Source organism: Podarcis raffonei, chromosome 6, assembly GCF_027172205.1.
Source record: "Podarcis raffonei isolate rPodRaf1 chromosome 6, rPodRaf1.pri, whole genome shotgun sequence".
In the NCBI taxonomy this organism is placed as follows: Eukaryota; Metazoa; Chordata; class Lepidosauria; order Squamata; family Lacertidae; genus Podarcis; species Podarcis raffonei.
In genome coordinates this window covers 27639355-27782296 of record NC_070607.1, presented here as the reverse complement: position 1 = coordinate 27782296, position 142942 = coordinate 27639355, and the positions used below count along the sequence as shown (strand labels likewise).

At 41.8% G+C, this 142942-nt stretch overlaps 3 protein-coding genes across 8 annotated transcripts; 1 reads left to right on the top strand and 2 right to left on the bottom strand.

Annotated features, from left to right (window-relative positions):
- Window positions 1-22790: 22790 nt before the first annotated feature.
- On the bottom strand, window positions 22791-29081 carry LOC128415111 (probable ATP-dependent DNA helicase HFM1). The gene is made up of 7 exons (XM_053390976.1): window positions 29005-29081; window positions 28784-28869; window positions 27919-28164; window positions 26974-27064; window positions 25059-25170; window positions 24490-24629; window positions 22791-23385 (listed from the first exon to the last, which is right to left on the bottom strand). Exons 1-7 carry the CDS (start codon window positions 29079-29081, stop codon window positions 23322-23324), a joined length of 816 nt encoding a protein of 271 aa, XP_053246951.1. The 3' UTR covers window positions 22791-23321.
- A 592-nt stretch (window positions 29082-29673) lies between these two features.
- Window positions 29674-81876, bottom strand: HFM1 (helicase for meiosis 1). The gene is made up of 32 exons (XM_053391801.1): window positions 81752-81876; window positions 81033-81127; window positions 79512-79624; window positions 77852-77894; window positions 75034-75293; window positions 73364-73408; window positions 72669-72739; window positions 69917-70049; window positions 67225-67376; window positions 66527-66604; window positions 66280-66441; window positions 65374-65574; window positions 65187-65275; window positions 63362-63405; window positions 63173-63274; window positions 62139-62284; window positions 60210-60304; window positions 52429-52562; window positions 49014-49061; window positions 47784-47864; window positions 46914-47005; window positions 44350-44456; window positions 43367-43414; window positions 42684-42781; window positions 42459-42590; window positions 41181-41266; window positions 39566-39649; window positions 38180-38337; window positions 37995-38098; window positions 36651-36801; window positions 34171-34268; window positions 29674-30189 (listed from the first exon to the last, which is right to left on the bottom strand). Exons 2-32 carry the CDS (start codon window positions 81092-81094, stop codon window positions 30005-30007), a joined length of 3402 nt encoding a protein of 1133 aa, XP_053247776.1. The 5' UTR covers window positions 81095-81127; window positions 81752-81876; the 3' UTR covers window positions 29674-30004.
- An 18309-nt stretch (window positions 81877-100185) lies between these two features.
- Window positions 100186-128739, top strand: CDC7 (cell division cycle 7). Of its 6 annotated transcripts, XM_053391797.1 has the most exons (14): window positions 100186-100334; window positions 101080-101171; window positions 107916-107975; window positions 108795-108881; window positions 113059-113142; window positions 114783-114918; window positions 115674-115767; window positions 115854-115996; window positions 116692-116941; window positions 118640-118735; window positions 120339-120511; window positions 121564-121646; window positions 124315-124464; window positions 126969-128739. In XM_053391797.1, the coding sequence occupies exons 4-14, from the start codon at window positions 108806-108808 to the stop codon at window positions 127358-127360; spliced, it is 1677 nt and encodes a 558-aa protein (XP_053247772.1). In that variant the 5' UTR covers window positions 100186-100334; window positions 101080-101171; window positions 107916-107975; window positions 108795-108805; the 3' UTR covers window positions 127361-128739. The 6 variants fall into 6 exon arrangements, with proteins under 6 accessions (XP_053247772.1, XP_053247769.1, XP_053247771.1 ...); XM_053391794.1 differs by lacking the exon at window positions 101080-101171; XM_053391796.1 differs by lacking the exon at window positions 101080-101171 and having other exon boundaries at window positions 100186-100400.
- Window positions 128740-142942: the final 14203 nt, after the last annotated feature.

Here is a 142942-nt window from a genome sequence, read left to right as displayed (position 1 = left end):
TCCAGCATTCAAAGGCATCCTCAGCCAAATAATTTCAGGACGACTCTGCCCTGCCTGGACAAGGAGAAAGTCCCTAGGAGAAGATGAGCACAAGAACATTGGACAGCAGAGAGAGGAAAGGGGTGGAATCTTGCTTAGAGAGGCAGAGTAACCCGCAGGCAGGGGGAGAATATCTGCTGACAGTTGACAGTTGGAGAGATGGGAAAAGAGGCAAGAGAGAAAGAGAGGTGTAGTGGTTAGAGTACTGAACTCGAGGGAGCTGGGAGATCAGGGTTCAAAACCCCACTGAGCCATGAAGATCACTGGGTGACCTTGGGTCGGCCTCTCTCTCAGCCTAGCCTACCTCGCAGGGCGTTTGTGAGTTTAAATTAGGGTGGAGGAGAATCGTTTGTGCCACCTTCAGCTCCTATGAATGTAATAATAAATATACATAATAAAATGAGAGGGAGAACAGTAAGGCTGGCAGGGAAAGAGTGTGGAGTAGTGAGGGGGGCCTTGATAATAATTTTTATTAGTTTTGAATTACAACCCAATAATAGCCTCATTATAACAATACCAATTTATAATACAATTATTAATACCAATAGTTCAAATACCGAATTATATAATTTAGATAAGGTAGGGCCCCCCACATGCTAGAATAGGTGGCTGGATTATTTGCTTTATTTCTGCGTTCGAAAACCTTATTAATTTTCATTACATATTCCCTTATACAACAACTGCAATATTAATAATTCGTGTTGACACGTTAAATGATTTATAAAACTACAAGTGAGGAACTCAAACTATGTCCTTGTTCTTCCTGTGTGTGGCAATTATTCTGTCCGTGGTGTTTCTTCCTGTCTTTCTAAGATGTTATGTCTTTCTTTCCCCCAGTTGTTGCTGTTCTCCATCAAGAACAGCATATCCCATTGTTGCTTCAGAAATTTCTCTATTGCTCCATCCCATGCTTTGTTGTTTTGCAACGTTAACAGCAACTGCAAAAATCACTCTGTCCCAATAAATAACCTGTTTTCACAATTTTCCCTCTCAGCCTGGGAAGAAAAGTAGTCTGCCGAACTGCAGATGACTCAATAATGAACCTTATCAGTTCCTTGGCAACTTCACAGACTCCTTTCAACCTTCCATCCAACTGAAGAAAAATTAGCAATTATACTTCCAATTAAATTAAATTCCAAGCCTCTTAGCATTATTCAGTTCACAACTGTAAATAATAAAGTATTGGGAAGAGTTAGCTCTAAGTTTCCATCATAAACCTTTTGCAAAATAGAACTTCTCTCCCTTTTTTCCTTTTTTTTTACACACACAGTTCCGTCTAATGTTATATTCCATATCTATAATCCAATTTCTTCCATCCTCGCTTGTACAAATATAATTTGAACTAAACATTCAGAGGGTTGCCAAATCATAAATGTGGAGAAGAAAACTTTAAATAAAAAGCCATAGGCTCTCTTCCCCCCCACACCATCTTTTGCACCGAATGAAGTTTTATCTCAAATTCAAACCTTAAAATCCTTGTGGTTGTTTATGTTCCGCAGTTTGTGATCTCATCTTTTCTAGAACGTGCCTGTACTTTAGTCCAATTTAACTCTAATTATCAGGAGAGCCTCTGCTTCTAATTGGCGGCGTTGGAGGGTGTGACAAAATGTTGGTTTTGCTGGACAGGTTGGATCAACAAGTGTTTCTCTTTTCTTTCTTTACCTGTCAGCAAATGGTTAATGAATGGCAGCCTCTGATTGGCCATGGTTCCAGGAGGGTTATTGGAGAGTGAGAGTTGGTTAAGGTGGGTTGGAATTGAGGTTGGGGAGGTTGGGAGACAGGTTAGAAGACAGGTTGAGGTATTAAGAGTGAATGGGAGAAAGAGTTGGTTTTGGAAAAATAATTCCCACTCTGAGCGTACACTGTATTGTGAAGGACAGTGTGTGGTGTCCTGTAGGAGGAATTGACCGGAAGTTTACTAGAAGGCAGATGTTGAGCCAGGAGAAGTAGAAGCTGGAAGGGACAGCCTACTTGGGACTCAAATCTAGTCTGGAGAGGAGAGATTCTTCTAAGGAAAAGAAGATACTCCCAAACCCAGTAAAGGGAGGGGTGTGGAGAGCCCTTTGGTCTATTACCTCAGGAGCAGGATTGTTAAAGAGGTGGATAACTGAAAAAAAGTATCACCATATAAAGGAACCAAACCTATAAAGCAAAAACAAATGAGGACAAATTAAAGTGAAATTGCACTGTATTCCTGAAGTAACCTAAGTTTAATCCATTTGTGTGATATACTATCTTGCCTTGAATAAATCTTTATTGTTTATTTAAAGAAAACGTATCTGGGACTCCAACTTACTAAATATCCCCTCACAAAGGTCCCCCGCAGGATCATCTGGGTTAGAATTTTAAAGAGGAAAGGAAAAGAAACACTCGGGTACAGGGTTGTACAGTGAGGTAGGGGCAAGTTATCTAAGTGAGAGCGGATCCAACAGCGTGAGAGGGAAAAGTGCCATTGCACCCGTTGAAGAGCGTTTTCGGCAGGTGAAGTGCTTTTGCATTCAGCATCTCCCTGCCTCTCGCAATCCATGCCAGAGCGAGAGCCAGGTACCAAGACGAATTGTGAGTGAAGCCCATTCCCCCTGTCCCTGGGGAAAATTTGCATGGATAATTCCCCTCAATCATCCTTGTTTTTCCTTCGCCAACGGTCTCCCGCTGTCGTGGGAGCTGCTTCCATTAAGACAGGAAGAACCGGAAGCCAAGGGGTGCCAAGGCTTTGACCACGCAGGGGACCCCAGACCCTCACCCCAGGAAATAAAGAGAAGCAGAAAAACCTACTTACAGTTTACACATGCTGGACAATTCTTTCATGAAGATCCCCACCTAAACTATCCACCTAAAATGCCCACCGAACCTTGTGCATAACCCTGGTTGTTTCTCTATATACAAAATATGCAGAAAGACACTAAAACAATTAAGAATACTAAAATAAAAATCAAGATATTAAAATAACCAATTCAAAATAAGAAAACACAAAGTCAGAAAACAAAAACAAACCAAAACAGAGCCTGCTTCTCTCACGACTAATACTCCACACTTCCCTGTCTCCTGCTTCCTAACCCACAATGGACACCTGTGGTGGTTGTTTTATAGGCCATCAACAAGAGATGTCATAAAGGAGGGTGGGTCATGGTTTCCTTGGCAACCCACCCACCTTGACCCTGGGCCTATTGTGCCCCTCCTGAACCAGGATGTTTGTCCAGAACTTTGAGGCACCTGCTGTCTGGTCTGTAGCTTTGCCGAACCATCTCTCTTCGTGGTCACCTCTTCTGTCCTCTCACAGATCAGATTATTCCTTAATCAGCAACATTTCTAAAGGGAGACCATCCCAATGTAGAAAGTGCATAGCTCCCAAGCTTAGGGATGTCCACAGCACAAAGTGATCGGCTGGGAATGCCCCCGTGTGAAAAACCCTGGAGAGCCACTGCTTGCCAGTGTAGAGACCTGGGTTCAAAACCTCACTCAGCTGTGAAGCCTACAAGAGCCGGAAGAACCTTTATTTCCATCAGCCATGAGCCAAAGCACTAAAATAAAATAAAAAATGTATTGAAGCTAGAGGTAAAAACTTAACTAGACAAAATACATTCTGGAGCATTACATCAGTAATCAAATACAGTGGTACCTCGGGTTACATATGCTTCAGGTTACAGACTCCGCTAACCCAGAAATAGTACCTCAGCTTAAGAACTTTGCTTCAGGACGAGAACAGAAATTGTGCTCTGGTGGCGCAGCGGCAGCGGGAGGCCCCATTAGCTAAAGTGGTGCTTCAGGTTAAGAACAGTTTCAGGTTAAGAACGGACCTCCGGAACAAATTAAGTACTTAACCTGAGGTACCACTGTATTAGATATTCTAATTGCCCCTGCTAATTTTTTTTGCAGTTTTTGCTGTCACCTGGTTATCTTGCTAAAAGAAAGGATACAGTAGCAATGGTTGACTGGAAATGGATAAAATAAAGGTCTGGGAAATTCCAGACGTACGGAAGCCCATGTCGACAGTGCCGTTTTCCATTAAAAGCAGCTCCTTAACAGCTTTGTGGGCAAAACTAAAAAAAGCTTAACAACTTTTCTGTTCGGAAACCAGTTGTTTTTAAGTTTTTTCTTAAGGAAACCCCAAAAATTGATTAGCTTTTTATATATATACACAAAAACGCCAGGACAAAAGTGCCACCTTTCAGAAATATTCCCTCCAGGTGTCAATTCTCCCTTTCAAATCCCAGTAATGTCCGGGGGAATCCAGACGTATGGCAGCCCTAATGTAGGGTGAAAATGAGATGATAGCATAATGTTAGAAGAGATATGGGCCAGATTCCCCTTCAGTTCTTTCCCTTTGCATCATCTGAGCCCCAGGATACAGCTGGTGAAAATGATTTTGTTCTTCTTAGAAGAACGTGCTTATTAAAACAAAAGAATAATAATAATTGTGGTGTAATCCTAACAGCCTGTGTGGGAACAAATGGAAAATGAAAATATTTATGAATCACGTAATGACTTTAGAGTCTTTGATACTTTCAGGAAGAATCACACCGGCACAAAAACACATTTGAATAAACCTTTCTTGTTAATATGTGCAACTGCTTAAACAAAGCAGCAGCCCAGCAGATGCTGACATGGCCCTGTCAATTTTTGTTTTCATCCAGGAAGTATTTTAAATAATATTCAAAGTAGGCTTAACATCTGTGATTACTTGGTTTGATTACTGCATTCCTAAGATAATGGTTTTCAAAATTGCATTTTCCAGCTGAAGATTAAAGAGTTACTCCTGAGTTACTTTCTCCATTCTTTAATAAAATGCGACTCAATCTATCCTCAAAAGGAGAGCATTAATATAGGAAAGGCTTACTGGCATTTGATTAAGTGTTATTAGTAATCATTTAGTATTCTCGTTGCTTTCCCAAGCTAACCACCTCTGTGTATACTGGGATGCAAACTTGGCTCGCAATACAGCTGTACTAGAGGAGGGTGGAAAGCAATGTTTTACTTGGGAAAAGAAAGAGAAAGATATGAAAACATCCCTGTGGAAACTTTTATTGTTTAACTTTATCTCTGTTCACTTAACACAGCCTGTACTTGAATTTTGGGGACGGAAATACATAATTCATATGCACAGTGCTTTTTTTTCCTGGGGGGACGCATACACCTAAACATTTTGTGAATCTAACGGGAGAAGAAACTAAAAAATTTTTAAAATTAGTTTCTTCTCTAGCACAGTGAATCATCAGTTCCATTGCTACCCCCAATGGCAGCCTCATTTCCTGTCATGGTGTTTCCTGAGTCTCAGATGGAAGTGAGCATTTAATGAGAGTACCCCTGAACATTTTTAAAGAAAAAAAGTACTGAAGAAGAAGAAGAAGAAGAAGAAGAAGAAGAATGATTTGATATCCCGCCTTTCACTCCCTTTAAGGAGTCTCAAAGCGGCTAACATTCTCCTTTCCCTTCCTCCTCCACAACAAACACTCTGTCAGGTGAGTGGGGCTGAGAGACTTCAGAGAAGTGTGACTGGCCCAAGGTCACCCAGCAGCTGCATGTGGAGGAGCGGGGAAGCAAACCCAGTTCCCCAGATTATGAGACTACCACTCTTAACCACTACACCACACTGGCTCCCTGCATATGCATGTCTGTATATATCGCACTCATGGGTATCCATTGGGGTGGGGGTGGGGGGACACAGTCCCCTACCCACCCTACTCCAATGAACCATAATACCCAAATTCCCAGCTTTCATTTTAAAAAGAGAGTAAGTATTCAGAACCTATAGGAACTTTGCCTCGCAGTGATGACTTTTCTCACGATGTATTGCGTAGGAGAAAGCGATGAGAAACAAGTCTCGTTAAAGTCGTTAACAAAAGAATCCAGAGAAATCCTGCATTTTATTTCCCTTGATAAAGGCAATTGCCTGAAGAGCCAAACCCTTAAGATTTATCAGCAAACACCTAATTGCTGAAAAATGTGTAGAATCAACAAAATACCATTTAATTTAATTTGGGAACGTGGGCGACCGATTCACAAGTTGTTTAGTATTTGAGGCGGATGGAGGGGGGTGTCTTTCTACTTTAATCCCAATGGTTTTAAATATTTCTATGGCTGTTAAAGACCCAAGTGGATAATCTACTACTAATAAGGACAATTGCTTAGATTTATCACCCCTTTGAGATCTTGTTAAGGAGCTTTTAAAAATTCCTATTGAGATGAAAACAACAATAGGAGCCTTAAAAGTCAATGGGGGATTTAATTAAAAAAAAGTAGAGAGAGAAGAGAATCTGCATTCTTATAAATTTTGAATTTAAACATGGCTTTCGACGATGGTTTAGTATAAAATTAAACACTGGAATATTTGAGGAAATAAGAGCTGATTAAGAAATAGAAGGTAATGCTTTTATTTACGGCCATTGCTTGCAAGAGTCCAAAAATTATGTCCGTAGGCTCCATAGATATTTGTGAGGATTCATTTTGGGCCATTTGGAACATTATTTCAGACATGTAGGCCTAGCTCAGATATTGAGACACACAATTAAAGTAGACAAATCCATCCTAGATTGGGCAGGAACCAAAAGAGAAGGACCAGTTTCTCACAGGTGCCAGTTTCAGCTCCAAACCCAAGACCAGACTGAGAGGCAGGTTACCCAGTGCCTGCTTATGGTACCAGACCTGGGAGGCACCAGGATCAGAGGGTACCTGTCAGAGGCATTCTAAACTATCCACCCCACAGCCAAAACCAAAAACAGTACAAATTGTTGATCTGAGCCTGACAACACTAGCCTATGTGTGACCACTGTTTGCTTTTATTCGCAGGAAAATGTACAAGTCAGTGCTCATTCAACAAACGGTGTGACTTGTTGCAATCTACGACTGCAAATCTATCTTCTTGCAGGACAGGAGTAAATCATGCACCTCAAGACATGGAATGTGCAGCTAATACAACTAAAAAACCCTAAGATATTCAAAAGTTGAATAAAGCGGGAAGGAGGGCCCTTCATGTGGGATAGCTTCTCTCATATAACCAACATAAAGGTAAAGGCACCCCTGCCCTTACGGGCCAGTCATGTCCAACTCTAGGGTTGCGTGCTCATCTCGCTCAAGAGGCCGGGAGCCGGCGCCGTCCGAAGACACTTCCGGGTCACGTGGCCAGCGTGACGAAGCTGCAGCTGGCAAGCCAGCACTAGTGCCACACACGGAAACACTGTTTACCTTCCCGCTATAAAGCGGTACCTATTTATCTACTTGCACTTAGGGGTGCTTTCGAACTGCTAGGTGGGCAGGAGCTGGGACCGAACGACAGGAGCTCACCCCGCCGTGGGGATTCGAACCGCCAACCTTACGATCAGCAAGTCCTAGGCACTGAGGTTTTACCCACAGCGCCACCCGCGTCCCATATAACCAACATAAAAGGTAAAGGTACCCCTGCCCGTACGGGCCAGTCTTGCCAGACTCTAGGGTTGTGCGCTCATCTCACTCTATAGGCCGGGAGCCAGCGCTGTCTGTAGACACTTCCGGGTCACGTGGCCAGCGTGACAAGCTGCATCTGGCGAGCCAGCGCAGAACACGGAACGCCGTTTACCTTCCCACTGGTAAGCGGTCCCTATTTATCTACTTGCACCCGGGGGTGCTTTCGAACTGCTAGGTTGGCAGGCGCTGGGACCGAACGACAGGAGCGCACCCCGCCGCGGGGATTCAAACCGCCGACCATGCGATCGGCAAGTCCTAGGCGCTGAGGTTTTACCCACAGTGCCACCCGTGTCCCTTATAACCAACATACTTAAGTCTAATTAATACATGAAGGGGTTAATACCATAGAGTTAAGCTGTCCTGCCAGGATTAGCTATGTCGACTTTCCTTACCTTGGGAGGAAATGGGTAATCAAGCCTATTTTTCTCCTCCCAGTCTACCTGAGAAGCTCATCAGGTGAAGAGGCTGAGCTTGTCCGGCTCAACCGCATAGCTCTCACAAGGCACTCTTGAGTTCCTACAGCAATAATTTGAGAACTTTCACCACTTTGCAAGTAAGCCAAGTTTTACTGCCTGTGCAACTTTCTGAACATGAACCTGACGTTTGAAGAGTTTGTACGTAAACCATTTTAAACTTACCAAATGTGTGGTCTTTTTCTATGCTAGGGTAAGAGGGAAACTTCAGAAGGAACTTGGAAGACCATATTTTAAAGGCCTAACAGCCAGTATTATTTTCATGCTTTACTTTGCTGCATGTTTTGTGGTTTTAAATCTGTGCTGGGGTCTTCTTACCAAGGAGTACCCACCCCAAACCTGGATCCAGGCATCCAGGAATTCTCCTTTTCATATACCTTAGGTTAAGAACTTAATTCGTTCCAGAGGTCCATACTTAACCTGAAACTGTTCTTAACCTGAAGCACCACTTTAGCTAATGGGGCCTCCTACTGCCAGCGCGCCGGCAGAGCACAATTTCTGTTCTCATCCTGAAGCAAAATTCTTAACCCAAGGTACTATTTCTGGGTTAGCGGAGTCTATAACCTGAAGCGTCTGTAACCCGAGGTACCACTGTACCTACTGTATTTTTTTTCACTGAACCAATATTTCAGATGTGTTTCACCTGGAACATAATTCTGGCTATGTCCTGCTATGGTTTCTGTTCCTAATGCCAGAGAGATCTGCTCCTTGGCTCTCCTACATAATAGCATTTTAATTGTTTGTTTGTTGAAAGAGTTGGCTAACCTTCCTGGCACGAGTGCAGAGATAATAAACTTTGACCTGGCTCTCATGCTTTAAGACACAGGGACTCGAGCGTTTTCAAAAGGAATGTGAGAATTGAGGCTTCGGAGCCAGCATTCCAAAGTTTTCAAAACACAGGAGCAAGCAACCTAAGGAGAGGCAAGGAGCCAAGTGGTATACAGTTCGGAAAAATCATCAAATTGCGTCCACAACTCCTACAGAGATGGGGAAGCTGCAGTGATGATGGCCGGGTGGTGGTTGTTATGTACTGAAGTTCTCACCCTGGGCCAGCAGGGGGATACTGTAGATAGTTCAGGTCCACATATGCAAATAAGGGATCGAAAGTGACGTTCAGTGATTGGATAGTTACAGAAAGTTGTTACAATTACGTTGTTCTGGAGCTCTGTATAAGCAGGCTGGCTGAACCCTTCAGTTCAGTTCTGTTCTGGCCTGTGAATAAACAACAGCTGTTTGAAGAATCGCTGTGTCGTCTGATATGTTCACCAACAACTTAACAGTGATGATAGTGAAGGATCATCTCCTTGCCTCTCCATGGCTGCCTCAGACAGTCTCCCTCTTTGGGCAGTTTGTAGAGGCTGCTGGAGAACGGGCAAGGAGGAGAAGAGGCTGCCATTGCTGAGTCCCAGCCCCTCATGATGTGCTGGCTCTGACGGGCAGGCAGAGGAAAGGGTGGGAAGAAAGGGGGAGCGAAGCGGAAGGAGTCTTGCCATATGTCTGGACTTTCCTGGTGGAATCCTTAAAAACGCCTTTTGGGGAGTCCTGGTGTTTACTTTTTGAAACACAGTGGTACCTTGGTTCTCGAACTTAATCCATTCCGGGAGTCCGTTTGACTCCGAAACCTTTCAAGAACCAAGGCGCGGCTTCTGATTGGCTGCAGGAGCTTCCTGCACTCAATCGGAAGCCCCGGAAGCTGTGTTGGACGTTCATCTTCCAAAAAACGTTCACAAACTGGAACACTCAATTCCAGGTTTGCAGCATTTGGGAGTCGATTTGTTCAACGACTAAGAAGTTTGGGAACCAAGGTACCACTGTATGGCAACCCAGTGCTTTGTGCATCCGCATCTAACCTTGCCCCTTTTCCAAAATGTATTTATTGGTGTGTGTGTCTGTGTTTGTAAATCTACCAAAGAATTAAATAAAATCGGGATTAAGGGTTTTTCTCAGGACAACGGAGGGTGTGTATGCCATGCCCTGTCAGTGTAGTGATGCTGACATTTGCCCTTCTTCTGATAGGAAATACTCTGCGAGAGCAGAGGACAAAAATGGGTGTGTGTGTGCCAGATGGGCCAGTTGAGGGGGGAGTGAGAAATGTCCCTATTTTCATCTGAGGAATGTTGGAGTGTATGGGTTAAGTCCCTCAGGGTTCAAAGTTATTTACCCGCCCACAAGCATGGTTAGGATTGCAGCCATCTGGACCACACAGCTATAAATTCACATAGAGTGTTCTGGGGGACAGGCCACAGCTGAGAGGTAGAGTATCTGATCTGCTTTGCAAGGAAAATATCTCCTCCAGAGTTGCTGCCAGCCAGTGTGAAAAATACTAAACTAGATGGGCCAGTCTCATGTTCCAGAAGGAAGCTTCCTATGTTCTGCTTTCGAAAGAGCTTGAGGACTGCTGAACACAACCCATTTTTTAAAAACAGGCTGTGCCTCTTTAAGTGCTCGTATTAGGAATAGAAACAAGGAATTATCTCTTTAAAAGGGGGGAGGGCTTTTCTGTGTGTGTGTTTTTCCTAAAGCAGATGGAGGATTTTTCAGCGTGCCTCAGGCTGGAGGTTGTTAGCATAATTAGAAGGGGAAAATGTCCAATATGAGACCTGTATGAAAGCCATATTAAAGCACTTAGTGTGCAGTGCATCATGGGGTTTGTATTCCTCCTTGACCTTTTAAATAAATATGTTCTGAAATCTCCTGCTGAAATCTGTATGCAAGCACAGATGTTTACAGATGTTAGCCAGGACATGAAACAATATTACCAATGCCGTTTCCTGGCAAAGATTCATCTCTCATTCCACTTGTGTCGCAACTGGGAATATGAATGCAGCGATGATCTGTTTTCAAAACCTTTCGGCGGAGGAGGGAAAAATAAAGATGCTGCTAGGAAAAAAAGGAGGGAAGGGGCAGGGAAGAGGAGAGGAGGCCTAAGAAGACTGCCCCCCCCTTTGCTGCATTTGCCTAATAAACGTTCTGAATGCGCTAGCAACACAGCACCTTGCAGGATAACTAGACCCAAATGTGCATTTGTTTGTGTTTGCAGAATGCTGATCAAAAGGTTTACAAAGCGTGCGATTTTTCATAAGTGAGAAATAATGCCAGATGTAAGAAGAAATTTATGGTTTTACTCTCCCTGCCTCTCCCAGACATGGGAAGTGTCAGGCCAGCTTTCCAGAGTTACTTTTCTTTGGAAGAGAGCAAATGTTGGGGTTTGTGGAGCTTTCACGATATCGGTTTATTTACCAGGCTGAGCAGACCGTTTGCAGGTAGGCATACAGGCACGCAAGGCAAGTTTCAGACAGGAACAACTGCCCCGCTTGGCTGCAGTGGGGGGGGGGGAGAGTGCACTTGTGCACGCCTGCCCCAGGCACCAGCAAACCACGCTATGCTGCTGTGTTGAACTAGTTTTGACTCTGCATGTTAAGAAAAGAGCATGAAGGGTGTGGCTTTGTCTATTGGAGGTCTCCCTCCCTCGCATAATAGGCGAACAATTCTCTTCTTATCCCCCCTACATGCCTCTCCAAAATAGCAGCTGAAGCACCCCAGGAACCCACCCTCTAAAAGAATACAAGAATTTGTCTGGCTTAATCCACTCTGAAAGTTGAAGGCCTGCTAATGTCACCCACATCTGTGAAACAGGAAGGCTATAACCATGTGTATATTGTTAACAGGGTAAAATAGATTCATTTTTAACAGATCCAGTTCAGAAAAACAAGACGCTTCGGAAGAGCGGCTCTGAAACAGATCAGGTTGCTCCCCCAAAGCCACAGATACAAAGCGTGGCGTTTGGCCGGTGGACACCCAACTGCATAGTCCGAGAGGTTGGTGCAATGAAATTCAACACAGGAAGGAGATGGGTTTCCATCACACCTTTGGGGCTACCCAGCTTCTAACCCCTGAAAGTTATAGCAGAGTTTGTTCTTCCTTACATTTAGTAGCAAGCGGGGTGAGAGTTCAACAGGGTGATTTGCCTGGCAAATCATTCAGATCATTCCCAGCCTTACAAAGCTACACAGGGCTGGCAGGGTGGCGGGAAAAGGACACAAAAGCCATGCGCCCTTCCATCTTAGCCTCAGTCTCACTTTGCATGGCTGTTGCGTCCTGCACAATGGGCAGTTTGCAGGTAGGCATACAGGCTGGCAAGGTTTCTCCCAAGAGCCGTGTTGGCCAGCCAGCTCCCCCTGTTATGAGTGAGCAAGCAGCGCAACATAGCCCCATTTGGCTGCAGTGGGGGAGGCACGCACTTGTGGCAAGTGCATTCGTGCATGCCTGCCCCAGGCACCAGCAAACCGCGCTACGCCACTGTGTTGAACTAGTTTTGACTCTGCATGTTAAGAAAAGAGCACGGAGGGTGTGACGCTGCCTATTAGAGGCCTCCCTCCCTCGCCCCTTCCAAGCATAATAGGCAAACAATCCTCTTCTTATAAAATCCATATGCTACATGCTATAGATCAAATCTAATCATTAACATTGTGATGGTTTGGAATTCGGCAACGGGTCAAGATACAGCGAGCGACCGTGCTTTAAAAAGCTGCTCGGGCAAGCTGTACAAGGCAGAAATATTACAAGCGCCAGAAGCCTAGTACTTTTCTGAACCAGGTTAGACAAATGCACTTTGACTCACTCTGAGCTGCAGCATCCCAAAATGTACATCAGTGGAGTATTTGCAGCCGAATCCAGAAGGAACGAGTGGCTCTAACATCACTCCCATTAATGAGAAAAATGTCAGCCTCCAAGTGCTACATTTTTTTTTTGCTCCTGCTTATCAGATCCTTCAAAAAGCTGATAACTAGTCTTTATAGATTGTGAGAGTCAGATATAACTCTGAATCTATTATTTTACAGGAACCCTCGGGGTAAACTTATCACCTGGAAAGCATTTTACATGGACAATTTGACTTTCATGCGGAGTGTCATAATGTACCCAAGATGGAAATCTAAAATAAATTATATGGCATGCAGCCTTCCTGGTGCAGGAATTTATTGTTCCCCCACTACAATAATTTTGAAAACTGTATCCCTTAAGCTACAAAGATGTGAGATATTATTAACTGCCTGAACTTTAAGAACACTCTGATTGGCTGATATAAAATATAGGGGCTGGGATTAATTTCTATGGAACCACAAGCTTATCGCAAACTGTTTCTCAACCATCTAAACTGCCAACTTTATCTTCTTGCAGGACACAATGTCCATTTTATTACCATCCTCCCCGATGTATGCTGGCATTTCGGGAAAGCTGTTCCAGGAAGTGAGAATGTGTCCAAGCCTCTCTTGACAGGGTTGTCGGAGACAATTGTGCCCCAGAGAGAGCAGGCAGCAGTCGCACGCCGGTGCCTTGTCTTTCTTTTATATGGCTTCAGCCTCTCGGCAACTCTCCTGACTCAAGAATGCATCATTTCGGGCTGGCAAAGTTTGAAGGATGTCACTCTTTCCCATCACGTGTGCTTCTGTTGCCACCTAGTCTTCCTACAGCCCTGTTGTTTGCAAAAGGAACAGAGATGCTGCTGCAGAGGGAACATAGGAATCTGCCTTAGATCACCTCCGGTTATTTGTCCAGCCAGCCAGGTATTGTGGTTGCCCAGAATCTCAAGCAGAAATCTGCACCACCCCCTGATCCTTCTCACTGCAGATGCCAGGCATTGAACATGGGAGATATATAATATGTTTGTTTAGTTTTCAAAAGTTTGCATTCTTTACCCTCAACAACACGTTTAATTTATCCATTGACTTCCCCATCCCCCCTCCATGATGTTCTATGTTTATTCTTTAATGGTGCGTACTTTACCTTTTAACACTCAATAAGGTAAAGGTAAAGCGACCCCTGACCATCAGGTCCAGTCATGGCCGACTCTGGGGTTGCAGCGCTCATCTCGCTTTATTGGCCGAGGGAGCCGGCGTACAGCTTCCGGGTCATGTGGCCAGCATGACTAAGCCGCTTCTGGCGAACCAGAGCAGCGCATGGAAACAACGTTTACCTTCCCGCCGGAGTGGTACCTATTTATCTCCTTTCACTTTGACGTGCTTTCGAACTGCTAGGTTGGCAGGAGCAGGGACCGAGCAGTGGAAGCTCACCCCATCGTGGGGATTCGAACCGCTGACCTTCTGATCGGCAAGTCCTAGGCTCTGTGGTTTAACCCACAGCGCCACCCACGTCCCTTAATACTCAATATATGCATCCTAAATTATTAGCCTCAATGTCTTTCCACGGTTGCTTGTATTTCAAATCCTGCTCGTGTTTTCTTGCAGTTATAATAGTTCTTTAGATATTCTGCAAAAGCTTTCCAGTCCTCAAAGAATGTTTCGCAGTTTTGATCGCTAATCTTTGCTGTTAGCATGCGCCATCATTTTAATAAGCCCTTCTTCCTTCGCTGGAACCTCATCTTGTTTCCATTTTTGAGCATATAAGATCCGGAACATGGGATCTTGTCTCCGTCACTGAGCTCCCAAAGGGTGAGAGAAGCGCAGAAGGAAACAGATGTTCTGATGTCTCAGCGGAGAGGTGGCAGTTCCATGCGAAGCTGAAGACTGCATGAGAGCAATGCTTAGATGTTGCTTCAGCAACTCTTGCCAAAAGAGGGGCTCTGTGGCTCGCTCTGCCTTTCCTGGGGGCCCCAGCGTTCTCCAGTCTACTCCAACAGAACAGGGGAGACACCTCACAGAGTCCTCTGAATCTAAGGAAGTCACCAAGACACCTCCAAGCATGGTCTCCACCAGCTCTTCTTGCAGAAGTGCTTTCAGTACGTGAAGGGCCTTCTGGGGTCAGCCCTGAAGGCAATTCTCTCTCCGGTTCTGAACCCCCAGCCCCATCTTCAGAAGGAGAGTCAGAGACTGGGGTCATCATGACACCGGGCTTTCTTCCTTCTACCTGCACCTTTCCCAGACAAAATCATCTTGCCAATAAAGGTCCGTATAGTTAAAGCTATGGTTTTCCCAGTAGTGATGTATGGAAGTGAGAGCTGGACCATAAAGAAGGCTGATCACAGAAGAACTGATGCTTTTGAATTATGGTGCTGGAGGAGACTCTTGAGAGTCCCATGGACTGCAAGAAGATCAAACTGGTCCATTCTGAAGGAAATCAGCCCTGAGTGCTCACTGGAAGGACAGATCATGAAGCTGAGGCTCCAATACTTCAGCCACCTCATGAGAAGAGAAGACTCCCTGGAAAAGACCCTGATGTTGGGAAAGATGGAGGGCACAAGGAGAAGGGGACGACAGAGGATGAGATGGTTGGACAGTGTTCTCGAAGCTACGAATATGAGTTTGACCAAACTGCGGGAGGCAGTGGAAGACAGGAGTGCCTGGTGTGCTCTGGTCCATGGGGTCACAAAGAATCAGACACGACTAAACAACAACACATTAAATATTTCTTATTGTCACAATAATTCCTTTTGGTACAGTTGCTTTTTTATGGATCTTCTCAGTAGGTACCTGCATAAATATAGGTAATATTATTATTTTTTATTTTGTGCCCCCGGTGTGTGTGTGTGGGGGACCACCTTTACCATCCTAAATCCAGTTCTGTGCAGATACATAATGACCGCCTTTCTTGAGCTGTTAAAATAAATATCCCTTTGTGTTTTACATATTAGTGTTGAGAGGTATATTCCGGAGATTGAAGAGGCTAGTTAATTTCTTTCTCTTTCTTTCTTTTTGCCTCATCTAAATCACAATGTTTCTCTCACATCACAGCCTCTCAGAACAAGAGATAAGGAATATTCACAGTCAGGCACACCCCTCATGCCTGTTCCTAACATTTTTTATTTTTTTTAAAAAGGCTTAGATAGTTGACCTAATTTATTTTTGGGGTGGGGGATGTGTGTGCACGCACACTTAAAAGTGGTAGTTTAATTAATGCACATTTAAAAATACATATTATTTGAGAGGGTAAAATTGACACTGCCTACACATATTTGGAAGTGTGATCATTCGCTACCACTGACATGCAGGAGTTGGGTGGGGGAGAGACAGAAATCACACAATCTGACCTTAATATGTTTGACTCTCCAGGCTTTCACTGTAGAAATGTATATTTTTCAATATTCCTCTCTGAGCTGAAATCATGTCATTTATATGCAAATGAGTCCACATTCTGCAGCTGTTTCTTCTCTGCTGAAGCTCTGGGAATTATTTGCACTTAATAAAGCCTCATAAATAGGTTTTGCCTTTAAACAGGTGGGGGAGTAGCAAATCTATCATATCTATTTGCCATTCCAAGCTTCTTTCGTATTTTGAAACTTATATGCATCTTTTAATAGAAAGTTTCACAGTTACAAGAGAAACACAATTTCATTTATCCAAACAAAAGCGTACTTCCGTCCGTTCCTTTTGCCATCGTCTGTGGCGAGACTTCTTCTAAAAACACAAGAATAAATGTTGTAATGTTTTGCACATTTTACAAAGAAGAACCGGCCTGTTGTGGGTCACAAAAAGGATTTCTCCTAATCCATCTAGATGGTAACCTTCAGGGCTTTTTAACTTCTTTTTGTAGGGCAAGACATGAGCCACCTGAGTGGATTTTTCCTGTACTTACTGCTTGTTGCAGAGCTTCAGAATGGGAGTTTTCTTGCAGATGTTCCTCACTCCATAATAGCGCGTTAGTGGTGGATTTGTTCTGCTTTCTTAGTTGTTCCCCGATTCAACCACATAATAGCTTTCCAATAGGGACAGATGGGGCTCAACAACCTGGGAAGGTAGCCCATCTGGGAGAAGGAAAACTCAGAACCTAAACTTCCACTGGCTTGTGGGATATCTTTGGGTGTAGAATAGGCTAAGGAGTAAATCCTACACAAATCCAGAGTGGAGTCCCTAAGATGGTTGGATGACGCGTTGGATGCCTCCTTCCGGCTACTCTTGCAGCCAAGCTGCTTTCCTTTGGAACACATCTGCAAGGCCGAGAGGCGGGTCTTGTTGTCTGGGCAACCCAGGACCTCCAATCACACTGCCCAGGCTTGTGCCCCAGGGAGGTCGCTTTGGTGCTGCTAACACAGCAGTTTGACTTGACCCTTAAGTGGGAAGGGGACAGAGCCGTGTCATGTGGCCTGCCCTATTTTCCAGGGACAGATTTTCCAGGATTTGCAGAAGCTGTCCTGGTTTCTGATTTGACCCCAGAATGTCCCTATTTTCCTTAGGACATCCCTATTTTTATTGGAGAAATGTTGGAGGATATGGCGTTATGCGACCGCCTAGCCAAGGAGATAAGTAACGATACAACCTTTAGAAGACATCTGAAGGCAGCCCAATAGAGGGAATTTTTAAAAATGTTTAATGTTTTTATATGTGTTGGAAGCCGCCCAGAGTGGCTGGGGCAACCTAGCGAGACGCTCAGGGTATAAATAATAACACCACCATCATCATTATGGAATAGGACGTCCCTATTTTCATCAGAGAAATGTTGAAGGGTATGCATTTGCCCCCCGGGCCTGAGGTTCGCCAGCCCTGATGGAAGAAATCACAAATCAAGGGGGGGGGAATAAACAGTAAGATAAAAAAATCACTTCTGAGCACATGGTACAATATAATCTACATTCAAAGGCAGAAGAAAACAGCACTCACATAAGCTGCAGGTTCTTAAGTTACATTCTCTTTGCCTCTTTATATACATTGCATACAACTATTGCAATCAGAAACAGTTTTGCCTCCATTGTTTTAGTTTTGGTTTGTGTTTTACACACAGAGTAAAATCCTCTTTTGTAAGATTCTGGCCATTGTCTACCTTATACCTACAGCACCACTTCCAGGTACTTCACTTTGCAGGAACACTAGCAAGCCTGGAGCAGCCAAATTAGAATTGGAGGAATCCCAGTTTGTGGCTCTTTACTTCCGTTTTCAAAAACAAGGCAACATTTCCCCGTATCAGCTTCTTTCTTCACTTTCTCGTCTCTCTCTGGCTTCCTGTTTCTTTCTGTCTGCCTCACCATTACCCCTCAAACACTCTCAGATGCATCAAATGTGAATATGTTGAACAAAATTACCATTATCTCTCCACTGGCAATTTCCTGTTCTTCTGGTCCTCACTGCCACTGTGCTCTTTTCCTTCTCTTATAGCCTAGAGCTGCCATTTGTCTGGATTTCCCCAGACATTACTGGGATTTCAAAGGCGGAATTGACGTCCGGGGGAGAATTTCTGAAAGGCGGCGCTTTGTCCTGGATCTTGGGCAAGTTGATCAAAAACATACAGTTTTGGGGAGTTTTGTTTTTTAATAGGCGCACCTTCTAAAGCGTTTCTCTTTGAAGGATGCTCTACTAGCAAAGTTGAAAGTGGCATCTGCAGGGTCAGAGACAACCCTGAAGCAGCAGGCAAGTGGCTCTGATACCATGCAGAGTCCATGTGCTGAACCACAGTAAAGAATGGAAAGGTCCATTGTGCTATGACTTGGAGGTAGGTACATGTGGGGTGGCTGAGGCCAGACTGAGCTTGGTGGGGCAGTGCCCCACTTGCCCTAATGAACTGCCACTGTCTGTAGGTATGCTAGGATAACATATTGCCACACTGAGGGCCAGGATGTTTTTATTGAGACAAAAGCCTGTAGCACCAGATTCAGTTTGGGACAGGCCCACCCTAAGACCGTATTTGACTAGTACAGATCAACCCAAGGCAGAGAGCAGCCTCCATTGGTTTGAGGGTGACCGAGTAACTTGGTCCGCGTTTCCCAGCTTTTCATTCTAAGAAATTCTGTGTAGACATCCACAGGGTGGAACTGAAAAAGTGCAAAGGAATATCCTGCAGTAAATATAGTTACCTTTGCTTTTTTTAAAAATTACTTTAGAATAATACATGCCTGTAACTGGAAATACTAAGTTAGCTCCTTAATTTCCTTTGATCACCACTTTGAACTTCATACTGTAAGCTTTTGAAATACCATTACAGAAGATAATAATAAAATAAAATTGTGTCGTGTGGTTAAAATTGTGTGTTCTACTGCATTCATGAGCTTATCCAATGTGTGATATTGTATGCTTCAGTGTGTTACTGGAAGCATGTCTAAGCACCGAAAGCAAACATATTTTTTTTACGGCAGGCCTTTTCGGATCTTGATTTTCAAGAGCAGAATAAATATTCCCCCCTCCCGGTCTCCGCAATTCCATGTTCAGGTGCAGATCTCATCAACCTCACTTTCTTGTTTGAAATCAATATGTCTGATAGGACAAAGAAACATGTAAGGCAGCTGAAATAAAATTAAAAGCAGGTATCAGCATGCAGTTTATTACAAAGACTCAGACCAGTAAGATGGTAAATATGACTCCTGCTATATTGAATTTTGCTTTCTCTACTCCATTATGAGAGAAAGCACAGATATAATGCAAATTATATAGAATCTTCTGCTGAATAATGACTGTAGCATTCTACTATATCACCTGAGAATTGGTTGCCCTATTCCCTTTCTTTCTAAACAAAACACTCCCATAGTGTTACATTTCAATTCAAGAAGTAAATGATATCAATGATTTAAGCACCTTCACTTGTAGTAATTTCCATTGGAGCCAGATCCTTGTCTTTTGTGTGTGCGTCATTGAATTAGAGTAAAACTGTTTGCTGAATATAATTAGGGTGCAATCTACACACATATAACAACACTGTGAAAATGCTTTTTAAGAAGAGTTTTGAAAAATACACTGAATTTGGCATAGCTCACTTTCGCCATCTAGTGTCAGATTTGTATATTGCACTTTACAACAAATAAAACAAAATGTTTTATTTGCAGTCGTATAGCTGAGTCCTAGGTCTTTTTAAGACCCAGTGAGGGCCTGATTTCATACTTACAAGCCATAATTTATGCCTTTATCATCTCAAGGGTTGACTGCCACAATGTGCTCTACGTAGGACTGGAGAGAGCAAAAAGGGAGAGAGCAAGGAAGGGGAAAGGCCACCAGCAATGCAGTGCACCTCCCCCCCCCCTTCTGCAGCCAGGAGCAGTGAGGAAGGGAGCAGCTTATATTCAGGTATTTTTTCTTCCCCCTCCCCTTCAATTTTAAAGGTGCGGCTTATATTTGGGTGTGGCTTATATTCGGGCCAATACGGTATAAGGCAATTTGGAATATTACTTTCAGTAATAGAAGCATATTTTTATGCCCACTTTACCCTAATATACTAGGCTGGAGAATAACAGAACAGACCACTGGAACAGAAAAAGATGCACTCCTTGTGCCAGTACAACAGAAGATTGTCTGCCCACATCAGCTCCCCACATGGTCACAATGAGAGAGCAAGTATTGGCAGCCATGACATGCATTACAGTGTGAACCAATCTATGTACTCTGCATGCACACACAAACCAACCAACAGCAGTCTCAGTGTCAGCCTGGTCCCAGGAGGTGGTCTACCTGGGCCACATGGCTTTATTGAAAAATAACATCTCTTCCGCAGTGTTGTCTTCGGTGCCAGACTTGTGGAAACTGAGTGTGCAGAAATGGCCTTATGAATTTCAAAGGGTATTTTATGGGAGCAGTTTCTGTGGAATGCACTGCATGTCAGTATAAACTAAATACTTTGAGGGAGCCATGCTAATGGGGTATTTTATCACCTTTGATCTTGATCAGGTATCACAATTACTTCAAAACCAGAAAGGCAAGCAATTGGGGGAAAAACAGTGGATGTAAATATAAAAACTTCCTTTGAAAAAAGACTTCAGAATATTTTTGCTTCTATTAAAATTTTCAAACCAATTTTATGAAAGGGAAATTAGACTTTAAAAGAAACATAAAACTGCCATGAATAAATTATGCAAAACAAAAATGACAAATCAGGTAAGCTAATGGAGGGAAAACCCATCTTTTTACTGTGGGGGGGGGGTGTGCCTTAGAGATTCTGTGCTACTAAAAGAACTTCTGCCTGATGAAACTCTTCTTCTGAAAGTGTGAAAATATCAACAATAAATAAGTACGGTATATGATGCTGATTTACTGTGAGCAACTTATGAGCAAGGCAAAAATAATTCAAAATGATTCTTTGAAGTGTTGGGCATCTTTGGACACAATTCACCAGAAATTTTTCTATTCAGACCCCAGCTGGGAGAATAAACTTCCTGGTGGATTGTGCCCTTAGTCTGTGGCTAAAAATGGAAATTAAAGTCTCTTAAAATCAAAAGAACAGTGGAAATATATTGTAAAAAGAACTGAAGCTATTCCCCAAAGTATGCAGGACAGATTATTGATGAGCGGCATATGAAAAATGAAGGGAATATTAGACAAGGAGACAATGTTATAAGAAGAAACTTTGAATTTATCTTTTGAAAATTAATCACTTTTAAGAGTGAAATAAAAACATTAATAACTACTAATCCTCTCCTTGGGCAAGATTTAATTTAAGAGGAAAGAGAAAGTAACTCGGATAATAACTTTTCCCCCTCCAAGATGTTATCAGAAATAATAATAAAAAGAAACTAATTCAAACTCTTGTAGAATATGGAGATTGTAGTCCTTTCATTTTATCTTGGGCCCAGACAGTCACTGATGGTTGTTACAAAATTCGGAGTATACAAATAATCAGAACAGTGGGTCACTAGGCTGCTCAAATGTATTTTGAATTGGTCAATAGTTTCCGCAATGGTGGGACAAAACCTGATATGTTGCAAGCGATTTTATAAGCCACTCCTGGGACCAGGGCCAATGGTTTCCACAAAAGAAGGAAAGGAAAACAATCCACATGCTACAATTCCTACCTAGGACAATTGGGGAGAAAAAACATGCATTTAAGTCTAACTTGCAATTTAAGGTAAATTTATATATATTGACAGACCCAAGGGAAAATGTCTATCTTGTTTCCTTGGCTATATCATTTGCCTTGGCAAAAAAAAGTGGACTTTTTGCGACCTTGAAAATTCTGGTGTTTTTTTCCAAAAGGGTTGTTTATAGACCTTATGGCCATATAAACATGTCTGAACATGTAACAGCAATACATTTGTAAGTGTCAGGGAATGGCCATCACATATTTATTAACACACTCTTAGCAGTGACATAATGTAAGACTTCAGCCACTTTTCTTTGGTCCACTTATAAAACTACCACAGAATAATTTCTGTAGTTTCCTGTAATGCTGCATTGTACCAATTTTATAAATAAACAATGGTGACATAAGGAGATGTTTCTATCTAATGGCTGGGGTCTAGAGAGCCTCATATGTGCACCCAAAAGTGTTATGTTTATAGCAGATTCGCCCCTCAATACCAACTTTTTGCTGTCACAGAATGCTGCTCAAGGCAGCCCTCAAACTTGGGAATGCATGGAAATGCTACCAGAAGGAGGAGCGGAAAAAGCCTCCAGGTGCACCCATAAGATCTGTCTACATCTAAGTTTGTTTTCTCCTGATCCAAAGGGTAGGACCCAAACCAATGGGCTGAAGTTACAAGAAAGGGGATTTCAACTCAACATCAGGATGAACTTTTTGATGGTAAGAGCTGTTTGATAGTGGAATGGACTCCCTTGAAAGGTGGTGGGGTCTCATTCATTGGAGGTTTTAAAGCAAATGTTGGATGGCTATCTGCCATGGATACTTGAGTTGATATTCCTGCATTGCATGGGGTTGTACTAGATAGATGAGCATCAGGAACTCTTCCAACTCAACAATCCTGTGATTCTATATTTAGCCTTGTCAGTTTACTGAACCCAGTTCTACGTGGTGAAATTTCTTTTGGAAACCTGGACCCAATTTCTGCAGAGCTCTCGGAAGGCAAAAACATTTGGTTGAATCCAAAGGCTCTGTTCTACACGCAGAAGGAGAGCTTTGCTCACTGAAAGATCCCTTTTGCTCTTAGAAGACTTTTTCTGTGAACTGAAATGCCTTCTATCCACTGAACGGACAGATTCTGATTATAGTACTTAAAAGAAAACAGAGGTTGCAAACTAACTTTATTCCATTTTATTTTAAAAACGCATTGTTTCACATAATGTATAGTCATTATAAAATCAGTTTAATGCGAATAACTGCCCAATAAAAAAAATCCTACCAAGAAGATATTTTTTCCAGAGATAACACAGGCATTGTTCACAAATGTATTTACCTAGGAAATGCATATTATACGGATAATCATATTTCCAAGAATAAGACTGGGTATAATTTGAAACAAAACAAATAGCTTGGCTCAAAAACAATCCCCTTTAATAAAAGTCTTGCAAAGGGCTTTATCTTCTACAATATTATGAACAGAAACCTCATGTAAACAAAGTTATTTAAATAACTATTAAAGATGCATTGTACATTAAATACTGCAAGCAAACCGTATAGTATTCTGGTCATTACTGTATGTAGCAAAACTGACTATTAATGAACTGCTATACATCAAAAGTAGAAAATCCAGACTGGGTATTTGAAGATCTCATCCTCAAAATGAGTGCTTATGCTTCATCACCAGCAATGTACTTTTGTTTACTGGTGTTAGAAAATGCCATCAAATATTCCAAGGTAAAGCTTAATTTCGTCATCATCAGAAAGCTGTTGCCTAGTAAAAAGAAAGCACCCAAGAAACATTTCGGTTTACTATACCAAACCTTGTAAGATCAGATTATTTTATCTGCAGCACAATATATAGTGCTATTAAACCAAACTGTTGTGTTAGAATGACCGCTCCCCGCTTAAAAACGGGGGGCGCCCTTTGCGTGGACGCGTGCAGCCCCTGGATCTCGAGCGGCTCCAATAGCTTAGGCTTGGCCTTGCCTTCCCTCAGGTGGGGTACCTGGAGGTCTCCGCCTACCTCAGTCATTTGCCCAATCCCACCTGGGGGAAGCGTTGCCAAGGAGACCAGTCCAGGTAGGGGAGGGATTACCTGCCCACACAATAGAGGGAGGATCTTACCTGGGAATCCTCACTTGGCTCCAGAGCTTCTCCCACCCTACCCACCCTCAGTTAATGCCTTATTTTGCAGGTTAACTTTTCTTCACAGGTTTCGCAGGTTAACTTTTCTTCACAGGTATGCGGGCGCTGCTACGTAAGGTCGCTGTTAAAGGGCCGGAAAGGAATTTCCCTGCATTGGCAGGTTTCGCCTTTCCCGTAGCAAAACGTCACAACTTTGGCAGTATCAGGCCTTGGGCGGAATCCTTTAGTCCATCTTCCTCTTTGCGGCGGCGATACCAGGGTTCCCCGTTAAAGGGGTTTCTGAAGGGAGGCTTTGGCCGTGCGCCGAAAGGTTGTCATTGCTCTCCCCTGCGGCGGCGGCGTAACGGGGGCGGCTGTCTCTGCTTGAACATATGTTCTCCAGAGCCGGCCCATCCCCCACACACACACTGAAAAACCCTGATGCTCCCTAGATCCCCGGCTGGGGACTGGGGAGGGAGAACGCCCAATGCCTGAGCCAAGGTCTACCCACATTTGAAATTCAATAAAGTTGTGGCCAATTTAATCCCATAGCACGTTGTCTCGAGTCGTTATTCCGCATGACGGGGGGACCGCGGGGGATCTGGGGACTCCGCCTGTCCACGCAATACAATTATTTGCATAGAAAGCTCAAGAAAGTTACTTGCAATCTTATGACCTTTCTGAAATATCTATCTAGATACAATTATGCAGACCGAGCTCAGACAGTACCTTCACAAATAATTTTCATTACCTGCGGTCAGCCTCTTCTGTCATTTTCTTCTTACTGATAAGAAAGTCCTCCTTTCCAGTAACTTGGCAAGAACCTGAGGTTGTAATCAACCGTACAGGTTTCGGTTTTTGTGGGAGATTATATTCTTCTCGAAAGCCAAACTGTAATGCAAAAATCACAAGAAGAAATGTGGATTTCAAAGCGAGTGGCCCTATCATTCCAAAAGTGTAATTTACACAAGGAATATCACCTACATTTTATTGTCCTATTGTGGGTATTATTCAGAATGCCAGGTTAAAGAATTTACAAGCACAGTTTTTAAGACTATATAAGATTAGGTTTAAGTCACAATGTGTTTGTGCTAGCAAATAAGTGATTCCAAGCAACAATCATTAGTCTGTTGGAAGCATGATAAACTGATCTGGAATATTGCTCTGTACAAATGTGGGTCAAAGCCAGGGTGGTCTGAGATGTTTTGCTACTCTAGGAAAAACATTTTGAGCACACACACACAAAAATATGCATGTCAACATACATACAATGAGCAGATAATTTGAAAGCAAGATGATCAGATATCTACTTTCACTTACAATATTTTTATTGCCATATTCAGCAAGTGGTTTCACACTTGATGGTGGAGTTAATGACGGAGAGGTGGATTTTGGCAGGCAGATATCAGGTTTCTCTTTAAATATGGAAAAACTAAAAAAGAAAAAGAACCCAAAGCAAAATTAAATGTTTGGAAATGAAACCAGAAAACGAGAGTTTATATAGTTTAAAAGTGTGGCAAGACACTGGTAAAATCAGTCATGCCATCCTTTTAAGGCACTTTTATTTTTAGCATAGAAAATATTCATATTTTGGGCAGATGTAGAAAACATAGACATTCTTTTTATATTTACCCATATTTAGCTTATTTATAAGAGCCCCAGATCACTGAGAAGATACAGCTTTCATGGACTACAACAGCATGTGCTGGTCCTCAGCTCAGCCGAAATAGATAAATGTAAGACCACTGTTGACCGGGCAACCTACATAGTAGGTTCCATGTGTTGCCCTGTAAAAGTACCTCTCATGTCTCTCTGGACACTTGCATGCCGAATCTTTCTCTAAAGAACAGAACTAGCTGTACAGAAATGTTCCACACCCACACACCCTTTTCCATAGCAATTATCCTCTACAACAGGGGTGGCTAACCTGTGGCCAACCCTTCAGGTGTTGCTAGGCCCAGCCACCATGGCCATTGGTCAGGGATGGTGGGAGCTGTAGCCCAGCAATATCTGGAAGGTCACAGGTTAGCCACCCCTGATATAGAATGGTGTCCGTGCTCTAGGAATGTTTGGTTCTGAAAGGCATTTTCCTCACATATTCACATATTCTGGGCTTAGGTAACAAATCTCAATGACCAGCAGTCCCCTTAAGTGACTGTGGGAACTGGCACTCACTGGGCCTACTTGAGGTGTTTTGAATACTCTCACCCATATGCCAGGCTGCTGGCGAAGGGCTTAAACAGAAAGCCCTCCCAGATGGGAGCAATCCTGAGCCAGGCCTTGTAAGATCAGTCCAGAACATCTGGTGGAGTTGGCAAAAGATTGGCCTGAGGAGTATCTTTGGTTAGACAGCTGTACAGAAGGGCGCAAATAGAGACAGAAGCAGAGCATCCAAAACCAGTACCAGTCCTACCCAGCACATCATTGCTCCACTAAGGGCAAGCCTCACACTGTTAAGTGCCCTCCAGTAGAGTCCATTTCAAATGAAGGCATGCAGGCAAATGAGAAGCCTTGAGCAGCTGGCACACCAATGCAGAACAGGATTCAGATTCCTCTCTGAATCGCTGATTTTAATTGCAGTCTAAGGATCAAGAGCCCAGAAACATGTCTTTGTCCTCAGGGAGGTCAGCAAATTGTTCCCCTTTGGGCTGTGTTTGGAGTGAAGACTGCTGGTGTTCTCTTCATTGAAGACACAGGTTTAACAGCATAATATACTGCTATTTAAAAGCATTCCCATCATTGAACTCCGCACATTGCAGAGTCCATTTCCATCTCTCCAGAATCAGGTAGATTTAAACAAGGCATACCCACTTGTTAGGATCTGGGCTTTCCCAAATCTTAAAAGGCTTTACCCTGTTAGGACTTTTTACTAGGAGCAAGAAGGAGTAAAAAAATGTATAGAGCAGTCCTATGTATTTGAGAAAACAGAAGAAACATACTATACAGACACAGCTAGATTACGTAAGAAACTATTGCACAGCATCACTTTGCAAAGTTTTCCGAATCAATAAAAATGTGTTTCCTCATTATTCAGGTCAGGGTTTTCCATTTTAGTGCCCTCAATCTAAAATTCTTCTAACAGTTTGCAGGCAATGATAAATATATTACGATTGGCTCCGCCACTGCACCTGGATGGCGCCAACCTGCCTCTCTTAGCCAGGTAAGCAATGCCACTTTGCCCTGCCAGCTGCTACTGGATTGTATGTATGCACTATTGGCACCGGCTTACACGTACCTTTTTAAAAGTGCACCAGGAGATTTGCTTTGTGCAGTTTGGTTCCGGGTGTTCTGGAAGCATGTATTTATAGATCCCAGATGAGAAGATTCTAAAACATAAAAACAACCCAAAACAACTTTCAAGTGGAAAGCAAACGTAACTGAAGCACTATCTTAAGGTTTTACTACTCCAAACAAAAGCAAATTAATCATATATACAAAGCTGCTTCTCCAGTTATATTTTGCAAACAAAATGGGGCCAATTTCCCATGGATCTTTATCTAAAAATTCAAGAGATGAAAAGAGGAAGCATTACTAGCAACTGGCAAAGCAACCCCAAACCCCATATACTGGAGTCCGACTGCCACTCCACTGAAATAACACTCGTGGATATCTCAACGAGCGATCAACCACTGATGCTTCTTGCAGAGGCCAGCATCAAGTCCTGATATGGACCTAATTCAAGAGGGGAGCTTGGATCCACTGGGTTCAGAGAAACCCTTGAGCCAGCCCTCCCCTTGCCATCAATCTGGAACTAGCAAAACTAAATTTCCTTCCTATTGGAATGAATAGATGAGTGTCAAAAACTGTGCAGGGAAGAAAAGTAAGTCTGCTCCCCATCATCTCCTACCCTGGCTGGCATAAGCCAACAGAGCTTTGGAATTGGCATCAATTTACCTCTCCCCCATGCATTTATTATAGTGTCATACAGACTACAGCTGAACTTCTGATATTCATCTTGAATATCACGAGCAAATTATGGTACCTTTCAAAAGCTACGTTCTGCACTTTTCTTTCTCTCCCCCCCCCAACAAAAGCCAGTTGGCACCCCTTTGTATCTTTTGTATAGCATGGGTGGGCTTGGATACTTCCCCCCCCCCCAGATGCCAATGATATGAATTCTACGCATGTAGTGATAACAGTTATTTTATACATAACTGTATGTTACATGCAGCTGCTTTACCTGAAGTCTTAGTTTTCTCCATATCAGTACAAAATGTGCTGGCGTCCACAAGGCTATTGTCATCGTAATCGCCCCAAATCTCATCTAACTCAAAGTTTACATTGAAAGGTTCTGAAAACAAAGAGCTGCTTTTATCTGCATCAGTCAAGTTATTATTTATTGAAGATTCTTTGAAATTTTCACGTGAAGGCATTGTCCAACAGCTCTTTTCATTCCAACTTGCCGGTTGCTTGCTTACAACGAAACCTATAATTGAGCATTATAAAAATACAGGTGAAAGAGTAAAATGATTTCTCACAAAGGGATAAAAAAAGCTAGAGAATTTGTTAAATTTATACAAGAAGGCATGTGTCAACACTATTTTAGGGAATAGGTACACAGCAATAGGAATGTTTTTTAGGTCTGAGCTGCTTAATCCCATACTCATTATAAAATATATTCTAACTGCATTTGGATTACACAGGCTGCAAAAATTATTGCCAACTACTGATCCTAAAAATTCAAAACTTCAAAAATAAAGATGATCAAGAGACTGACTTTGAAATCAAGAGAGTTCTACCATAATCAAATATATCATTTAGTCTCAGAAATCTACAAAAGCAAGAATGAGCTAGGAGCCAATTGACAACCAGGACAAATATATCCCAATATGACCTGAATGTCACCCATAGAAAAGAAAAAGCTACAAGGAAATCTCAAGTTGTCAGAAAATGAAAAGCAAAACAAAACAGAGACGTTTCAGCCAAAGGTAAGACATTTAAGTCACATTGATTGCAACTGAAATAATTTCTCCATTTGAAACCTCTGGTATTTTAAAACGCTTAACTTTCATTGGATTGAATCCTAGAATCCATTTGCAACTTACCAGCCTCTTTGGAACCATTGGCACTTTCCTGGAGAGCAGGATCATTCCTTTCTTCTAGCAACGGGGACCCTGAAGGTTGTACATACCTTTATAAAAGCAGGCAAAATCACAAGAAAGGTGTAAATTAAATCTTATTTATATAGTAAATATACATTGTGTTTGTTGATATTAAAATGAACAAGTAAACTGGGTGACAGACTATTTTTATGGCAGTACAGTACCTTGGCAATCTTGGAAGCAAAGATTTAGGAGTATAAGCAAATTGTTTAAGATCCACATTTTGAGATTTATTTGGCATCTGCATCTAAAATACAGGGAGAGATCATTACAATGGACATATATGATAGCATGGGTTTGGTTTATGTATGTACAAATAAACCTAGAAAATGAATACTTCTGACACCTTGTCAGGAATAGGAAAGTCATATATGAACAACATTATTTTTCCCCACTTTATGAGAGGTGTTTTTTATATGGTTGAGAAGGTGTATAATTTTTTTAGGGGAGAAAACGAATTAAATGAACAAATTTAGTCAGCAGAAGCTTGGAACTATGCAAGCATGTCAACAAGCCCGGGCTGGCTGTAATCTATAGTTTGTTAACCATATTTCATTCCCTGTTATCAATTGTCCAAGTCATTCTCCTGCAAGGAAGGGAAGAGCAATTCCTCATTCCTATGTGTAACTCTGCAAAGGAGGATGAATGAATGGCAGTCCTACAGTGGTAGAACTATTCAGCTTTGAAACCTGAAGAAAGGTGGTGGGAATCATCCTGAAGTTGCTAACATATGGTCGAAAAGTCTTCACTCTGTCCAAGTTTTAATTCTACCGAGTTCCAATAAAAGTATGTTAACACAGATATATTGTGTACCGTCTTTATTTGCAAATCAGGCAGCCAAACAATGTGTGACACTTGCATTCCAATCTTTAAGCTGTTCCATGATGAATAATTATTCCAGTTTTACAGCCTGATCCTAAATCAATTTTGCATGGAAATATATCCCAATGATTACAAATTATCTGAGAAAACTTACTAGAAAATAGGTCTTACTGCTATTTACAATAAAAGTTACTTTCAAAGATGTTTGCTGGGATAATTCCCATTATCAAAGTTGTCTTTCATCTTTTCTGGGCACCTTCTTAATCAATGCATATAGCTTTTCCTCTCTGCCAATTTCATAGCAAATGTTTGACAGCAGTAACCATATTACTAATAAAAATGTTAACTGGAAATAGACAGACATTCTGTTAACAAAGTGAAAGCAAAAGTATTTCCGCATCTGTGCACCTTTAATCGTTTGGCTGGGGGAATGGCAGATTCTGTGTTTCTGTTCCTCAAATCAGCAAGATATGAAGAAAACTTTGAATCTTTCCTCATCTCATATTTCTGTGAAACTCCAATTTTACCTTGAAAAAAGATAAGTCTACATGTTTTGTGTCTACTTTCTATTTGCATTCAATTAAAATATTTATGCCATACAATGTTAGGAACACAACATGGTAAGTTACAAAAATATTCTTTGGTAATTCTGCATCTGAACAACCAAGACTGAACCTTTCTCTCTTTCTAAAGAGCAAAGTTGCATTTGTTTCATCTCAGGCACTTCAGAGGTAGTAGCTTAGACCACAAAGGCTTGTCCTAAAAATACAGACATGTTCTGCTGCATTTTCTGTATCAGGAAGCCATTCGTAAATCATGTTGTGCCCTTGTGTAATTTCACAGCCAAGTTTCCTGTAAATGTACATCCCATATTTTTTATTTGGCTAATAGTCTTTGAATACCAAAATCTATGTTACCTGTAGAGATGGAAACACTGAATGGCGGTGAGGTCAGGGCTGCACAGGTGGACTAAGGAGGCACTGATAGGAGTACCATATTGGTTTCACTAGGGTCTTCAGAGCCCCCCCCCCCATAGCATCCTGGTGTGCAGCAGTGCTCCACCTGCTACTGTGTAATGCTAAGCCAGGGATCTTTGTTTCTTTCTCCCATGTGTAAGTGGGAAGCCGGGTGCAAAACAACCCAACTCAGCATGGCTACAGTAAACCATTAATTACGGAAATGTGCCACTTGGACCTATACATTTGTCAAGAAACCTATTTCTTTCCGGTTAAGTAAACCTGCATTATCCAATCTAAGGAATTATCACCATTCTGCAATGGTCGCACATTAATGTCTTTATTCTGTAGTCCAAAACATCTACAGAGGGCTAGTTTGGGGACAGGATGTATAGACAGTCTTGTGGCTAAATGTTGATTGCGGGTGGGCCTCGCTGCTGGGATCCTGCTCTCCTCTATATATGGTGCCAACATAGAAGTCACAGCAAATTACAGAAGCCATGGGAAAGGAATGTGTCCCGAAGTGCTTCTTGAAGATACAAAGGAGCCCTCCTGCTCTTTATCCCAGTAGGCAGTTGACAGCTCTTGATTTTGTGACTGCTCTGCGGTGAATTTAATCCCAGCAGCGAAGGTGAAGTAATTCACCAAGTGATCTTTTGAGTGCTAGGCAGTAGCGGCTGGCTGCATTTCAGACCTGCCTTCTCAATGCCATGCATTGCGGCAGTTTACCAAGAGGGGGAAGGTAAGGCAGTGGAAGCTCAGCACAGTGTTGCCTCAGTGGCGGGTTGCAGCAGTGGGAGCATCAGATTGGCTCTGCCGCTGCACCTGCACCACGCCAGGTTCCCAGTCTTGTCCTTCCCACTCTTGATAAATCGCAGTGATGCGCGGCATTGGGGGTCAGCAACACAGCCTCACCCCCACCACAGAATATCTCATGCTGGGATAAGAAGAAGAGAAACGACTCTCCAGAAGTCCCTATAAATATCACTCTATTTTTTTTAAATGATATTTATTAAAGTTTCAGAAAAAATTACAAAAATAAGGGAAAAAAGAAAAAAGCAACAAAAAATACATAATACAGAAAAATAAAAACAATTAAAAACAAATCCATCTTTCCATATCTTATCTTTCATTTACTTGTTTCCCTGACCTCCTCACACCTCCCTTTTTTATATTCCAGTTCAATTAGTTAATTCAGCAAATCTTTGTTTTTATCTTAATCCTTTATCTTGATATATTATAACTTTACATTCTTACCTGTTAACAATCCATTTTTGCATACTCCTTTGTAGCATTACTGCTAAAACCAGTTAATTTCATTCCAACATCATTCTAACATTCAATGATTTATACATCCTATCCATCTTTCACCATATTCTGTTATTCAATTTGGCTTGCTTTATCTAACCTTATCTTATCCTAAAATACCTTAAAACTTAAGAACTTAAAAACTTAATGCTTATTTATACATAACTCCTTATATCATTTCTACTAAAGCTAGCCAATTTCGTTCCAACATTCTCCCTAATATTAATTAATTTTACACTGATTCCCAAAATAAGAATTTTTCTTTATAGACTCTTCCAATTTTCATCCAACGTCCCTTCTTCCTGGTCTCGGGTTATGTCAGTCCTTACTATCCATTCCATCTAGTCCATCAACCTGGTAGTCCGAGGCCCTTAAATCTCTTCCATGCCCCTTCTGCAGATCTTCTTCTTCCTGTTTATATTTGCACTTTTCCTTGTCTTTTGTTGGTCTCTTTCTTAGTTTCTTTCCTTTCTCATTGAGGAGTAGGTCTCCTGGGGATTTCCGCCCATACTTATCTCCATCTCCCCTCATCAGACCCACCCATTCCCCACTGTCCCACTCCCCACAACCATCAATATAATCCAGAAGATCTTTAACAGCATATTTCAAAATCTCTCCAAAGTTAAGAGCCTCCTCAGCTCCAGACTCCCTCTGGCCCATTCCAAGATCATTCTTCCAAAACAGCGGCTTATACTCCTGCAGGGCCTCGGGTCTCTCCATTTGTATTGCTTGAGGTACCACCGTAACTTCCTCCATTATTATCTGCCCTTGCATTTGCCCAGTCGAACCAGTTTCCTGAATTGGTCCCTTTATAATTTCTATGTCAGTATTCCCTATTTGTCCACATTCACTGATTACAACAGTCATCAAATCCAACTTCTCATTCATCAAATCCACCTTCTCATGCAGCTGCTCCAACAAAGCACTTGTCTTGCAAAAAGCAAGCACCAGGACTTCTTCCAAACACATTTTTATTCAAGGTCACAGTCTGGTCCCACGATGTTAATCTCACAACTGTGAAGTCCCCAAGTAAACTGCAGCAACAATTTGACAAGCTCCCTCTAGAGGATACCATTTCTATTTGTGTCCATCTTTTTAAAGCATGTCCAACAAAAGAAAGTTACTTTCAATTTTCAAATATTTTGTTTCTTTAAAATGCAAAAGGCAACATTGAAATCAATTTGTTTCTCCTTCCCCCCCTTTTTTTGCTATCTGTCAAAATGTTCCATTCACAGTCAATGGACGTCTCCGATAATTTCTGCCTCTGACACCCCGTTCCCAGGGTTGAGACGGTGGAAACTTATTTTCCTTTACTCCCTCTCCTGCAGGCTTGAACAGTTAAATTCCCCCCCCCTTTTCTCCTGCTTCCAAGGGGGTTTTAGTAGTTATAAATGAAGGAAATTTCGACCTTTGTAAAGCAGCTTTCCAGGCTATTAGCCTACAAGGTTTTTGCTTCAGTCTATTTACAAAAAGCGGGAGGGGGACTTCCTGTTTTGAACCTTCCCGCTTCGGTGCCAAATTAGGATATTTCTTGATCCAATTTTCCGTTTCTACTCACGGGTACTTATTTAGAGTCCAATTGTCGACAGGAAAAAGTCAGCGCTCTCCGACAATGGCAATGCGGCTTCCCTCCGTGAAAATAGCAGTCCGTTCGCAGCACCGCGCCGCTCACCCTACTTCGTTCCGGAGCCCCAAAATGGGGTTCACCGTGAGTAGGGGAGGCGCTTCTGGTGCTCTGCCGAACCCCACGTTCCCAGGCTTCTTCCACCTGGGATTTCTAGCGGGTCCCCACCTTCGCCGCGGCGGGTAGACCCAGTTTCCACGGAGCCAGTTCCTCCGGTCGGAGGAACTCCGCCATTCGCTTATGGCGCTAACCCGGAATTCCTCTATAAATATCACTCTAATATATATTTATGTTTTTAAAAAACCAAAGGCATATATTTTGTAAAAAAAATGTTATTCATTTTATAAAAGCAGTATAAATTGCATATGATGTCATATCCATTGTACCCTCATCCCTTGTTTTGCAGTGACGTTTGTTCTAGAAGAACTTGTGAGACAATCTCCACATTCTTTCCTGTGTGTGCAGCCCCACATGTGATATTATCTCCAGCAAACCCACGTTCTAGGCTCATAAAAGTGTTCAGATGTGTGCAGAGCAGTGCACATTTCAATGCTCACATCAAAGGCTGGATCCTCCTCCCTTTCGCAGGTAAAGGTCGCCAAAAAATGGATGAAACTTACAGCAGTCATGTCCACATATTTCCTTATTTTTGCAGTGATGGTTGCATTTCCTATTCCCATCCTTCATGCTGAGGTTCCCTTGGCTACGAGGGCCTCCTAAAGTAATAAATACCTATTTTAAAATATTGATTATGTTGTTCATTAGGTGACATATGGCAGTGGGGTGGAACTTGGTTGATTTTGAGAGCATACATTATCCAAGTGATATTAGACATAATTTGAAAACGTGAACATGTAGAACAGTTGTTATGTACTTATCATGGACAATTGTCGGTTGTCCTGTCAGTCAATTGCCTAAGAGGGTAGGCAATTCCAGAGGTAGTTAACCTATATTGCATGTTTGCTATCACTTAAAGTGAATTGTGAGTCTACCCTTAATATTTGCTCCTATACTATTTTAAAGTTTAATGTCATTGAAGAAAAGCTATAAAAGCCATAGAGCATGAATATTCTATTTATCGCAACGCAGTGGCAATAAATGTCCCACTGCAGTGATTGAGCCTTTCACTGGAAAAGCTGTTCCTAATCCCAACTGCCTGTAAATAAATGCCATTTAAAATTAACAGGCTGTACTTTCAAACAAGTACATTCAGAAATGGGGTGCCATTAAGTATGTTACTTTAAGTCTATTTCATTTATTTATCAATTTAACCCCACCTCTTAAAACAAAGATGGGGCTCGGCTTATAATAATTAAAAGCAAAAGATTGTAAAATACCACTTAAAACGTTTAAGGAGCGACAAACAGAACAACAAAAATCCAGCGATTAAAGGCAATTATACACAAAAAGAAACCTTCCCCAGATATACCCCCCAATGCCTGCTTAAAGTGTGGTCTTCACATTTCTTTTTTGATGCTTTTCTTCTTGTCAACTCATCCCAGAGCCTCTGAGCAGCAATCAAAAAGGCACTGCGCCCCCCCAAATTGTTTCTAGTTTCCTGCAAACTTGGAGCAAGGCATCAGTCCCTGCAGATAAGGGCTTTGCCCCAACATCCCTGAAGAAGACTTGGGAGTTGGTGGAGTGGTTATATTTATTGAAATATAACCTAAGATCTTCAAATCAACAGCCAACTAAACAGTGAAAGCAGGTGAGTTTATTCATTGTATAAAAGGGGAAGCACCCTCTTGCAAACCCAGGGTATGTCAACTGCTACACACAGTGGCTTCCTGTGTACCCCCCACCTCCATTTGCTAGGGCTGGCTCAAGACATTTTGGCACCCGAGGCAAACCACAAAATGGCACCCACCTCCACACCAGGGAAGAAGGAGTAAGTAAAGACCCGTGTCAGAAACAAGGGGGATGGGGATAAAGATCTACATCAGGATCTGTTGTCCCTGTGGATCCTGCCTCCTGAGGTGGTTGCTTCACCTTGCCTCATGGGTGGGCTGGTCCTGGGTCAGAGCAGGCTTAAATTGCCAAGGTACAATTGCCAAGATAAGTGATTGGTCACTTATCCTTGGTGATCTCCTTGCCCACCCCCCTTAGGGAATCTAGTGGAGTCTGCTTCAGGTAAGGGATGGGGTGTGTGGGACGAATTTGTTCCTGTGGCAGGAGCGCCATTGTACAAGAAAAGGCATGCTGCACTTTCATTTGTTTGTAATCAACATTTTAAAGCCAATTCACACATTATGCAAGATTACACTGGGATTTCCAAGGAAGACAAAGGAACTTGTGGTGGACTTCAGGAGACAGAAGAGCAATGTCCAGCCACTTTTGATTGACGGGGTCTGTGTGGAGAGGGTAACAACGTTCAGATTTTTGGGCATTGAATTACAAGAGGATCTGTCCTGGAGTGTCAACAAAAGAGGGCTTGTGAAGAAGGCGCAGCAGAGACTGTACTTTTTGAGAATTCTAAGGAAAAACCATCTTCCGCAGAAACTGCTGCTTGCCTTCTATCACTGTGCCATTGAGAGCGTGCTCACTTATGGCTTATGTGTGTGGTACGGAAGCTGTACTACCCAGGACAGGATGGGGTTGTGCAGAGTTGTTAAGGCAGCAGAGAGCATTGTTGGCTGCCCACTCTCCACCTTAGAGCAGATTAATGCCAGAAGGTGCCATAGGAAGGCACTGGACATAGTAAAAGAACCATCGCATCCTGGTCCCTGTCTCTTCAAGCTCCTGCCGTCGGGACGGAGATACAGGACGATGAAGACAAGAACGAGCCGTCTTAAGAACAGCTTCTTCTCCAGAGCGATCTCAGCCCTGAATGGGAAGCCTGGACTTTGAAAGTCATCTAATCTTCCTTGCTGTACTATACTGTATTGTTTTAATTAGTGTTTTTATGGAGCAGTCAAGTAATTCCGTTGTCCCCGAGAGGGGGCAATGACAATAAAGATATTATTATTATTATTATTATTATTATTATTATTATTATTATTATTATTATTATTATTATTATTATTTGCTAGCAAGTATCTATGCAACTGTATCCAACCCTGCCTCTCAGATCTGTTATTTAGTACGGAACTATCACTTATCTTTACTGATTTCTGCTGTTGCTGATCCTTCTGAGGAAGTCTGATTGGATGAACATTCACTTTTTAATGTTCCATGTACGCTCATCATTTCATTTCCAAACCTCTTTGGTCCAAGATAAAATGCCTTAAATTTTTTCTGGATATCTAGTCCAACTGTTGCAGAAAATATACATGTATGTATGTATGATTTATTGAGTTTTCAAATATGTCTGTATTGATATAATTCTGCTCCCTTAATAAATTTAAAGATTAAAATACCAAAATAATGCTATGACCCAAGTGCAAAGGAGACCGATGTCAGACCAACAGTTACTCTCCAGAGTCTTTCCTTCACCAGCTTATTTTTTATCTAAATATAATGGCCACTTACCTCCTTCCCGTGTGAGCGGCGGTCATGGCCAGACACGGTGCCTCCCTCAACTCACTCCGTGGCTCCGTGCCATTTTTGGCGGTTTAGGCCTTGGGCGGAATCCTATAGTCTTTCATCCAATTACGGTAGGGAGGGAAGTGGTGATTCATCCCACCCCATATCCTGAGGCGGCGATTACAGGGTACCCCATTAGAGGGGTCTGGAGGGAAGTCTCTGTCCAAAGAGCCAGTTGCGTAGGGCTAGCAGGCCATAGGGCTTCCCTTAGCATTTAGGGGGCCAGCTGCGTAAACCTGTGTTTTGCGAGGGATCCACCTTCCCAAATACACCATGTCATGCCTCAGACCCCCAGCAGGGGACTGAGAGGGATGCATGCCCAATGCCTATGCCAAAGCTCCCTACATCTGAAATCAATAAAGTTGTGGCCATTTCAGTTGTCATGTCCATTTTCACTTTTTAAAATATGGCATGTTAGATGCTAAAATTGCAACAATTCTGATTTATGGTGTGAGCTGAACAGTCTTTTTCAAGCAGAAAATGCTGCAGACATCACTGAAACAGCTTGCACAAAGCGGTATTTAAGGCGGTGGAAACAAACTGAATCCAGTATTCTCATGACAGCTTTGGAGTTTTATCATATAGAGGTTTAAATCAGCACAACATTGGATCAGAAGCTGATTTTGAATATGCAAACATGACGTTTGCAATTTACCTTCCCACACCTTTATGTGTTTTACCACTGAGCCATGGTTCCACCCCCTGAATGGAGCTACAGGTCAAATGAATGTGGTCTGCTTCCTACTGGTTACATCAGTCAGTGGGGCAGCAGATAGAAAAGGAGAGCATAGCTATGCAATTTTAAGTCAAGGGAGCTAAGTCTGGATCCAATCCATTAAGTTTGCAATATATTATAGAAATAGAATGCAGTTTTACTTGAACAGAATTGGTTTTAAGACTTACATCACATAAATTAACTTACCATATTCAGAACTGATTAGATTTATGCTAAGCTCTTCAGACTTAACAGCTCTTCTCACTTCAACCTTTTTAGTCCAATTTCCAATTTTCAGCAACGCGGAATCCCTGCAAAGTATCAATATACTATATTAAATATGCACAAATGGGCAATTTTTTAAAGTTTTAAAATGATTTGAGTATACTCACGTAATCTTTTGCTTAAAAACCACCTGATTATCATTATCTCCTATTATTAAGGTCACATAGTGAAAATCTGGGGCAGTCCTCTTTGTCTGTAGCTGTTCAAAGTTCTTTAATATGACCGTCACTAGAATTTCAGCTACGGCTTCACTGTATTTTGTTAGCTTGAAAAAGATACATATTTTAAAAATAATACTACTTTTTCACCTATTTCAAAATGTAGAAATACAGTTTTACTTTGTATATATTGGCTGGGTTCAAACATACTGCTAAAGTATGATTTAATGTTGTAAACGCCGGCGTTTGGCTCTGACACACCCCATTCGCCTCTCCTCCAGGTTGGCCACAAGGAGATGCAAAACGTTTACTGTACTTCTGCTTTCAGATAACCAATATTTGTTTTGTGAAGTGCAAATCCAGTATTGTGTTTAGTCTTAATTAGGGTTAAGGAAACAAGTCAACTGCAAAAGGTTGTTTCTGATCCAGAGTTTCTTCCCTAAACCATAGTTCAGACTACACCAAACCATGGTTAGTTCAAAACAGTGCCTTTTACACACAGAGCATGAAGGTTTGAGAAGGGCTTCTCTCTATATATGTGACAATGTGCTTAGAAGTCTCTACTTGGTCAGGAATCCTGATAAGACAAGGTCCCCAGTTGCTTCTACATGCATTCTGTTGAACCCAGAAGTGGCCCCCTTCAGACCTTCACAATTAGCATGAAAAGTTCAGAGAGGAGCCTTGGCATGAGGATATTGGGTCCTGGGCTTCTTTCTGCATCCCTGCCCCTACACATAACCCTCACATGTTCAGCCAAATCCTGCAAGAGGGCATTATTTGACAGTTTATAGGCTGTGGGAGAAACTGAGAGTCCTACCCAGAAACTTATCTACCCTAAGCTGCCATTGTATTGAGCTAGGTATTGTGCCTAATCCAATATTGATCTACCACCTAATTTTTTGCTTCTTAATTCTCCCTGTAGTTTCCTTTCTATGTGTATACTGCAAATATGAGGAAATCTGCACAAGCAGAAAATGGAACAAATGAGAGATTACAAGAAACAGGGACCACGGTGCAGACAAAATCTTACAGAAAAATCAACATGTCTTAGGTTTACTTTTCCAATTTATAATTATAAGATCTTCTCTATAGGCTCCTTATTCCTCCTCCTCTCCAAGTTAGCACATTTCATTCCTACAAAATCACTGTAAACCTAGGAATTCTTAGCTTGAGGACCTTCTTTGTAATTATTGAGGGCACTACACATGTCATGAGAGTTAAATAACCGAACCGATCTTTGTGAAATTTAGGAACAGAGTTTTATTTAACCTTCTCTATACAACTGTTTTGGAGGTGAAGGGCAGAACAAAAATGCAATTAGGCCATTCTATTTACCTGCTCTACAGTAAGTTCATATTTTGGAAGGTGTGCTACCAATTCTTTAATTTGATTTCCAAAAGGAGGGTGCCTATTCAAAATCTGGAAATTTAATTTCAGAAAGAGTTCGTATTAATTCAGTATGCATTGATTTTGAAACATCCTAATACAAAATAGCATCGATTTGAGAAAGTTTGTCCCCCTGATATTATCATCGCTAACCATTTCCCCATAATGCATCAAAATAGTAAAAACATTATTTTGGGATATTTTAATTAAACTGTTCGCTGACAAATGTTAGATTATTGATTGATTGATTGATTGATTGTCTGCCTTTCTCCCAAGTTGGGATAGAAGGCAGCTTACATATACTAAATAACACTATATATAGTATATTTTATAGTATCAAACACTATAAAAAGTAATACAAACAAACCAGGGAAAAGTAGTTAAAATGCAATAAAACATATTTATAACAGCCATTAAAATACTGATAGCTCAGACAGCAGCCTAGTAATAATATCTGCTGCACATAATTTTCAATGGCCTGTTTAAATAGGAAGATCTTAGCATGCCGGGGGACCGATAACAAAGAGAGAGCTATCTAACTTCTCTAGAGAGGGAATTCCACAACAAGACAGTAGCCACAGAAAAGGCTGTTTGTTGTGTAACCACTAATTGTGCCTCTGAAGTTGATGGGACCAAGAGAAGGTGCTCACCTGAAGAGCTTAGCACCTGGGCTGGTTTGTAAAGAAAAATATGAACTTTCAGTTAAGCTGGGCCCAAGTTATCTGGGGCTTTTATAGGTCATGAATTGTGCCTGGAAAGGGACCAGGAGCCAGTGAAGTTGTTCTAACAAAAGAGCGACATGCTCTCCGTTCGCAGCCGTAGTCAACAGTCTGGCTGCAGCCGTCCAGACCAGCTGAAACTTTCAAACATTTTTCAAATGCAGCCCAATGTACAGTACATTACAGTAGTCCAATCAGGATGCAACCCGGGATCAGTCATCATGGCTAGGAATTAATGCAGCTGACACATGAGCTATAATTGTGCAAACATATACTTGGACACCATTGAAACCTGGGCAAAATCCAGGAGTATACTTAAACTACGAGTCTCCAAGAGAAGTGTAACCCCACCCAACACAGGTTGAATCGTTATTTCTTTATCTGCCTTCTGACTGATCAAGAGTGCCTCTGTCGTGTCTGATTAAGTCTCAGATTGTTCACCTTCATTCAGTCTGTTATTGACATCAGGCGCTGATTTAGAAGAGGCAGGTTCCTTGGATTTTGATGGAAAAGATAGAAGGATAAAATACCCTAACAGCCTGCTTTTTCACTAGCCTCCAGTAACTGCAATCTACAGGGCCCTTATACGTGCTTACAAAAATAATAATAATAATCAGCCAGTCTTTTATTCAAGTGATTGTATTTGGTACCACAAACAATGACAGTACAGTGGAAGCAAGAAAATATATGACAATGACTTGTCTTGCTCATTCTGCTCCAAGCTCATTTTCCAACCTACATCCAAGCAATCACTGACCGTCTGCAGTGTCATTATTGCTTTCCCCTTCTGCCAATTAAACATACTTAAACAAAATTGTAAAATAGGCAGATGATAAAATAAATACCAGTTCAAGTTCCCTTGCATTTATATCTTCTATTTTTTCAAAGGATACCAGACCAGCGCTCATCATTGCACTTGACAGTGTCATACCTGTTGAAAATCGCAGTCTTAATTGGTTTTTGTTTTGTTTTTTGTTTTACTAATAGCATTTTCTTACAAATACTGTAGTAAATAATAAATTATCATTATCTTCACCAAAGGCAAGCAAATATAAAATGGCATTTAAAATACATTTGAAGAGGGTTACACCAAATAGATCTCAAAACACTGGCACAATTCTCTTTCAAGTTTCATTTTCTGAACAGACTTATGCAAGAAGTAAAAATTAAAGACAAAAACCTTATAGCAATGGCCATCAATTATAGGTGGATTATGAGAAACAGAGATGGATTGCTGAATTTCTGTCACAATTTGCCATGTTGCTGGCATGCACCTGTCATAGTTCAAAGTTCTGGCTATAGGAGGTAAAGATCAAACTTCTGCCTATTTAGAACAAGGGCTGACTTGACTGACTTACACTGAAATCCTGTGCATATTTACCAAAAGTCCAACTGGGCTCAATGGAGCATACACCCAAGGATTGGATGCCTAATCTACTACATGTGCCTTTTCCACTTTCTGCGTGTGTTAATTCTTGCCAGTATCAAATTGCGCTCAAGCCAAAAGCAAAGGCTGGGATCCAAAGAGATGCTGTGAGCACGCTCAAGTGCATATGTTCATACATTGAAGCATCTCTGGTTTTCTTTTCCAATTGCTGCTTTTTGTGTACAAATAGAGACTGCTGCAGCATCTCCCCATGTCTGGGAGTCAGCTGTTTTAAAAAGAGGTCTCATTTCTTAGGTGTGTCAGAAGCCTCAGTAAGGCACCATCATTTAAAGCAGTATCACTTTAAACAGTTATGGCTTCTCCCAGCTATGGAATTCTGGGAACTGTCATTTGTTAAGGGTTCTAAGAAGTTGTTAGCAGACTTCTATTCCCTTCACAGAGCTCCAGTTCTTAGAGTGGTTTAACAGTGAATCTCTCTTCCCATGGACCTCAGGCTACTGTAGATGACCCTCAGGGTCCCTTCCAACTCTATACAATTCCATTATTCTTTTGAGGAATCCATGGCTGTTTAAAGTGATAATGATACTGCTTTAGTTATACAGTGTGGTTGGGACCTAAGATGCAGAAATTCCCCATATGACCCTTTGAACTCAGCAGCAAATATTGGGCGTGGGGTGTTATATATCGTAACTGAGTTCACTATACATTGTACTTTCTTGTTGACTGTAGTACCTACCAATTTTTTCAAGTTGTTTAGATACATACAGTGAGTTTTCCCAAAGTCTACACCTGAAGCACTTGGCTAAAATCAGAGAGCTTAATAATGCAATAAAGTTGTTTTGACGGGAGGCCAGAAATTCAGACAACCCTGCACAAGACAACAAACATACAGGTGAGGGGAGGGGAATCTTGCAAGACAGTTTTTAAATAATCCAAAAGTAAAAATGATCTCTTATCATACATTTTGTAAGCCTTATGCCATTTCTGAAAATCTTCCCTATATCTTGTGTCAATGTGAAATCTTGTATGGGAATGCATCCTAGCTGCGCCTGAATAAGACTGCAAAAGAAATAGTGAATCATTCAAATTATCAAAACAGATTTTAAACATTTCAGTCATGTCAGCTACTGAAGGGGGGGGGAATCAAGGTCAGGATAAAATCTAGAGTATATAGAAAGCTAAGAAGTGATTTTACAGGATATGCACAACTTGAAGATTTAACATACAGAATAAGAGTGCAAGAAGAACATACGCTTAAATAAAACTGGAAAACATTTATTGAGTATATGAAAAATAACTGTATACAGCTGAAAATGCTGGCAGCATTAAGGTAAATTCAAAGAAGTAAATAATTTTTGATGGATGTAAAAGGGGAAAACTGATTGAAATGGTTATAGTAAAATATGCAGGTATGTACAATATGTAAAATGAACCATGGATAGCGAAAAGGGGAAGCGATTAGATATTTTAAAGTTTGCAAAATGTTTATTTTAAATTGTAAAATTGAAAATTTAATGAAAATTATTATATATAAAAAAGAAGTGATTCTTCAGGAATAATTGACCTAGAATTTTATCATTGTCTTAAGTAGCAGCGAGTGGCTGCTCTATTTCTCTTTTAAAATAGGAGAGCCTAAATGCTTACCAATTCACTTTCATTTCTCTCGTTTTTATCTTTCCTTCCATTGGATATCTGTATATGAAACACAACATATCACTTTTCATTCCATAAGACTGGGACCTTACTCCCATCTTAATGGTCCAATGACAAACAATGGCTTCAAATGTGACACACTTTCTAGCCAGTAGGAACTATCAGCAATGTACATCTAGAATGATCACATGCAATGATATATACATGTTTGTTTTAGTTAGTGACCTACACAAGGCCTGAAGAATTAAGAGATCCACAAAGCCAAATGCAGCCCACCAGCCATAAATGGTTCTATAATGCTCCTGGTATTGCTGCTTGCCTGGAGCAAACAATGGGATGATCAAGCACCTGACAGGCCACTTTGCCGAGACTGCATTTCACTTATTGTGTCACTAATTATAGAAGCCAGTTTTAAGTACACGTAAACGAAGTTCTGCTGAAATCAGAATAACTTAAGAAACAGTTCATACACTAGACCTAAGAAGAACCTACACATGGGCAGAAAAGTTGATTAGATGTAGCAACTGTCGGTTTGGACAAGTGCTAACTAAAAGCACTCACACAGCCTGAGTCCAGTTCTTTCAGTGTGTCTCCCCCCCCCCTACACACACACACACCAGTTGACGCTCCAGCATGCACTAAGGTTCTTCTTGCACCATGAGGGGGAAACAAAGAATTGCGAAATTTCAGTAATTTCCTTGTTTTGTCATTTCTTTGAAGAATGAGTGAGGGGTAGCAGCAAAGGAAGGGTGTTGGCATGGTGCTCTCAAGCGGATTGTAATACCTGTCAGAACAAGTAGTTGCTACACCCAGCCAAATGTTGACCACATGTAGTTTCTTCTTACATCTCCTGTGGCAACTAGAATTAGTAGTATTTGAAATTGTGATTTTAAACCTATGTAACCGTGTGCAGGACAGCAACAGTGGTCTATAATCAAAATTAAACTTTATTTTTTGAACATATCACCTTGTACCTTATGCTTATCCTGTTCTTGTCTTTATTCAAAGTATTCAGTATTTTTTTCTCATTTGTTCTTAACTTGATGTCTGAAAATTCATTGCAGCTGGAGATCAATGTGACCTGCAATAGTTTCTTTCATTTATTCAAAATTTTCCCATCTTGGCCTTTTCTAAATATTTAAATTATATTTTAAGCACAGCAGTATTACTTTTGATACCTCATAAGGCCTTTCAGGACTGCTAGCACAATCAAACCAGAAAAGTATGATTGGGGTTGCCCTGAAAACTAGGATTGCAAACCAGGATTAAATTATTGTGTTCAATGTTCAATTGCACAGCTAAATGCAAACCACAGTGTGTAAACCGTATATTGTTCATGTGTATGAAACCTGGGATGGATCTACACACGGGAAAAAACCACTATAAATAAGTCAGAAATTAAATCGTTATAGCAAAGGGAAAAAAACCTTATGGAAAATCACATACAATAATTTCCTGCTCTCTTGCACCAGCTGGTGTTGCATGTTTATAACGCATTCAAATCGCTGTTTCTTTGCTAATGTAGCTGAGTCGCTGGTTAGGAAATCAGCCCTTTACAATATATTTCTTGCATATACAGTACAGACTACAAGGAGTGATCAGTGGCTAGGCCAGAACCACATCAGTGTAAACAAGCAAAGAAAAATATATTACCATATTTTTCGCTCTATAACACGCACCCGACCATAACACGCACGTAGTTTTTAGAGGAGGAAAACAAGAAAAAAAATATTCTAAACGAAACAGTGGATGTATTATTTTTGTGGTTCATGCTGTGGCCACAGACATGTGATCTGACAGTGAGTTTGGAGTAGCCCAATGCAAAAATCCTGAGGATCCATGTGGATCCGTGCTTTGTAACCACGTTTTAAGTGGGGAGGGAAGGAAAAGCACTCAAGGGACAAGGAGCACGCGTGGGGTGGGTGGAGAAGGATGCTGCTAATAATGAAGAAGAGGGGTATAAGGGGAGAGGGCTCCTCTCCTGTCCCACTTTGCTCCTTTAAAGCAAGCAGGCTCTGCTTTTCTTCCTCCTCCCCACTCATCCCCGGCTTAGCGAGCTGAAAAACTTTGCTGCTATGTAGCGAGCTGAGTGGGGAGGAGAGAGGGACAGAGAGCCTATTTGCTTTAAAGGAACCAACCGGACAGGAGCCGCTTACACTCGTGTAAGCGGCTCCTCTCCTCTCCTGCTTTGCTCCTTTAAAGAAGCAGGCTCTCTGTCCCTCTCTCCTCCCCACTCAGCGGCTCTTCTCCCGCTTTGCTGTTTCAAAGCGAGCCACGGAGGAGGGAAGGAAGGGGAACCATGGATCCTCTGCTCACGACTGCAACAGATTCCCCCCCTCACCCGTAGGCATTCCCTCCATAACACGCACAGACATTTCCCCTTACTTTCTAGGAGGAAAAAAGTGAGTGTTATGGTGCAAAAAATACGGTAAGTCAGAATGAGATAGATGGGGGGGGGATTGTACCCACTCCAAAACTAATGTAAAATGATTATTTTAAGAAGTTTAATTGGGAAGTGTTGCAATATCTGATTTACGAAGTTTGGCAAATGGCGGGAGGGAGTTTTATAAAATATACTGTGGTAATATTAATGGACTAATTAATTAATTAATTAATTAATTAGTAAGATTTCTTAACCACCTTTCACCACATTTCACCATAAGGTCCCAGGCTGGGTTATAGCTATTTAATCTACCATTACAAAAACAGATAAAAGAAATTCTAAAACAGGTACAGTGGTATACCTCAGGTTACAGATGCTTCAGGTTATGGACGCTTAGGGTTACAGACGCTGCTAACCCAGAAATAGTACCTTGGGTTAAGAACTTTGCTTCAGGATGAGAACTGAAATTGCGCAGCGGCGGCAGTGGGAGGCCCCATTAGCTAAAGTGGTACCTCAGGTTAAGAACAGTTTCAGGTTAAGAACGGACCTCCGGAACAAATTAAGTTCTTAACCCAAGGTACCACTGTAACGCTATTCCTAATGGAACACAACAGGGTTGGATTCAGGCTTAGTCATGGGATTTAAGTCTTCATGACTATGTAAAGTATAAATTTAAAATGGGATTATATGGAACAGCTGGGATCCAAAAGTGCCCTTCTGCTAGTAGAAAGTCTCGCCTGATTTCAGAACGGTCACTTAGCGTACCTCCTCGGTGAGCGGTGGTTGCGGCCCGATGCAGCACTTCCCTTGCTGCTTGGATGCAATGTGCTACTTTGAGCGCAGTACATCCCCCTCAGCCACCGTGGAGGCTCACGGGTTCCCGCCAAATCCACTGATTCAAAAGAGCCAATCCGTGGCAGCCTTAGGGGGGCATGGCTCAACAAACGGACCTGTGGGAGTCAGGCTTCACTCAGGTCCGCTCAGCAACTATAAGTCCCACCCATCCCTGCCCTCCTCATCTAGTATGCCTGGTACAATGTGATGCTACGCTACAAGATGCCTTCCACCAGCTTGCGCAAGAGCTAACGAAACAGCAACAAACCCTTTCCTCCTTCTGCTCACGATATTCATATTTCATTTGTGTAACAAAATTACCAGTTCTTGTAAAGTCTCGTTTCCATGAATCGTAAAACACTTTTTCATGGTGTCAAATGCAATATAATACCAAGCCATTAGTCGTCCAGTTTCTGTAGGAAAAGAAATATAAAGCACTTAGCACTCTGGTGAGTCAGGTGTAGTGTTCCATCCATTTTTCTCCCTGCATATCATAACCCAGAGCACACATACCAATTTTTAATTACTCACCTTTAGAGAGCGGAGACAACACATCATTAAGCAGATTTAACAACAGTGCTGTGGCTTGCTCCGATAACAGAATTTCAAGTATTAATATTAAAGGGAAAAATTGTTCCCATTTACAACTATGAAATCATTAAACTGACATAAGAGCTTTCCATGCTCTCAAATTAGCATAAAGTGGCAGAGGGACACTTCTCCCAACAATGTACTTCAGCAGTATCAACAGTTCTGTCTGGTCTGGCCTAATGACCATGTCTATCTTGGGAACCAATATGGGCATTATTGCAGCTTTCACATTCTTTGCTGCCTAATGACTAATTCTGTGGCTGAACTCCACAATCCTCAGAAGAACTTTGAGCACTAGTGGGACAATTTAATCCTGAATGTGTTTTAAACCACAGCCTTTGGGCATGTATTTACTGGCACCAGTTCTTAACCTCTTAATGCACCTGATTTGAAGCCATTTTCTATTTTCTCTAGTACACGCTTGCAACATAGATGTGTCAGCAAGAGGCTGCTCTTATCATGGAAATCGTAAGGAATGACAGGAAAGGAACCCCTAAAATATCTAGGGCCCTGGCCATAACAGAGGCAGTGCCCTATCCAGAAAACATTCTAAACACTAAAAAAAATAAGCTTCTTACTTTTGTAAGTTTTAAGTATTACCTGTTGGCTTGAAATAGAGTTTATCATCCATCTTGATCAAATCAAATGCAGATAAATCATTCAAGTTCTTCAAACATAATTCTGTTCAAGTAGGAGAAATAATTGTTAGTACATGTAGGGAAAAAAGTTTGGTACGTACCTAAGGCCACGTTCCAGCTAAAATTAAGCACTTTTGGGTCTCATGGAATTTGATATGAAATTTAAACAAGCTTAAGTCTTCTATTGATATCAATACAAGTTTAAAATTGGCAAGTAGTAGTTGCTGGACTGTGCTCTCAATAACTAACATATTTTAATCAAACCCTTGGTGAGTTAGGGACTTCCCCTGCATGTGGAGACAGGCTCCTGCAGATTGAGCAGGCAAGAATAATACTGGGTCCAATAGTCAAGAAGGCCATTACCGCACATGTTGCAGAAAGAAGTGAGGGGCAGATGGGGCTCGTCAACCTGAGAAGGTAGCCCATCTAGGAGAAGGAAAACTCTGGTCCTAAACCTCCGCTGCCTTGAGGCATATCTTTGGGAGAAGAAAGGGCTAAGGAGTAAACTCTACATAAATCCAGAGTAGACTCCCTAAGATGATTGGATGGCATCTTGTATGCCTTCTTCTGCCATCTCCTGTAGACAGGCTGGTGCCAGATGTATTCCTTTGGAACACATCAGTGAGGCCAAGATGTGGGTCTTGTCTTCTGGGCAGCCCAGGACCTCCATACACACTGCCCAGGGTTGAATCCCAGAGAGGTCACTTTGGTGCTGCAGCACACAAAAGAAGTGGGAGGCAGCAATTACAAGTTACTGGTTTCTGCAGCCACAGCAGGTACTGTGATTCTCCAGTGGTTTAACTTCACCTTCAGATGTGCATTCCATTGTTTCTCAAGACAGATGGATGCCAACAATAACAAATCAAACAAGGCCCAGCTTAAACTTTTTTAAAAATGGTAAAGACCTTGCATGGTAACCTGCTGCCTATCTCAGCCATTTTTAAAATGGCTGTACTTTCATTTTACATCTTACTTTGTTGTGAGGAAAGCCGTAGATCTGAAATGGAATCTAGATGGATATGTCAGTCAGGTGAAAAGATTATTTAACAACTTACGCGAGTATTACCTGAACTTTGAACAAAGCTGCTACTGATAAATGGTATAAAGAAGAAAGGGTGTACAGGCTTAATAGATCACATAGGAACTTATGTAAAATGCATGGTCTTTTCAAGCATGGTGGAAAGTGTCTAACCTTGCAGTTTTGCTTCAATTCCACTTCTGTCCAATCCAGTTGGAAAACCTTCATCAATGGAAACATTTGCATTTGATTATGGCTTTAATTTGTAAGAACTTTCAGCTGTTATATGCACTAGAAATCTAAAAACAATATATTTATATAATGAACATATATGGGGACCTACCAGCCATGAGAAATAAAGGGGGTTTTGAGATTTAAGATGCATCCAAGGCCATAGCCTGGCTGACTGCTCTTCAATTCTAACGGGGTGTCTGGTGGGCCCTGATGTGCCTAGTGGGTTATTCATGTTTCTAAGGTGCAGAACTATTGTGCTGTTTGTTGTATAAGTTCTTCTGTCTTCTTCTGTCTCCTTTAGTAGTAGGCTGATTCTTGCTTGACCAAAAGTGGGGTGCTACTCAACCAGGACTTCTATAAGCTCCATTCAAAGGTATTGGTGCTTATACAGATTCAGTATTTAGTGAATTATATATTCAATCCCCAAATCTGGTTTAATGCTTTCTTAAATTTGTTGCTGTTATTGTTTATTTCATTTATGAATCACTTCCTATGAGGCATCTCTAAGTGATTTACAATGCAAAAAACACATATATAAAAGAATCACATATATAAAAGAGCTAGAACAAACTGTATACATAAACCCAATTTTTTTTGGCATAAAATATTACACAGATATATAATCAATCTCAAATCTAACATACATACTAATTGGGATAACAATATTCAATTAGCACCCAGAATTGGAGTTAAGTGGGCTGAATGGGGTTGTATATTCATTGTATTGTACATTTAAAACACATCCCTCTCCCCCACAAAAGAATTCTGTAGTTTGTAAGGGTGCTGGGAATAGTATCTCTGGGAGGGGTAAACTACAATTCCCAGAATTCTTTGGGGGTGTTGTTCTCCTGTCACAGCTCTGAAACGGTCCTTTTTGTGTTGATGAATTATACCATACACTGATTATTTATGAGCACACAGCATAAGAAGCTGGAATAAGAATGAAAGCAAAGGCTTAGAAAAACCTTTATTTTTTGTTTTCCTAGCTTAAAATATCTGCCAATGCAGAATGTATTATTGCCTCCCAATGATATTTCTTCAGTGTCTTACTACATAAATAAATCAGAAGAAAACAATTGGATAAATCTTCATCCTGCAATTCTGTTGGCTATAACAAATACTGTATGCACCTTTGTTTTAAGGAGTAGCTTATTATTGTGATTATTTTCCCATTTACTAATAAAATGGCTTCACCTGTATCTTGAAAGAATCAAAGTCAGTGTGAAAACAGATGTAGAGAAAGGTGCTAAATGTCCTAACTGCTATCATTTAAGGGCATTTCAACAAAGCAACTATTCCGTTTACCACTTCTTTCCTTTCTTTCACAGCTCTGAAAAGCAGATGTTCCATGTACAGAGAGATCCTACTGTGCTGAACACCCTAGAATGCCTTATGCTGTGGTGTTGACAGCAAGTAGGATCAGTGCAGAAGCAGAAACTCTGCCTTCAGGGGGGAAATAGATCTCTTTTCACTTGATAGGAAATGTTTTTCTGAATTTTAATGTTCTTTTTTAATCCTCTATAAAAACAAGTCTATTTAACAGAAAACTAGAAATGCCACACACTACTTCACAAAAGTGATTTGTCACACAGTGGTTAATAAATGTGAATTGTATTTCTTTTAAAAGCAGACTTGCGACTTCATACTGACAAGTGGAGGTGAAATGCCAGCACCACCTTTTTGTGTGCTCATTATGTTTCTATCAGCTACTGGGCCGTGTTCAAAGTCTTTTTACAAAGCCCTGAACAACTTGAGACTAGGTTGCCTGAGACCAGTTGCCCCTGTATTGATTATAAGATCACTTTGATCATTTGGGGAAATTTTACTCATGGAACCGCAGCCTACAGAATATTGCAAGGCATTTTCCACCATTGACTCTACTCTGTGGAATGTCTTTCCCTTTGCTACACTGAAACGTTATCCATCCATTGCTTCAGAAATATTGTAAATACATATTTTTGCTCAGGATTTCCCTGACGTCTAATACTGCACCCAGTTATTAGTGAATTTGTTTTTATTTGTTTTTAATGTTGTATATGTTGTTTTTCGGTAAAAAGGAAAAGAATAAAATATATGGTATAATAAAAGGAGAATTCACTGAATGCCTAGATCAAGGCTCGGGACAAGTACTCTTTGGTGAGAGAGCACCAGCAGAAATTTGAAATCACAAAACATGAAGCAAAGTAAAGCATGGAAATATAGGCTGTTAGAATTCCCTTCTAAGTTGTTTTCAAAGTTCCCCACTTCCCCTAGCATAGAAAGAGACCACGTTTTTAGGATGTCAAAAATGATTTACTTACAAACTCTTCAAAGGTCAGATTCATGTGCTATTCCATACAGCAGCAAAAAAAAGACAGGTAGTATAACTTATGTTCCAAAATGGTAAATGTTTCTAAATCATTTGTACTGAAACACAAATATGGCTTGCTTAAGTCACACAACATCCAGCTTAGACCTCCTCACTGGTAGGGTTCACATGGCAGAATGGAGAACAAAGAGTTTAGTAACCCTTTCTCCCAAGGTGAGGGGGAGTGATGTAGCTAAGCCTGGCAGAACAGCTTACTTTATGGTCTTAATGCCTTCATGCATTAATTAGAGTTAAGCATGTTGGTTGTATGAAGCTGATTTATCCCACAAGATCTCTATGCTCTACTCCACTACTTCAGCCTTGTTGCTAGATCTCCCTGGTGTTCATCCACTATGCCTGTATCTGTCCTTTTTGGCTTTCTCAGAAAGATTCTGATCTACTGGCTTCTGCAGTTTCTTTCAAACAGAAGCCAATACTGTACTCATGGATGTGGCATCCAGTAGCTACAGATTATGTAGATGACCTCTTGCAGCTAACCATTTTGCTTCCATGGCACAGTAGCCTACCAGGAGAGTCTCTCTTTTCTAGGGAAGGGAAGGGAAGGGAAGGGATAAAGTAAAAAATAAAATAAAGCTAGCTGAAGAGACAAATATTAACACAGAAAATTTAAAGTCTTGGCATCCATCAGAAAGCACTAAGAGAATTTCAGGCTCTGTTATTATAAGATATGCACAGAACTTGAAAAGGGGGCATATTAGGAAGAGAAATGCAATGATGCTGGTATATGTGATTATGACAAAATGAGGTAGCAAGGATTTGAGCACAACTCATGAAAAGGCTTCAAAAGTTTTCATTGCCAAAATCTCTACTGAAAATGAGAACTCATATAAGACAAAAGAAGATGCCACTAATCTTTCCTGTAATTTCTCAATATACCTAATTTATTTCCCAAGATGTGACTATTTTATTGAAACAGACCTTATTATGCCAAATCGTAGCATATTTTAATTGAACACTGAAGTCCAGAAAATGTTAAGAGTAACCAACCATAGTGAGCTGGATTCTTCAAAGCTCTGATGTAAAGGAAAGTTGATCGTATCCATTCCAAAGCTATGTTCACATCCGTGATGGTGTGGAGCACAATTTCAGCATTTAAGTGTTCGATGAGCTGTGTGTGCAGACTAAGAAAACCAGAAAGCAAATGCATACAAATGAAACATACCAAAAGTCTTCCAGTGGCAAGCAGTACATTGCATTCTTAAAATAGATTAGGCAACTAGAGGTTTGGGGGCAAAATCCATCACCTCCATCTTCCAATCTGGCTACTAGAATAGCCCTAAATTCCAAGAATCACCACACTCCTCTATTATGATGAGGCTCTATAAATTCCTTTACCATTATGCACCTCTGCATCTCACTTCCATGAGAGTATGGGAGAAGGCAGCTGAAGATGTATAAGCGAAGAAGTCCACAAAACACACACACACTGCTTTACATGCTGGGTAAAAGCAATTAAAGAAGGTATCTGCTTGAGCCTTATTTAACATGGGAGCAAGTCAGTGGGCACAGCAAATGTTGCTGGCCCATCAGCTCCCGCTCAGTACAAATTATAATCCTTATTAAGAATTAGTTGCTAACCAGCCCAATAGATCTTTTATTGCTTCTAAGGTAGAGCTTTCCAAACTTTTCAGCTTGGTGACACACTTTTTAGACAGGCATCATTTCGCAATACAGTAATTCAGTTTTACTAGAAAAACCAGAGGTTAAACTTAACTCCTTTCCAGCCCCTGGAGGAGTGTGGGGAGCGTTCGCCCAACGCATCTACACACTGCAGCCAACACATGAATGTGTCGCGGCATACAGTTTCGAAAGCTCTTTTCTAAGAGGTTGCGTCCAATTGGTGCCTCTTCACTGATGGAAGGTTCTTCATAGGCATCTAGTTGGCCACTCTGAGAACAGGATGCTGGACTAAATGATTAGATGCAGGATCAGGCCAGTGTTCTTTCATTTTAGCGGAGTCCACCAGCTCCAGAACAGAGAACCAAGGAAACCTTCAGCGATTCCCCACTCATCCTCTACAGTCCACCACTTCATCTTGCATGTTGTTTTGAAGGTTTCCCAACCTTCCACAGCAGATTTAGGGTAGGGGTGTGTGAATCACCAACGATCATTAATTCAACAACGCAAGTTTCCACATCAATGAGCCATCCATTAGCTGAGGGGCACCAATCAGATAGCACTCATTTCACTGAAAATTAATCCTAGGAACTCTCAATAGTGAAACAATACAATAAGAAAGTTTTAAGAAAGCCTCAATTAAATGTATTTTCGTTCTCTTATTAGGTTAAATGTTCATTGCTGTTTACAAGAATATCAACACACATGCACCCTTAAGGGATGGTGTGATCCCCTGTCTGTAAGAGCTGTTCGACAGTAAGAGCTGTTCGACAGTGGAATTTGCTGCCAAGGAGTGTGGTGGAGTCTCCTTCTTTGGAGGTCTTTAAGCAGAGGCTTGACAACCATATGTCAGGAGTGCTCTGATGGTGTTTCCTGCTTGGCAGGGGGTTGGACTTGATGGCCCTTGTGGTCTCTTCCAACTCTATGATTCTATGATTCTATGATACTATATGTGCCTCCAACAGCTGGGATTTCCCATCTGTGATGGGATGGTGAGCTGCTTGTGCGTAAAATCCTAGTCCCTCAGAGTTTGGCTAAGTCCACAAACCTCTGTCTCTGACGGAGCTCCTTAAGCATGGCTCCATCAGTCGCTCGTTGAATCGGACAGTGGGCGTTTACGGAACTTCTTCCAGCATAAAAGCTCCTTAACGGAAACGCGTCTTCTGGACTCTCGGCGTGACAGTTTCCGGCGAGGAGTGGGTGTCCCTACAGGAGGTCCTGAAACCTCCCCACTATTTTCGCTCGAAGTGTCTCTGAGCCCTCCCTCCGACTCACTTTCCCTTGGAACTCCACTTCTCCCCCTGCTGGTCCCCTCCTCAGCTGAATGGTCTCTCTCACCCTCCGTGAGCCCTTTCACCTCCTGCGTCTCAGATGGCAGTTCCCTGACATCCACCTCCCCTCCAGGGCCCCCTTCACCCCCTTCCCTCCCCTCCTCTGCGGGAGGCGAGGGAGCAAAACCCCTGAAGGAACCTCCCTCATCTTCCGAAGTTTCGAACACTTCCCTCCACCTCTTGCTGTTTCCGGTTTCCAAGTACTCCTCCTCATCGGAGTCTGTTCCTCCTTCCAACTCCGATTCCCTGAATCCTTCCAGTTCCTCCTCATCGTCGGTGGTGCCAAAGTACTCCCTCCGGAACCTCGCTACTGGCTGAGGTTTCCTGGGGAACCTTTGGTGGAACGTTTCGATCAAGATCTCGTCACGGACCTCCTCTGCCGTCACCCAGGTGTTTTCCGACTCCGGTTCCCCTTCCCACCTGGAGTCGACGATTTCCGCCACATGGTTGCTGCTTTCCCTTTCTTCTATGGCTGGCCCCCTTGTGGATACCCCTTCACCTTCCCCCCTATATGGTGACAGTAATGACCTGTGGAATACTGGGTGCAGTTTCATGTGGTTCGGTAACCGGAGTCTGAAAGCCACTGGGTTGACCTGTTGGATGACCTCAAATGGTCCCAATCTTTTGGGTCTCAATTTCTTGCAACCCCCCTTGAACGGCAACCCTTGGGTTGATAGCCAGACCTGACTCCCCACCCTAATGGTTTCACCTTCCCTTCTGCTCTTGTCTGCCTGCCTCTTATATTCTTCTTTGGCCCTTTCTAAGTTGAGTTGGAGTTGACGATGGATCGCTTCCATTTCTTCTACAAAATGTTCAGCGGCCGGGACACTCCATCTCTCCCCTCCTCCCCCTGGAAACGCCCTGGGGTGGCACCCATAATTAGCCAAAAAGGGGCTCATCCCGGTGGACACATTCTCTGCATTATTGTAAGCAAATTCCGCTAGCGCCAACTTTTCGACCCAATCGTTCTCTCTGTCATTGACATAACACCTCAGGTATTGTTGGAGGATACCGTTTGCCCTCTCCGCCCGCCCATTGGTCTCAGGGTGCCTGGCAGTCGAAAAGTTGACCTCTACGTGCAACAAGCTCATAAGTTTCCTCCAGAATCTGGACGTGAACTGTTTCCCTCTGTCGGAGACCACCCTCAAGGGGGCGCCATGCAGCCTAAAAATATGTTCTACAAACAATTTCGCTGTCTCTTCCGCCGTGACTGCATGTGAGCAAGCTACAAAGTGACCCATCTTAGTTAACAGGTCTACTACGACTAGTATGGCGGTTTTCCCCTGGGATTTAGGCAGATCAGTCATAAAATCTATCGATACCGCCTCCCACGGTCGTTCTGGTGTGGGTAACGGTTCTAATAACCCCGCTGGTGCCCGCCTTTCTCCTTTGGCTCTCTGGCATTGGTCACACCTTCTCACATACTCCCGTACATCCTCCCTCACCTTGGGCCACCAAAACTCCCTGGTCACCAACCACATGGTCTTGTGTTGCCCAAAATGCCCCGCTGTGGGATTGTCGTGCAGCTGTTTGAGTACTCTCCCCCTCAATTCCCCTTCGGGTATATATAGTGCCCCTTTGTAATACAATGCCCCGTTTCTTTCTTCAAAACCTCCGGGGTCTTCTCCCTCTCTCCTTAAACCTCTGAGCTTATCCTGGGCGTATTCATCATTTACCGTTCCCTCTACCAGTTCTCTTTGCCCCACCCAGGCCGCCCCACACACCCAGTGGTCCTCTGGGATAATATGTCTCTCTTCAGGCGCTCCGTCCCCCTCCAAATATTCAGGTTTGCGAGAGAGAGCGTCCGCTCTGATGTTTTCTGGACCTGGCACATAGCAGATTTCAAAATGGAATTTGGAGAACTCCTGGGCCCATCTCACTTGCCGTTGGTTGAGCACTCGTGCCGTTCTCCAATACTCCAAATTCTTGTGGTCCGTACACACTTGCACCTTATGCTGTGCGCCAATTAGTAAGTGTCTCCATCTCCGGAACGCTTCGTGAATGGCGAGTAGTTCTCGGTCATATACGGTGTAGTTCCTCTCGGATTTGTTCAGCTTACGCGAAAAGAAGGCACACGGTCTCCATTCCGATTTATTGCTCCCTGGCTGAAGCAGCACCGCCCCCACCGCCCGGTCTGAGGCATCAGTTTCCACTCTCATGGGTTTTTGTAAATCCACATGCAGGAGCTGTTCTTCCGAAGCAAATGCCCTTTTCAATTCCTCAAATGCTTGCTCCGCCTCCGCCGTCCAAACGAATTTCTTCTTGCTGCTTAGACAGTCCGTGATGGGAGCCGTTAAGTGGGCAAAGTTCTTGATGAATTTACGGTAAAAGTTCCCAAACCCTAAGAACCTTTGCACATCCTTTTTCGTTTTCGGTGTCTTCCATTCCAGCACCGCCTGGACCTTGCCTGGATCCATGGCTAATCCCTTGTCTGATAAGCGGTACCCCAGGAATTCCACCTCCTTGGTGTGAAACTGACACTTCTCCAATTTCACCCACAGCTGGTTTGCTTGCAGCTGGCTCAGCACTTCCCTGACATCCTTTACATGCTGCTCCTCATTCTCTGAATATATCAGCACGTCATCGAGGAAGGCCACGCAATTCTTGTAGAGCAAAGGTCCCAGGACATGGTTCATGAGCGATTGAAAACAGGCGGAGCCTGATTGCAATCCGAATGGCATAACGAGATATTCAAAAGCCCCCAAAGGGGTGAACATGGTGGTTTTCCATTCATCCCCTTTCTTTATTCGTATCAGGTTGTATGCCCCTCTCAGGTCCAGTTTCGTGAATATCTTTCCCTTCCTCACCCTGGTCAAAATGTCATCAATCCTGGGCATGGGGAAAGTCACTGGTTCTGACACGGCATTTAGCCGCCGGTAGTCCACTACAAGCCGGGGTTTATCCGTGTTTTTTTTGTCCACAAAAAACACTGGGCTCCCCCCCACCGCTCTGGACTCTCTGATGAAGCCCCTCTTCAGGTTTTTATCAATAAACTCCCTTAACTCCTGCATTTCCCTGTCTGACATGGCGTACAGCTTGCCCACGGGGAGCTGGGCCCCAGGGACCAGGTTAATTTGGCAGTCAAAGTCTCTATGCGGTGGTAGTTTATCTGCTTCCCTTTCGCTGAATACCTTGCTCAGATCAGCGTATTGTTTGGGCACCTTCCCTTTGTCTGCCACTTCCGTCCCTGCTAGAAAGGCTTTTGCCCCTTCTGGCACCTTTCCCTCTCTGCAGTGTTCCAGGCAATGTGCTGACCCAAAGGAGACCACTCTCTGATGCCAGCCCACTAGCGGGTCATGCAACGCTAGCCAGCTCATTCCCAAAATGACGGGAGCCCCTCCCAGGGTGGCCACATTGAACGCTATCCTTTCGGTGTGCCTGGCCACCCTCATAACCATTGGGACGGTCTGTAGGCTAACTTCTCCTCCCAACAGCTCCCTCCCATCGATCGTGGTCACCTGCAGGGGGTTGCTTAAGGGGAGTGTCTGTATCTGGTGTTCAGCTGCAAACTCCTTACTCATAAAATTACAGGAGCTGCCTGAGTCCAACAGCGCCTTTGTCTTTAGTGGGTATCCGTTTGCCAGCTCTAGCAACACCTCTATTACTAGGGCTGGTCTTGGAGGTTCCGGAGTGGGCACTTTTACTGCTCCTTGGCCTGGCTGCAGTGCCCCGACGGTGGCAGCCAGGCGTTGGCTTTTACTGGCTCCTGGACTCCCTCCTCCTTCCCCCCAACAGCTCCCGCCATCCCTTGCCATTCCTTTCTTTGCGGGCAGACTCTGGCAAAGTGACCTGGCTGCTGGCAGAGATAACATTTCTTGGCGCTCTTTCCCTCCTTCTTCCTCCCTTCACTGGGATTTGAAACTGCGCGCGCGCGCGCTGTTCCAACTTCCATCGGCTCTCCTGGCGGGAAACTTGGCTCTGGAATCTCTGGAATGCGGAAATCCCTCCAACGCTCTCCTTTCCCCTCCCGCTTCTCCAAGGCTCTTGCCTCCTGGCGCGCTCCAATGGTCAGCGCTGATTTGGTCAGCTGGTCCATAGACTCCGCCCTGGGCGCCCGGGAAAGTTCGTCTTTCACCGCCGAAGAAAGCCCTTCTTCAAAGAGCATTTGAATGGGTTCCGCCGATAGGTCCCATCCCAATTTATGTATCAACATTGTAAACTCAGTCCAGTACTCACGAACCGATCGGCTCCCCTGTTTGCAAGCCATCAATTGTCTGCGCACCAGTCCCTGTTCAATCTCGCTGGAAAACATCAAATCCATGGCGCGAAAAAACTTCCTCGTGTCCTTCAGCATTTCACTATTCCCTGCCATCAGGGGTCTAACCCAGTCTCTCGCCCCCCCTTCGAGATGGCCAATCACAAACGCCACTCGCGATGCCTCGTCCGGAAAGTCGTTAAACTGCAGCTCGAGAGCATACTGCATCTCTGTCCTAAAGGCTTGATAGTTCCTGGGGTCCCCCCCAAACTTCTGCACCAATCCTGGCATCTTTCTTGCTAGTGGGGCGCCTTTTGTCTTATCTGCATCCTGCGCCCTCCTTTCCTCTAGCCTCGCCGTTTGCAGCGCTAGCTGGAGCTCCAACACCCTGTACCTTTCTTCCAGGCTTGGACCCTCTCCAGCTCCTCCTGCTCCCCCGGCTCCGGCTGGGTTGCTCATGATGCCTCTCTGCACAAGCTGCTTTCAGGGACTGTCCGATTGCTGTGATGGGATGGTGAGCTGCTTGTGCGTAAAATCCTAGTCCCTCAGAGTTTGGCTAAGTCCACAAACCTCTGTCTCTGACGGAGCTCCTTAAGCATGGCTCCATCAGTCGCTCGTTGAATCGGACAGTGGGCGTTTACGGAACTTCTTCCAGCATAAAAGCTCCTTAACGGAAACGCGTCTTCTGGACTCTCGGCGTGACAGTTTCCGGCGAGGAGTGGGTGTCCCTACAGGAGGTCCTGAAACCTCCCCACTATTTTCGCTCGAAGTGTCTCTGAGCCCTCCCTCCGACTCACTTTCCCTTGGAACTCCACTTCTCCCCCTGCTGGTCCCCTCCTCAGCTGAATGGTCTCTCTCACCCTCCGTGAGCCCTTTCACCTCCTGCGTCTCAGATGGCAGTTCCCTGACACCATCCAAATGGACTTGCAAAGTACAGCTCCAGCAAAGAGCTCTGTGTGTGGAAACCTGTTTCCACACACATATTGCCTATGTCGAGTCAAAGTGAATAATACAATGTCATTTTTACTGTGAATTCTAATTTGGGAAGCTTCTGATTTGCCAAAATTTAAGTGCAACAGAAATTACACAAAAAAACCTGAAATTATTATAGGAGTACAAACCTAAGCAAATTACACATGCTGTTCAGCTTTTCTCCCAGTATTTTAATTTTTAATTAAAAGCAGGCACAAGGGGCTCAGAATCTAGACTCTTTCTCCAAATCTGTATCTCCCTATCCTATCATCTCTAAAGCTGCTCTTTGCCCTTCTAGAGAGAAAAGGGTGCTTGTGTTTATTTTCTTCTTCTAGTTCGCTAATTTCAAATTAAACACTGCAGTACTGCACACAATTATATAAATGGGACCTAGAAGCATATAACCATATGAAGGATTGCAACACAAAATTGCTTCCATTCTACGCAGATTATTATAGAAGAATCAAGGAAAACGCTGGTGTGTATTTTTGTTTGTCTTGTTGATTACTATTTCCCCACATGCTGGGAATATAAAGATTTTCTAGCTTCCCCATAGGCCTATCCTCATGATCCATCAGATAAATTTCTTCAAGATAAACAAATGTGTTTTAGACTGTAATTCCAACAACATACAGAAAAATGGCTCAAGTTACCTGCTTTCTATTGTATCTGCACCATTTAACATCTGAACATACTTGTCTCTCGTACTTATCCTTGTCATGATAACTGCTGTGGCTGTTGTATCAAACTGGGAAGGAAATATATATATAGAAGAATGCTTTAAACCGAGTAGGCAGTAATGAAACATTTTTATGGCAGTGAAAAATATAGGACTATCAACTAACGTGAAGTTCAATCACTGAAATATTTAGACAGATCAAAATTCTGAGCAGGAGGGTATCCCTATCTGCCTGGTTCTTTTGTACAGTGGGACCACCACTTATGCGTAATTTACTTATGCAATCATAACCTTAGGTGTATGGCCGATAGATAGATAGATAGATACATACCTTGGTTCTCAAACGAAATCCGTTCCAGAAGTCAGTTCGACTTCTGAAAACGTTCGTAATAATAATAATAATAATAATAATAATAATGTATTATTTATACCCTGCCCATCTGGCTGGGTTTCCCCAGCCACTCTGGGAGGCTTCCAACAAAATATTAAAATACAGTGGTCTGTTAAACATTAAAAGCTTCCCTAAACAGGGCTGCCTTCAGGTGTCGTCTAAAAGTCTGGTATTTGTTTTTCTCTTTGACATCTGGTGGGAGGGTGTTCCACAGGGCGGGTGCTACTACCGAGAAGGCCCTCTGCCTGGTTCCCTGTAACTTGGCTTCTCGCAGTGAGGGAACCACCAGAAGGCCCTCGGCACTGAACCTCCTCAGACATTCACAAACCAAGGTACGACTGTAGATGATAGATAGATAGATAGATGATAGATGATAGATAGATAGATAGATGATAGATATAGATAGATAGATAGATAGATAGATAGATGATAGATAGATAGATAGATAGATAGATAGATAGATAGATGATAGATAGATAGATGATAGATAGATAGACAGATAGATGAGGAAATCCATTGCAGAAATAGATTTCAAAGCCCCCCACCTTGCTTACTAGCCTCTGGGAAGTAAGCACAAGGCCCTGTCGCAGGGCTCTCGCACGACCTTCCCAGAGCCCAGTATGCAAGGCAGAGGGCAAGTCCTACTCCAGACAGGTAGGGGTGGTCAACAAATTATCAACAAAAGCCTTGAAAATTAAAGAGATTCTGGCCTCTTTCCAACTAATTTTGTCTGTCTTGCTCATTGCATTTCAAGTTTTTGGGAGGGTGGGAACAGGACTGCAGAACCCTGTTTACGCAGAGGACTACCTAGGGTCCCTTGCACAAGGAACTGTATTGGTGCCCCCCCCCCACAAGAAATCACTTTACCACACACGCCTTTGAGCTGCAGTGCAAGGAGGACAGGAAGCTTCTCCCACGTCTGATCTCGCCACGAAAGCATCTGTGCAGCACCACACAAATATATGTCGTATACTCCATAGTCTAATAGGTGATTTTTGTGCTAGCCTGTGCCACTAGTGGGGACTGGTTTCACCAACTCCTAGGTATGCCTCTGTATTTATTAAATTTGTTTCCCATAGATGTGGATCCAGTATATCAAAAGATAGCAAGAACGGTTCATAAAACTTATACCGTGTATAGATGTTTTCAAATGTGGAATATCCTGTGAATTGTTGGTTTTTGTAGGAGAGTGTTTAGGTTTGATTTTGTTTGTAGAGTTGGGATGGTTTTTTTTTTAAAAAAAAAGATATTTGGTCGATATTTCTTAAATAAATAACTTGGAAGCTAATTCAGCTTGGAAACTGAAGCCAGTAGCGTCAACTTTACATTTCCTAGTAAACAAGGCTATATTAATTATTCAGCAATAAACCCTACTGTGCAAACAAAAATTTCACAAGCAACTATAACTACAAAACTTTCACTTAACATTTTTGTAACATTGCCTCTGTAAGTGCATGGCTACTTTTGCTACGATTATAATAAAAATGGCTTTAAATAACAGATTCAACTTACTTGAGGTCTTCCTGCTCGCCCAATCATTTGCAAAATGTCCGTTTCACTGTATTCCTGAAACATTCCTCCAACATAATGCATTGTTGATTTTATAACTACCAGGTGAGCTGGTAAATTTACACCCATAGCAAGTGTACTTGTAGTAACTGCAAACATTTAAATGTTTTTCAAAGAATTTGGATGTTTCATAAAGCAACAGACATGAAGTACAATTCTGTAGTGTTCTGGCTATTCCCAGTATACGATCCATTCATATCTCTCTCTCTCATTACACATGAACATCCAAAAACTGGTTGTTGTCACATGCTTCCTTTGAGTCCCCACCCATATCGTTCTGAAAGTTCTGTGATGTCTGTGGTGCAACCACACTAGAAATACTGTGTATGTTTCTGGTCACTGCATCTCAAAAAGGATATTGTAGACCTCAAAAAGTTACAGAAAAGGGGCAACTAAAATTATCAGAGGGTTGAAATAACTTCATTAAGAGGAAAGGTTACAGAAGTTAAAGGTTCTTGGTTTAGAAAAGGGGCAAGTAAAGAGCGCATCAGAGAGGTGTATAAAATTATGCATGGTGTAGTAAAAGTAGTACAGATTTTTCTCCCTAATAATAATAATAATAATAATAATATTTTATTTCTAACCCGCCCATCTGGCTGGGTTTCCCCAGCCACTCTGGGCGGCTTCCAACAAAAGATTTAAAATACATTAAAACACCAGTCATTTAAAACTTCCCTAAATATTACAATTCAGGGTCACCCAAGCACAGAGTAGTGGCAGCTTAGGATGGGCAAAATGAAGGAGTTTTTAAAATTTGTTTCTGCAAGATGTGGAGATGGCCACCAACCAACACACATTTAAAAATGCAGATTCACCAGACTCAATGGAACTGTTCACTTTTATCAACTATTTCTCAAACTAGTATTATCTCTGTAAACATTATTGTTGAAATGGTCGCAAATTGGGTTTTTGCAACCCCATCCCTCTTACTGCAATATGGTATCTACACTGTTTGTTCTCATATGCTTTGTACTCACAAAGAACTGGCAAGACTCCCATATTGAAAGTTGCTTCAATGATTTTTCTATCAGATGCCTCTATTCCAGCATGATGATAAGCTACTCCATAGGTCAAGAGATCTATAAATGAAAATCAGACCCAGAACATTACCAGAACATCTTGGGACAAATACATCAACTTTTCTGCAATTAGTATACACTGCATACCCCTCAGTCTGGCTTCTTTTACTGAATTTGCAGACTTTTGTAATCTGAAACAGAGAGGATGTGTATCACAATTAAAAATAAATAAAACACCATGCAAAAACCATCGATAGCAATTGCACATATTTCTTGCTTGAGTAATGATCTATACCATTATTTAAACCCTTTGAACTGAATTTTGTGAAATATCAAAACATAAAAATTATCCCTAGAAAAGTTCAAGTATCAAATGGGGGGCAGGGAAACACTGGATTGTGGACTCAGAATTTTCTATGGCCCAAGTAACAATATCCAGAATGGCTCTGTTTATAAAACTGTCTTATGCTACTGGACTTCATCATACATGAAGAACAAACAATCCCATTCAGATATTCAGGACAGTGAAGGAGCATGATTTTTCCTCTTGTTTTTACTGCCTCATATCTCTTATGCAGCAACATCTTCTTCTTTTGCCTGCCCGTCCTTATTGCAAGGGCCAGCGAATACATGTTTTTGCTTTCCAGAAGGGATATACATCTAGGAAAACCTTTGTTGGAAATTAGGCTTCAAGTCAAAATAGATTACAGCAGTCTAATACCTGATGTGTTGTCAGTACACCTGCTTCAATAAAGATGCATCATAATTCTTCATGCGAGAATCTTCAACTTCCTACTAAGTTTCAGCCAGCATTGGGGCTGCTCTATATCAAAGGCTAATCTGAGAGTTATAACATTTCCCCTGCCAAATATATTTCAGCTTAGTTTTCAGCTATCTTTACTACTACTGTTCTCTCAAGGAGCTCCAGTTGGCAGGGCAGGGTGGCTTAATTTATCCTGATGACAAACCTATAAGCAGTGGAGTCTAAAAGATGGTGGCATACCCAGGGCCCCACATTATGGCTGAGAAGGAAGTTGAACACATAGATCCCTACAGCTGGTTGGTTGGTTGGTTGGTTGTAAGTTGCTTTGGACAAGATAAAGCAACTAACCAATTTAATAATAAATGTCAGATCTTGTATCATTGCAATGCCAGGTCTATCACCCAGGTTTGTTTTTTTAGGTGCTGCCTAAAATACTTTATAAAACAAATATTCACATGTCTTCTGTGCCCAGATTTCGTTCCTGGATTTGGAACTGAGCTAGAAGCGGAGACACATCTAGATGTACACGTGTGTCATAAACTGGGATGTCTAGAAATCTGTACAGCCCTAACTGTGGGCTGTATTTGCTTTCACACTGAAATCCAGACAGATTTCCAGTGCCAGGTTGCATAAACATTTGATGCACAAAAGTTAGGTGAAATGGGGTAAGGGAGCAAAAATGGTGGTTTTACAGAACACAGTTTTCTGATCAGAATAACAGCCTTCCGTTTATTGATGTGGACTTTTACAGGGCATCTATAGGACAATTTTGTGGTGACTGGGCAAAAACTGTACTTGGTATCTACATCCCTGTCATGGGTATGTCAATAGATACATATGGACACTGTCCTATGCAGATCATAGATGAACAATATACTCCAGATTTTCAAGGGAAAACTGCCTAGAGCAAACGTCAATGATAAGCGCATGCATTACTGTACACATAAGTACTCATATTCTCTAAACAGCCACTTGAAACACATGATAAATGAAAAGTATCCTTAGCAAAGTCACTTTTAGTGACAAATGGCATATTGGGGTAGGTTTCATTATCTTGTCACCATAAGAGCCTATAAGCTACAAGCCCTGGGGCTACTGATTTTATAAACATATCATTATAAATTGGATAGATTTCCACAACTTTGCTACATATGTGATTGAATACAAAGAGATAGATATTAAAAGCAAGCTTGTCTTATAAAAAGGTACCTTTGTTTCTGTTCAAGACTCATAATAAATTTAGCATCTTTTGCTAGGACAGAAGCCGCCTGCTGAACTCCTTTCCTTGTGGCACAGAACTGTAAATAACGAAACCCATGAAAACCCATTGTTTGTACTAATAATGTAGAATATACACGAGAACGTTACAATCACAAGGGAAAGGCACAATACATACCACAAGGGTTGGCTTTTGTTCAGAATACGTTTGAATAACACTAGCTACTTTGTAGTTAAGTGTTAAGTCAAATTTGAATTCCGTTTGGTTGCTACTGGAGGGGAATCCAAGCACGATTTTGCGAAGCTTCACTGGTCGGTGTCTTTCATCTATTTTCAGACATACAGCAGGCCCCTTGCCATCTGAAAGCCATTCTGCAATCTTTAAAGAGAAAAGAGAGCATGTTAGGCTTGAAGCTGGAAAATAATGCCTTGGGCTGAAATCCTGAACGTACTTGCACAAGCAGAGCTGTTTAAGTCATGGAAGTTCTACTGACACAAATACTGTGTTGGTTATTCAGTGTGCTCTTCTCTGTTATGAATATAATTGCCGTAGAATTTTACTGTACTTTAGACCACATAATACTGACAAAGGGTTCCTGTGGATAGGGCAGACATTTCCCTCTGTGAGAGAGGGCTTGTTACCGTATACGTTATGATCAAAGGAGGGATGTTATTTACTCAGCATTGTCTAGTACTGCATTTGGGGAGGGGGTATATTTCATGAACATATCCCAGACTGATGGGAATTGTAGTCCAAAATAAGCAAAGTATCACAGCTTCCCCATCCCTACTTTAACTGGAAATGCCAGGGATTGAAACTAAGACCAGCAGAATGCAAGATATGTACTCTAGCATTGAGGTGTGAGCAATCAATAGATACTGGGGGGGGGAAAGCTCAACAACTTTCAGAGTGTCCTGGTTTTTACTTTTTGAAATATGGCAATCCTAGCTTATTCATGTTTGTTGTGGGTCGGTGGACAAATGACGGTGCTTATCTCATTTTGTACTGTGTGTGTAGCTGAATAGGGGGAAAACACCTCAGCATTTTGAATTCCAGAAATAAAATGCTATTAACTTTGCTTACATCATCTGCATTTGGGATTGTGGCAGAAACTGCCACAAACCTCATGAGAAGTACTGCGTCAGGATTCTCGAAGCCACGTGAAAGAGAAGACTGAATAGTTTTCATCCGACTGACAACAACTTCAAGAGTAGCACCACGGCTCTCATCTTTCACAATATGTACCTATTGAGTTAAACACAATTGTATATGAAGTACAATGCCCTGCTTTCAATCACTTGCATTTAAAAAAACCTTGTTATTACTTTACCTCATCAATGAGGATCAATCTCACTAGTTGAACTAAAGAGTTATCTCGCCACTTTCTAGTCATGCTATCCCATTTTTCCTAGTAGAAAAACAAACAAAATAATAATTATTATTATTCATATTAATGGTGCAGTCCTCCACTATCATTCCTCCGTTAACTTTTAATGAGATTTTCTGAGAGTAATATTTGGTGATGTATATTGCTATTCTTATGAAAAGAATGCTATTATCAATCTATTCAATGCTGAAGTAAAAGACTACTCTGGTAGGTCCTTGTTCCAAGCTAAGGACATTTTTATGTTAGAAATGGTGTAGATCAAACCCCCAAGCAGTAAATCTTTCACCGTAATCCAATGAAGTATGCAATTTAATTCTCCTTCCTAAGTTTTTAAAATGAATTATTGTATAAATGATACTATCAGAGCACATGAAATTTGGCATAGGAATAAAGGTTTCTCATACAATGCCACACAAAACAAACATAATACACTTTGATAAACTATAAATTAATCAAACTGCTTGATAAAGCTAAAATATTTTTTTCAAGTGATTCTGAAGTTTTCCAGTCATTTCCTAGCATCAGAAACTGATGGAAAATGTTTACACGCAAACAGCATGTGTGCGAAATAATTTTTTTTGTCTAGTTAAGTATCTTCATTAAAAAAATTCAAATGCAATTAATTGGACTGTGGAACCTACTGGTGTAGTCAAAATAATGTGAGCATGTTGTATTTCAAACAAGTCATCCATTGCCGTATCTCCTGTTAGTTCCTTACAGATGAGTCCAATGGGTCCAAATTTTTCTTTCCAGTCATCAAAACGCTGACTGCAGAGAGCTTTTATTGGAGCCACTAAAAACAATACAGAGTAGTTGGAGAATAGAAGACATGAATAAGCAGGTCGCCAAACACATTGCCTACACTGATAAGATTTTTGAGTGAAACTAACTCTCCCCATCTTTCCCCCTCTTTTCCGACAAGTCAAGATCTTTATTCATTCCTGTACCTATTTGAGTTGGTCCTAGAACTAGATGAATCCACCCCCCAAAGATTTTGAAAATTGCAATTTTACTTATGTAAGCAACAGCATATGGGTGAGTCATATTAATTTTATTATAAATCCAACACTTCTAAATAGCTTTCAACCTTAACTGTGTCCAGTACAGGTAGATAAAGCTCCAGGGGGCAACAAAAGCATTTATAATGTTATACTTTCCGGGAGCCAGAGTTTGTGGATGTAAGTCTCCCATAATTCAAGATTTGACTAAACTATGCCAAACATGGAAAGCTCTCTGGGTTAAGCTTATGCTACCAAGGCAGGTCAGCTTGGCAGAGCTAGTTGAATGTGGGCCATTGGAGGAACAAAGGCTGGTGCTTGGCTGTCATTGACCCATCAAGGAAGCCATTAAGAAGGCATTGAGGTACTAGACAATGGGGGGGGGGCTCCAAGAGACAAGAAGGGTTTAGGATTTCAGGTTTGGATGACATAGGCTGGAGGGAAATAGTTTAACTAGGTTAGCAGTGACAAGGAGGAAGGAGTGGGGCAGAATGTGATGTGGGCTGAAAGTGGCCGACTGTAACAAAAAGAGGGAGAATGGAGGATCTCTCTGTCTTTAGATCCCAGTCTGCGGTGCCTATGGGAGATGTAAGGGATCCTCTGTATCTGTTTAATGCTGGGATTTTCCACCATCTGACTCAGGTTAAGTACTTAATTCATTCCGGAGGTCTGTTCTTAACCTGAAGCACCACTTTTGCTAATGGGGCCTCCTGCTGCCACCTCATTGCCCAAAAGGAAACAAAGATCCTGGGTAAACACCTGGAACTTTTCTAGAATCTCTCACTGCTCGTGGAGATTGGGGTGGGGTATAACAATATTATGGTCTGAAGCTCAACATCAAAAAAACGAAGATCATGGCCACTGGGCCCATCACCTCCTGGCAAATAGAAGGGGAAGAAATGGAGGCAGTTTGAGATTTTACTTTCTTGGGCTCCATGATCACTGCAGATGGTGACAGCAGTCACGAAATTAAAAGATGACTGCTCCTTTGGGGGAAAGGCGATGGCAAACCTAGACAGCATCTTAAAAAGCAGAGACATCACTTTGACAACAAAGGTCTGTATAGTTAAAGCCATGGTTTTCCCAGTAGTGATGTATGGAAGTGAGAGCTGGACCATAAAGAAGGCTGATCGCCGAAGAATTGATGCTTTTGAATTATGGTGCTGGAGGAGCCTCTTGAGAGTCCCATGGACTGCAAGAAGATCAAACATATCCATTCTTAAGGAAATCAGCCCTGAATGCTCACTGGAAGGACAGATCGTGAAGCTGAGGCTCCAATGCTTTGGCCACCTCATGAGAAGAGAAGACTCCCTGGAAAAGACCCTGATGTTGGGAAAGATGGAGGGCACAAGGAGAAGGGGACGACAGAGGATGAGATGGTTGGACAGTGTTCTCAAAGCTACAAACATGAGTCTGACCAAACTGCGGGAGGCAGTGGAAGACAGGAGTGCCTGGCGTGCTCTGGTCCATGGGGTCATGAAGAGTCAGACACGACTAAACGACTAAACAACAACAACATAACAATATTATTACAAACTGTTAGAATCAGTATGTTTCATTCCTTTGGATAGAGAGAAGGGTGGGATTTAAATGCAAGCAATAAATAAATAAATAAATAAATAAATAAATAAATAAATAAATAAAATGGGCTTGTCTTTACCTTCTGAAGGCAGAACTACATGTTATACTGGGAAACCTGTGTTTCTTAAACAGATGCAGGGCTTAAGGGTACTGGGGTAGTGTTTTGAACCTGGGCATCCAACAAAGCCTGGTACTTTACCTCCTGCATTACTGACCTCACTCTGCTGCAAATCTGGCTGAATACAATACAAGGCTGCCAACCTAGACTGGAAATTGTCAGCTATAAGGCAGCTCTGATCTCAGAGTTTGGCACAGCAACTTGTCACTATGAGCAGTAGCAGCGGATTCCTACTGCATTGCCTTGCTTTTGCCCTGCTTTGCCCTCTGTCTTCCCTAGGACAGAACTGCTGGCCCAGTCCTAATTATACCTCTGCCATCATAGATTCCTGCCTTCTCAGAAACTTGGGCAGTGACCTGCCTCCAACTATGCCTGCAACGCCTTTGCCTGTTAGGACCATATCCTTGTCTTGACATCAGATGAACATTTAGGAATTCCAGTTTGGAAGGATGGCTAAAATAACTTCAACAACTGTTGTGTAAATTAAAAAATAAACCATGTTTAGCAATGTGACAAACTTTGTTTGGACATGTGTCCATATTCATCAACAAAACGATCATGTGTAAATATCAAAATAATGTTATCATTTTTTCTTGATAATTAATAATTATTAACTTAAGCATATGGCATACTTACCATATACAACTTTAATATTTAACCAAGGCATTTGCACTTTGATTAATAACCTGATAATTGCAAGCTCAAATATCACAGTTTTTCCAGAACCGGTGGGCGCACAGATCACAAAATTTCTATCTGTGTAAAGGAGCTAGAAAAGAACAACTAATAGTAAGTGGAGCACAAAATCAGGTGCATATATTTTGACAAGTAGGTTTGGAATAATTTGCACACAATCAACTATTTATTAATGTATTGATGCACACACATTCAAATCATAAATGATATAGTCATTAGCGCATGTCATTTTATGGGGTAAAACTTAATTTTTGAAAATTTATTCAATGAGGGGTGTTTAAAATAGGTTTGGGGGTATAAGGAATTCTAATCTGCCATTATTTTTGCTATTGGACAAAATTTAGTATGGTATGTCAACGTCAAAGCATATAAACTGCTTTCAGAAAACGAAACAAATTTCAAATTTACCTTCTGAAAATATCAGGTAATGCTAGATAAATAAATAGTATTACAAGTACTTGGCAATCAATTTTAATTATTTCTATACAAGCTTACACATATTTTACTTGCCTAGCAAAACTATATTATATTAATTTAACCAAGTTGTCTTTTGAATTCCCAGGTCATGTTACAACTTTGGAATTTGAAAGTTGAATTCAACATGCTGTAACAGCTAAGTTCAATTTTTTTAAAGACTACCTTTTTATGCATCAAATACTTTTTACTTTACACAAGGACAAAAAAGATAAAGTAGTAGCAATAGTTTTTCCTTGCGATCTGCCGCTGAGCAATTATGAAGAATATATGGCACAGCTAGGGCCATTATGTAGCAAAGCCTGCTGTAGAGTTGCTAACACAAAACCCATTTTCAAGTCTCAGGAGGGAGTCATGCACATAGAAGATGATAGGCCTTGACAGTGGTCTATCATTAAAAATACACAGTAAGATTTGTCCTTCAGCATCAATTTCAGAACAAATCATCCCTTAATGATCTGTTTTTTCCATAAATTATATGTAGCTTAAGCAGCCACTTGTGCAAAGTTCTAATGTTATAAAGAATAAACCTATTATCTATTTACTACTTTGTTACCAGAATAAGGCCAAAAGCTTTAAAAAGGTTTGCTCTACTGTATGTTAGGGATGGAAAACCTGTGGCCCTCCAGAAAACTACAATTCCCATCAGCCCCAGGTGCCACAGGTGATGTGGGTTGTAGTCCAACAACATATGGACGGTAATGGATTCCCCATACCTGCTTTATAGTAACCCCATTCTAGTTAATGCTTTAGTTATCGCCTAAATTAAGAACACCGCAGAGATTTGGAAACTCCAGTTCTACATATTTTAGTTAAGTAACGTGGTCACAGCATGCTCAACAAATGCCATCATATCTTGCAGTGCAATCATACACATATTTATTCAGAAATTAACTCCCACTGTGTTCGGTGAAGCTTTCTCCCAATTTAAGTGTGCACAGGATTGCAATTGTGCAATCTAACCCTATGCATCTAACCCTGCCAACCCTGCCAGTTCGAAAGCATGTCAAAGTGCACGTACCGGTAGATAAATAGGTACCGCTCCAGCGGGAAGGTAAACGGCGTTTCCGTGCACTGCTCTGGTTTGCTAGAAGCGGCTTAGTCATGCTGGCCGCATGATCCAGAAGCTGTACGCCGGCTCCCTCGGCCAATAAAGCGAGATGAGCGCCGCAACCCCAGAGTCGGTCATGACTGGACCTAATGGTCAGGGGTCCCTTTACCTTTACCTAACCCTATGCATATCTATCCAGACTATGTCCCACTGGGTTCAATGTGGCTTACTCCCAGATAAAACTGCACAGGACTGCAGCCATGAGGGTTTATGTTGTATTTGTTATTATATCAAGCCAAAGAATCCGGCAACTGAGCAAATGTTCTCTTTTTTCCCTAGGGTCCAAGGCAAGCAGCAAGAACAAGACGTTCGTTGAGCCCTTAGGAAGTGGTGAGCAGTGGAGGCTGGTCCATTAAGGCCCCACAAATCTCAGCCTGCCTTTAGTAGGTCCCTACCTGCCTATTTTCCAACTTAAAATTGGTCTGGGGGTAGCACTGCCTGTGGCAGCTTCTGCCTCGGTCTCAGGGTTGCCCTCCTCAGCAGGGAAGAGAATGAGTCAAAATTAGAATTACTTGGCTCCACTTGTCATTAGCTCTGCCTCTTATTGGCCTTCCTGCCTTCTGCCATATGTGTGTCCCAGTGGGCATCAGTCACCACTGGTTGTGGGGAACCTCTGGACTGCTGAGCTACTTAGGCGTACCAGACCTCAGAGGTCAGTCTGCCAAGTCATTTTTCATAAGCCACACCAGGTGCAGGAAAGTTCAAGGTATGGCTGCTGCAAAGGGCAAATGGGGAAGGCACACTCTAGATGAACACCAAACTCTTTCTTTGCCTGCAAACAAAGGAAGATTTCTCCACTGTAGTTGAAGCCATGGCTATAATGTTCTTTTGCAGTCACAAACTGAAGTTGGAGTCATATGGCGTGTCAGGTGATTTTATAGGCGGATAACTTTCCCCAAGTTACGGTACTTTTGGATCCAGTCCTCTGGTTGGAACCAGATCCCTGCCCTGCCCTAGTAGACTGCCAAACTTGATGGCAAGCTCCATTAATCTTGGCGGGTCACAGGAACTACTTTTATGAAATCAGCAGTGGGTATTTCCTTATGCATGGCCGTAAGTGTAAAAATAATTATGAAACCTGCATAGTTAAAACTAATCCATACTTACATCATCCAGAGCCTTGGATTGAATGTAATTAAAATAAGGGAATTCTTTGAAAATATTTCTAAACTGGGCAGCTTAAAGTCATATTAAGGAGTCAAACAATTTAGTTAGGAATGGATACATCTTTCACAATGAAGTACTTTATACAGACTTAAATAAAACTTCCCACTTTTAAACATTTGTTTGGAAAATGATTAAATGGAGGAATAGCAGCTTCAGCTACATAGAAAATTTCTAACAAGGTTGGAGCTGGGGAGAAATGTAAAAAAAAAAATCAAAGAAAAAAACGATATGGGGTGGAATGAAATAAAAATTAAAACATATGCAAAATATTGATTTACTAATCAACCCTAAGCATTATTCATTATTGGGAAAACCCAAATAATGGTAGTGCTATGATGGTTGTGCTACTGGAGCCTGCTATGGTAGCATTATGCAGCTGGTCCACTAAACTGCATACTCATACTCTAGTTGCTTAAGAAAATGTGAATATGTTAATTGTTCATTCAATGGACCATGGCCATTACTACAATCATAAGTTTCCTCAATTATATTTCTTTGTTTACCTTTACCTTTACAGAGTCCCCCAGCCACATGATTACTTTCTAGATTCTAAAAGCATATTTAAAAACATTATAGTTTACATAATATACAGCCAATAAGTTACTTTTACATAATTGTAGTGCATAAAAGGATACGGATTTCAGTCACAGGTCTCAAAATCAAGTCTTCTTCTGTAGTTCCTAGTGAATAAAACTTTATTTTTATCATCATCCATTAACAATATTAATAAAAAACGCAAATAAAAATGCTGAGGATAGAATGTAATTTCATCAGTCTGGTTTCCTCCAAATATTTTTGACTACAATTCCCCCACCCCCACCCCCAAAAGCAAGCCCAGCATCAGCCCCAGCCAGGTTGGCAAAGGTTGCATAACACTGATCCTGCAGGTAGAGACACCAATTGAGGTGTCTGAAGCCAGGGTAGAAGGCTGCAATCTTCCAAAGCTTTATCTAGGAAAGCAAATAGCCAGTATCTTTTTGAGGACTGCAGACAAAAATTCTCAACTGCCCTTCTTTACAACAGTGTTTCTGTACATCTTTCAATACAGCAAATGTATCCACAAAATAATGACTTAGAGCAGTGGTTCCTAATTAATGGTCCGCACATACCCATCAACTGTCCCAAGACTTCCCATTTGGGGGGCGCATGCTCTCATGCAAGAGCATGGGACCCAAAAATGCATGAGATCACAGCTGGACATTGTCTTGTGCGAGATTGCAGTGCTCAAAAACACATGTTGCGGTGCCCAAAAACACATGGGGAGTGCCCATTTGTGTGCCTAGTCCTGGGACTCTGATCACTTGCCATGCTAAGTTCTGTGCCCATCTGTCTCTTCAAAAGGAAGGTGCAGGGGCATGTTGCTTGCTGGACCCATGTCCTAGCTTGCAAGAGCCATGTATGTGTACCTCCTTTACATCTGCTAAATCTTGTAACCTGTGCCTTGTCTTTAAAGACTTTGGCACAAACTGCACTGAGAGTTCAAGTCCCTTGTCTAGCAATGAGGGCCGGGGCAATAAGGTTTGGTACATCAGAGATGGGGAATCTATGGCCCTCTAGACATGTTTGGATTCCAGATCCCATCAGCCCTAGCCAACATGGTCAGTCATAGAATCATAGATCTTACCGTTGGAAAGAACCCCAAGATTCATCTAGTCCAACCCCCTGCAATGCAGAAATTTCAGCTAAAGTATCCATGACAGATGGCCATGGTCAATGATCAGAGATGATGGGAACTGTAGTCCAACTTCATCTGGAGGACACCATGTTGACTACCACTGCTCTTTGGAAGTGCAGACTTATATCTTGCCCTCATTTACCTTCAAATTACCTATAGGCCCTTCTTTCCAATGTGGGAAGAAAGAAGAAGGATTGCTTGTGACATGTTGAAGAAATTTTTCACTGTAGTATATGCAGATGAAATTTGATGTGGAGGAGCAGAAGAGGAAGATGTGAAAGAACAATGCATAGCTTTCTTTTCATCAGTTCCCATGGCTGACCTCAAAAATAGCAGAGCACTAAGCTCTTTGAGACATGCATTTAATCCACCACATTATAATTACTTCTGTCTTATCTGGCTTAGGTGTTCCTTTCTGTGATTCACATCTTTTTTTTTCTAATTTGCTTCTGACCTTCTATATGAATATGACTATGTTACTTACTTTATATTACTCAAGCAGATTGTTGTGTATTTCTTGACTCCATCTACAGTTTTGTTCATGCAATAACTATGAATAATGTATATTCATGAAGCCAGTGTTGTAAATACCTTTGTAGCGAAAAATTACAGAGAAAATGTGTAATTTACCTTCCATCCTAAAAGTCTTTGAAACAGAAGGAAATGACTGTGCTTTTTCAATTCCATTTCCATAAGCAGAAAAAATATCATTTACACTAAGCAGATTAAAATCTGAATCTTGAGTTAACTGTGTATTATTTTTCCATAGGTCTCCTTTCCTCATTTCTTTGTTGTTGGTAATATTACAATATGTGTCCATTTCTCCCTTGGCATTGGTACTCTCAGTGTTGCCTGGATTTACATATGTATAATTGGTTGGTTTAAATAAGCTGTAATAAATTCAAAGGGATATTTTCATATAATATACACATTTACAACCTACTTACATAGCAATTACATACTACAGCTTACATTGCTTTGTTTCCAATACCTGCGGAAAACCAAACCTGTTATTTGTTACTTGAAACAGGCTTGCACAATTTTTGACGCACCAAGCTTCCCCACACCCATTCTTGCAGTCTCTGGCAGGCAACCAAAACAAGGGGTTAATTCAGCCTTGGGCTGGTCATTATACAGGGCTGGCGGGCCATGTTTCCTTTAGTGCCTATCAAGCTGTGAGGCATGGACCAAGATCTCCAAGATAAATTCACTGTTGATTTGGAAGTGAAATAGCTGAGTACAGATAAAAAGAAACAATGACATTGAAAGAGGAAAGACTTGCAGTGGCTTTGGACTTTACACTTCAAACACAACATCCAAAGTGGGACATTTAGCATCTCTGCCACAGTGAGATGTATCAGCCGTACAGGAATGATATGTGTCTTTCCATTTTATACATTGCTCTGAAAATGTTGTGCATCTGTTTTTCCTGCTTGAGCATAACATCAAAACCACTTACATTTGACGCCAAGAACATGCAGTGGCTTTCCCTGCATATTTCAATGTATGTCACAGAGTATATTGTGAGTGGGATACAGTATGCCAGGATACCTAGCAAAGCACCTTCACTCATACTGACCTAGGCAACCCATATGTTCACTTGATGAGGCCCCAGATGACCATGACATCATGGAAACAGGCCTTGCCCACAGTGGCACCATCCTTCTGGAACCCAGTCCCCATTCAGGAAGCATCAAATGTGGTATGTTTTTAAAACCCATTTATTTATTCAGGCTTTCTCTGGTTGTTGAAAACATTTTTTTCCAGATTGTGCTGATCGGTACTGTGATTTAGCGTTTTACTATGTCTCTGAGAAATAGGGAACACCAGGCCCAGGTGACAAAGACCTTCAGCCTTCACAACTATCCCCAGGTCCCATCCATCCATGGCCCTATTTTGAACCCTGTGTCTTTGCCTTGCTGGAATGTGTACTTGAGCTCTGATGATGCTTTTGCTCGTCTGGATGGAGGGTCAAGAGAAGCGTGCGAGTGTGTGCAGATACTTGCCAACTGTACAAAAGTAAGATGTGCATTTGTACCTCTGTCTACCTTTGCCGCTGGCCACACCCACTGCTGGCATGTGGCCCTTAGAAGATCGCCTAGAAAGGAAAGCAACCCTCAGGCTAAAAAAAAAAGCTCCCCTGATGTATCTCTTAGATTTTTGCTGTGATTATATGACTTTACTTCTTCTTGCAAACTGCATAGAGTTGTTTTATGTTAAGCGGCATTTTAGTTGTATGTATGTATGTATGTATGTATGAATAAATAAATAAATAAATAAATAAATAAATAAATAAATAAACAAACATCTGGACAGGAATAATTCAAGAATGGAAAAGTAGCCAGAGTGCAACAATCTTTCCCTTTCAAAGAGCTGCTTACTTGTAGTTCATTGCTTGTTAGTTCTCACTTTCAATATTTGTGGTAAGGTAAAAGGTAAAGGTACCCCTGCCTGTACGGGCCAGTCTTGCCAGACTCTAGGGTTGTGCGCCCATCTCATTTAAGAGGCCGGGGGCCAGCGCTGTCCGGAGACACTTCCGGGTCACGTGGCCAGTGTGACATCGCTGCTCTGGCGAGCCAGAGCCGCACACGGAAACGCCGTTTACCTTCCCGCTAGTAAGCGGTCCCTATTTATCTACTTGCACCCGGGGGTGCTTTCGAACTGCTAGGTTGGCAGGCGCTGGGACCGAGCAATGGGAGTGCACCCCGCCGTGGGGATTCGAACCGCCGACCTTTTGATCGGCAAGCCCTAGGCGCTGAGGCTTGTACCCACAGCACCACCCGCGTCCCTAATATTTGTGGTAATAGTAATTAATTAAAGAAAACCCACTGGATTCTACACATCCAAAAAGAGGAGCACCATCTCTTAAATGGGCTGAGAATCAGCATTCATTGTCACCTAGATAGTTTCAAGTAGAGTCAAAATATATTAGAGTTAACTGAACTTTCAGGACGCATTTCTGAAAAGTACAGTTCTAGTCTGCTGCAACAAACTGGCAAAGAGTGAAGTCCAGTCCTATTAAAGCAATGATTATCCTGTGATTGATTCTTAAAGGAGTTGGATTACATGCATGCCCTGTGACAGCTTAAAGTATAAAAATAAACTAGTATATCTGTGAGCTGCCAAGGACCATGTCTTTGTATGGAATTTTAAGAGTGTGTTTGGTAGTACATCAGCTGCCTCTTAACTAAAGTAATAAACTAAATCCTGTGTTTAAATCCTTGTAAAAAAGGGTTGTGCCTAGAGCAAATCTAATTACTGTATTAAAACACCGCCGAAAGGAACTATCCCAGTTTTCTCACATTCAAAAGAATATTAACACAATTGCCTGGAGCCCTATTAAGCACTTTCATTTCAAAGATCAAAAACTGAGTCTTTGACAAATGTATCTAAAATAATATGGTTCTGATATTTGATGAATTATTATAATTGGCTTTAAAAAGCCTACCTTTTCCTGAATGTTGAGCAGGCACTTTCATCACCAACTTCTTCTGGAAAATTAATTAATAGTTTATTTTTTTAAAGGTTTTCTACAAAACAGTTAACAAGCTCTGTTTTCATATTTATCAAGGTCATAGAGGAACAATGGGACCAATTCCAGACTATTGGCCTGAAAATAACTTACCTGCCTCCACTAACTGAACTCCTATAGGTTTTGCCTGTTAAAATTCATAGCAAAGTAATCATGTAGACTATTTAGGATTTTATCACTTAGTAATGCTCTTAAAAGAGGGCAAGTCATTTGCTCTGTGCAAGCTACTTGCAAAAGGAAAAGAAATGTAGAATATAATGCCTACCAAGAAGTTGATTCAACAAAACATGCAGAAAATAAAATAAATTTCATGCCATTATTCTCAATGTTTTCTTGCGCTTTCTCAGCTTGACAATCCTTAAAATTCCTCATTTATTATGGTCATGCACAGGCCCTGATATCTGGCCTATACAGTACTTATATTGGTGTTTTTTAAATAAAAAATCCTGATCTGTTCCAGAGTCACCCTGTATTTTCTCTCTGCTTCACTCTGTCATCAGCTCCAAAGCTACTCTGTATAAAATTGAATTGTGTTCCCTCATTCACTATCATGGAGAAGCTTTTCCTCCTTTTGGCCAAAGTGTATGGCATGTCGAGATACAGAATCCCCTTCAAAGTGGATTAAACATGCCAAATTGCATCCAAATATGTCGAGGAGATTTTTGTGAGGGGAAGTAAGAATGATTCACTTTAATCCATAATCCCTTTGGGTGGAGGCTATCTGCTCATTACCTTAAACTAATTTAAGAGGTGACTGAGCGAAATGCATTCTTGCTTCTATATTGTTTTAAAAATGGCACCTTCACGTTGACCTAAGCGCTCTGTGGTAAGCCTTGTTTTCTCCAATAAGCCATGAGCCTATTGCTTACAATACTGCTTGTAGGGTTGCAAAGAGCTCTGAACTTTTTTGTTGTAGGAGAAAAACAGATTTAAAAAAATAATAATACTTAAATGAAATTTTAATTTCTTTTCTTCTTCTTTTTAATCCTCCATTGCTGTGCCTAACCAAAAGCAACCCCATAGCACTTCAGTGTTCTGTAGATAACATTTTGGATAGCTTCCTTCCTGGAACAAACAACAACCTGAGAGGGAGGTATTTTCATCCTATGTTGAATAGCAACGTGGGGTTGGTAAGCCATTATGATGCACCCAGCACTATGGCTGTTATTTTTTTTAAAGGAAAAATGTGTGAAATACAGTCATGCATTTTCACATATAGTCTACTTCGCCCATGATTCAACATACTTCAGTAAAAGTAGGCATTGCCCCCCCCATTAAAGTGAGTAATTGAATATTACCGTATATTTCTGTGTATAAGACAATGGTTTTTTGCTTTTAAAAAAAAGTTCAAAAATTGGGGGGTGATCTTATACACGGATGGTGAATGCACAGAGGTCCAGGCTCTGGCTCTTGAAATATGCCATCCTAATTTTGGTAACCTTAACTATTTTAAAATATTGATTTTGTGTTCAAAAAAATAGAGGTCGTCTGATACATGGGGGTCTTATACACGGAAAAATACAGCATTTTAAATTCCATACTTCCTCTTATTAAAACTAATCGCAAAACATTCTACCTTTTTGGCTGTTCCCTCCCAATTCCATTTGTAGCTGCTGAGTAGGTGGAATTTCAAACGCAGATGGAACAGGTGCAAGATACCAGTCTGTTGGCTCTTCATTTTCTAGATATCTGTTTCCAACATATTAACATGAAGCGAAAAAACATTAAGTGTTTCCAACCAAATTAATGACAACCCGCAGAAGAACATATTGACTGTTGTGTCACTTCTAAATTATCCCTTTTAACATTACACTTGGGGGGGGGACGTGTTATATTTTAAATGTAAGACTTCTGTTAACCCACCTCAGTTTAATGAGAATTTGGTATGCTTTGGGACACAACCAAAGCAGATAGCCAATGTTTCCTCTCCTCTGACAGAAGTCGGTAAAACAGGGGGAGAGAGAGACAATTATTTTTAGATTCTTGTTCTCCACTGAACCCCCAATCTGCTCTGGATAGGGCTGCCATTTCAAAGGCAGAACTGACGTCCGGTGGGAATTTTGGGGTGTACTGCTTTTTACTTTTTGAAATATGGCAACCCTAGCTCTGGAGGCTTGAGCGGATTTGGGTGGGGTTGGAGGGAACAGAAGAAATAAGCAAAACTGCATCTCTTTTCCCCATTTTGCTCCTGGATGCCTTCAGTCAGCAAAGGGAAAACATCTGATATCACCCTAGAGCTCCTAATAAGCTGAGATGTCCTGCTGCTATGTTATCTTGCACAACTAACTTACGTTATCACAATCATTTGCTACAGAAACTTTTTTGAGAAAAAAACCATAACAACAAACAAAACAAAACAAATGCAAGATAATTAAATAAACTGTTATTGTAAAATATTCTAGGGGCCTACCTGCCACTATGTATATTCTTTGGAATATAGAGATAGGTAGCTCCTTGAATATTTTACAATAACAATTTATTTAATTACCTTGCATTTGTTTTGTTTTGTTGTTCTTTGAAATATAGAGGACTGGGAGAATTAGGAAAGGAGAAGCTTATCTATTATGGTTTGTTGAAAATAAAAACCTTTAGAAAAGGCGAAAGATTGATACAATCTGAAGAGAGACCAGAGTTAATAGGAAAAAAATGAACTGCAGCAATATAAGAACTGGACAAAAATCAAGGAGTGTAGGAAACCACTTTGATCAAACTTATAAATTTGGAAATAACTGGAATTATTTTTATCTTAATTGGAATTTGTATAATTTTAAAATGTAGTTTTTTGGGGGGGAGGATTATTGGGTTGTTGTTTTTATTTTGATTATATATTTTGTGGTTTTATATTTTGATTTTGTTCTGTGAACCGCCCTGAGACCTCTGGGTATAGGGTGGTATATGAGTAATAATAATAATAATAATAATAATAATAATAATGGCAAAACTGTGACAATATAGGGCAAATATTTGAAAATTAATAAAAAATATTGTTTAAAAAAAAAACTATCTCATTTTACAGAAAACATAGTAAATCACAAATTACAGAAAACACTGCAAAATCACAGGGACAACTTGTGGGAGACAGCTGCAACAAACTTACTTTTGTTTTGTACCTGGTCCTTCAAAAAACAAATTATCCAAAGAAAAGGCAGGGTCTGTCATTGTATTAAGACGAGAGGTGAATTCTCAGAAAAGCTGCAAAAGACAATGACAACTATAATTATTTCAATATACTGACAAAGGAATACCAGCTTTTTCATGATCAAGGTGTCTCCCCTGCCAGGTAAGTATACCAGGTTTTTCAACCTGATAAGGATATTATTATTTTTAAAACATTGTATTTTATTATTATATTATATTCTTTAGAACTCCCACTGGAGGAAGCCTTAAATTCAAAGATCCCCCATGTCATTTTTTCACCTCAGAGGAAAATCAGAACAGAGTGGCAGGCAGCCATTTTGAAATTCCATATATTTTGCCAACTGACTAGGTAGACAACTTTGCACAGGTGTGTACACACACACACATACACACACATATATGTATATATACATATATACATACATACATTACACACATACAATATGTATGTTTGTACACACACACACAAATATGTATGTACACGCACACAAACTAACACACACACACGCACAGACACATATATATCTTGCTTGGCAAAACAGCCCTTTCCTTGGCCGAAGGAGACAATGTTTGTCCTTGTGGGACATGCAACTCCCATCCATCCAAAGTGGATTTACAAGCCCCAAAGGAAGGACTCCTTAAAGCAGCACCCCATGAATTAAAAGGGCCATTTTGTACCATGGCCTATGTCTGTAGGCTGTGTCTGGCTCTGTATATTTGGCCAAGCGGAGCGCCTAGGCTACAACCTTCCCTTCGCACCCCAAGCGGGGAACGTTAAAATCAAATGTTCCCTCAGGTTGTTTCCTTAAGTCTCTACTAGCAGCCTGAAATAGTGAAAACTGAGGAGAACAGGCCAGCCACTCCAAATCACTGTTTGTCGTCCAACAACATGGACGCCGCTGGCTGTCTTAAGAGGGAAGAAAGATTGCCGCTTTTCAAGGAGCTTTTATCAGCAGACAAAGGCAAAGAAAAGAGGGAATGCCCTCATAAAACCAGAGAGGGAAATTAAGTTCCTTAGCCGAGGCTGTTCTTTCCCTTATTAGATAAACAAAGGGAAAGGAGGTAAAATATGTAGGGTTGCCGTATCTCCAAACGTGGAATAAAAAAATTCGCTCTTAAGTTGTTGAGTGGTTTGTTTGTTTGTTTAAGGGAATCAAAGTTGTTCAGCTTTTTTTCTCTTTCGTAAAATCTACAATAATTTTTTAGTTTTGGAGCTGGGGGGGGGGGCTATTTTCAAATTAAAGCCCATTTCCCCCCTGAAAAATAATGCAGGGTGCCATTTCCGGAGGCGAATTTCAGGACATGTCCTGGAAAGTCAGGATGTATGGCAGCCTTAAAAACATGTCTCTTTCACCTCTGTTTCTTATGCCCAGAACATAGCTAAAATTTATTTGGAGCCCGTGTGTGAGAGAGACAAATAGCTTCAAAGGTATTAACTGAGCCGAGTGCTGATGAGATACGCCCAAATGAGGCACAAGGGAGACCGACTACACTATTTTGAGCACTTTTGTCAATGAACCATTTAGCAGGAGAGCTAGGAGTATTTTAGTAGCTGGAAAAATACCATTTGTCTGGTGCGGCAGGATTCGAAGAGCAAACGTGGGTCATATGAAAAGGCACTTCTAACGTGCCCAGGATAGTCGAATACAGAATTATACACTTGGTGATTGAAACAGACTCGGCCCCAAATGCAACACCTGTGCTCCTTCACACTCCCTTCCTTACAGTTACTTTTAACTGTTTGCCCCTGTTTCAGTCTTTTTAAGCATATATGATATCAATCCCTCGCAGCAGCAGCAGCAACAACAACAACTTTGCCCCCCCACCCGAAAAATATGGCAACCTGCATCCCATGCAGAGTTTAAGTCATAAATATACTCTATTCTTCTTGATATATATGGGTGTTCCATCGAGCTAGAAGCAAAGTACCTTCAAATCAGCCTGCAGTTATGTTTCACATGGCAGCAGGCCATTTTGAATCTATTGTTACATTATAACTACCTAGTTTTGCATGGCGTGCTGGATTCTTCATGAAGATGCACAGCTGTCAACCCAACTGTGTGTGAGTGTGAACTTAGATTTATTAAGCCAAATATCTTACAGTTACCACTCCCACCTGGACAGAAAAGTTGCTGAGCTTTTTTAAAGCAAAATTGCAAAAAAAGGCATTTTGGAGTTGTTATTTGCGGGGGGGGGGGGGAGTCAGCAAAAACTATTTTACTGATTTCTGCCCAGACACTGCTGTCTACTGCAGTATTCCATACTGACTACAGTATTCCATATCCATGTCTGGGAAATTCCGGACGTATGGCAACCCTAGAAAGTGTTCCTGGTGACAAGGAGTTGTTCAGGATGCTGGAGTACAAAAAAACCTGAACTATTTTGAAATCTGTTACATTTTTATATTTTATGAACTCTACAGCTAATAAAACTTTATAAACTTACTCTTTTATAAAACAAAACACAAAAACAAAATAAAGTTATAATGTATATAAATTCTCTGAACACAATCCTGTCAGAGTTAAGCACCTTTAAGCCATTGATCTCACGGTGAGAGTTAAGCATGAGTTTAAAAAGACTCGGCTGAAATCCATGGGATGTAAAAGTGCTTAACTTTGGCTGGATCGTGTCCACTGTAGTTTCAGACAGCAGTTGCCTTTTTTCTTTTTCTTTTTCTACCTTCAGAAAGGATGCTCTCCAATTCTTTTGGCCTCAGGCAAGTTTCCATCTTCGTCTGCAACATCTGCTTTTAGCTGACCAGACTTTAAAGATTAAAACGACCATACAAACTGTTCAGGTTTTTTTAGAGTTCTTTTTTTCTCTCCCTCTGAGTCTCTTCCCAAGATGTCATCTCCCTCAACACACGGAAATCACATAAAATATATAGCAAAGCAGCCTCTCAACAGCTCTGAGACAGTTTAATTTTTGATTTCCCCCAAGCCTAACATCTGATCAGCCATATGTTTTGAGTCTTTTTGACTCACAGAGATCACATAACAAGCCATAAACCTGTATGTGCTGGAGCAATGTTACCAGAAAAATCACGAACACCAGACAGTCTTGGGTCAATGGTCCATGCAACAATACGAGGAGACATGTCCCATCCAAGTACAAATTTGTTAAAAGCCTGAGAAGTTCTGAAGAAGTTTCCCACTGAGTAAAGAAACACAGGCTCTTTTCAATGCCAAAAAACACTGAGTTATAATGACAACAAAATAAATGAGAAATGAGAAAGAGGACCTATAACAGGATCATTTCCTTCTCGTGCAGATGATTACTAGGTAGCAGTTATTGTTATGGTGTCATATGAACAAAGATGACATTGTCTATTTTCAGAACAAGAGCTGATAACCAGCATCTTGGAAAAAACATGTACAGTACTCTCTCCCACCCTTGAAATTCTCCGCCTCTATTCCCCTCATCTGTGGGAGACCCTTGTCTTGGGTTGCCATATTTCAAAAAGTAAAAACCAGGGCACCCAAAAAGCTGTTCAGCTTTTTTAAGGAAGACCCCAAAATGTTGCTGTTGACCTTTTTTTAAAAATAAAAACGCCAAAAAGAATGATTTTTTTGATTGACTTGTCTAAGACCCAGGACAAAGCGCCACCTTTCAGAAGTTCCCCCCAGACGTCAATTCTGCCTTTGAAATCTGGACAATTTCTGGGAAAATCAGCCCTAAACTAAGTGTTACACATAACTGTTTCGAAATAGTTGGGTGTTTTTCCTCCCTGCATGTTTATAATGGGCGATTGTTGGTATGCTGAGATTTTTCTTAGGCAACGTATGGCATCCCTACTTAAAAGTTTAAAGTGAATTTTGTGTAGCCAATATGTGCAAATTGCAACATGACCTCAGGTACAAGCAAACTCCCCCCACCCCCATCAAAAATTGCTGGCAAGGGAGAACTATTTGCACTCTGTGGCTATGTGAGAAAACCTGCAAATTAGGAGAATCCCTTGCCTGTTTTTTTCCTTCTCCAGTGCAGTGTTGCTACCTGAATAGCTTTTCTCCAGTTTGTCTTCTTCTGAACGCTCAGGCCCTGTTTTGTTTTGGTTTTTTTAATGACCCATTCTTCCAAGTTTCTTTTAAAATGAAAAACAGCATCTCAAGTCAAGGAGGAAAAAATTAAAAATTTAGTTCCCTGCATTTTTTTACAGCTCCTACAAGAAATAAAATGCAAGCAATACAGTTCATTTGCTTGGATGAAACAGGGAGTGATCTTCTCCCTGTTTCCATTAAAAAAAAAAAGATGTTTACTGACCTTATTACCCGGCCTTTGATCGCTGTGTCCTGCAAACACTTATGCACTTGAATAAGCTTACGCATGCAAATAGTTCTCCTGAAGTTAGTCAAGTGCATAAGCGTTTGCCAAATTGGGCCCTAAGAGAACTAAATACAGGTCCCTCTGGACCCCACCAATACTGTTTGTATGTCAGCCAGAGGGAATCTCCCAGGAGTGATGCAACATTCTCCTCTCCAGAGGCTGAGCATACATTTTATGCAGCACTGCACTAACTCATGCCCACTTAGGAAATCCAAGTTTGGAAGTCAGTATTCTAAATGGCTTTGAGTTCATTTTATATCTCATTTTTTGGAAACCCCCCCCCCCTTTAGGGCTGCCATACGATTGGATTTTCTTGGACATTACTGGGATTTCAAAGGTGGAATTGACGTCCAGGAGGGATTTCTGAAAGGCGGCGTCTGTCCTAGATCTAAGACGAGCCCATCAAAATATTGTGCTTTTTTTGGCATTTTTGTGTTTTAAAAAAATGCTTGACAATTGAGGGGTTTCAAAAAAAAATATATGGCAACCTACGCTTTTCTACATTCTCTGTCAAAATTGGCCCCTCCAAGCTAACAGCTAAAACATACCTTTCTGACTGTAAAACGTCTTTCTCTCAAGTAATATATTAAGATATGATAATACTAATAAAATGATAAACAACAGAAAAGTTGAACTCACAAATAACAGGAAAGCACAATGTTTAGACCCATTGTGCATGGCCAATTGTTATTTTCGAGGCACAAGTTTCCCAATATACCAGGCCTGCACAAAACAATTGTTTTTTTAAAAAAAATAAATCTAAAATGTGTATGCCATGTCCAGATCCGCCAGCAGGCCACGGAGGACCACCTCACCAACAGAAGGAGGGGCTGTGGTGATTGATGGTGCCCAGCAAAACATCACTACATTCATTTTAAAGAACACTCACCATCTTGCACTTCACTGCATCCACCGTTGGGTAATATGCTATTTTATGCTGAATTTGTGTCCCTGCCACCACCACCTTATCATATTATCCACAGATAATCCAAGTTGTTATTTGTATATATATTTTAAAAAATTATATATGGATGTTTTATGATGGCCTACATTTGGGGACGCGGGTAGCGCTGTGGTCTAAACCACTGAGCCACTTGGGCTTGCCGATCAGAAGGTCAGCGGTTTGAATCCCCACGATGGGGTGAGCTCCCGTTGCTCGGTCCCTGCTCCTGCCAACCTAGCAGTTCGAAAGCAACCCAGAAAGTGCAAGTAGATAAACAGGTACCGCTCTGGCGGGAAGGTAAATGGCGTTTCTGTGCGCTGCTCTGGTGTCGGCGTTCTGTTGCGCCAGAAGCAGCTTAGTCATGCTGGCCACAGGACCCAGAAAAACTGTCTGCGGACAAACACCAGCTCCCTCAGCCTATAAAGCAAGATGAGTGCTGCAACCCCAGAGTCGTTCGCAACTGGACTTAACTGTCAGGGGTCCTTTACCTTTACCTTTATATTTGCAATGCCTAACAAAGAAAGCTTGTGAGAAAATCCAAATTAAAGGGGGAGGACATTCAGGCTGTCACTTGGATGACAAGATTGTGTAGATGCAAAAAGCATGCATACATGGGATGCCTAGGATCTTTTTTAAACTGCTGTGTGTATCTTAAAAAAAACAACTACTAGGGTTCATGGAGTATCACCAACCATTTTTTCACTGTAACTCCTGGTTCCAACATGGCATGTTGATTTTTCTGGGACTTACCTCCTATTGGTATTGGATTTGGTGCAGAATATATATATATATATATATATATATATGGTGAAAAAATGAGATCCACAATTGTACTCCTTAGAGTGCAGGTGTGGGTGAAGATGGTTCAAACCCAGAAGTGGTTTTTAGTGCAATTTAGAAAAGAAAAACAGTTTATTCTGAGTAAGGTCACTTGGAATTTTAAATAAAATAAAAGAAAATGTTCTATATCTCTTACTATGGCACTGGTGCCCACTTGAGAGGTGCGAGAACTGAGTTCCGTTGAGTTCCAGCTGGGAAAAAAGCCTTGGTCTCAAGAGACCATGGAGTGAACCTCTGGGGGTGAAGTGATGTATGATCAACTTCAGATTCCTGCACTCCAAGAGGGTTGGACTAGATGACCCTTGGGGTCCCTTCCAAGTCTAAAATTCTAGGATTCTATATATTTTGCCCTGGCATCTAGTTTTCTATCTGCATAGATATCTTTGGAAGAGCATACAGTCTTGTGAGCCCCATAGTTTTGTGAGAATGTATATGTATTTTTTAAATGCCTGTAACTATATGTGCACATTTCAAGTAGGCAATTTACCCGAAAGAGAGTGCTCCATTTTAGCATTCATGCTTGGGGATATTCTAAATTAAAAGAAAATAGCTGACTGAAACTTCGGGAGATCACACCATCAAGGATCTACTTGTGTTCAAATCCCTGCAGCGATTTTGGCAAAATACAGCGAAGATACTTGGCTAAACACTCTCAATGTAGCCTCAAAGTAGCACAACTGCCTTGGTGACAGCAAAGGACCAAAGAAAAACAACATGATGCAAAAGGAAAGAGAAACTCTGTCATATTAAATTTCTGATAAAAACAGAAGAGGTTATGAACACAGCAGAAGAATGAGGTACGTCGACGCTACCAAAAGGAAACGGAGCTGGAAACGAAACACTTTTATAACAAGATGACTGCTGACAACACTACAGAAAGTAGGTGACAGCATTTCAAAGTCAAGACATGCTACATACTTGCTGATGTGTTTACAACACAGATGAAAGGATAGTCTCGAGATTTCACGAGAAATATCAGATGACACCTTTGACGTTGATAAAGTTATTAAAACATTTCCTTGGATAAAACCCATCAAGGTAAACTTTATAATTTGCATACTCAATCTAGAGCAGTGGCTTATGATCTTTTACCTTTCTGTTATAATTCTTATAACATTATGTATGGAGTTCTTTACTCTCTTTTTTATTATTCTCAAATGTCAACAAGGATGTGAGTACAGTAGTTTTCTGTTAGCAGGTTCTCTTCAAGAGGTGTATGGACGAAAGCCTCCTCCACCAGCTGAACAAGGCCTAAATTGAAGAACAATTGATGATATTGTCTGTTTTCAGAACAAGAGTTGATAACCAGCATCTTAGGGAAAAAATATTATGTACTCTCTCCCACTCTTGAAATTTTCCACCTCTGTTCCCTTGTCTATTTCCTTGTCTAGGGTTGCCATGTTTCAAAAAGTAAAAATCAGGACAACCCAAAAGCGTTTTTAAGGAAACCCCCAAAACTGTTGAGCTTTCCCCAAAGTTGTTTACAAAACCGTCAAAAGCGATTTTTTCAATTGACTTGTCTAAGATCCAGGACCAAGTGCCACCTTTCAGAAATTCCCATCGGAATTTGTTTTGTTGTGTTGACTCTCTTTCCAAACTGCTTGTGTGCTCTGTGACGGCAAGGAAAATAGTACTTAAACAAAAATACCACCTCCCATTTCCCTAACAAATCAGAAAGAATAGACTGTCTTGTAATTGGAGCTCATCATCACTAATGGATGCTAGGTAAAGGTAATGGGACCCCTGACCATTAGGTCCAGTCGTGGCCGACTCTGGGGTTGCAGCGCTCATCTCGCTTTATTGGCTGAGGGAGCCGGTGTACAGCTTCCGGGTCATGTGGCCAGCATGACTAAGCTGCTTCTGGCGAACCAGAGCAGCGCACAGAAACGCCGTTTACCTTCCCACCGGAGCGGTACCTATTTATCTACTTGCACTTTGACGTGCTTTCGAACTGCTAGGTGGGCAGGAGCTGGGACCGAACAACAGGCGCTCGCCCCGTTGTGGGGATTCGAACCACCGACCTTCTTTTCGGCAAGCCCTAGGCTCTGTGGTTTAGACCACAGCGCCACCCGTGTGGAGCTCAGATGGAAAGTGCTAGGAAAAGGATTGCATGGGGGGGCACCACTCACCTGACCTCCGGTCAGTTGCATCACTGCAGCTTCCCAGAAGGTAGATAGGGAGAGGTGAGGCAGTGGTGAGGTTGCTGCAGGGCAAATACATAATACAAGCACTGAATTGGCTCTGCTCACCATCACCTTCTACCTCCCAGTAAGCAGCAGCAACACAACTCACTGGAGGACAGGTGAGCAGTGCTGCTCCGCCACAACATCCGATGCTGCCCACAATGCAGCAAGGGACCCACCACTGACCATTACAACCCCCCAAATAGTCTTGCCCTCTTTGCTTCCCCCTCACTGCCGCCTAAGGAATCAACCTCTAAGGGAGCAGGGACAAGAACTGCCTCAGGAAGCGAAGAGACTGAAATGAGTGTTGGGCGTGCGCAATACTCTCCATGTGTCTTGTCTCCTGTCTCTGTGCACCAAAGGGCATAACATTTTGCTCTTTTCAATGGGCCCTGGGTGCCCCCTAACTTGATCTTCTTTGGGCAGCTGTGCTCAAATACTCAGAAAGGGACGCGGGTGGCGCTGTGGTCTGAACCACTGAGCCTAGGGCTTGCCGATCAGAAGGTCGGCGGTTCAAATCCCTATGATGGGGTGAGCTCCTGTTGCTCGGTCCCAGCTCCTGCCAACCTAGCAGTTCAAAAGCACGTTAAAGTGCAAGTAGATAAATAGGTACCGCTCCAGCGGGAAGGTAAACAGTGTTTCTGTGCGCTGCTCTGATTTCGCCAGAAGTGGCTTAGTCATGCTGGCCACACAACCCGGAAAAACTGTCTGCGGACAAACGTCAGCTCCTTCGGCCAGTATAGCTAGATGAGCACCACAACCCCAGTTGTTCTTTACCTTTTTACGTTTACTTAAATAGTACAGTGGTACCTCGGGTTACATACACTTCAGGTTAAATACGCTTCATGTTACAGACTCCGCTAACCCAAAAATAGTGCTTCAGGTTAAGAACTTTGCTTCAGGATGAGAACAGAAATCGTTCTCCAGCAGCGCGGCGGCAGCAGGAGGCCCCATTAGCTAAAGTGGTGCTTCAGGTTAAGAACAGTTTCAGGTTAAGTACAGACCTCTGGAACGAATTAAGTACTTAACCTGAGGTACCACTGTACTGGGCCGAGTGAGGCTCCAGTCCAAAGAACTCCATGAGTAGTGCTATGTATCTAAGGGGACTTTGAGCTTTTAATTCCTGCAAAGTAGCCCCAAAGCCACATGTCAAAGGGATGAACAGAAGGAGTCTGGGGTCTTCTAAAGCTCTGGGGCGTTCCTTACAGTTCTTTGGATCTCAGCCTGAGCTTTCAAAGGAAACAGGATAAAGCTTCCATTCCATATATGATTCTATGCATGTTCACTGCACATATAATGGTACTTTTGAGAAAACATGCATATCTTTTGCCTGCAATCCTGTAAGCATTTATTCTGGAACTGAGACTCTCTGAACTGGATGGGATGTGATTCAGGCCAGGGCAAACCTACACAGGGTCAGGATGCTCCTTCCAAATAGAATAGCTATAGAGGTCAAAGGATTGCTGCGAGCACTGCACCTCGCATCGACGTTCTCACAACTGTCCTGACATCCTGTGTTGCTGTGGATAGTGGATGCATGAAGGCAAAGACAGAGGGATTTCTGCAGCACAATTTTGCTTTTTAAATAGAATTCATAAGAAGGAAATTAACATCACATAAATATCTTGTCATAAGTATTTGGCAAAGGTTATACTGTTCGCCTGTACCCTATCAAAATCTATTACGTTACCTGAGCAATGCCGGAAGATATGCAAGAGCAAATGCTGAAGATCAAAATTACCCAAGAGTAACTTGTCACTATCATCATTTCAATGAAGTATATCACTTAATCCTTTCCCTTTCTTTCTCCTTTGCCATACTTAAACAGATGTAACGGTTGCCACAGTAGTACTCCCTGCTCACCTTACAGGAAAACTGTAGAACTACTTAGGATGCACAATGATTTTAAAATGCAAATGCTTTAAGTGTGCTGCTTATACGGAAAATAAATGCTGCCTATGAAAACTGCATGTTCCAGATGTTTACGTGTCTGGGTATATATATTATTCAAATACTAGTTGTGAGAACTTTGTGAACACATACATGATTCATGTCACTTTTGATCACGGCTCCACTTGAAACATAAGGTCACCAGCAAAACAAAAGATAAAGTATATGCAAGTGTGATATGCAACAAAATGTTGCAGCGTGGACTGTGCAGTCCAAGATTCCAGCCATTCTGTTCCAGTTTGTTAGTGTTCCATCATGGCCATGCACATTCAGAACAACAACTACTAGACTTTTAGAAGACATCTGAAGGCAGCCCTGTTTAGGGAAGCTTTTAGTGTTTCATGTATTAGAGTATTTTAATATTTTTTTGGAAGCCGCTCAGAGTGGCTGGGGAAGCCCAGCCAGATGGGCGGGGTATAAATAAACAAATTATTATTATTATTATTATTATTATTATTATTATTATTATTTGGGCAGCTTGGGGTTCCCATGGGGCTCTTACTCCTCCCACGTTTTTTTGTATTTCTGCAAACCTTGGGTTCGCCCCCAGCTTGCCGAGACCATTTTGCTCCATGACAAACATAGCCTGAACATCAGAAATAGAGGAAATGGACCTCATCACCCTAGCTTAATAAAGTTTGTATCATTTACATGGAATAGAAAAGATGGGAAGGTAATTAATTCTCCTACATATGACATCCTAAGATCTGAACAAACTCTATAGACCTATGCCCCAAATTTTGGGTAGTGAGAGATTCTTAAGTATTGCTGAATTGTACTTTTCAAGCTTAGGGTATTGCTTTAGATGCAAGGCCCCAAACCACTGTTTGCACCACTGCGGCTAAACACCAAGTCAAAGGAAAGAAAATAATGCTCATATGACTAATGCCCATCAAACTTTCAGGCACTGACTAAAATTCACACCCAGGAAAATGATGCCTCAATCATAATGTTGGGCTTATTATTTACCATCCATACACTTTGTGTTTGTTATATGCCACTGTGATCTCAAAAACATTTTTCTCCCTTCATAATCTGGTACTTACTGATACCTTTTGAGAATATAAGCTTCTTTGTCCTTCCCTGTCCTCACCCCCAACATTTTCCGCCCTTATTTGCTTTTTTCTATTATTCTCCGAATTCCTATGGTCTAAATTCCACCCTCTCTTCTTTTATCTATAGGGTAACCTTCAACCTATATTCTAAGGTGCAGAGGCTTCTGTGGTGGAAGGATTTAAGACAGGCATGTCTCCTTGGGCAACATAAGTAGAGACAGCAGGAGAATCAAGGAAAACACGCCGTTAGAATAATTCCCTTCAGAGAAATCAGGATGCCAAACCGTTCCTTCCAGCTACCGCTCTCATAGAGAGAATATTTATTCATTGGTAGATGAGCTTCAGCAGGCACTCAACACTGGAATTTGAATTTCTAGCTTCTACTGATGCCTCTGATTTTCCTGGGGAATAGAAAGGGAGGGGGGAAATCAGTAGAGTGAGTGCTAAGAGTTTGATCCAAAAGTTCGGGTCTGTTAACACAAAGCATTTGATATTTCAGCTGATCCCAGGCTGTACATCTTTCCTGAACTCCTTGCTGTCCTCTGAACAATTTTACAAATTCCTTAGGTACATCTGCACTGGCGCAAATTGGGCAGTTTTGCATTACCTATACACCGTTGCACATCCAGCCAATTCTATTTGTACCACTCGTTGGTTTGTTACATAAACACCACAGTACAGTTGAGTCATGCGATCCACACTATAGTCTGGTCACTTCTGCAACTGCTGTTGTAAATACAATGAGATGATATAATAAACCTAGGCTCCATTCCTATGTTATGACTTAAATAGTCTCTTTGAGCTGTGTTACATTGAATTATAAGCCTTCTTATCTCAAGGACTTTAGGATGGACTACTGGCTGTCAATATCTTCCAAGCCCAGTGCTTATGCTGACATTTAAAACCCGGAATGGTGGGAGACCCAAATAGAGAATATCTTTTCCCATGCCATCCTGCACATTTTTTAAGATCAGCAATGGGCAAGGTCAGCAGTGCAGCAGCCTGAGGTAGGGCTTTTTCAGCGGAAGCTCCAAAGCTCTGGAATGATCTCTACACTTAAGGTGAATCTCACCTGGACATTATACTCCTATGGGAAGATGCTGAAGAAACACACTTATGCTAGATTTCTGGAGTTAAGAAGCTAAAATTTATTCGAAGTCAGTTTGGTATTTTACTCATTGCTATTTTATGTTATGCCATTTGTAGTTTGTACTGATGTTTTCATTGGTTGCAGAAACATGTATCAGTGTGCTTTAATATGTTGCCCAGTGAATGTACAGGGAAGAACAGTATGTAAATATCCAAATAATATAAAAGCTTTAATTGTGTACTGCACGAGAAGCTGCAGCTGGTGATATTCCAGGCCCGCCACCAATTCTAGTCTAAATAAAGACTAACTATAAAACTCAAAACTGTTTGTTTGAGAGAAGAAAGCTTGATTTACTTCCAGCTGAACAGGCTCTCAGGGTGAATATTCCTCAAGAGGCTAGAAAGACAAGATTTCACAAGCTGCAGTTGCTTTGAAATTTCAGTTACATTTTGCATATTTTATTAAAATGTCATTTTAATACATTTCTCTTGCAGTATTATTTATTGCAGGAATAAATATAAGCATATGTTTTCCAGTATGAAAACAGTATGATTTATGTATAGAGATGATATGTGCTGCATAATTGTAGGGAAATATTTGTATATTTGAAATTTGCCCTAGAATACTTGCTTTAATTGGATCAGGCAATATTCTTCATATTTTAGGAGGGAGGGGTCAGGGAAACAAATCTAAAACTTTTAATTTCTCAACATACCAGATCTCCACAACAGACCTTCATCATAACCACAGCTATAGTTACCTTAAAGGATATGTGCAGCAATTAAAGACAGGGAATGAAGAGGATACAGATATTAAATGAGTAAACAGCAATTTAACTCAGCAGTTGTATGAAAGAATATTACTTTCCTTCAGTTCTCTACCAACGCTCTTAAGGGACAACATAGACTTTAAGTATATACCTAACTTACCCATTTCCCCCCCTTTTTAAATGAGACCCCTTCAGAACAAGTATCAGTTAATACTTTAGAGGGCATTTTGCCCTCAGTACCATCCAACTTTAAAACAATTGCTGGCGTATAGGACTTCAAGAGAATAAAAGGGGGCAGGAGGAGGGACCAGGCGCTTTCTCCGATTCTGCAACCACGGAATCATTAGCACTTTTGAAACAGGAGAAAACTAGGTATTATATAAAACAGCTTCAGGGAGCGGCTTCAGAACACTAAGAGACAGTCCACAGGCAATTTTCTCAAAGTAAAGAACCCTTTCCATTCGGCTGTCCTCCTTTTTAATATTTTAAGCCAGATGCCTTGAGTGCTGTATGTATTCCTTTTCCATTCAGTACAGAATTCCTGCCTTTGATGGGCTGCTTTCGTTTCAAGGCCCTAATGCTGCTGTCTGCTGTGGGCACCAGAACGGGTTGCTCTGCCCGCTGGGATTTACACACACACACCTTTCTTGGGCCGTAGAAACTGAAGAGAGGCGGGGGAGAAGCGCTGTTTTCTCAGCATACGTTTCTTTGTTCTTTCTTGTCGGGAGTATGAAGTAGTTTTTCTTACGAATCGTCGGGGTTTGTTCTTTGCTGGTAGCTCTTTAGAGCTGAAAGAATGGCAGATAAAGTGAGCAACTACACCGGCGCAGTGCCTTTGTTGCCTCCTGCCTTGGCTGTCTATTCAGTGCACAAAGGGCCTGACTCTGCTGCCAGTTCCTTTGGTGTTAAAGAAGAAAAAGAGCTGGTGTCAACGGAGGCGACAGCGCTGTGAAGGCAAGGAGGAAGCCACACTTGGCAGATTTACACAACATCTAAAAGAAAGGCATTGCGGTGCAGAGAAGCAGAGTGCTCAAGCACAGAGGTTCTGAAAGTGTGGTCCACGGACCACCAGTGATCCGCAGGCTTCATTCAGGTGGTCCGCATTCAATATCCATATAGATCCTTAATTGTGTTTTTTTTAATCGCTTACTTCACTTCTTACGCCGCATGCCTTCGCCTCACTGTTTGAATTCTTTGCCGTGCAAATCATAACACGACAAAATACAACGTACGAAAAGATGCAATTAAAATGCCCTTAGAAAAACAGACTGCGTCTAGCTCAGAGCATAGCTGTCAAGCGTCCCTTATTTGGAGGGACAGTCCCTTATCCCAGCGCCATGTCCCGCTGCTGTCCCTTATTGATGGATGTCCCTTAAATTTCCCAGGTTTCAAAGGAAGCAGCTCCTCTCCCTCTCTCCCTGCCGGCCAGGGAGGAGGGAGGCTCCAACTGTGTTGCTTGGCTGCCCAACCCGCCCCCTCCAGCCTCCTCTCACCAGCCTCGGCCCCCGGGAGCCCCTCCCTGCCGGGACTGGCGGGAGCCTCAGGCCCTTCCGCCGCCATCCTCCTCGTGGCCACCGAACCGAGCGTCTCTGCCTGGGGCCTCCCCTCTGCCCATCGCCGCCACTCCCACTCCTGCTAGGCCATACTGCGGCTGTGCTGCCGAAGGACCTGGATGAGATGGGCAGCCTGGCATGGCCTATGAATTGCTGAGGAGCCTTGAGAGGAGAGCGAGGGCAACCATAGAGAAAGCAGTTCAGAGAGAGGAGGGAGAGGAGGCGGAGGTGTGGGCAGGTGTTCCAAGGGCTACAAGGGAAGAACTGCAAGCGCTTCTCCCATAGATTTGTAGTGGTAGACTAGCATAGATGGTCTGATCTGCGGGTTTACTTTGGGCGCTATTCCCCCCCCTTCCTCCCACCCCACCTGATGGAATTGAGAGCTGCAGATGGAGCACGAGAGAAAAGATACAGAACTGCATCTTCGTAGCTTGGACTTCGTTTTGCATGAAAAGTGGTTGCTGCTTGTAGTTATTTAATTGCAGTGTTTCATCGGCTGGTGTCTTGAGCAGCTCTCCAAAATTATCTGGTCCCTTTTAACTTCGTATTTCAGCTGGTTGACTAAAATCCCTTATTTTGGCTGCTGGTCCCTTATTTTCAAATCTGTAAGTTGACAGCTATGGCTCAGAGCATCACAATTGTGACAATGGGCAGAAAAAAATAATCACTGAGCGAGCTGTCAAGACCATCAGTGATTTTCAAGTGGTCTGCAGTGGGGGTGAAGGGAGATGGGAAGCTGCTGCCATAGGGGCTAGGGTGTTGGATTAGGATCTGGGAGACCAAGGTACAAATTTCCACTCCGTTGTGAAGCTCACTGCATGACCTTGGGCCTATCACTGCCTTGCTGCATAACCTACCCCTCAGCTTATTGGAAGAACCATGATAAACCAGAAAGTCTGGCTTATCATTTTGTGAAACGCCACAACGGCCTAGTGGTCATTCCTGTTTCATTGAGAGGAAGCTTCAAACTCCTCATTTTCAACCTATGGACTTTACAATAAAGTATCCCCTCAGGGAAACAAAACAAAACAAAAATTTTCCCAGCTCCACTTTTGTCCCACCCGGTCCACATCAATAAAGGGTCAGACTCATTTGTCAACGGAGAAAAATGAGAATGCTGCATACATGTGCCCAATGACTGTTGATACTAGATTGGGAAATGCCAATAAACATTATGAGGTTCATAGAGAAAGAAATAAAATGATATAACAGTGTTAAATATTCTCCTTAAATGGCATGGTTTCAGTCACTAAATATATGGAACTTTAATTCTTTCTAATCTACCTTCCAAAAGATATCTCTGCCAAGGACTAAGGAAAATGGCAACAAGATAATGAAAGGGGTAAAAAATTCATCTATATAATGCATTGTTTCCATTATAACTCTATAACCTACAATTATGTACTCCTTAAATCTTTGTATTTTGTTACAGCTCTCATAATAACAAAGGCTTGATATATAGATTCTCTCCCTTGGCCGTTACCAATTGAGTGAAAAAATATGCATTTATGAAGCTTTATTAATAAGATGTGAATAATTCAAGCAGCTTCTACTGTGAAGAAAAAGCAGAGTCTCTTCTTATTTGCATATAAATGAAATGATGCTTTAGTGTCAGAGTTGAAAATTAAATAATATAAAGTTTTACTGTGCAGTCCTGACACTATCATAAATATTAAGGTCATAAGTTGAGATTTTCTAACATCTCATCTTATCTTCTGTTGCAAAAGTGTGACTGAGAGGCCAAATCCTGCTTTGCCATATTTGTGTGAATAGTCACAGAGTCCAATGCATGAATTAACATGGATAATATGAACAGATTCAAAACCTTATTTGATAGTAGAAGACAAAGGACCAGATACTAATCCATGAAAATAAACAGAAACCAAAGTTATGCATTGGAAAGAGTATTAGAATGAATAGGAAAAAGAGAAAAACAAGCAAGTACTCTTGGAATTCTGAAGGTGTGAGAGGAAAGTATTTTTTTAAAAAGGCCAAGCGGATGAACTCTAAGGCCAAGCGGGGTTTTTAAATATGTGATGCATTCCTACAGCATTCTGAATTAAAAATTAAAAGTCCCATATTGACAAAAACTTAACTTCCTGCTGAATTAGCACAAAATCTAGGGGCTGCCAAGTAGGTAATGTTTCAGACCATCACTGAATCACTTTCCACCCCACCCCTGAAAAAGAGCTGCTAGAATATGGGGGGAAACTCCTCTCTGAAAGTGAGCAGAGCCACCATCCACCAATGTAGACAATACTGAGCCAGATAGGGACACGCGTGGCGCTGTGGTCTAAACCTCTGAGCCTCTTGGGCTTGCCGATCGGAATGTCGGCAGTTCGAATCCATGCAATGGTGGTGAGCTCCCATTGTTCTGTTGCAGCTTCTGCTAACCTAGCAGTACAAAAGCACAACATTGCAAGTAGATAAATAGGTACCGCTGTGGCGGGAAGGTAAACGTTGTTTCTGTGCACTCTGGCACTGGTCACGGTGTTCTGTTGCACCGGAAGCGGTTCAGTCATGCTGGCCACATGACCCGGAAAGCTGTCTGTGGACAAATGCCAGCTCCCTCAGCCTGAAGCGGGATGAGCAGCCTGTCAGGAGTTCAGCCTACACTTGAGTAGGACCCTGGCAGAGACACATGCCCAACTGGCATGTTCCCTCCCTCCTGGGTCTATCGTTTGGGAGCTTCCAAAGCTTTCTTCAGCCCGAACATCACAGTGACCGATGCCAACCGACACCAGCACACTTAGGGATCTGCAGAGTTTGCGCAACATGCGTGTGACAGACCTCAGCAACTCAGCATTTTGGCTAATCTACTTTATTTACATATAAACACACACGGAGCACTGCAACATGGCACCCTCTCTCTCTAGTATCAGACAGCAAAGAGAAAAAGAACAAAGGACCATAGTCCCACTTCACGGAACACAAACATCCTGTCTTCATCACTTCCCACTCTGTGGAGTCAAAACATATACCATCATGTGATAGACAAAAATCCCATGACCACAATGAAAGATCAGGAATTCTAACACACCCCACCCCATAGTCGCCTTTGACTGGACTTATCAGGGGTCATTTACCTTTACCTATTTACTGAGCCAGATAGACTACTGCTCCAATTCTGTAGAAAGCAGCCTCTATGAATCCAGAAAACACAAATTCTTACACATGAATGGTATCAATTAGTATAAAGCGGACAGAATGAACCCGCTCAGTGCCATTTTTAAAAAAAATATTTTAGTTGTTTTTTTAATGGCATGTGTTTAAATTGGTTTAAGACTCACATGGAAGGAGATTCATAAATTAACAAAATAAATAACTGGCAAAAAAGCAGTTGCTAGAAGTGATGAGGCAGAGGAGCAGAGATTAGCACAAAGAATAGTACTTTGCTTCCTTTAATGTTTGGCGTTTTTCAGGTTGAAGTTTTATCCATTTCTAGAAATTAGATAGCCTCTTTCTGGCAGATCCTGTGGGGCTGAAGTCAAGTTTTCCCTCCCCACTATGGAAATGTTGGAGAGGGGACAAATTGTTTTCAGAAATCTAACGCAATTGCCCCATGTTCCGATAAATCCAAAATCTTCCTCCGGATCTGTAGCCATTTAAACTAGAAACAGCTCCCCTCCGCCCTCCCCACTTTGAAAGAGAGTGCAAATCCGTTGAAGATCAACTGTTCTGAAATGGGGAAAGGTGCAGAATAACAAAATGGGAGTTTCTGGGGAATACCTATTTGGAGATGTGATAGATTTCTTTCTTTCTTTTAAACATATTTTTAAAATTAATTTTTCAATATTTACACAGTTTTGCCAATTATATGGATTCCAATGAATATCAAAATGATTCCAATTTTGCAGATTTTAACCGAAGTGGTTTCCTGAGTTCCTTGATCAATGTTTTTTGTCCAGTTCTTATATTGCTGTGGTTTTTGTATTTTTTTTAATCGACATCCAATTACATTTTGGTTGGTCTATCAATCGCAGCAGCTGCATTTTCAGCGATTACCATCTATGTAGATAATAATAACCTCCTCTTTCCATAGGATTCCAAATGAGGTGCCCTAATTATTTTCCTTTTCTCTGCGTGTGTCAGTCTGATTATGATGTCCTGGGCCTTCTCGATCTCCCTCCCTTGGTAGGATCACAAAATCCAGGCCATTCCCCCAAATATGATGCGCCAAAACCCCCCACTTTTGACTGCTTAGGGAAAGTGAGGGCAACTTAAGGGCAGCGCAGCTTCAGCCTCTGCCAGCGAGCATGCTCGGCAGCTCGGTGCCGTTCTTCGCCTTCCTCCCCAGCACCGAGAAGGGCGGGGCGTGCGTTGGGCGCGTCAGCAACCTCGCCTAGCCAATCCCCCTCCACGTTTTTCAAGGCGGCGGCTGGATTGGTTGATCCGACCGCTTCGCACGGGTGCTGGGGATTGGCCGCCCAAGAGCAGGCTGCGGAAGGCGGCACCGTCAAGCTCTTCGCGGAGGGAGAGTTCGGACTTCGGCGCGCGTGCGTGAGGGAGGAGAAGTTTCCCGGTAGGGAGAGCGAGAGGCCGGCCCGTCTCTGAGGTAGCCCCGGATAAGTCTCCGAACGGACACCGTCTTTCCGCATCTTCAGGCGGGAAGGCTGAGAGGGTGGGTTTCCCGCCCAGCGCTTTGGGTGGCTCTTGCCTGAAATCGTTGGGAAGGGAGAAGGGAGAGTTCCCCACACGGGTCGTTCCTTGAGCCCCTAATCAGCATCGTAGCGAGGGACTTTTTGGGGGGAGTGGGTTTGCCATACTTCCGGAATTTCCCGGACACATAAGGAACACCGCGGCCGCCGGCAATGTCCCGGCGGGAATCGCCTATGTGCCCGGAAAACACCGGACGTGTGGCAGCCCTTGTCGTTCTTGCCCATTCTCAAAAATACGTAGCTCAAAAACAATGACTACCCTCCCCGAAAGCTCTACAACTTTTCTGTCCAGGTTTTCACTTTGGATTTCACGGTGCAATGGCTCTTTTGCGCCCTAGGCAAGGCTAACTACTTGCTCCCCCAGTTTATTTTTTATTTTCGTAACTTCAGTTTTCAAAAACTTGTAAGGAAACGCAAAAACTTGAAACTGCAAAATTTATTCCAGATTGCGAGAATAAGTAATACAGCCATTTCCGATTAGCTTCCTTAAATACCTTTGGGTATAGGGCGGTATAGAAATAAAATAAATTAATAATAAAAAATAAAATGAAAATGTTTCTGCGCACAAGTCGTTTTGAATATTCCTGCCAATGGTGGTGCTTTCGAGTCTCTTAAAAAGCACGTCAAAATCTCGCTTTGCAGGTTTGGCCACCAGTTTCTTCAGGACTGTCGCAGGTTCAGTTGGCATTACCTGCCAAGCCAGCTGGTCTCTTTTGCAGCATGGTTGAGTGTATGTAGGTTTTGGCAAGTTTGGGCTTTGAGAAGCTGCGTTGAAGGTGTAGAATAAAAGTAAAATATTGTTGGAAATTTGCAAGATAAAACAAGAACTAATTTTTAGAATGCTGTGCCATTCAATTCTCCATTCTGTGGTTGGCTGCCTAGTTGGCCCAGTGATATCACTGGACCTGCACTCGACCCATTTCCCTTCCTTGGATTTGCTTGGCCCCTCCTGAGGTGTTCTTTTTCCTACCGCTAATCCAAGTTAGAAGAATTATCATGCAATATTTGAACCCTGTGGGACACTCGAAAGTGCTGTAGCCCAGCCTTAGGCATTTGTGTTCCTAAATAAGATACCCTACCCCCCCCAAAAAAAAATATTCCTGAGGGTCTTGACACAAGTATACATGATTTTAGCTTTTAAGGTGACATATATATAATCAAATGGGGACCCGGGTGGCGCTGTGGGTTAAACCACAGAGCCTAGGACCTGCCGATCGAAAGGTCGGCGGTTCGAATCCCCGCGGCGGGGTGAGCTCCCGTCGTTCAGTCCCAGCTCCTGCCTACCTAGCAGTTCGAAAGCACCCCTAAGTGCAAGTAGATAAATAGGGACCGCTTTCTAGCGGGAAGGTAAACGGCGTTTCTGTGTGCGGCACTGGTGCTGGCTCGCCAGATGCAGCTTAGTCACGCTGGCCACGTGACCCGGAAGTGTCTTCGGACGGTGCCGGCTCCCAGCCTCTTGAGCGAGATGAGCGCGCAACCCTAGAGTCGGTCACGACTGGCCCTGATGGGCAGGGGTACCTTTACCTTTTTATATAATCAAATAACAATGCAATCCTATAACACATGTCTGAGAGTAAGTTCTATTGAACACAGCAGGCCCTGCTTCTGATTAAATATTCATAGTGTTGCACTGCATCGTTGCAATCCTCTCAGCCCTTACCTGGGAGGAAATCCCGCTGAAGGCATATGGACTTTCTTCTGAGTAAAGGCCTGACGGCCAACTATGGAAATCCTGGATTCTTCCCCATGCCATATCCCTTGCTGGCCCTGCTTTCTGGCTGGGAATGCTTTTCCACCCCTAAGTAAAGTCGTACCTTGGAAGTCTAACAGCTTGGTTCCCAAACGTTTTGGTTCCTGAACATCACAAAGCTGGAAGTGACTGCTCCGGTTTGTGAATTATTTTTGGAAGCCGAACGTCTGACAGGGCTTCCGATTGGCTGCAGGAGCTTGGTTTTTGAACGTTTTGGAAGTCGAATGGACTTCTAGAACGGATTCCATTCAACTTCCAAGGTACGACTATGGTTATTGAGTCAGCTTCAACATACTGAAACCTACTTCCCAGTAAACATAACTAGAACTGTACTGTAAATTTCAGCTACCATCTGAAACCTGCTTCTTAAAAAGGAAGGGGTGTTGATTTTCAGGTTCTTTCTGCTCTGACCTCATTGTGTGGTTACTCCAGGTGCTCAATTCAGTGTTTTGTTAAAATTTAGCCCTTTCCTTAACAACTCCCCACAGGTTGTCCTCTTCTTACTCTCCACCCTTATAAATGCTGATGAGTTCTGTCGCAGTCTGATACCTTCACAAGCGGCTCCATGTGCCCTGTTGTTGCTTGTGAAGTTCTACTCTAATACACATTCACATGTGTTTTAACCTATTTTTACCTTGCTGTTGATTTTAATTGTGTTCTGAAAGTTTCCAATACCTTTTTTTTTTAATTGTTTCATTGATAATTTAAATCCTTCATTCCTTTTGTAAACCACTTACAATATTTTTATTGCAATCAAGCAGTTAAATTAACATTTTGTCAAAGTAAGAATGAATTGGCATTAGAAGTACATAGGACAAGACAGCTGACATCCTCCCATCTTTAAAAAATAAAACCCACCTCATGGAATGATGAGGTAGTGTGAATATTATTACTCCCTTAAATACAGTGTGGATCAGTGGAGGTATGCTGTCAGGGTATTATTCAATCCACCCAGGTCTTGATTGTCAGTGCAAAAAAGAAGGCTCATACTGCTTTAAGATCCTACCTTTCAGTGGATCTTTGTGTCTTCCCCATTCTGCGCCTAACCCCCCGGGGGGGGGGTAGTATGCATGGCTTGAGAACCAGTAGCTTACAGTGCAGTTATTTATGTGTCCATTCAGAAATAAGTCCCACTGAGTTTAATGGTGGTTACTCCCAGGTAAGTGGGCGTAGGATTGTAGCTTTAGTTTCTGAAATGAAAGACTGAAGCGCTAGCCTGCCTAAAAGCTCCATTCATTACTCTCACAATACCTGCATCTTTTCTTACTTTATTTTTGTTTAAAGTACTTCTAATTGCTAAGAGACTTGTGTTAAGGAAAAAGAAGCAAGACTATAAAGGTACCCCTGCCCGACTATACAGCTAAATAAATACTGAATTTAAATAAGTATCCAGTAATTCTGGGTATAGGCATTCTTTGTAATGATGAGGGAGCAGGCAAAAAGGTGGAACACTAGTTCTTAGTTATTAAAAAAAGCCTCTTAGTTTTTAATTGTGCCATTGACTTCAGCACCTCCAGGATTCTGGTTCTAACAACTGGATTCTGAAAGTCTCCGCTCCACCAGTCATCTAAAGGGGTCTTGCTTCCTCAAACAATTCTGTCTTTTATTCCTGGCTGCTCCTTATGTGTGAAATTGCAGGCTACAACATCTCTGTGATACTACCACCCTTACGGTACTTTCTTCAAAGCTCTTTTCCATGAAGCCTTTTGCATAACTCACAGTCCTATATTCTACTAAACATAAGCCTAAGTACATGTAAGTGTACATTTTATTCCCATTTTTATGCCTGCCACAGAAAATCCCCCCGGGGGGGGTCAGAATGCAAGTAGCTCACAGCAGAAATTTTATCAATTTTTTCTTTATAAAATGCTATGTACATTGTTAATACATTTGCAAAAGTAATAGATAATAAATCTGGAGTAAATTACCCATCTGTATCTATGTACTTTGAACTAGTAAGTATAGAATAGCTCCATTTACTTCAGTGAAACTTTTCCAAAGTAAGTGAATTAAGAACATAGTTTGGCACAGTTAGTAAAAGCTTATAACTATGGGGTAATTTATTTTCAAGTTGTGCCGCTTACTTTTTGAAAAGTATGCCATTGACTCCCTTCCCCCCACCTTTGGGACTAAGTTTTGTTGGTTAGGGTAGGATTTAGACTGCAAACCAAAGCATACAGTATTTACCATTTTAAACTTGCACACAATTTTTGCCTTTTTGGTTGGTCTAATAAAGGTACTGCCCGTTTTTCTTAAGGACCAGAAATTCTGCCTTTTACTTCTCATATTTACCAGGAAATCCCTTTGAACTCAGTGGGATCTCTGAGGAAGCCTGAGATTGAAATATTAGATAGAAGTAAATATGAATAAATAAAACTGTATGATATAATGGATGAATTCTGAGAGCCCTGTCCTGTTCGCAGATTTCAGTTAGTGATTACTTTTGTCATACAACTTTCTTTTTTTGAGTGTGGAAGCAATACAATTGTTTGCTTTTTGTATCAGTGTATGGGGGGGGGTTTCTTAAAATAATTGTAGACACTGTCAAATCTTCAACTAGAAATATTCTTTTTACAAAAATCATCATAGCAAATATCTTGCTTTGACCAAAGCCCATCTTTGCTTTGTGTACCAGATCAGCATGTGGTACAATTAAGTAATTTTAAAATTACTGTGCCATACTGTATGGGCTTCACGGCAAAAGACTAACAAATAATCTAAAGCTATGTTTAAGATCAATATGTAAATTTGAAATGACTTTAAAAATTGTACACAAAGTATTGGGCATTCCATATGTTCGGTGGCATTCCATTCAGTGCTTTTAGAAATAGTTTCACATCATGTACAAACTAAACGACAAAGTTTAAGGTAGATTGTGCTTGGTTATTTTAATATTTATGCTTGCAACCTTCAGTTTAAATGCAGTGGAAGGTTTGTATTTGACCAGGAGTCTTGCTACAAGGAGCTACCTTGTAAAGTTAACCTGCTCTGACAAGCCCCAGATGTTGTTCTTGTCTCCAGACCAATGATTTGATAGAGCTCAAACAATGATCATGGAACTATGATTTCCACATTTTGAGCTATAATAGATGGGTATATTTGTCCAGCAAGAAGAAATGAGAAAATACAAAAACTTAACTGCAGTTACTGTATTGTTCAAAGGGTATTAAAATTTGCCCTTGATCTCTAATCTAATATTGATAAAAGGAAAAAATAGTATAATTTGAATTTGATATTGTTTTATACTTTGGCAGCTATTTCACATTCTTTTCAAAAGCAGTCTAGATAGCTCTTACTACATATTTTGTTCAATATTCTTGCAATCAATTAGCTGAATGCTGGATTCCTAAATCTGTTAAAAACGGTCAATAATTGTTCAAGCTTGTAGTGGGCTGAAATAAAGAGAGCTTAATAAAAGACTCCTTATAAGCAGTCTTTTTGTTTATTGATTTCTTGAAAAAAAATTAATGGAATGATGGCTTATCAGAATTTCAGGATATAAATGACATTTATTCAGGTCATTCTCTGAAATACTTAATTATCGTTGTAAGCTTTGCTTTTGGTTCCTAAACTCTGTTTCGTTCTGCATTACTTTGATGCTTTGAGTCCTTTTAATTAAGCTTACAATTACCTTCCTGCCAAAAGGGGTGATAGAAGTGGTGAGGTTCTTTTGACCAATTTCCCCCTTGGCCATGGGAACCCATATCGCTCTGCCTGCAGGTGAGTGTTACTGAGTTATTCTATGGGCCAGTTGTGAAAGGGAGGGAAAATCCGCTACAACACTTGAGTCAGTGACCACCATATCCCAAAAGAGCAACCATGCCCTTAACATCTGTGGAAGCATCTCCAGTGCCTATTAGTCAAAGTCTGTGCTGTTGAGGACACTCACAAGCACACAGAAGAAACCCATGAATTGATGGGACGATTCCCCCAGGACATCTCCCTGCATCACAATGCATACGATGGCACCACACATTCCTGCTTATTCTTCCATCTGCTTCTGTGACACAGGCAGCAACTGTCCCAGTGGTGCTACCAGTTATACTTCATGCAAAGGGCTTTAAGCCCCCTTAAGCTACAGACTGTGCACAGGCACTGTTGTGGAGTGCAGTACAAAAAATTAGAGATGAAAAGTTCAAACTGCAGCACCCTTATGGTTCCCCGGACAGAAGGCCTGCAAAATGCACACACAGCCCTCCAGAGACGAGATTTCAAGACCCATTGAGTAGTGGGAGAATTCTTTTATGTTTGATAACTATATTGATTTCTGTAATAGAATTCTAAAAGCTGCAGGATCAGCAAAGCTATGCAGCTAAGCTCATTCGATCACTTTTATTATGGTTTTTAACTAATGGAAATGCCTCCCGTCTGCTATAGGTTTCCTCCCCAAAAAATGAATAAAAAGTAGATGTAGTTATGGTACATAATCCAAATATGAATACATAGGTAAGTCCGAGTATAAGGTAAATCTTACCAACTATTTTATAGAAGCCTGTTCCCTAAGTACCAGTAACTGAACAGAATTTGTTTTTGAATTACTCTGGTTCAGTTCCCCCAGAAATAATAATATTATAACAGCAAACTAAAAAAAACATACCTTAGTAACAAGTAAAATTTTATGTTAATCTCTCTCCTGAAAAATTTCTTCAAAATAAAATTAGAAGAACTTTACCAAGCTGAGAACTTAATCACTCACTAGAATTTTAAATCTTCAGAGTAAAGTCCATCAGTTTCTAACAGCCATTTTTAAAAAAAGATAGACCCATTGTATATAAAAATGCAATCTTCAGATATCAAGGGTTGAAGTCATACTCTTGAGTACACTAATTGAAATCAATGGGACTAACGAGAAGTCCACTGATTAAATGATATGTCAAACTGAGTCCTACTCTTGACAGTTGGATTCAACTCAGTGTGTCTTTTATTAACAGTTAAGATAATGTCCTTTGTGATGTAATCACTTGACTACTAGTATATCAACTGAGCCCATCAAGTGATTGCATAAAATCTTCCCACTGGCTGTTGGGCAGTGATGCTTTCCAGGTGATGGGGTCTGAGCTGTATATAGAATGAAAGGTAAAGGAATTTGTTTCATCATATGCTTCCTGAGATATCCATTATCCACAAACAATAATGTTTTAATACTGTTGTTAAAAACAAATCCAGTTATTCATCAGTATAGGAATGGAGTGCTATATCAGTGTCCTATGCTAGTAAAATTCTTCCTTTGAAGCATATGGAATTACAGTGGTACCTCGGGTTAAGCACTTAATTCGTTCTGGAGGTCTGTTCTTAACCTGAAGCACCACTTTAGCTAATGGGGCCTCCTGCTGCTGCCGCGCGATTTCTGTTCTCATCCTGAAGCAAAGTTTTAAACCGGAGGTACTATTTCTGGGTTAGCGGAGTCTGTAACCTGAAGCGTCTGTAACCAGAGGTACCACTGTAAGTGATTAGATAATGAACAAGATAGCCTGCTGTTTTCAAACATAGGATCTTAAGAGATGGAAGGGATGTTTGGCATCATCTAGTCCAGCGCAATGCAGAATCCGCAGAGCAGGATGCAACTATGCCATTCCCAATAGATAGGTTCCAGTGAATTGCCTGAAGCTACTGCCTTGCTGGCCTGCATGACAACCCTCCAGATATTTTGAAAATGGTTGCCACGTGGCCTTTTAATCTTCTCAATGCCTGCACATCACTGTCTTTAATACCATTTAATGTGTTCTAGGTTATCAAGACACGAGAACATCCTGTGAAAGGTACATGGTCTGAACACCCCGATGTGAGGGTACGTAGTTAAAAGAGATTTGTGGTTATCTGGGAATTTTGAGTAATTGGCAGCTTTCTGTTAACAATATTTCCTAATGTGCAATTTTGAGCTTTTTGTGCATGTGCATACTTAAATAAAAATAGCACGTATTTTCAGGATCAGCTTCTCAATTCTGCCCTAATTGGAGGTGTTAAATGAAATGGATAATTGCAAACACTACTCAGACATGGAGGGTGACATCTACTTGACATTTTAAAGAAAGTTAAAATGTGGGAAATAAATTCTACCCTTGGAAGAATTCTTGTGTACATACAGCTGTTAATGCGCGTCATAGCTTAGAATCTGACCATTTTGTGGATTTTTATTACTTGCATATTTTCCATTAATGTCTCCTAATGTGATTTTAAAACTATATTTAGCTAGTAGGCTGGGGAAGGTCTTCAATAGGCTCTTCAAAATTTGGTGTGCATTGCTTGTTATCCTTATGAAAAATCAACGTTTGACCAATACTTTCTGATAATTGGATAAAAGTTTGATTCCTAATATCTCTTTAATTCCTGTTGAATAGAAAAGCAAATATATTTCCATATTCATTAAGAATTAAGTTTTTATTAAAGTCTTATGCACACTTTATAGTAAATCTTACTGACTTCATGGGGACTTCTGATGCATAGGATCAGACTGTACAGTACAGACTATCCAATGTTCGTTCTCAGACAACATTACTGTTCTTTATATAGCTGGAAGGGACCAGACTTGTTTGAACCTGTTTAGTCCTCAGAAGCCTAGCTTGCTTGTTCTGAACTTTGTTATCATTGTTTCCCTGTTTGCTTGCAGGTAGTTTTGTGATGGATGCAGATGAACACCCTCCCTTGCATTGTGAAGACTCTCGTATGAAATATGACCACAGCAAGAAACTGTCAGGTATACATTGTCACACATCTTAACGTCCTCTGCGATATTAGCACTAATTCCCCTGTCCGTTCCCTGTTCCTGTCTTCATATTGTTGCACATTTGCATCCTAGTTTGTGCAATGATTGCTAGGTTCTCTTAAGATGATAAATGGATGTTAACTTTATCAGAGCCAAGAAGTGATCTGGTGAATGCTATTGCAGAGGAACTTGTAGCAGAAAGAAGTTGGACATTTGATGTACTTGGTTGGTTCATATGTACAGGTTTATTCTTGTTTTGAATTCCAGCCAAACTTGTTTTTCTTAAATAATTGATCTCATTCAAGCTAGACGAGAGCAGTGTGGAGGTTAAAGAGAGAGAGTTTTGTTAGGTTTTTATGGCTAGGATCCAAGAAACTGCTTGGGATCATGCAAGGGGCTTACACTCACCTGCCTGGTTTTTTGATGGTGAACAACTGATCCCTATATCACAAACCTCTTTCTGAATTGCCCCTCAGTTTCAAAAGCAATTTGCTTTAAAGCAAGAGAATAGAGGGATGTTGGTAGAGGAATGCAAGTCTAAAACCCCTTTGGGCTCACATAACAGATGTAGGTTTATGGTTCTTTGGATCCTGGCCCCTAGCTTTAACTCACAATTTTGTGGGGCGTGAGGAGTAATTGTGGACATGGCTTGCAGCAGCCCAACAGAGGATAAAAAGTGTACTTCATAACAGCATGAGAGACTGCCCGGTGGCTCTAGTGCCAGGCAACTGAGTAAGCTGTCCTTTAAGAGGGAGCAGATGTGAAAGGTGTGTACATTGTCCTGCAGCTGAAGATGTAATGTGTGTGGTATCTTTTGAAGCGGGTTTATCAAAAATAGATTTGTTGTGGAAAAGAGCAGTGCATTACAGCATGCTAAGCCTCAGAACAGGAACACTGCATTTATAAACAACTTTCAGTAGCTTTCAGCTGGTTAAGTATAATTCAGTGACACTCAAGTGGTTCACAGATGAAAGCATATTTTACCAAAATTATAGGTAAAGGTAAAAAGGTATGGTAAAGGACCCCTGAATGGTTAAGTCCAGTCAAATGTGACTATTGGGTGCGGCACTCATCTTACTTTTCAGGCCGAGGGAACAGGCATTTGTTCGCAGACAGCTTTCCGGGTCATGTGGCCAGCATGCTTCTGGCCCAACAGGACACTCTGACAAGTGCCAGAGTGCACGGAAACACCGTTTATCTTCCCACTGCAGCAGTACCTGTATATCTACTTGAACTGGTGTGCTTTCAAACTGCTAGGTTGGCAGGGGTTGGGACAGAGCAATGGGAGCTCACCACGTTATAGGGATTCAAACTGCTGACCTCATCGGCAAGCCCAAGGGGCTCAGTGGTTTAGACCACAGCGCCACCCATGTTCTTAATAATATATATATATTTATACACACACACGCACACACACACACACACATATATATATATAGAGAGAGAGAGAGAGAGAGTATATGTATATTTTTATTTCAGATATTTTTTTCATTTAACTCTATTGGTATGACACCAGCAGCCCTTTGTAAAATAACAGTATGAAAGTAAGATAACAGGGTTACAGCATTTTTCTATGCTTTAGAAAGAGTATTGTCAAGTCCAGGGGTGGCTAATCTGTGGCCCTCTAAGAGTAGCGAATTAATCAAAATGATCAAGAGGCTGGAGCAACTGCCCTATGAGGAAAGATGACCGCATTTGGGGCTTCTTACTTGTGCGAAAAGTCAAGTAAGAGGTGACATGATAGAAATATATAACATTATGCATGGCTGGAGAAAGGACAGAGAAAAGTTTTTCTCCCTCGTAACACTTGAATTCATGGACATCCAATGAATCGGTATATTGGAAGGTTCAGAACGAGGAAAGCAAATACAGCATATAGTTAAAAAGTTTGGAAGTTGGTCCCACAAGAGGCAATGATGGCCACCAACTTGGATGGCTTTTAAGGAGGATTTTATGGATGGCTTTTAAGGCTGTTGATGGCCCCACTCTGCCTTCCTGTTCGGAGCCAGTATGCTTCTGAATACCAGTTGCTGGAAACAGCAGGAGGCGAGAGTGCTGTTGTGCTCAGGGTCCTGTTTGCAGGCTTCCCACGGCACTTGGTGGCCACTGTGATTACAGGATGCTGGACTTGATAGGCTACTGGCCTGGTAGAGCAAGGCTGTTCAAATGTTGTTGGACTTCAGTTTCCATAAGTCTCAGCCAGCCAATGGACAGGGATGATGAATTTCGTAGTCCAAAAGCGTAGGAAGGGTCACAGGTTAGTCTACTCTAATTGTGTTACAGAGAACAGTCATGTAATGCAGAACAGTTGTCTAACAGAATTAGGGTACCTTGTTTGTGTTGCCTTGGTTTTTGCAGAAAATGCAATATAACATCCTTGCCATGCCATCTAGTGATAAAGAGTATGAAAAGCAGTGACTTTTGAATTAGCTTTTGAATTCAACAGCTTTAGGTAATAGTGCAAATCTGCTGCCTGCTTTGTTTCCAAGCCCACGTTTTGTCTCTAGGAAGTATTTTTAGTGATTGACATAGCCTGGTCCTTGACATCCTTTGATGGTTAGTTTGTTGTGTGCTGGTAACATAGACAATAAAGATGTTGTTTAGTGTAATCTGATCTACTAACCTGATAGCTCATAGAAGTGCAGAGAAAACAGTTGTTGCCATTGCACCCTGCTATTTTGGACCGAAGCACAATAGTATATCCTTGGAATATAGACTATTGCAATGCAAAGTGAGAAGGCAAAAAAAGAAAAACTGGTAAAGCCCTCATCCTCACATACAGAGCAAATGAAATGTAGACAGAAAAGGCCTGAACCTGTCCCCAAAGAATCTCAGTTTAAAAATGTAAAAAAATTGGAGGTGCAGTGGGCCTTGGCAAGACACCAAGGGAGAACTCTTGGGGTGCCAACAGGTGCCACATTGGGGACCCAGCTGTAGGTTCTTAAGCGATTAGTTCTAATCAAAGTATAGAAAAAAATAATCTTAAACATTGATTCACACTTTGGAGGAAAAAGGAAGCTCAAATGCATGCACTGAATGGATGTAATTAACACTCCATTGCGTTCCTGTCCTGTCTTTCCTAAAACTTAATTGACGCTATTTGCAGCTTGCAATGGGTTTGCTATTTTCTCTACCGCCTTATTGAACAATAGCAAACTCCTAACTAATGGTATTTTTGTGTGAACTAGATAGCAAGTGGGTGCCATGAGTACTCATTGAGTAAAGTATGCTATGGTGTTTCTATCTACGGTCAAGTGGAGATCACTAAGAATACGGTCCTGTGTGCTCGTAGGCTGTGATCAAAGTCCACTTTGCACTGGGCTGGGGTGGAATTAGGTAGAGGTGTCTCTCTTCCCAGCACACCCTTCTCTGCTGGCATTGGAGTTCCCCTACTCCCACCTGCTGAATTGGGAAGCAGGTATTGCCAGCAGTAAACCCAAAACAGGGAGGGCCCAAGCTGGCCCCATTGTTATCATTTTATGGCATCAGGCAACTACAGACTGGAACAGTGATGTGCATGCCCTGAACCTTCCAGCCAGCCAGTGTGCTGCTGCTGCTGCCCAGTCAGGGTTCCTACCTGTTGGCACTTAGCCCTGTTGAACTCTGGTCTTGCTTGTGTGTAAATCTGTTTAGGATTGCACTGTGCATTAATATTGTTACTGTTTGTTCTGCATACCAGAGGAAGGTTTCGTGTTCCTGCCTCTCCCGTCATCACGGGAGGTATATAGCATGTGCCTTGAGCTGTGCTGATAGAATAGAACTGGCAACTTATTTTCAGATGTTAGCCACTGACATTCTTGTTCTGTGTGATGAGTATTCCAATGGAATGTGCATGTAGTGGAAGTGTTGTAACGGTTTTATTTATTTTAAAGAGAAAGTCACGTATCCATATAATCCATGGGAGACTTCATTTATTTATTTACTTTAATTTATTATTAAAGATTTTCCTCGTTTACAATGCACATGCATTGCCTCTTTCTTCAGGTTGCATTTTCTACAGATCAGTTACATTTGTTGTGAAACATTGGTGTTATATTCAGTATTGGGTTGTTTAGGACTAAGATAGTTTATGCTAATATTTAATTTCACTATTGAAGTGTTCACTTTGCAATGATGATATGTAACATATTAATGAGAAAGTTGTTTTTTTTTTTAAATTTCTCAACAGGAGCAAGTACAGATATTGAGCAGCTTTATCAAGCAGTGCCACAGCTTGCAAATGTGTTCAGAATTAAGGGGAAAATTGGTGAAGGTAATAATCATGATAATTCTTGCTTTTTATCCTAGAAAATGTTGCTTAACCTGTCCTTGTGGGTGGTATTCAACTACATTTTATACAGACTTGAAATTAAGGGACCCAACTTGGTCATGTTCATTAATTTCAGTAGATGTACTCCTAATACAACTTAGTTGAATGCCGCCCGGTCTGTCCATTTTAGGCTGCAGGTGGGAGCCTGTGTGACTGAATCCTTATTCATACAGAAAAGTTCCCTGTATGCAGGGAATAGTTTGTGTGTGCAGGGGCGTTAAGGGAATCTTTTTCGTGGAGTATTCAGCCACGTGTGAGCCCCCACTTGCAGTTGGAGGTGCTATGGTCCAGAAACAGGCTTAACCATTTCATCTGTCATTTTTGAGGGCCAGACCACATGGTCTTCCTAATGCTTGTTCCATGAGAAGAATGTCTGGAAAAATGCATATGGTTGCAAAGTATCCAGCTCCATGGCTGCTATCATATTTCACATTATTCAGCAGCAGCAACAGGATGTGTGGATGGTTGCTTGTTTGGAACCTTCCCCAGTATTCTGTTTAGATGTCCTCCCTTATCTTCTGCTACCTCTGCTAAAAAAGATCCCTTTGGGTCCCCAGATGTTGTTGGACTACAACTCACATCATCCCTGAGCTCTGACCTCGCTAACTAGGGGTGATGGGAGTTGTAGTTCAACAACATCTGGAGACCCACAGGTTGAGAAAGGTGTGCTTTAGATGAGCATGGGGAAGAGGAAGTGCCAACAACTCTGGAGGGATGTGGGAGCATCTTGGTTCCTCTGTTTGATAAGTATGTTACTTACTTGCTAGATATAGGAGAGGGACAGTTGTCTGGCAGCCTAACTGCTTTGTGCTACCAATTCAATCCACAATTGATTTTTTTAAAAAAATTGTTTAATGTCAACATACATCTTTTGCTGGAGTGGTACCTTTAGCCCTGTCCAGATATTCAAAGAATGTTTGAAGGTGTAAAGTGTGTACAAATTGTGTGTGTGCTGTCCCCACCCACAATAGTCCTGGTGTGCTCCACTCCTCACCTTCCTGGTGCTTAGAAACCTCCCCACAATTGGGAACTTTGTGTTATCAGAATCTCCAGTCATGCAGAGGTTTCTAAGCCTAGTTTCCTGTAAGCTATAATAAATGCTTTGGACTATGCAAATGTGTCAAATGGACTGAGCATATAGTATACTTTATTTATTTATTTTATAAGAAAAGATCTTTTTTTTACCTCTCCACAAGATACTACTCCCTTTGAAGATTCTTGTAAAGCTTTTGCCCCGCTTGAGAATCTCTTGTCACATTTAACCCAACAGATAAATTATTCAGTCTTTTCAGATGGTATTCCTTTTTAATGATCGCTCTGAATTTCTGAAATACCTTTATTCAAAATGTAACTGTTCACTTAAAACAGTACTCTATATTATTTTCTCCTTGTTCCCCTAACAGCTCAACATTCACAAAGTCTTGTCTCTAAATACTGCTGCTCTCATGATAATGTACCCCAATTGTAGCTTTATGAAACTGTGGACTGTCAGCATGGAAGCAGATCTGCTTTATAAGAAATTTGCTTTTTCTTGTAGCTCATGAACGTTCAATGTATACTAAAGAATTTTTGCCTTTTTGCAGGTACGTTTAGTTCTGTTTACCTGGCCATAGCCCAGCTACGAGGAGGCCATGAAGAAAAAGTGGCTTTGAAGCATTTGATTCCTACCAGTCATCCTGTACGAATTGCTGCTGAACTTCAGTGTCTTATAATAGCAGGGTAGGTTCAGAAATGTACCAAGTTCTTAAATTTACAGGAGAATTGGTTTTTGAAGCCTGGCCACATGGCCTTATTTGATCTGAGGAAGCCTACCTGTAGAGGAACATTCCTGAAATTTTAATAATGTGGTGGGCCCATGCTCACAACACATCAAATGTGGCTCATAAAGTAATCAGTTTTCCAGAAAAGTATGTTACGATGTAGGGCTGTTGCATTTTTTTAGTGTGCCAATTAAGGGGAGGGAAACTGCTAATGCAACCTATCGTAAATCCTACTCCTTCAAAAATCAAGGTTCTGTAATTTTGAAAATGCTTGTATTGCATGACTCGCTTTGTTTACACAGTTTGTGCTGAAATTCACTTCAATTTGCATCACCATTTTTATTTCTGCTTGCCATGACAAGGAGATATATTGGGCACTGTATGCCAACGCTACTCCTAACACAGGAAAAAAAAGTATCAGCTGGCATTGCCCACATAACTGTCCAAGCACATCTTCAGAGCTACAATTACATTATTTTAAATTTATACCCTACCTCAAGAGGAGTGAACGCTGACATCCATCTAATATGGCATTCTGCACTCGTTCTGTATCATAGCATACATATAGCCCTATGTACTGATTAGTAACTAAGTGTTAGATATAACTTTCTAAATGAAAGGTTTTAAGAATTGCAGTATAGAGAGAGAATAATGCTAGCAAATGTTGAATACATGGGCTTAATGAGAGCATTCGTGTGTTTTTTTTCCTTGTAGGGGACAAGATAATGTCATGGGAGTTAGGTACTGTTTTAGAAAAAACGATCATGTGGTTATTGTTATGCCATACCTGGAACACGAATCCTTTTTGGTGAGTTACAAATCCCTTCTGTTATAGGAACTAAACACGCTTAATTGCAAGTTGCTGCACAATTATTTATTCTGGCATTCTTACAGGACATCTTGAACTCTCTCTCCTTTGAAGAAGTAAGAGATTATATGTTTAATCTCTTCAAAGCTTTGAAGCGTATTCATTACTTTGGCATTGTTCACCGTGATGTCAAACCCAGTAACTTCTTGTACAACAGGCAAATGAAACGGTACGTCTGCCCAAGTTTGACACTGTTATGATCTTCTGTTGGAATACATTTCTTAAGCGTAACAAACTGCCATTTCCCAGTGTCCAGCAGTATGCCATGTAAAGGCTGTACTAGATGTTCAGTGACAAGCACAGGGCTGTGATCTGCTGCTAAGCAGCAGGCAAAAGTATAGCATATTTTACAATGGGAGAGACAATGTGTTGCTGCCTGTCAGGCCAGGTTCCAGACCAGTATTTGCCGCATCTAGTGGTTTTCAGGGAAGGTAGTGAAAGAGTTAAATACGTCCTGCTGTTTCTCTGCTGAACACCCCCCGCTAACCCAAAGTTTTATAAGTACCATATTTTTTGCTCTATAAGACTCACTTTTCCCCTCCTAAAAAGTACGGGGAAATGTGTGTGCATCTTATGGAGCGAATGCAGGCTGCGCAGCTATCCCAGAAGCCAGAACAGCAAGAGGGATCGCTGCTTTTGCTGCGCAGTGATCCCTCTTGCTGTTCTGGCTTCTGGGATTCAGAATATTGTGTTAAAATCCTCAGAACACAGGAATGCAGGCCACCCCTCTTACATGCTGCTATAGCACAACCAAACTTCCTTCAGAATAGCAGCTAAAGCTCGCGGGGTTCTAACACAACACTATTGCAGCTGAGGTATGTATTAAATCGTTTACAAATTGTGTGTTCTCAAATTGTCTTTTAGGTATGCCCTGGTCGACTTTGGTTTGGCGCAAGGAACTCCTGACACAAAAATAGAACTTCTCAAAGTTATCCAGTCGGAAGCCCAGCAGGAAAGTTGTGCATGGAATAAGCCTCAGATAACTTTGGGATCCCAGGTTTCAGTTACTGCTAGAGCACCTAGGCAGCTAGTTCGTCAGCCAGCTGCAAGAACGGCTAATAAAAGGCCTTGTTCCCTTTCCCAAACACAGATTAAACAAGGACAGAAAAGAAAGGTTCTGTGCTTCTTCCTTAATTTTGTTGCGTGAATTCGTTTAATGAGCCGCTTCATCCACCAGGGGGAGATGTAGTACCAAAATGAAACTTCAGTCTCCTTTTTCGAAATCTTTGTGGTTATGTAAAGAATTTTTTTTAAAAAGAACAACAACCCATAGAACTTACAAAATAGGAATTTGTTTCTGTGTAGCAATGGTTTTTGCACAACTTTTGTATGAGAGCCTTGCCCAAGACATTGTATTCCAGACTAGCTATTGACTAAAATCCTGGGGCTGGTTCTTGCTGTCACAAACACCTTTCCGCAGTCAGGTGCACAACATTTGACTGAGTGTACGCTATGAACAGGTGACACACACTCACGCTCTCTCTCTAACGGCACGTGCACATTGGAGAGCTGTAATCACTTGTAGCTTCTTGCATTTAAAAATGGTGGGAAGGCTGTATATAGGCATGTATTAGACATGACAAGCTGCATTAGATATGACAAGAGTACACCTGTGCTGAGATGCCAAGCCCAGGTCCCATCTTCAGTCAATAAACTAACTCTGAATATGCTGGCATTTTGATATGTTTAACTATCTTGCTGCTTGTTCAGTCAGTGTAAATTAGAGCAGCAGGATGAATTTTCCAGGTTACATTTTATTAGAATTTCCTTGTAGCCTTGTATGTATTATATCAGATCAGTTATCCTAAATGGTTTTCAAAATCAGGGTCTAAGGTTAGAAATAATCTTACTAAGATTATTTTTAAGAGAGCGTTGTGGGTAGATCTGCTTTTTAATGCTCTTAATTGCCATGATTTGCTGTAATACAGTCCTAAGCAAGTTTACTCATAAGTAAGTCCTCTTGAGTTTAAAGTGGTTTACTCCCAAGCAAGTATGTGTAGGATAATAAAAAATTCCTAATGCTGAAATCCTAGCCCCACCTAACCTGGGAGTGCCATTGAATTCATTAGGACTCACTTCTGAGTAGACGTGTTTAGGATTCCACTCTAAGCCCCTAATGTGCAAGCTGATATTTATGAATGACACTGAATGTTTCGATTTAGGTAACTTTCTTCCGTCCCTGAACTGACGACCGTGGTGGGGGAATCAACCCTTATCTGTTAGTTCAGTAGATTGAGCAGGTGGGGTGGGGGGAGTCGAAATGTACCCATGTATAAAACCACAAATGCAGTGTTAGGAAATCAGAAAGTCAGGGCCGTTGTGTGTTTAGTGTTGCTAAGCCCTTTTAACTGACTGAGCATCTCCATATAAGGAGAATTTACATGCCAGTTAGAAAGTTGATTCATTCCCCAAATGAATTTTCTTCTCCCCTGCAGAGGGCTAATTCTGTCACCATGTTAGATTAAATTTTTAGATTTATAGTTTAGCTCCATTATCTCAACAATAATATTTCTCGGCATAAAATTTGGCCTCCTTTCTCCAAATGGTCAGGACATTCTGAAGTCATTTATCAGAATTTTGAAAGCCTATCCTTACCCATAGCATTACCCAGATGAATCTTGCTGGAGGACTACCGTGAATCGGGATGAGTAAGCATTCACCCTAGACTGTGTTCTCTTTGCAGTAAATTAGTCCCGTGAGACAGCTTATATGCACCTTTTTGTTTTTGCACTATCTCGCTTTTTAAAAGCCATGCCACAGTTGACTGTCTGTTAAAGATGGAATCCTTATTGTCTTCTTTTTGACACTGCAGGAGGGGCCTGAGAGCCTTCATGTTCAACGCTCTGTCTTTGGGGAGAGGAATTTCAATGTCCGCAGTTCTGCATCTCAAGACAATTCCACAGTTAAAGTAAGCATTGCTGGTTAACCACAGATAAATCAACTGCATATTCAGCAGCACGTTCAGTGTTTATCATTTTTTAAGACTACATAGGTCAAGTTTGCTAGGCAGATGTGGAATGTGAACTGCGCTTGTTGGCACAATGCCTATTTTGTATTACTGTGGTGGTGGTTTTTACCCAAACCGCTTGAAAGCTGGTGGATATGCTTGCAGCATGCGTGTCTTCTCATCTGAACCTTTTCTTCTTTGTAGCTTTGTCGTCATTGTTCAAGCAATGTACTCGTCTAGCTAAGAACGATCAGGCATGTGAAATGGTATTTTGTGAGCGCCCTTTAACACAGAGGCGACAGGTCTAATAATAATTCTGCTCTGCTTTACTAGACATGACGCAGATGCAAAGTAGCGCAGATCCACTGAACTGAATTGGACAACTTTGTCAGGAATGTTTTTACTCTGCAGTAGAACAGTCTTGCAATTGAGTATACAAAAGTTACTAACCCAGATACAGTTTGATTATCATGCGTGTTGTCCACATGGCTCAACAGGGCCTTCTTGGTAGTGGCGCCTGCCATCAGATGTCAAAGAAATAAACAACTATCTGACTTTTAGAAGACATCTGAAGGCAGCCCGGTTTAGGGAAGTTTTTAATGTTTGATGTTTTATCATGTTTTTAATATTCTGTTGGGAGCCGCCCAGAGTGGCTGGGAAAACCCAGCCAGAGGGGCGGGGTATAAATATTATTATTATTATTATTATTATTATTATTATTATTATTATTATTATTTAATCAACATTAGCCATTAGACACACTTTGATGGCCTGAAAAGTGAGGAGAAGAGAGATTTTGTAGACAACTGGAGATGATACGGGAGCACCAGTATTCCCGTTGAATAATATTCAATAACCACTAAGCTAATGAATAAGAATTGCCTCTAAGCAAAGAGGTATGACAGTTCTTGTAAATTGTGAGAGAATTAGTTCCCCCTTTCGTCTTTGTCTATTGGTGCATGATGCCCCAGCACAGAAAAAGCTGGTCACACTTAAATCCCTTTGAAAGCAATGAGAAACTTTGCCACAGATATAGTGCTGAAATAGATTTGACAGTAGATGGCCACAAAATGGCAGCTTTGTGTTGAATTCCCCCTACTTTTCCCTATAACATGTAAATTTCCAAGTCATGTGTTTACTCACCCCACTGGCACGGGGTAATATAGAACATTACGGAGGGACAATGGTCCTTGAGATTGGATTTCTGGTTTTGGCAGCAGCCTCTGTTGAGCATCACCTGGTTCCTGTATAAAGCCCTTTAGTGTAAAATTGACTAACCTTTTGTTCAGATTCTGGCCTGCAGTTTACATCTCCATAATTTTATAATATTAACGTATTCTAGATATTAACACAATAGACCTTTTCCTTGAAACCCACTAAATTAGAATTCTTATAATACCTTGTTAGGTTTAATAGCCATTGGGATTTATCGCTCACTAGTCTGAATTTGGCAACCTGCCTTTAAAAATGCTACCTAATAGAACTTTTATGTCTTTGAGGGCAGCTAGAGTCAAAATTGTGTTTAAATGTGTCTTGGATTTAAAAAATATAATTTATATTGCAGCTCATAAAGCAGCCTAGGGTGACAGATATTGCAGCTAGAAAATTATTGGCGAAGAAGAAGACAACTTCGACTGTGACTAATGGCTTAGTGAAGAAAGCTGCCAGCAGTTATCCAACTAACGTGACCTGTGACTGTTATGCAAAAGATAGAGTCTGCAGTGTTTGTCTTTCAAGGTAATTAGCTTTGATGCAATCGCATTACTGGCAAGAAATGATTAAAGAAAAAACATTTGTCCAATTAATCCATGTTTAGTAAAGCACAAGATAATATTAGATCTTTGCAATGCAACAGCAGATAAATATTCCAAAAGCTCATTTTGGGCAGCCTGTTTCATGCAGGTGTTCGTTTTCACAACTAGATTTTCAGCACCCACAAATTCTGACTTAGTGCATTTGTTTAAATGTTTTCTGCATAAGGTTTTCTTTATAATACTATCAACACTCTGTGCAAGGCTGCAGAAAACCACTTGATCCCTCTTAAGTTTCAACTCTCATCTGTGACACAATCTCCACGGTGTCTCACACCAGAAAGCTGGTCCAGTGTTATAGAACACTCACTGGAGTTGGAAGCACAATGTAGTGTCACAGGTTCAGAGGGCCGCTTGTTATGCCTTGGCTTGTAAATGGGTCTAGGTCAGTGGTTCCCAGTTGGTGGTCTGTGGACCCCAGGAGGTCTGCATATCCCCCCAAGGGGTCCATGGTACCATTCACATAACAAAAACTACCACAGTGATATCAAAATTTTCAAAAGTAGGGGGTTCATGACTTGGCTGTTCGAAAAACAGGGGGTCCTCTGTACTCAGCTAATTGGAGACAAGTGGTCTAGGTCATATAACTCTGTCAAAGATCTCTGCTGGCAAAATGCAACAGTTGAAGATGTACATCTAATGTTTTGTGCCCTGCTAGCCATCTGAAATTGAATGGGATCTGCATGCATAAGCGTATTCCTTGTGATCATGGTGTGGTAGCTAGCTGCAAATCCCCTGCACACACCTAGTTCTCAGTCTCTGGTATCAGGAGGAATATGATTCCAGTTCTAAATTTGAAAGGTGTTGCAGCCATCTCATTGGGAGGAATTAATGAGAGTGGCATTCTATTATTTTACAAAATACTTACTCATGTTACCACATAAAGTCATAGCGCTTGGTTTATTTACTGTCGGACCCCTAAAAGCTCAAACTGTGCTGTTATTTGCTAAATGTGCTTTTCATGTTTTAATCCCCAAGGCGCCAGCAGGTTGCTCCAAGGGCTGGTACACCAGGATTCAGAGCACCAGAAGTGTTAACCAAGTTTCCGAATCAAACTACAGGTGCAGTATAACAAATTGAAAATGTATATTTCCATGCACTAGATACCACTGTAGGTCTTCCAGACTGTATGTAGTTGGACTGTTATCTAAAGAAAAGCTATTATAAAACACATTTCTTTATTCCAAGCTTCTTACCTGAAATAAAAACAAGTTAGGTGTATACCTAACATAGATAGCTATTATACTACCAACTTTACTGTATGCTTGTGAAACATGGACCAATTATAAACACCATCTCCAACTCCTTGAAAGATTCCATCAACGGTGTCTCTGAAAAAATATACATATCACTTGGGAAGACAGGTGAATTAATGTCAGCGTACTGGAAAGATCACCATTGTCAAATCAATGATTCTTCAACATCAACTTTGTTGGACTGGTCATGTTCAGATGTCTGATTATTGTCTCCCAAAGCAACTACTCTGTTCCCAACTTACGAATGGGAAGCGAAATACCGGTGGACAACAAAAGAAATTTAAAGACGCTCTCAAGGCAAACCCCTCCAAAATAGAATATAAACACCGACAACCGGGAAACACCAGCCTGCAAGTGCTCCAGTTGGAGAACAGCTTTTACTAAAGGTGTCATGGACTTCGAAAAAGCACAAACTCAGGACGAAAGGGAGAAATGAGCTAAAAGGAGGAAGCCTCGCCGTTATCAACTCTCACCCGGAAACTTGTGTCCCCACTGTGGAAGGATGTGTGGATCCAGAATTGGCCTCCACAGTCACTTACACACACACACTGTTAAGACTATATTCATGGAAGACAAGTGATTGCCAAAGAAGAAGAACATAGATATTTACTGTGATATTGGGACTTAGCAGCATTTCTCTCTTAAATGTTGGAAAGTGGGCAGAAAGTTCCAACACTGAGGGTTTTGCGTCAGCTGAAGAATGTTTTAATCCCTCCCTACTGCTTATTCTTCAGGGATTGTGAGAGATCATATCCATCTTTGTATTCTTTTAGAGCAAGCATAACTAACATAATACGCTTGCAGCAGATTTTTAAAAAGATTACATGAAAAAGCTGACATTAGATATTTAATCTTTTTAAGCAGATGGAAATCTGCTCATGACGACTGGAAGGCATGGTCAGGTGACTTGCTAGGGGAAGAAACATCCTGCCCTTCCAGATTAGTCCTGTTTAATAGGCAAGAGCCAAGGTCTGTGAAGTCTAGGAGTTTGTTTTTGTTTTGCTTTTAATGGTTTTTATCTGCACCCTTACTACTTCAACTACAGTCTGATGGGCCCCAAGAAAGAGGCATTCAGGAAGGTTTCGGGGTAGGCATGGGAAGCCAGAACTTTCCCTCACCAGTTCAGTCCTGCCAGCAGCAATTCAGCAAATCCCAGTCTAGCAGTGGTGTAGATTTTGACAGATTCCATTAAAAATAGCTCAAAACCTCATTTTTAAAAATAGATTTCACACAAAAAAAATCGCAACAACTTTGCCAAGAAAAGCTCAACAACTTTTGTGTCCGGATTTCCACTTTTTGAAATATGGCAACCCTAACTAAGCCATTCCAACCCTATGGACTTTGCCACACCGGTTTATTCCACCTCTTCTCTTTGATGTTGATCATCCTTATAAATATATATGTTTCACCAACACTCCTCGCATGTCACTGGCTTGGCTTGAAGGTAAAGGACACCTGGATGGTTAAGTCCAGTCAAAGGTGACTATGGGATGCGGCGCTCATCTCGCTTTTCAGATGTAACCATATGGCAATACAGCACTAGCAAAAATTAAGCACATTTGAGTTCCATTGAAGTGATTTCATTGGTAGTTGTAAGCATGTACTTTTAGCTCTCTTTCACTGAAGTCAGTGAGACATAGACATACTTAGCTTGGGATAGTACCCATAGAGCTTGATGGCACAACATGGCAAATTAGAGCATATACTTTGTCCATTGCAATGGATCCCATGTGCTCTTGCTTTCAAGTGCTTTCTCTTTTATGTGGGAGCATCTCTAAGAGTTCAGAACTGTCCTTTCCATTGAAGTGAATGAAGCAGCCCATACATGCAAAACTTTGGTTTAGGGGTATGCACTAACCACAAGATTCGGTTGAGACCCCAATGTGGTCCCTCATGAAACAGCCTGATTTGGCTCAGACCAATTCAAAGCTTTTCTGATTGAGTTCAGGGATCTATTTGAGTCTGCTTCGTTCAGTGCACCTGCAGTTGTTACTGAGATTAACAAAAGCAAAAAAACAGCTATAACTTTAGGGTTGCCATATGTCTAGAATGTCCCAGACATACCCGGAATACTGTAGTTGGAAGCAGTGTCTAGGCGTAAATCGGCAAAATGTCCGGGAAAATCTGGATGTACGGCAGCCCATGTTGGCAGTGTCATTTTTACTGATTTTCCATTAAACTGGCTGGGGAGGGGGGTTGGTGATAAAAAGCTCAACAACTCTTGTTTCTGGATTTTCACTTTTTGAAATATGGCAATCCTATTAACTTTGTTCTTTTATAACAGCAGCCCCATTTTGTAAATACAGCAGTTTTATGCTGAGCAGAAAGTCTAGCTCTGAAAGTAACTTTCTATAATACCAGTTATCATTGTCACGAGCAAATGTAAATTAAAATCAGGTTTCGATTTTTACTCAGTCTTTCAAACACACTGGGAGTATAAGTAATTGTAACTGAAGTTTGTTTTTAATTGCAGCAATTGACATGTGGTCTGCAGGAATCATATTCCTTTCTCTGCTGAGTGGCCGGTATCCATTTTACAAAGCAAGTGATGATTTAACAGCTTTGGCACAGATTATGACTATTCGTGGATCCAGGGAGACAATTCAAGCTGCTAAAACATTTGGTGTGCAGGTTTTGTATTTATATTTTTTTGTAATTCAGTGTACGTTCAGACTGTTTTGTAGCCATCCGCTTTCTGTAGATAATTTGTGTTTATATTCCCAGAGACTTTCGAATGGCATTGGAATTTATTGGTTTAAACACCAGAATCAGGCTGACCTCAAGTTAGTTTTAAATAATCCCAGTAGAAATTAAGCTTTATAGACATAGAGGATTGCTACCAAAGATGTGTCTGGTTGTTTTTCATCAATATATGAACTTCGGCTTTCTAGCAGCTCCTGGTCCAGCCCACTGTTCTGAATTCTTCCCATTTTCCTCTCCTTAAATCTCCCATATAGCTACCTTCTTGTTTCAGTCCTCTGTACCATTTCCTCTTTCATTCCTCCTGCCCTAGACTGCCCCCTGCAAATTTCCCATGGGCCTGGTTGCCTTCTTGGACCCCTGCCACTTCCTTTTCTAAGCCCTGTGTGCTTGTCCTGGCACTTATTAGAACAAAACCGGCTGACCTCTCATCCCTAGGTGACTTGAAGACAGTCCAGCAAATAGCTGCCAGCGCCTTCATTGTCATCACCACTACTTCCTCACAGAAGTTATTCCTTCATGCATCATCATATAAATGTTTATCTGGTATCTGTTACTCCTGATATTTCAGAAACTGTTCAAACAACCAAATACGTTGGTATGTACTTAACAGATTGTGTTTAAAGGTCCGTTCATGCAAATAAAAGTAGCAACAGGTTAATAGGCTAATCACACCTTAAAACTGCTGCTGTCAGTTACTTAACATTTGATTATTATTTTTTAAATGAAATATATGGAAAAGAACAATTGGCCTTACCCAAAGTGTAGATTTAAGAGAGGGATACAAGAGCCAGTGGACCACATCCTCGGGTGCTCTGTGATGCACTGATGTTAATGTGGGGCTCTCAATTGTTATTTGTTCCTGAGTGCATACATGTATCTTAGTCCTACTCTTCGAGTTTATTCCGAGGTGGGGAGGGGGAAGTAGGCAGGTATATTGTTTTTTTCAGAGACTCCATCGGTACCTTGCTGCTTGGCGAATCCGGAAAACTGAGGTGAGGGAATTGAGCCTGTTTCCCACAAGTCTTTTCTCCTGTCTCTCATCAGCTGATGAGGAATGTCCCACAGCATTGGCTGCAGTGTCCCTCGAAATAAATTGCTGTCCGTCCCCCCCTAAACCGAAGCACATAGTGGTTGGCTGCATATTTTCTAAAGGCGCCTCCCTCTTAGCATAGTTGAGAGTGTGCAGACGACTGGCCTCATAATCTAGTATTCCAGCCATACGCTCTGCTTGTCTTAGTATGTACCTGTGCTTCATGTATCCACAGTGGGAATTACTGCCAGTGTCACCAGAACTGCTCTTTTACAGATTCACACGGGTGTATATGACTAAGAGGCAGAGCGTCTGCTTTGCATCCCGGGTAGTCCTGCAAATGTCCCCGTTGGAAAAACTGGAGAGCTGCTGCCGGTCAATGTACACAGTACTGAGTTGGATGGAACAATGGTCTGACTCTGTTCAAGGCAGCTTCCTGTGTTCCTCCTATCCCTATTCATCCAGGGGTGCAACATGGGTTCTTTGCATGCCCACACATCCCCAAAACACACCTATCAAAAGTTCTTTTGGACTTAGGATTTAACTCAGTTCTGTTAGCTGTTCTGTATTCCATTACAAAATAGCAATATGGCAGATTCATCTCTTGGCGTGTTTGTTTGTGTGTGTGTGTGTGTGTGTGAGAGAGAGAGAGAGAGAGAGAGAGAGAGAGAGAGAAATCTGTTTTGCAAGCTTTGGTTCTATGAAAGGTCCAGTTGACCCAATTTGTGCATAACGTTACACCAGATTAGTTCAAAAGTCCCTCTTTACTCCTGTGCCAGGGGTGCCAACTTGAATAAAATATTGTGGGGCCCTACATAATCGGATCACATGACACAGTGCACACACACCATTTGAATGGGAATGCCCATCAACTTTGTGGGGGCCCAGCCCCCTCAAATATTTTATTGTGGGGGCCAAAGCCCACACAGCCCCTAGGAGTTGGCTCCTACGTCCTGTGCTGTGCTTGCAGGAAACAATTCACAAGCCCAGGTTTGTTGGTTACTTTCTCTATTTTAAACCACAAGCAGAACCCATGGGCTTCCTGTTCATGGTTTTGGGGAAAACAATGAGCTCTGGTACACATGCAGTGCCAAGCCAGTGATGCAGGTTTTTTCCTCCAAGCATGGGATAGGTAGGGACGAAGTGGGGACATGTGAGCAGTATTTGCCAGCACACTGCACATTTACATTAAGCCATAGTTTATTTAAAATTTTGGCTTTAATGTTAAGTGCAAACCAGTTTGCTAAATGACAAACTAGCTTACGTTTTTTGAAAGGTCGACAGTACTGCTTTAATGTATGGTATGTGTGCATCCACTGTCTGTGTTACAGTGCTATAATGTGTCTTCTGAAAGCTGTCGAGCATCCTTTCTAACCACAGTGCTTTTCACACAGGTAAATCAATACTGTGTAGTAAAGATATCCCAGCACAGGATTTACGAATGCTCTGTGAAAGGCTGAGGGGAAGCAAAACCAGCTTTGACATCTCGACAGGTGATGGGCAGATCAACCTTTCTCAGGAACCTGCATTACAAGCTGAAATCTTCAACATTTCAGAGCCTGCACTTCAGACATCTAAAAAGCACCTGCAGTATCAGAAGCCAAGTTGTCATGAACATGATGGCCTGGTTATTAGAACTTCTGAAAAGCCAGCTGATCTGGGATGGGACAAAGTCCCTGATGAGGCCTATGATCTTCTGGATAAACTGCTAGACCTAAATCCTGCTACAAGAATAACTGCAAAGGATGCCTTGCTTCATCCTTTCTTCAAAAATATTAAGCAGTGAAAAGATGCTCGGCTCTGTACCACCAGAAGCATTGGAAGTCATAGTTTCCTTATCTTTAAACGAAATCAGAATTCCTAGAGGGACATTGTTTCCTCCAAATTGCTTCATAGCTACATCCAACTTGCGGAAACAAAACAAAAACCTTGTCAGCTATTAAACATACTGAAGTCCAAATCAAAGGCAGACTGGGACAGATTTTTCCCCATGCACTTACACCATACATTTCTAAATTATTTTAATTTTGTTGTGTCGCTAATGATGCAATCTGCAGGTGCACTGAACCTCCATGAACCAGCTTGCAACCCACAGTGGTCCCAGTCGGGTCTTGGCACGATACCTGCATGGGCTTCCTTTGGGCTGCCTTGTTCTTGACTTCTAGGAGTGCCGCTTCTTCTTAATCAGCTCCTAATACCTATACAAATGTGCCTTTACTATGTGAAGGGTGCTAATGTGAGACTGTGATAGAAAAAAGATTCCCGCTGTACTTCTAGCCTCGCAGACTAATAAGTATACTTGAAAACTTGTCCTAGTCATCAAAACACATTCTCTCTTCAGAGGAAGAAATGGAGAATTCTGAAGTTTTGAGAGCCCACAACAGTAGTTTCTAAAGGCTTCGGACTGTAGCTTTTGAATGCATTTTAGGTGGAATGAGAAGCAGCTGTGAAAATAGTTACTCTAGTGTGCCCAATCCTAGCCAACTTAAAAGACCCATGTTTCCCTTCTTTCCAGGAGCTGGCAGGTGGGGAGTGATGCCCCTGCAGATGTGGCCTCCCAGCCTCAGCATTTCTGTCGCTTACTGGAACATTTTGGGCAGAATGGTTAGGACAGAGCAGTGCCAGCACCCCAATAGAGCCAGCCTGCCACTCCTGCTGGTGCAGCCATGCCACTCTGAGCTTGCTGCTCCCTTGCCTCACCCATATCAGCATTACTGATGCCAGCTGGCCAGATCTGCAGTGTTGCCCCTCCCTGCCAGCCGTTCCTGTTCCCTATCCATGTCACTATCAAGACTGAACAATTTTCATATAATTAAATGGCCATTCAGCTTAATAAGGCTTAGTGCTTGCCATAAAGATTTCCCCCCCCCCGCCTCCAAATTTTTGGAGTTTAAGGAAAATATGGATTGTGTTCTTTTTGTCCTCTTTGAAAACTTCTACCTTTCCTCCCTGCTCTGCTAGCATTTGAGATGGGTACCAGTTGCTCTGCACTGTGTGCCATAATATCTACATATGCAAGACCTGTGTTTTTGCTTGTCAAGCACTAGCTTACATTACTTTGTATAATGTGTACGATTGTCGGAACAATTTGATTTTCCTAGAATTTACCAAAAGTAAACTTATATTTCATACACTATAAAATGGATATTATTATCGCACAACAATGTGTTATAGGATCGGGAGGGGTGTGTGTGTGTCTTATTTTTGTTCTTTGGTTGCAAAGAAAGAAAAGAAAAAAAGCACAGGCTCAGCCAGCACATGTCCTACTGTAAATGACAGAGGCATCTTGCCACTGATACTGGAGATAGTATACAACCATCATGATGAGCCATTGATAGCCAAATCCTCTTTTAAAGCTACATCATTCACTACATTAAAGGCAATGTAAGATAAGCTAATAATTACATCATAAGCACTAATTGGCAGAACTGAATACCATAGTAGTGGATTTTCTGCTTCCCCAAGAGGTTAGCCTCTGAATGTTTAGCTTTTGTCACCTTGTACTAAAGATATATTCGTTTAACTTCTGTGTTATTTCACGATTTCCCCCTAAAATTGTTTTAATATGGAATACTAATGGCAGAGTCCTATAAACGTCTGCTGGGGAGTAAGTTTCATTGAGTTCTTTGGGGACTTGCTCTCGAGTAAGTGTGCATGGGTCTGCAGGCTTAATTTTTTTACATAATTACATGTTCCCACACTTTTTAACATTTGCAACAAAACCTTTTCCATATAAGGTCTCTATTACAGAAAAAAATAATTGCACAAAGCTGCAGATGAAAAGCGGCTTTTAAATAGAACGATACTTGAATCAAGATCTTTGGAAGAGTGATGGTAAGTTGTTGGTGTGTGTGTGTTTTACTGCTTTTGGCACCAGCTGTTAGAGATAAATGTTTGCAGATGTCAGAATATTGATTGCAGAAAGTCCTGAAACCCACAAAACCCTGGGGCCTACGTCTTAGCAATTTCTGCTGTTTATGTAATTTCAGCGCAGCACGTCACTGAGAAGTTATTTATCTAAAGGAACTGTGGCCAAATTTGGCAAGCTGAGCCTTCTGCCAGTGTTTGTAGATGTATTATTTCCTCCTATGTTCTTGCATTGTGTCTGTGGCCTTACTAGAATATTAGCTAACGCCAAGCAAAAAGGACCACTTTCTATGCTAAGCTCTCAAAACTGAACAAGGGTGGTAGTGGGTTGTTTGGTTTTTTAATTTTTGTTTTTGCCTTTGGTCTTTTCACTACATATGGAAATGTTGCCAGTTTCAGCTGGGTGAATATCCCAAAATTGGGCATGTGATGTTTTTATCCAATTGCATCTGGACAGATTCAAGTACCAACGCTCCCTCGTTGGGGGGAGTGTGGAATTAAATCCCTTTCTGCCTGTTTTTGAGCAATAAAAACAGATTTCTTGGATGACTGAAGCAGGAGAGTCTTGCAGAACTGACTTAACCTTGCCTTGCTCTTAGATAACAGAGATAGCAGAGGGCAGGAAGCAGTCCCCCCTTCCCCCCATAACAACATGTCATGAGGAGCTGCAACACCTTTTTTCCCCCTTTTAAAATTAACTGCTTTTTGCCGAGTCAGGAAAGAGTAGCTGTTGTCTGAATAAGCAAGGAACTGATGCCTTAAAAACAGGGTGGGTGCTTGTGCTACAGACAGCTTCACTCTCTGAGAATGGAGTAAAGTAAGGATATTTTTAGGAACGTGGGTGGTGCTGTGGGTTAAACCACAGAGCCTAGGACTTGTCGATCAGAAGGTTGGCGGTTCGAATCCCCGCAACGGGGTGAGCTCCTGTTGCTCAGTCCTGGCTCCTGCCAACCTAGCAGTTTGAAAGCACGTCAAAGTCCAAGTAGATAAAATAGGTACCGCTCCGGTGGGAAGATAAACGGCGTTTCCGTGCGCTGCTCTGGTTCACCAGAAGCGGCTTAGTCATGCTGGCACATGACCCGGAAGCTGTACGCCGGCTCCCTCGGCCAATAAAGCGAGATGAGCGCCGCAACCCTAGAGCTGGCCACGACTGGACCTAATGGTCAGGGGTCCCTTTACTTTAAGGATATTTTTAACAAGTTGCTTCTCGTCTTAATTCCTGTACTGGCTGCTGGGTACAAGGGAGACAGCTCTGTTCTTTGTAACTTCAAACAAGGCAGAAGGGCACCTAGACACATTCCTTTCTTCATTAGGAGGTTTATTTGTTTTATTTGTTCCATAAAATTTATATGCTGCTTGACTGTAGGGGGGAGGGGGAACGACCTCAAAGCGGCTTACAAAAAAGGTAAGACAATAAACAACCACTAAAAAAATATTACAGCCTGATTTTAAAACATTAAAATTGCAATAGAATAGACTTAAAACTCACATGTATGGGTTGGGTTGTCTAAATAAGAATGTCTTCAGCAGGCAACAAAAGGAATACGCTGAAGGCACCCATCGGATATTGATGGGTTGCAGCCCCAACACTTCCAAAAGTCTTGGTGCTGCAACACTAAACTATCAAGTTCTTGTAGGTGCAGTACTTGCTAATGTGAATCATCTTGCAATCTAATTGAGATTAGTATAAGGAAAAGCGATGGCAAGAAATGAACCAGATTTGAAACGGTAGATTTGGGAATGCCAGGACCAGACAGCATTTTTAACTGGTGGGGGAAATCCCTTATAATAACATACAAAGTGTGTCTTTATGGTGAAACTACATGTTACGTGGGAGATCTGTTGACATGAATGGAAGCTCTGGGGAATGTCCCTTCTAAATTCTTCTCCCTTCCCCAGGCTGCTGTTTCCAAACAGTATCATATGAAATACATTTTGTATGAAAAATAGTGTGAAATTACTATAATTTTTACTCCCTGTGTATTCATCGTCACCACGAAAGCAAGTAAAAACAGCTTCAGGGGCTGATGTAGGTCAGGAAAATAGCGCAGGATTAAATGAACCTTACTTCTCTCTCCTCCCCCAACCCCCAGTCCATCCTCGAGCTCTCCTTCAGTGCTGCTTTACTCGCATATTGAGTTCCTACAGCAGCTTGTTAATACAAAATGAAAATGTCAAGAGATGAGGATAGATCTCCTTCATTATTTGTAGCTTGGTCCTACATGACTTCTTATTTATCGTGTTTAAAGAAAACAGAAGGGCAAAAATGGATAGACATAAAGAGCAGGATGAGAAACAAAAAAACCCCAACACCTGGTACTTCATCAGCCGTCACCAGAATGGTGCCCTCCATGCAGAAGATTATCATAGAAGTTGGGAGGGACCATTTTGTTAGGGTTGCCATCTTTTTGAGAAGTAAAAATCTGGGAAAGTTGGGAAATCACTCCCCAAAAGTTGGTGAGCTTCTTTTGGGAAACCTGGACATTTTGCTGATTTCTGGAAATCCCCCCTGGAGACACTAATTCCAACATGTCCAGGAAAATCTGAATGTATGGCAACCCTAATTTTGGACTACAATTCCCATTGGCCCTAGCCAGCACAAGGGTGTCATGTTGGCAAAAAGAAAACCCACTTCCTGCTGAGTTGCTGAAGGCTTCATCTTATATCCAAGCAGACTGCAATCTGTGGGGTTCCCGTGAAATGCTTACTATCCTTATTCGAGACCATGTGACTGGAGTCCTCACTTGCGATATTTTATTTATTAAAGCTGCCTTGGGAGCAAGCCTTGGATCGCTTCCAAACCACAAATTGGGACTAGCCAGGAAATGTCAATACAGTATAGTAAGTAGCCTTGCACTGCACAGGGAGGAAATTGGTCTCCTGTGGTAACGAAAGGACCTAAACTGTCATATGGGCCCAAAGAGGAAAGCACAGAAAGTGTCCCTGATATTTAATACCTTCGACTGGTTCTCACTCTAGATTTGTACTAGAATGCTGTGGCCAGGACTGCAGAACTAAGGGAAGCCTCTTTCTGGCTTCTTCCACCAGCCAGGAAGAACATCGTGGCAAGGGGACCAACCTAGCTCCGTCAACTGGCCAGTGAAGGAAGAGCTATTCCCGCACTCACTTTCCATTTCTCTCCCACTTCTCTTCCTTTTGTACCCTGTCAATCAAAAGGTCCTGCTTGAAGACGTGCAGTCTTTTAATACAGAAGTTAATGTGTCTGCTAGATAGTAATTAGATGGATTTGTCACACACCATATATGTTTAAAGCCCATCTTCCTGCAAAGAAATCTGGGAACTGGTTTACTCTTCATAGAGCTATAATTCCCAGCACCCTTAAACTACAGTTCCCAAGATTCTATAGGGGAACTTATGTGGCTGTACACACACACACACACACACAGTGGCACCTCGGGTTAAGTACTTAATTCATTCCAGAGGTCCGTTCTTAACCTGAAACTGTTCTTAACCTGAAGCACCACTTTAGCTAATGGGGCCTCCTGCTGCCGCCATGCCGCCGGAGCACGATTTCTGTTCTCATCCTGAAGCAAAGTTCTTAACCCGAGGTACTATTTCTGGGTTAGCGGAGTCTGTAACCTGAAGTGCATGTAACCTGAAGCGTATGTAACCCAAGGTACCACTGTATAGAGAGCGAGAGCGTGAGCGCAATGCTATTTTCATGGAACTTGCCATGAATGCCTCCCTTGTTCTCTTAGAATGGCAATGGCACCCACCTGAGAGGTGCAGGAACTAAGTTCCGGCCGGAAAAAAGCCTTGGAAATAAGGCATATGAATTTGGAGGTTGGGAAGCCAGCTATAGTGTCTTTCGAGAAAAGCCAAGAAACAAGCATGACTATAAAGTAGAGCAAAAAGGTAAATCCTTTTCAGTACTGGCATGACAGTATAATGCAGAGCTTTCCAAACTGTGTGTTGTGACACACTAGTGTGTCGGCTGCAGTGTGTAGCTGTGTCACACGAATCCTCGCCATGCTCCTTCCAGGGCTGGAAAGGGTTGGTTTAAACTCCACTTTGCTAGTAAAATTAAATTACTGCATTGCGAAATGATGCATGTCTAAAAAGCGTGTCACCAGCATGAAAAGTTTGGAAAGCTCTGGTACAATGTGTCTAATTGGGCCAGGCCTCATCCCTCCCCCTGCACATTCTGATTCCTAATTTAATAGTGGGATCCTATACATGTGTGCTCAAAATGTATTGAGTTCAGTGAGCCTTACCCCTGAGGAAATGGGTATAAGATTGCCGCCTCAGTTATATAAATATAACACCCACCAGAAGACTGACAAAATGCTTCCCCCTGGAGCAAAGCTCAAAACACACATGGTAGGGTTGCCATATTGTGTGTGTGTGTGTATACCACCATAATTGTTGAGCTTTTTAAGGAAAACCCTAGAGAAATGAACGACCCTGTGCTGTGTTGTGTGTGGCTACTCTATCCAGGAAGCTTTCCATAGGGTTGCCGTATTTTAAAATGTAAAAACCAGGAATTTTTTTTTAGGAAGACCCCCCAACTTTTTTTTTACCAAAAAGATGCACATTTTCGATTGACTTGCCTAAGATCCTGGACAGAGTAGCACATTTCAGAAATTTGCCCCTGGACATTATTTCTGCCTTTGAAATCCCGGCCATGTCCAGACATATGCCAACGCTACAGATGGCCATAAAAATAACCTGCGAGGAATTGCCTAATAGAAGAAAAGAAAGACCGAGAGCAAGGTACAGTAGTAGTGAGTGAGACTGAGTTGAGAAATAAGACTAAGAGCACATATTGATATAGGAATGTATTAGATAATATGTAAAGAAATATACAATAATAAGAGTACAGTCATTTGTAAAAAAAAGGAATATACAATGGGAAAGACAGGAAATCTAGTGTTTTGGTATGTATATGATGAATATGATTTGGGGGGGGGATTGTTTTTGTTTTTTCTCTTAGTTCTCTCTTTTTTGTTTGTTTCATTTTCTTTCTAGGTATATAAAATTTGTATATAATTTTTGTATACATGTTGGAAATTATATTATAGTTAAGTCCTGTAATGTAATATGACAATGTTTACCAATGTAATATAAGAATGTTAACAAATAAATAAAATGCAAATTAAAAAAAAAAGTAGTGAGGAAGACGATGTATTCGCTTGAGGCAAAAAATGTTATTTTGATGTGCATTCTTACACCATAGCCTTGTTTTCCTCCTCCAAAGCTTCTGCAAAAGATTAGCTTCAGAATGGCTTCTCAGGGACCACCCAGTCGGCTTCATCCCCTGATGAGCACAGAGGCTTCCCGCTCAACCAGGATGCCAAAAGAAACAGTTAGTGCTTGCTCCTCAAGTGAGAATATATACGTAATCTATAGAGGTCGATGGAAATGTGAAGTTATAAAGAGAGGCAGTTTAGGAAACGCAGCATCCTTTTCATACCTGCATTTCTGCTGAGCTCATTGTTTGGCCATTCGCAACTCGAATGCCACTCAGTTCAATAGGACTTGTTTTCTTCTGTTGTTGTTTAGTTGTGTCCGACTCTTTGTGACCCCATGGACCAGAGCACGCCAGGCACTCCTGTCTTCCACTGCCTCCCGCAGTTTGGTCAGACTCATGTTGGTAGCTTTGAGAACACTGTCCAACCATCTTGTCCTCTGTCGTCCCCTTGTGCCCTCCATCTTTCCCAGCATCAGGATCTTTTCCAGGGAGTCTTCTCTTCTCATGAGGTGGCCAAAGTACTGGAGCCTCAGCTTCAGGATCTGTCCTTCCAGTGAGCACTCAAGGCTGATTTCCTTAAGAATGGATAGGTTTGATCTTCTTGCAGTCCATGGGACTCTCAAGAGTCTCCTTCAGCACCATAATTCAAAAGCATCAATTCTTTGGTGATCAGCCTTCTTTATGGTCCCTGTAGCTAAGATTAAAATAGCTCCAGGGATAGCTCAGTCAGCAGAGCAGGAGGCTCTTGAGATCAGGGTCATGGGTTCGAGTCAGGTTGGGCAAAAGATTTCTGCATTGCAGGGGGGTTGGGTTACATCACCCTTTTGGTCCCTTCCAACCTATAAGCCCATGAAAGCCTTTAAAATGGGGGTGGCATTTTTATTAGACCAGTATGGACGACATATGGAGTGACACCCCAAGAATGACTATTACCGTTTTTGGATTTAGCAGCTAAATTTGGACCACCAACCGAATCAAGAAGCCAACAGCAGAAGCTTATACATTTTTTACAAATGGAATTTGGGCCAGACGCTATTTTTTTTCCTGCCTCAGGGACACCGGCATTTATGAATACACTGGTAAAAATCAAAAGGCCTGCTGTGCTCATTTCTACCCACAAATAAGACTTTTCCAGTGGTGCTGGAGCACTTCCGCAGCGAGTGGAATCTGACGTTTGGCACACACATTTGTCAACAGTGGAAATGCCTCTGGGATCAATTTTGTCCTCCTTGGTTTTTTGCTTCTGAAATTAATTAAACAAAAGACTGTGTTGAAAGTACAGCAAATCAAGGTAAATGACAACAAATGCTATTGCTGAGTAGGGATTAGGGTTGCCATATTTCAGTAAGTGAAAATCTGGACACAAAAGTTGCGTTGCTGGCATATGTCCAGATTTCCCCCGGACATTTTGCTGATATCTGCCTGGACACTGCTTCCGACAGCAATGTTCCGTGTATGGCCGGGAAATTCAGGACGTTTGGCAACACTAAAGATGCAATGCACCAGAGGTCATGATACTGTATGTGCCATGGAGTTGCTATCTAATAATATATTGAAATAGTGTGTATTTTCATTCTCCTTAGCACATCTGCGTACTTTTTGAAGCTTGCATGCTTGCTTCCCTTAGGACTAAAGTGACTGGGGCAAAAGCTGCTTTGCAATCAAATTTAGACAATTTCACCACAGAGTGCAGCTGAATCATATTGAAATTAGACGAAGGCATCAATGCAAAAGGTCGCCCCAAAGGTTCTGCTTTCTCTTTCTGCCCCCTCATTCGTAAACAGTTTTTCTTGCATACCATAAATATTATATGGTAGCACTGCATGACAGCACTGCATCAGAAATCTGCCCATTTGTAAAGGATGTACCGTGTTTTTCGCTCCATAAGGCGCACCGGACCATAAGGCGCACCTAGTTTTTAGAGGGGGAAATCAAGAAAAAAATATATCCCCCCCCAGCCCCAAAGAGCAGCGGACAGGCTGCGCAAGGCTAAAGAAGCCAAGACAGCGAGCGGGAGAGGCTGCGTGCGGCTATGGCAATTCCCCCACCTCCCTGCAAAAGCCCACAGGAGCCGCACACCCTTTAAGGAGTGTGCGGCTCCTGCGGGCTTTTCTACGAGGAGGGAGAAGGCACTGACTGGTCCCTTCTCCCTCCTGGGGAAAAGCCCGCAAGAGCCGCGCAGAGCTTGTGTGCGGTTCTTGGGGGCTTTTCCTGCCTGCCTCCCTCTGCATTCACTCCATAAGACGCACACACATTTCCCCTTACTTTTTAGGAGGGAAAAAGTGCGTCTTATGGAGCGAAAAATACCGTATATTGTAAAGCGGAATGTACAATCGTTTAAATATTGTAACTTTTCCCGCAGAGGGAACACTTGGGCAAAACATTCTTCAAGCTCTTTCGGATACTACTGGACCAAGACTGCTTTCTCTGGCTTAGTGTCAAACAACGTGCAAAGAGGAAAAGGGAATTTTTTTTATATATATATAAAATTTTTATTGGTTTTTCAACATATAATATAAGACAATACAAACAACAAACACTGACAGACAAACATATAAACATGTATAATTTCATAATTTTTTTCGTATACCCAATTTCAACGACTTCCCCATGCCTCCCTTTTCTGCATCCCTGTTTTAAACTTTTTTCAGCAACCCCTGGTCTGAATTACTTATTGATTCCTTTCTTTAACCCTTTTCTTTCCTCTTGTCCAATCATTTATCGCTGCAAATCTGCTATGTTTTACCCATGATATTTTAACACTCAATGATTTTACAAGAATTTTTAAGGTAAAGTTTAAATTTCTTCCAGTCTTCCTCCACCGTCTCTTTCCCTTGGTCGAGGAAAAGGGAAAATAAGTGTGATGGGGGGGTGCATGGCTGTAAGGATGGAATAAACCATTTAAAACGCTCCACTTGCATTTCATTTACTGTGAAATGAGTATGACGTACAATAAAACTGGCGAATAAATTAGGTCCAGGGATTTCACCAAGCATATGGAGATGCCACTCCCTGTGGTCCTCTAGAATATATTGAATAAACATGTCTCTGTTGATTTTCTTCCTCCACCCACCACATGCTGTTCCTTGGAATGTCCACAAAACGCCAGTTCTCGTTGCATTTAAGAAAATAAGAAAAGACAACCCAGGTAGAATAGTAGAACTTCTCCTATGTTTAAATAGCAACCCTGAAGAAAGATAAGCTTCTGACTTCTGGGTAAATCTCGTTTGCCAGTCAAAAGTGAGAGAAATGCTGTTTTAATAGAACATGAACGCAGGGAGATCATCTGCCAAATTTACCTAACTCCCTGATGCTTCTGAATCTCATTTGGCCATAATGGTTTTGTTTTAGGAAGCTTTGAATACGTTCTGCAGCATATGTATTACTTCATTGAGTCTTCTTGGGGCGGGGGGGAAGGCAGCTAATAAGCACTTTGATAAATGAAAGGAAACAGTGGCTCACTCTGAAGGATCAGTTACCGTATTTTTCGCTCTATAAGGCGCACCAGACCACAAGTTTTTGGAAGAGGAAAACAAGAAAAAAAATATTCTGAATCTCAGAAGCCAGAACAGCAAGAGGGATCGCTGCGCAGTGAAAGCACCAATCCCTCTTGCTGTTCTGGCTTCTGGGATAGCTGCGCAGCCTGCATTCGCTCCATAAGACGCACACACATCTCCCCTTACTTTTTAGGAGGGGAAAAGTGAGTCTTATAGAGCAAAAAATACGGTATGTGTTTGGAAATATCAAGTGGTAGAAGACTTCCTGGATGTCACTTCAAGTCACAAGAGGACAATTGCATGCTTCAGTGCAGTCCCAAGTCAAAAACAATCTAACACAGAATGATGAACTCTTCAACCTGTTGCAATCAATGTGATTAAAAAGGCTTAATTCTTTTCTTTTTTTGCATTATGGAAGTGCCTCTGGAAAGCTAGCATGTCAAGGAGAAGAATGCTAGGTTAATCTTCCCAATGTGCTACATTTCTATGCACATGGAGCTTTGCTTCTTCTCTTACATTTTTGTCCATATGGGTGGGACAATTTATTTTGTGTCTGCATTACACTATACATAGCCTGTGATGGTCAGACTGTCTAGACTGGGGCTAGTGACTACTATAATTCTCACACAGCAGGGGCAGCCAAGGTGGCGTCCTCCAGATGTTTTGGGACTACCACTCCCATCATCCCTGACCACTGGTCCTGTTAGCTAGGGATGATGGGAGTTGTAGTCCCAAAACATCTGGAGGGCTGAGTTTGCCTATGCCTGTCATAAACTATGTTGGCTGCAGCTGATGGAAACTGGAGTCCAAGAGCATCTAGAGCCATGGTTCCCACGCGCCACACAGGGGGGCAATTTAATTTAGGGGGGGCAAGCAAATTGAGAATGAGTTATTAACCGTGAATGGCCTTTTAGGCTTCCTCCATGTGAATAGGAGTTCACTCTTTGAATAATAAGACTTCTATGTCATGGGGGGGGGGTGTCAGGATTTTAGAGATGCTTAGGTGGGGCAAACTCTCAACCCATCTAGCTTGAGTTTGTAGTCAAGAATAGTTAGGGCTGCCACACGTCTGGATTTTTCCAGACATGGCTGGGATTCGGGCAGTGGAATGGCCTCTGTGTGAATTTTTGCCGAATCTGCGAAATGTTCAGGAAAACCTGGACATACGGCAAGGGGTATTTAAAAAAAAATCCATAAAAATTGCGAAAAAGCCCCCAAACTTAATATTTTTTGGCAGATGTTCCCCTCAACAATTTTGACCCCCCACCCGTCCAAAAAAATAGCTCAACAACTTTGTGCATATTTTCACCTTTGAGGATATGGCAACCCTAAGAATAGTTGGACCATTCTCACCCAACTTGGCATAAGCTTCACCTGACCTTAACTAGTAATTCCCTTCCTATTCCTAGTGGAAGCCCACTTAAATAGCAGCAAGATCAGGAGAGATTTGGGGAAATCAAAAAGAGGAAAATATCTGTGGCTTGCTGCAGCCAAGCACATATTCTTTGAATTATTGGCTAAGTGGTGTCATCCAAAGTTACAATGTAGGGTTTGGAAAAAGCAAAGTCCATGCTTATTATTTTACTGGAAAGCTTAAGGGGTGCTCCTGGAATCCGCTTTTAATAAGTATGGGAACCTTTTAATAAGGGGCCAATGGGAAGAAAATGCCAGGTAGAACAATTAGAACAAGCTGAACGTGACACAGAAGCTGAAGGGAGAGTATTTATCTTTCAGATGGCTGGAGGCGGAAAGGCTTGAAAATTAAAGACTTCTGCATTGTTTGGCAGGAGACCCTTCACTTCAGGGCAGGAGGCTTCCAGCGATGAAAAAATTGAAGATGCTCTGAGGAACAGGATGAAAACAGTAGATCATGTTGGTCATAAATGTTCTCTCGGTAGGGATGTTGCTATAAATGCTATAAAGTTTGCCGAGAGAGGGTTAAAGCATGTGATGATTTCACTCCTACTGAAGTCAAAGGACTTCTACTTTTTTGGCCAGGTTGTATGGACACAATCCAGTTGAAAATACTAAAATCTACATCATTGAAATGTGTTCCCCAGCCTCTGATTACGTGGGCGCTCAGAGTAGGTCACGATAAATTGATAAAAGTCTGTATAAAGGAGCAATGACTACAACAAAATCCCATTTTTGCGAAACCTCCCCCCTAAATAAATTCACACATGACTCAAATTTTAGTTTTGGTTTTTGGCAGAATTTAGGCCACAACTTTATTGATTACAGAAAGTGACTGGTTGCATAGGCTCTGGTTCGACTAGCTCCCTGCCATGCAGGTAGCGCTGACCCAGGGTTCCAGCATAGGTCAGCCAAGGGTGAACACCTGGATAAGCGGAAAGCCGGGAATGGGCTAACTCCGCCACCCAAATGTCCCCCTGGACTCAGGCACAGGCACAACCCCCCCTCAGGGGTTGACCAAACCATCGAGTCCCTGGATTCCTTTAACAGAATACCCTTCACATAGGGATGGCGAGAGCCTTCTCCCATCCCTGTCACCTGAACCAGAGCCTATACGCAAGCTTACAAGTTGCTACGCAGCAGGCAAAACCCAAATGGCAACAGCCAATCAGCCAAGTGGGGAAAATTCCTGCCGTGCCCCTGTCCCAATGACAGATGATACACGATGGCATAGCAAGGTGAAGTGCAAGCCCTAAATATAGGGAGAGGTGGGTGGGTGTTCCGAATGCACGCGCCGAAAGAGGAAGCTATGGGTCACGTGCATGGGCATAAATAGGTCCCTCAAACCGTTTGGACTGCGTCCCATTGGCCAGATTGCATCCACCTTCGAGGGACCAATTGGTTGTTGTGGCTGACCAGTAGTACCCACCCACCACACAGGGTGTCGGTTGTCCAGGTCTCACCGCAATACATGCCCTCTTTAAGGGAGGACCCGATAAAACAATATCCCCTGGAAAAGACCCTGATGTTGGGAAAGATTGAGGGCACAAGGAGAAGGGGACGACAGAGGATGAGATGGTTGGACAGTGTCCTCGAAGCTACCAACATGAGTTTGACCAAACTGCGGGAGGCAGTGGAAGACAGGAGTGCCTGGCGTGCTCTGGTCCATGGGGTCACAAAGAGTCGGACACAACTAAACGACTAAACAACAACAAAACGATATCAGCTATTGGTCATTTTCAGGTGCTGGGAGGCTACGGCTCAGCTTACTGGTATCTTGCAAAGGGACCTGCAATGACTACCAATCATCCTATCACCTGTATCAGAGACAGCACGCAACAACAGTACGAGAGAGTTAGTGCCCTCATGTCCTGCTTTTTGGTTTCCTATAAACCACCATGGACAAGAGGATACTGGACTAGTTAGATCTTTGGTCCAGCAGGACTCTTCTTAAATTCTCTCATTTCATGAGATAGCACAGAAACACCATCTTAAACTCCTATAAGATGTAAGGGATCCAAAGCGAGGTCCGTATAGTTCAAATTCCTCTGTTGCTGCCCACCCAGAATCTTCATAGTAATTACGGTGCTGAACCCTAACCCTACACAAAGCTATTCCGGGAAATGTATTTTTGACTCCCCCACCCCCAATGAACATAAGGAACTGATCTCAGTGCCCCTTCCCATCCCACCCAGTCCAATAACTGTCTGCCTCTTAACTCATCTAGAGAGATGTTAATTACGGTTGCCATAAGTCTGGAATTTCAGTATCTGGAATACTGCAGCCGCAAGCAGTGTCCGGCCAGAAATCGCCTAAATGCTCAGGAAAATGGCAGCCCCAGCCAGCAATTCCTTTGCTCAGCAATTTTGGGCAAAACTCAAAAAAGCTTATCACATACACAGCCCAACAAGACAATGACAAGAATCCACCAACAGCATATGAATCAATATGGCTAATCTGATCCAAAAACACCCACCCACCCCACTCACACATGAAAACAAAGTTCACCACAGCCAACCTGTTATGTACTGAGTTGAATAGGATCCAAAATGCAGCAGTCTGATTGGTCCTAGAACAATAGGATCCAGAATGCAGCAGTCTGATTGGTCCACAGGAGCCACCCAATCCAGCTCCAGGTGGAAGTGAATCCGCAACCTGATAGGCCTACAGGAGAATCCAGGAATTAGCCAATCACGTGGGCCCATTGTGTAAATAATGTATATAAAGCAGACATTGTGGGGGAACTTCCATTCCTCCTCACCACTATGAGCTGAATAAAGAGCATGAAATCCACTCTTGACTCCAAGTATATTTCACAATCACAATCAAACAACCGCACCCTAGGCCATGGGTAGACAAACTAAGGCCCGGGGCCCAGATCCGGCCCAATCGCCTTCTAAATCCGGCCCGTGGACAGTCCGGGAATCAGCGTGTTTTTATGAGTAGAATGTGTCCTTTTATTTAAAATGCATCTCTGGGTTATTTGTGGGGCATAGGGATTTGTTCATTTTTTCTCTTTCAAAATATAGTCCGGCCCCCCACAAGGTCTGAGGGACCGTGGGCCAGCCCCCTGCTGAAAAAGTTTGCTGACCCCTGCCCTAGGCCAACCCCAACCTCTCTCACCACCTAAAGAACACAAGCAAATAGCAAAGAACCCGCACGAGCAACGCTGACACAAAACCCCACACATACATTAAGTAAAATAGAAATCCCCACCCCATCCCCACCCACCATGGCCCCCCCACCTCTTCCCCCTTTTCTTCCTAACACTAGTGACTCAACAAATGAAACTGATCTGTAGAAAATGTAACTTGAAAAAAAGAGGCGTTGCACATACTTTTGTAAACCAATAAATCTTTAATAAAAATACATTTAAAAA

Coding starts and splice junctions, on each gene's coding strand:
- HFM1 (XM_053391801.1), bottom strand. CDS start 81,094: ATGACAGACCCTGCCTTTTCTTTGGATAATTTGTTTTTTGAAGGACCA. Junction 70,050..72,668: donor AATCCAAGGCTCTGGATGAT/GTAAGTATGGAT, acceptor GTTCTTTTCTAG/CTCCTTTACACAGATAGAAA. Junction 41,267..42,458: donor TAAACAACTTGAAAAAATTG/GTAGGTACTACA, acceptor GATTTTCAACAG/GTATGACACTGTCAAGTGCA.
- LOC128415111 (XM_053390976.1), bottom strand. CDS start 29,081: ATGCCAAATAAATCTCAAAATGTGGATCTTAAACAATTTGCTTATACT. Junction 28,870..29,004: donor TTGCTTCCAAGATTGCCAAG/GTACTGTACTGC, acceptor GCTTTTATAAAG/GTATGTACAACCTTCAGGGT. Junction 25,171..26,973: donor CCTGGTGCACTTTTAAAAAG/GTACGTGTAAGC, acceptor TTTCTTTTTTAG/TTTTTCCATATTTAAAGAGA.
- CDC7 (XM_053391794.1), top strand. CDS start 108,806: ATGGATGCAGATGAACACCCTCCCTTGCATTGTGAAGACTCTCGTATG. Junction 115,768..115,853: donor TGGAACACGAATCCTTTTTG/GTGAGTTACAAA, acceptor GCATTCTTACAG/GACATCTTGAACTCTCTCTC. Junction 121,647..124,314: donor GTTTCCGAATCAAACTACAG/GTGCAGTATAAC, acceptor TTTTAATTGCAG/CAATTGACATGTGGTCTGCA.